Source organism: Strix aluco, chromosome 2, assembly GCF_031877795.1.
Source record: "Strix aluco isolate bStrAlu1 chromosome 2, bStrAlu1.hap1, whole genome shotgun sequence".
NCBI classification, from domain to species: Eukaryota; Metazoa; Chordata; class Aves; order Strigiformes; family Strigidae; genus Strix; species Strix aluco.
Genome location: NC_133932.1, coordinates 8,142,230 through 8,264,125, shown reverse-complemented (window position 1 = coordinate 8,264,125; position 121,896 = coordinate 8,142,230). Strand labels below are relative to the sequence as shown.

The 121,896-nt window shown below is 51.7% G+C and overlaps 10 protein-coding genes across 14 annotated transcripts; 1 reads left to right on the top strand and 9 right to left on the bottom strand.

Annotated features, from left to right (window-relative positions):
• Nucleotides 1-3,919: 3,919 nt before the first annotated feature.
• ENO2 (enolase 2) lies at nt 3,920-13,602 on the bottom strand. Its single transcript, XM_074810603.1, has 12 exons — nt 13,436-13,602; nt 10,274-10,365; nt 9,320-9,415; nt 8,979-9,037; nt 7,897-7,966; nt 7,592-7,725; nt 6,685-6,907; nt 6,029-6,226; nt 5,699-5,900; nt 5,386-5,494; nt 5,190-5,248; nt 3,920-4,856 (listed from the first exon to the last, which is right to left on the bottom strand). The coding sequence occupies exons 2-12, from the start codon at nt 10,356-10,358 to the stop codon at nt 4,787-4,789; spliced, it is 1,305 nt and encodes a 434-aa protein (XP_074666704.1). The 5' UTR covers nt 10,359-10,365; nt 13,436-13,602; the 3' UTR covers nt 3,920-4,786.
• Nucleotides 13,603-13,773: 171 nt separating this feature from the next.
• On the bottom strand, nt 13,774-20,703 carry LRRC23 (leucine rich repeat containing 23). Its single transcript, XM_074810685.1, has 7 exons — nt 20,599-20,703; nt 20,410-20,522; nt 19,278-19,531; nt 19,053-19,183; nt 15,829-15,965; nt 14,427-14,649; nt 13,774-14,146 (listed from the first exon to the last, which is right to left on the bottom strand). Exons 1-7 carry the CDS (start codon nt 20,701-20,703, stop codon nt 14,108-14,110), a joined length of 1,002 nt encoding a protein of 333 aa, XP_074666786.1. The 3' UTR covers nt 13,774-14,107.
• Nucleotides 20,704-26,002: 5,299 nt separating this feature from the next.
• TPI1 (triosephosphate isomerase 1) lies at nt 26,003-28,948 on the bottom strand. Its single transcript, XM_074810326.1, has 7 exons — nt 28,741-28,948; nt 27,890-28,013; nt 27,723-27,807; nt 27,473-27,605; nt 27,135-27,220; nt 26,843-26,930; nt 26,003-26,578 (listed from the first exon to the last, which is right to left on the bottom strand). Exons 1-7 carry the CDS (start codon nt 28,850-28,852, stop codon nt 26,460-26,462), a joined length of 747 nt encoding a protein of 248 aa, XP_074666427.1. The 5' UTR covers nt 28,853-28,948; the 3' UTR covers nt 26,003-26,459.
• A 497-nt stretch (nt 28,949-29,445) lies between these two features.
• On the bottom strand, nt 29,446-44,147 carry USP5 (ubiquitin specific peptidase 5). Of its 2 annotated transcripts, none has more exons than XM_074810309.1 (20): nt 44,008-44,147; nt 42,389-42,514; nt 42,036-42,102; nt 39,086-39,219; nt 38,631-38,776; nt 38,164-38,348; nt 37,479-37,573; nt 36,776-36,969; nt 36,544-36,615; nt 35,162-35,243; nt 34,816-34,941; nt 34,234-34,387; nt 33,644-33,818; nt 32,186-32,274; nt 31,790-31,981; nt 31,096-31,239; nt 30,797-30,942; nt 30,557-30,710; nt 29,875-29,959; nt 29,446-29,715 (listed from the first exon to the last, which is right to left on the bottom strand). In XM_074810309.1, the coding sequence occupies exons 1-20, from the start codon at nt 44,113-44,115 to the stop codon at nt 29,622-29,624; spliced, it is 2,568 nt and encodes an 855-aa protein (XP_074666410.1). In that variant the 5' UTR covers nt 44,116-44,147; the 3' UTR covers nt 29,446-29,621. The 2 variants fall into 2 exon arrangements, with proteins under 2 accessions (XP_074666410.1, XP_074666416.1); XM_074810315.1 differs by having other exon boundaries at nt 31,859-31,981.
• Nucleotides 44,148-44,440: 293 nt separating this feature from the next.
• On the top strand, nt 44,441-47,082 carry CDCA3 (cell division cycle associated 3). Of its 3 annotated transcripts, none has more exons than XM_074810747.1 (5): nt 44,441-44,678; nt 44,756-44,885; nt 44,970-45,212; nt 46,169-46,290; nt 46,678-47,082. In XM_074810747.1, the coding sequence occupies exons 1-5, from the start codon at nt 44,565-44,567 to the stop codon at nt 46,816-46,818; spliced, it is 750 nt and encodes a 249-aa protein (XP_074666848.1). In that variant the 5' UTR covers nt 44,441-44,564; the 3' UTR covers nt 46,819-47,082. The 3 variants fall into 3 exon arrangements, with proteins under 3 accessions (XP_074666848.1, XP_074666856.1, XP_074666867.1); XM_074810755.1 differs by lacking the exon at nt 46,678-47,082 and adding an exon at nt 46,528-46,631; XM_074810766.1 differs by lacking the exon at nt 44,970-45,212.
• A 732-nt stretch (nt 47,083-47,814) lies between these two features.
• On the bottom strand, nt 47,815-58,387 carry GNB3 (G protein subunit beta 3). Its single transcript, XM_074810673.1, has 11 exons — nt 58,130-58,387; nt 53,563-53,664; nt 52,948-52,986; nt 52,670-52,776; nt 52,495-52,558; nt 52,217-52,379; nt 52,045-52,111; nt 50,926-51,127; nt 49,541-49,757; nt 48,477-48,708; nt 47,815-48,369 (listed from the first exon to the last, which is right to left on the bottom strand). The coding sequence occupies exons 2-10, from the start codon at nt 53,617-53,619 to the stop codon at nt 48,602-48,604; spliced, it is 1,023 nt and encodes a 340-aa protein (XP_074666774.1). The 5' UTR covers nt 53,620-53,664; nt 58,130-58,387; the 3' UTR covers nt 47,815-48,369; nt 48,477-48,601.
• Nucleotides 58,388-59,894: 1,507 nt separating this feature from the next.
• P3H3 (prolyl 3-hydroxylase 3) lies at nt 59,895-70,905 on the bottom strand. Of its 2 annotated transcripts, none has more exons than XM_074810287.1 (15): nt 70,434-70,905; nt 70,018-70,170; nt 69,110-69,296; nt 68,851-68,982; nt 67,811-67,944; nt 67,445-67,534; nt 67,052-67,104; nt 66,787-66,845; nt 65,498-65,622; nt 65,278-65,373; nt 64,147-64,297; nt 63,855-63,972; nt 61,386-61,461; nt 60,841-60,981; nt 59,895-60,551 (listed from the first exon to the last, which is right to left on the bottom strand). In XM_074810287.1, the coding sequence occupies exons 1-15, from the start codon at nt 70,848-70,850 to the stop codon at nt 60,354-60,356; spliced, it is 2,130 nt and encodes a 709-aa protein (XP_074666388.1). In that variant the 5' UTR covers nt 70,851-70,905; the 3' UTR covers nt 59,895-60,353. The 2 variants fall into 2 exon arrangements, with proteins under 2 accessions (XP_074666388.1, XP_074666397.1); XM_074810296.1 differs by having other exon boundaries at nt 70,018-70,110.
• A 1,168-nt stretch (nt 70,906-72,073) lies between these two features.
• Nucleotides 72,074-78,382, bottom strand: GPR162 (G protein-coupled receptor 162). Its single transcript, XM_074810275.1, has 5 exons — nt 78,290-78,382; nt 74,793-76,580; nt 73,794-73,983; nt 73,124-73,275; nt 72,074-72,960 (listed from the first exon to the last, which is right to left on the bottom strand). The coding sequence occupies exons 2-5, from the start codon at nt 75,630-75,632 to the stop codon at nt 72,433-72,435; spliced, it is 1,710 nt and encodes a 569-aa protein (XP_074666376.1). The 5' UTR covers nt 75,633-76,580; nt 78,290-78,382; the 3' UTR covers nt 72,074-72,432.
• Nucleotides 78,383-87,137: 8,755 nt separating this feature from the next.
• Nucleotides 87,138-99,883, bottom strand: CD4 (CD4 molecule). The gene is made up of 10 exons (XM_074816806.1): nt 99,591-99,883; nt 93,067-93,198; nt 91,168-91,323; nt 90,939-91,082; nt 90,418-90,693; nt 89,640-90,002; nt 89,289-89,531; nt 89,080-89,198; nt 88,791-88,858; nt 87,138-87,537 (listed from the first exon to the last, which is right to left on the bottom strand). Exons 2-10 carry the CDS (start codon nt 93,125-93,127, stop codon nt 87,522-87,524), a joined length of 1,446 nt encoding a protein of 481 aa, XP_074672907.1. The 5' UTR covers nt 93,128-93,198; nt 99,591-99,883; the 3' UTR covers nt 87,138-87,521.
• Nucleotides 99,884-110,208: 10,325 nt separating this feature from the next.
• Nucleotides 110,209-116,000, bottom strand: LAG3 (lymphocyte activating 3). Its single transcript, XM_074810548.1, has 8 exons — nt 115,924-116,000; nt 115,583-115,742; nt 115,191-115,417; nt 114,659-114,916; nt 114,185-114,478; nt 113,578-113,868; nt 113,200-113,315; nt 110,209-110,804 (listed from the first exon to the last, which is right to left on the bottom strand). Exons 1-8 carry the CDS (start codon nt 115,976-115,978, stop codon nt 110,694-110,696), a joined length of 1,512 nt encoding a protein of 503 aa, XP_074666649.1. The 5' UTR covers nt 115,979-116,000; the 3' UTR covers nt 110,209-110,693.
• Between the last annotated feature and the right edge of the window lie 5,896 nt (nt 116,001-121,896).

The following is a 121,896-nucleotide window of genomic DNA, read 5'->3' as shown; positions in this document are numbered from 1 at the left end:
GGCAGCTTTGCCTGGCTTGCTCTCTCCAACTCACACAAGTACCTGTGAACTGGTGTTTGTTGGTAAATGACACACCGAGAAGGTAATAAACCTCTTGCCCAGTCTCACCAGATTCCCAGTAATGGCTGTCCCCACGGCTGAGATGGCTCAGTGACTGGTAATGAAACAATGAACTGCCTCAGTGTAACATTTAATCAAGCTAATTGGGTCTGGGCTGCAGCTCAGGGAGGTGTTAATTGTGGACGTCCATTTGTGTGCCACTCTGGCAGCCCCTAGAAGTGAGGGGCAAGGGTGGTAACCTTACCAATCACCCCAGTTCAGTTGTCCACTAGATGTGCCGGCCTGTCACAGCTGCACGGCTGATTCCCGCGGCACAGCAGGATGTGCGCTGTGCCAGCAGAGACCCCTAAGATGCACAGAGCTTACCCAAAGCTGTGGCACCTGCATCACTGACGGAGGTTTTTTATCTCTCCCGTACATGGCGCAGCACACAGTTATAGTTGCTTCCACACCAAGACATGCATCGCTCTGCTCTAGTTAGCTGATCTTCGCCCAGAGAGCAAGCTTTGTAATGCCCTCCTAACAACCTGTCCAAGCTGGCCACATTCAGTCTTTCAGCAACAGAGCCAGATACTCCTCATTCAAGTAAGGTGCCCAATACAGAATTAGAGAATCACAGAATCACAGAATCATCTCGGTTGGAAAAGACCTTGAAGATCCTCCAGTCCAACCATTAACCTCACACTGACCGTTCTCAACTCCACCAGATCCCTCAGCGCTGGGTCAGCCCGACTCTTCAACCCCTCCAGGGATGGGGACTTCCCCCCTGCCCTGGGCAGCCCATTCCAACGCCCAACAGCCCCTTCTGCAAAGAAATCCTTCCTAAGAGCCAGTCTGACCCTGCCCTGGCACAGCTTGAGGCCATTCCCTCTTGTCCTGTCCCTTGTTACTTGGTTCAAGAGACTCATCCCCCCTCTCTGCAACCTCCTTATAGGAATTACCCAGCACCTACATTTTTGGACCTCTTGTCAGATATTCAGCAGAAGAGTGTCTCTGACAGCTTCCTATGTTAAAGATGTTGGTTTCCCAAGGTTGAACATCACCCCATCGTTTTTGAGAGAGACAAAAAGACACCGGAGAAATTCAGTAGCCTTTTATCGTTGAGGCTTCCCTGTGTACTCTACAACTAGCCTAATTCAGTGACATCTCCCCTCCCAGCTCCTTCATGGGCACATGCACCTATTTAGAAATGATAGCCTGGAGAAAGTCTTTCTCCAAGCTAGAACCCAGCCAGGGCCACCCAGGCTTCAGGGGAGGATGGCCACTAGTGTTAAATTATCTCTTTAACAGCTCAACATTGCTCTGAAAATGTCATCTAAACAGAGCACGATTTGAGAGTTAAAACCAATCCAACAAATGTTTCTCTTCACAGATGTTGTCACATCTCCCGCCCGTCTCTGTGCTGTTCCTTGTACTCTGATTGAATGCACATTATAGCACAGCAACCTGATGGAGACATCAGCTTATACAACATGAGTCCGCAGGTGCGGCAATAGCGAAGCCTTTGGACATTTCTATCACAAAGAAACTATAACCAAATCTCTGCCGCTGAGGCAAAGAGAAAGCAGCATATATCTTACGATGCATTAGCTAAGGATAAGTATTTGCTGTGACCCAAGCAAACACACCAAGGTCGTATATTTCTTATATACATTGTGCCATCAGTGACAAACTCTTTTGATTTAGAAAAGGCACCAAGGTGAGGCACGGCTATGGCACAAAGCATTCTCATCACCTCAGTGCTTTTTCACGTGTCTTCCCTGACACAGGGACGTGGCAATACCTCACTGGCGATAATTCTTCACTAACAGATTGTTACCACAACGTAAGGACATATATACCGGTTCGCTGCTGTTACGGCACTGCCGCATTTAAATGGGCAACACAGGCTACCGTGGGTGCTTCAGTTCCTTCTTCGCACAAAAAAGACAAAGGGGGGGGGCGAGAAGAGGGGAGATGCTCCTGTGATATGAAAGCTAGGAAACTTTATTTTCAAAAATCCTGCCCCGCTCGCTAAGCAATACCCAAACTATTTGCCAAATCCCAGCGCCTAAAACAAAGGAAAACAGCAGTTAGGTACAACTGGAAAAAAACAGCCGGCTCGCTGTCCCTCACGCGCGCACCCGAAATCCACTTTCCTTCCCCAAAACAGCGCTGTCGTGCACAAACGCTTTTACGGGAGACGTGAGTGCGGGGGACCGCTGCGGGGGACACGCACGGAGCATCCCACCCACCGGTGGGTCCCCCCCTTCGCCGCCCCGGCAGGGAGGGGCCGCTCCCCCCACCCCCATCCCCCCTCCGGCGGGCGCAGGGGGGCCCCTCCCTGCCGGGGGCCGCATATCGCGGCGCAGGGGCGGGCTCCGGCACGGCAAAATGGAGCGTTCCCCGAGCAGAGCCCGGACTACAGCTCCCAGAAGGCAGCGGCGGCCCTGCCGCGTCCCCCCGTCCCCCGCCCGTGGCCCTGGGTCCCGTCGCCCCCCGGCCCTCAGCCCCCGGCCCCCCCGCTGCCTCCCGGCCGTGGGCTGCCGGCTGCCGGAGCATCCTCCTTTGTTGGCGATGCTCGGCAGCGGCCTCATGTGCCTCCCAGCACCCCCGGGCTGGCGTGGGTTCGCTCACACGTGGGCAGGAGGCGTGGAGCTGGATGCGCTGGGGTTCAGGGGCAGGCTTTGAGTGTGGGGTGAGCTCTACTCCGCTGCCACGCTGCTGCTCAGAGAGGCGGAGGGGGGCACTTCCCAGAGAGCAGGGCCTGCAGCTGGGACACAAACTACTCCGGCGCCGAGATTTGTTCTGTATTCACTAGCGATCCCCTAGAAACCAATCCTGTCTCTACCCTCACATCCACCCTCCCACCCTCTTCTCTGTTCTGGGCATGTGTGCTGCAGCCTTTGTCTTCCCTTCTTGAACTTACTCTCTTTTCTATGCTATTTAGTAAAGAATCAGCTGTGAAATGCCAACATTTTAAAGTGTTGTCTCTTGATTTAAAGTCTGCATTAGGACACGGGGAGGGGGGGCTTGGGACTTGCTGAGCAACCTTGGTCCTAACCCTTGTGCTTGCTCATCACCAAAGGCAGGGTGGTGTGGCTTAAGTGGGGGTCTGGAAACTTTCTGTAGTGGAGAAGATTTGCAGGACTTGAGCATACCCAAGTACGTAGAGGGGCTACTGACGTGAACCAATAATGGTGGGCAGGGTGGTTTTATCGTTTATTCTCTGCCATAGCTCGGGTTGGGTTTCTCACAGTAGCACCCCCCAGCTCCTGCCTTAGTGTGAGTCTGTCCAGAATCACGCTGTCAAGCAGGCGCTGGGGTTCGCTGGCACTCAGCCTGCTGGGCATGGGCTACTTTCTCCAAGTACTGCTGCGTTGCCCCTGTGAAACAAGATGGAGCTGAGAGAGGCTGACATCCCACCTGCCCCTCCATCCACTGCTCTGCAAGCCCCTTTTGGGTGAGGAGGATCCACTTCTTCTCTCCCAAAGAGCTGCAATTTAAGTTTACCATCACTTGAGTCCAGTGGGCAGCTGGCCTGTGGGCTACCCTGATATCTTTACGTTGGTGGAAGGCACGATTCAAACCCCTGCACAGCAGATCTTCATGCGGTGTGGTGTGGTGGAGATGGTGGGGGCAGTTCCCACCTTCCCACCTGCTTTCCCCTCTGTGTCTCCCAGCTGGGTGGCCGCCAGAGCAGCCTGGCTGTGGGACAAGGCTGTGAAAGGAGGTGGTGGTACCTGGGCCTTTTCTTTGGTTTGCCAGTCCCCTCTGTTTTGGTTAGCTCTCTGCATAAGCCTCTCCTGCTTTGATGGCAAAATGTCCCCATTCCCAAACACTGGCATGTAGAGAGAAATATCAGGCCAAGCCAGGCAACTCAGGTGTGAAATACATTTTAATTGAGTTTAGGGATCTGTAGTTTGTCTGTTGCTCAGCTGAGCATGGGCTGTCCAGAAGGTGAAGCAGATATTATGGGTGGAGGGTGAAGGAGTGCAAGAGGGAAGGGAACAGAGAGAAAAAGGGCACGAGAAGCAAATGAGAGCATGGGTTTGTTTACGGATGTGTTTTTATATTGCCCCACAGTACTATGTGCTGACCTGGAGACTGACAGCACACACACGCACACCCAGAGAGGGACAGCAGTGCACTTCAACGCTAAGCTGCTGGCAAGCACAGCCCAACACAGCGCAGCACTCGGGGTGGGAGGAGGGGACGGCCGGGTCCCACCGGGGCTCAGCGCAAACACGTGCCTGGGGCACGAGGGTGCCGCAGGCCAGTACAGATACACCTACACACATGCACAACGAGAGCGAGCCACTGGCAACACTCGTCCAGACACAGCTACAGGTGCGACACTTGTCCAAACACACCAGCCAACGCACGTATGTTCACTGCACATGCTTCGGCGTACAAGGGAAACACACCAGGCAGCATGCTCCCGCAGTCTAACACGTGAACAGCGTGGCTCAGACACAGCCCTGCACGGAAAACAAAAGACACACAATGCCTAGATCCAGAAATGCTTATGACCCCAAAGCAAGGGACAGGGTGTAGGCCTCTCTCTCATCCTTCACCTGGGTACATCTAGCCAGGGACACCTGAACTTGAGGGGGTTTGAGGTGAGAGGGAACCGGGTGGCGGAGGCGGGGAGAAAGAGCAAAAAAGGGAGCAGTGGAGGGAAGGGGGCTTCAGAGTCTGTGACGTGGGAAGGAGCAGCAGGGTGGCTGTGCTCTGGGGACAATGTTCAAAGAACACTTGGGTTGCGAAAGTTGTGTCCAGCAAAGCGTGCTTCATCGCCAAGCTCTTCCTCAATCCTGCAGGGGAGAGATAGAGACAGCACACGTCAGGCCCTTGCTGTGAGGGAGTGTCAGAGGCACCGGGGTGCCAGAGAGGCAGTGCGTCAGCGGGAAGCTGACATGGGCTGGAGGAGCTCAGCTCCTGTGCCCATGGGGCTGCACCCTCATGCTGAGGAGGAGGGAAGGAGACTGCTCCAGAGGTCTTCTCGGGATCCTACTGTCAGCTCTGTGCCTTGTCTTCATAACATTTCGCCCACAAGCCCCATCTACCCTTGGGCTTTCATCTTCTCCCACCCCAATTAGTCACTCCCCCGTTCTCTCTTCTGCATTCCTGTCCCTGGAGACCCTTACCTCATGAGCTGGTTGTATTTAGCCAGGCGTTCAGACCTGCAGGGAGCACCCGTCTTTATCTGTAAAGCATTCCCCAAAACAAACACTGTAAGACACCGTTATGACTTGCACCGGTTTCCCATGGCAGAGCAGGGGATTCTGTCTTCATACCCCTTTGCTTTCCTCCAGGCCTGTGTGTGGCCTGGGTCTCACCTACCTGCCCAGTGCACAGTCCTACAACCAGATCAGCAATGAAGGTGTCTTCGGTCTCCCCGGATCGGTGGCTCACCATCACACCCCAGCCGTTCTCCTGGGCCAACTTGCAGCTGCGAAGATTGAGAAATGCAGTTGGTAGCTCCCACTCCTATAAGCACCACCTGCACAGGGTGGGATCCAGACACCCTCTCCTCCCACCCTCAGCACCCTACACCCTGGTAGAGATGAAAGTCTATTGGTCCAATGGATAGTGTGACACCCTGCTGTGCTTTATTACCAACCACAGGACAACAAGGGCAGAGGGCTGGACTTACGCTTGGATGGCCTCTGTGACAGATCCAATCTGGTTGACTTTGAGCAGGAGGCAGTTGCAGGCCTTCTCTTCAACAGCTCGCTCGATGCGCTTGGGGTTTGTCACTGTCAGGTCATCTCCCACTATCTGAATCCCCACATTGGCCGTGAACTTGGACCAGGCCTCCCAGTCATCTTGGTCAAAGGGATCCTCAATGGAGACCACTGAAGGGACAACAGAAGAAACATGAGTCCAAGCTGCCTCCCTTCCCACCCCAAAACCACAGAGGGGATGCACCTGTTAAGCGTGCAACATCAGTGCTCGTTCCCTACTGCCAAGCACAGCAGCTCACCTGGATAGTCACGTACAAAGCTCTGGTAGAGGTCACCCAACTCATCTGCAGAAATGTAGCGGCTTGGGTCATCCGGAGACTTGAAGTCTAGGTCATATTTGCCATCACGGTAGAACTCGGAGGCTGCCACATCCATACCAATGACAATCTTGTCCGTGTAGCCCGCTTTGTCGATAGCTTCCTTGAGGAGCTCCAGAGCTGGGAGGAGGAGAGTTGCAGTCAGGAGAGTCAGCCCATGCAGAAAGCTCTGCCTTTCAGTGGGAACCTCCCCTGGGAGGGTTATGAGAGCCACTGGTAGTCTGACAGTGTGATGGGAGAGGTAGAAGGGTGCCCAGAGCGCAACAAAAACATGCCAAGAAGCTGTGGAGGCCAAGTCCAAAGGGACAAGGAGGAATTAAAATACAATCCCACAGCTCAGAGACAAACTGTGGGAAGGCCTTGGAAAAGTGTGCACACGCGTGAAAGGTTTGTGAGGAGAAGCTGTGACAGATCAAGGCCACCCCAAGGAGAAGGAGCTTAGAAACCATTCCCTAACTCAGGAGGTCAATGACACTGAGGCATCCTATTTTGAACCAACCTTTGGGGAATGCTGTGAGCTGGGTATGGGAAGCCACAGCATTGCAGGCAGGGGCACCCCATCTCTGAAGGGCTCTCACCTTCACTATTTTCCAGGATGTTCGGGGCAAAGCCTCCCTCATCACCCACATTGGTAGCATCTTTGCCATACTTCTCCTTGATGACACTCTTGAGGTTGTGATAGACTTCAGCCCCGATGCGCATGGCATCGCGGAAGCTTTCAGCTCCCACGGGCAGGATCATGAACTCCTGCATGGCCAGTTTGTTGCCTGCATGGGAACCTCCATTGATCACGTTGAAAGCCTAGAAGAGTCCACGAGAGAATCAGAGCTGAAGGAACTGGTCTTGGTACCACCTAGAGGCGGCTCTCAGATGAGTCACCATGCCCGTTCATGCCACATCCCACAGAGTAACACATCAGCTACAACACATGAGGCACATAAGCCCGGGGTCTTCCTTCCAATAGCGGCTCGGAGCAAATGGTTGGAGAGGACTTTCCCACTGGCTTCCCTCTCAGAGATCTCCCAAGCTGTGATTATCTGTGCTGTGTTTATCTGTATGTGTTGATCAGCAATGCTATGTCAATCTCTCTCTCCCAGGACCTTTCTTTTCTTGACTCTGGGAAAATTTCAGCATCCACAACACCCTTTGTGAAGGTTCACAGGGCAGCTACCCCTCGTTGTGAAGACCCATATGCCCTTGTTTTGAACTGTGCCCCAGAGGATTCATGTGATGTCCTCTGGCTCTTGTGCTAAGAGTGAGATCCTCAGTCAACTCCCACCACAACCTCTGCCATACCCTCCTCAGGCCCCTCTTTTCCATTCTGACACCTGACAAATCTCAGCCTTGGTTCGCCTCCTGGATGAGTGCAGTGCGCTCAGCTGATGTTTCAGTCCCACAATCCCTTTCTCCTCTACCTCCTAACACACCCTTTGAGGTTTCTTTTGGAGTTTCTGAAGGTGGATGTCAAGGACGAAGGAGTCTTACTGGCACAGGAAGGATGAGATCAGAGTTGCCGGCCAGGTCCGCGATGTGCCGGTACAGGGGGACATCCTTCTCTGCAGCTCCCGCCTTGCACACGGCCAGTGAAACTCCCAGGATAGCATTGGCACCAAACTTGGCTGTGGGCAAAACCAAGGAGTTGGACTTCTGAGGCAGCGACCTCCAGCCCAGCGGGTGCCCTTGCCAGCCCAGCCTGAGGCTCACCACAGCTCTGACAGTGCCCCCCGCTCCAGCCCTGCAGCCTCCCATGCTCTTTACTTCCCAGGCCAAAAAAAAGAGGAATGAATTACATTTGTTCTCTGTGCCGTCCATCTCAAGCATCAGGTTATCGATCTTCTCTTGATCCACAACAGAGAGTTCCTGCAAGAAAGAAACAGCTCCTGAGAAGGGTGAGGAGAGCTGTCTGGTGTGCAAGGAAGGAGGCATTGATGGAGAAGCTGGGGGTACAGGGACCTTTTTAGCTTGTGGGGGAACATATACACACAAAGCTCTGGAAACTGGTGCCTTGGTATATCGTCAGGTTAGGTAACCACGATGACGTTGCTGCAGTGCAGTGTAGATGTACCCACGCTGGAGAGGGGATCAGCTGCAGCCCAGGTAAGGCTGCAGATTGCTGGGGACACAACCCTCAGGGATTTACCCAGCCTTTTGGCAGCTTCCAGAGAGCTTTGTGGTGCTGTGGCCACACAGAAGCTAGGCAGAACAACAGTACATGCTCGACCCCAAGCAAGCGGATGGAGACTGGATGGAGCCGTCCCCGGGACTGAGGTGGAGAGCAGGATTAGGCCCAACACAGGCAGCCTTCCACCAGGCCGGGTATTTTTCAGGGGTGGAGAGAGCTGGGCTTTCGGCCAGACACCCCCCCACCACAGGCTACACAGGGTGTAACATGTGGCTTCAGCTCAGCTCTCCTCAGAGCAGGCTCCAGGTCTTCATGTGTAAACAGGTTGCAGATGTGACACCGCCGCTCTGCAAGGCTGCGCTGCGGGGGCTGCCAGACCTTGCACAGTACAATCATTGCTCATCACACCAGAACGCTGGGGTGTGAGGCCACAGACGTGTGGATGAGGTTCGGTGCTTGAGGAGGAGCACATCTGAAAGAGGGAGAGAGCTCTACAGGGAGCATCAAGGGGACTAGTTAGGTGGTGCAGAGGCTGTGGTGGACCAGGTAGCGTTAAATCCTTTCCGCCCAGAGGAAAGATCGCTGTGGACACACACAGGCATGGAGGGCGGGAGGGGTGTGCCCAGGTTCAGAGAGAGCATCGCTATGTCTATTAACCCAGTGAGATGAAGAGAGGCAGAAACAGAGATCGGGAGACAGAGATGGACCAGAGTAAGCGTTGGACAAGGGAGAACAAAGAGAAATCCTTACAGAGCCCACGAGAGCTGGGGCGACAGTGCTGTTGATATGATCCACGGCCTGCAGGACCCCTAAAGAAGGGAAGAGACAGAGAAAAAAAGGAGAGAGAGAGGGTGAGGCAAAGAAGAGAGTGGAAAGACGGAGGGAGAGGATCGATAGAGAGACTGAGAGAAGGAGACAGCAAGGGAAGATCAAGGCCTGATCTTTCACTTTCCGCTAGGTCTGTGCCTCTGTGGTCTCCCTGAGGGCAGTGGGACAGATCCGCATCACACCAGCGGATAAGTGGTACCCTCCGGTGGAGCCCCACGCGCAGGCAACCTTGGGGATGGGGTGCGGAGCAGGCATCTCCCCACCTTTTCCGAGGAAACGCGACTTGTCGTTGTCTCGCAGCTCCAGCGCTTCGTAGATGCCGGTGGAGGCACCGCTGGGGACCGCTGCTCGAAACATGCCTGGGAAACAGCAAAACACAGGTGTGAGATGAGCAGAGGGTGAAAAGAGGAGGAAAACCCTCTTGCACCTGCTACTGTCCTGCTTTTGTGGGAAAGGAGGTGGCAACTGCTTGTGCAAACAGACAGCCCCGCTGGCTGGCTGCTCATGGCTGGTCTTCTCGGAGGTGGAGCACCAGGGTGGCAGAAATAAATGCATCCAGGGCTTCCAGACTGAGAAACCGGGATCTCAGGTACCCAGAGGTCCACCCTGATCCCAGAACTACAGATGATGGGTGGAAGCCTGGCTCCTCAGCCCTCCTCCTGGTTCCAGAGGCATCCCTGACCCACAGCCACCAGTGGCTTCCTCCTCCTCAGACTGGGGCTGGGTTTCTGCCTCGGTGGAGAAGGAAGAGACTGGTCGGGTGCCTGCTCTGGCGCCTCACTGCTCCTCACCCTTCGGCACACCTTGCTTTGGGCCCAGCGCAGATGCAGCTCTTCCAGTTGAGACACATGCATGTACATGCCTGCCCGGAGATCTTGGGACAAACCTTCTCACATCTCATGAGCATGGATGTGTTTCCAAGCTTGTACCGTGTCCCAGAACTACAAGCACAGCTGCAGCAGGGCATTGTGGGGATATAACAAGAAGGTAAATATATTTATGTTAATGAAACTTTCTATCCCTGCTACCAACAGGCACACGGCTCAAGTCAGATACTCAACCAGAGTTTAGGTCTCTGCCTCTTCCCCTGGCTTGCTGTCTGCTAGGGGTTCACTGGAGAAGAATGCTCTCGGCAGAGCGTGCCAGGCCACCATGCAGTGCGCGCTCTGCCGGGGTGGGCAGGACCTCCCCTCCATCTCTCGTCCTTATCCATGTACCTTTCTGTGTGTACAGGTCCACCTCAACAGTGGGGTTCCCACGGGAGTCCAGGATCTCGCGGGCGTGGATCCTCTCGACTGCCATGATGAGTCTGTGAAGAGGAGAGGACAGGACCAGGACACATTCAGTTCTGAGAGGCCCCAGGATGTGCTGCTCACCCAATGTCTAGACAAGACACTAACAGAGAGAAGGGAGCTCAAGAAAGAGCGACCTTAGGAGCTGGAGCTAAAACTACTGGCTCAAGGAAATTTAGAAATTGTTATTAAAACCCAGATTGCGGGAATGTACCCACATGTTGTCCAGGAACTGGTTATCTATTTGAATTTATTCCATTCCTTTGCTGCAGATAAACCGGGAGCTCTCTCTCCCTCTGCCACGGATGAGCACTGCCCCTTCTCATGGCTCCTGATACAAGCCCGGGTGATAGAGCTGGGGAGGGTGAGACAGCACCCACGGCCAGCAGAGAGGGAGAGAGGGATCAGCTGGTGCAGCCGGGAGGTGCCCCCGGCCCCGGCCCCAAGGACAGAACACCAGCTCCCAGCATCTCCTGTCCCCTTGCCGGGAGGCGAGGACGGTCCCTGCCAGGGCCAGGCAGTGAGCGGCCGCCACATCCATACGCAGCAGGCAGGGAGCCAGCCGAGCAGCGGCTGCCTGGGGCACAACCAGCCAGGGCAGGGAGATGGCGGTTCTGTGGTGACCCTCAGCCCCTCTCCAGCCCATGGCGGAGGGGAGCTCCCCAGCCCGGCTCCCGCAGACCCCCAGCCACGTCCACCCGAGGCGAGCACCCGGCTCAGCTTTCCCATCACCCCAGTGAGCTGCTGGGTCAGGCTGTGCTGAGGCGACGGGAGCACGGAGGAGGCCAGCAGCCCGAGGAGCTATCTTGCTGAGGGCTGCGGTGCCTCTGACACGGGAGAAAGGGTTCTGAAGGGAGGGGGGACCCAGCTCTGCCTGGACACAGGGGCTGGACCCAGCTCCCAGCCCTCTGCTCCACACCTGAGATGGGGAAGCAGATGAGACTGGGAGGCGTCTCTGTCAGATGAGGAAACCTGACATTTTGGGGCACCTGGTTAAACCTGAAGTGGAAAACAGGCTGGTGGGTGAGGACAGACATTTGAAAGCTTCTCTTGCTGAAATTTGCTCCCTAGGGGGTCCAAAATAACTACCCCCCCCTCCCCATCCCACCTTCTTATTCCCCTGGCCACGGGGCTGTATGATGCTGGGGAGCTGTGTCCCCCCCCGGAGAGGGAGCAGCAGCGAGGTGCGTGTCACCCCACGCCCCCAGCCCTGCCAGGTTTTCCTCCCCCAGATGATTCACTCAACCCTGAGCAGGGCCAGACCCACGCAAAGCTCAGCGCAGAGGCCGGGCACAGGGCAAGCACGGGGCCCCAGCCAGAACCACGCCGTCGTGGTGCGTGTGAGCATCTGGCAGGGGTACGGGCAGCACAGGGGCTCTGCATGGTGTGGGGGGCTGAGCGGTGAGGGGGAGTGCTGCAAAGAGCACGTCACAGCACTGAGGGGAGCTGAGAAACAGTCTGGGGGAAGCCAGAGTTGGCTCTCGACCCCATTGCCAGGGGTGGGTGGAAATCACACGAGCGTGAGGAAATCAGGTTGCTCTGAAGTTTCAAGCAAGAGCTTCCTGTACTGGGGAGTTTCAGGCAGGGACACCAGGGCTCTCTGGAGCCTGTGCAGGGCCCTCCACCATGTCCATCTGGGCTGGGATCCCCCATCAGCCGCTCTGGCAGCGCTCCTCACTCCATCTGGCACACGCCACGGGAACTTCCTCCAGAGCCGTGCCCGTGCAGCCGTGAGCTTCCTTTGCAGCAGTGCCCTGGCCATGCCCCAGCAGCCTCCGCGGGGGCCAGAGGAACATTAAAGTGATCATTGACAGCAAGACCCGTGCCAGATGCAATGCCTCTCTGCTTATGTGGTCATGTTGCCCGTGGTCACATCCCTCTGCCCATATCCACCTGCCCCTTAGGGCCAGCTCCGAGGAAGCCAAATGACAAGCCCAAATACAGCCTTGCCAGCCCAAATACGGCCTTGCCAGCCCCACCCCATCACTTGATCCCATCTCCCCTCTAGTCCTTTAAACCCTTTTCTCCACTTGTGTTGCTGGCCCGTGTTCCCCCTGTATTTGCCCTCCTTTGAGCAGTGCAAAGAACCACCCTGAAATCCCTGACATCAGCTGCACTGTCCTGAAAGGAGGTCAGAGGCGGATAAGCCGGGATAAGGGATTGGGACGGAGCCATAGCCAGGAGCCACAGCGAGGAGGAGGAGAGAGGAGCCAGGCTGGAGGCTGGGCAGCCTCCCTTGAGCAAGGGGCTGGGCAGGGCACCCCGGGAGAGCGGCACCGCTGCGGTGACACTGCTTTGTGGCACTGTGTGTCCCCAGGGCACTGTCTTGGTGGAGTTCCCACCGCAGCGGTTCCTCCAGCACGGCGAAGACCTTTTCCCTCAAGGCTCCAACCACCAGTCCCCGGTGCTGCTGCCATTTCCCCGGGCTGGGCACTGCTCCCAGGAAGCCCGCACTGCTGCAGTGTCGTGGCTGCTGCAGCTCTTGCTTGCTCGGCTGTCACCTCCTCCCCCCTGCTGCCCCCCCCCTCCCCTGGGTGCTGTGGGGCTGTGCGGATTAGAAGACACCCCCTCTCCTCCCTCCCTCCCTCCCTCCCTCTCCCCGGGACCCGTGTTTTTGTCAACACCCGGAGGGGGGCGGGGGGGCTGGTCTGCTCTGAGGCTGGGTCCTTTTCCCCAGCAGTGCCCAAACTGAGCTTTGCCTCCTCCCCACTGCCCCCCTCCGCTCCCCCAGGGTAAAGCCCCATCCCGCAGCACCTCCCGGCAATGCCCTTGGGAGCGCCAGCGAGATTTGTTGGCTGCACCCCCCCCTCCTGCAATTCCCTCGGTTCGCATCTGAAATGATGCTCGCCAGGGGTAGGGAAGGAAGGAGGGAGTACCTGAAATTAAAATATGAAAGAAAAGTGAGAAGGGTGGGAGGGGGGCGAGGAGAAAGAGGTGGGAGGAGCAGGGGGAGGGAGGGAAGGCGTGAGGGGAGTTGAGTTGTTAATGCCGCTCACCGTGCTGCTTTTCCGCAGGGACCCCAAAGTGCGTGTGGGGTTTGGGGGGCACAGGGTGGGCAGCAGGAACATGGGGGGTGCTGGCACTTACCTTCCTAGGGCGGGGGTGAACGAGAGACTGAGAAAGCGCCGGTGGAAAGGAGAGAGGACGAAGCCGAGGAGGGATGCGGGACCTCAAGGGGAGATGATGTGTCCTCTAAGCCAACGGCGGCGGCGGCAGCAGGATGGAGACGCCCCTGATAGGGCCGGGACAGCAGCATGTGACCCGGAGCTGCGATGAGTCAGGGTTTAGCAAAGCTTTGCAAACAGCACGTAGAGGATGGAGAGAGAGAGACAGACAGACAGACAGACAGACAGGGGATAGACACAGACGAGGGTGAGAGAGCCAGGGAATAGGAGTGGGTGTGCAGGATAAACAATTCCAGTCACTCCAGGTTCATTAATTATTTTTATTCAAATCAGAAAATCTTGTAGGATTTTGGGGAGCTGTAAATCAAACCACAGAACCTGTAACTCTCCCTTTCCCTTTTTCCCTCTCGGGCACACTGAGAATAGAGCACAGGAGTGTAGTGACTGCAAAAACACCGCAGTACCTCAAGGCAGCTTCCAGGACCAGGGTGGGTCGCCCCTCCTCTTTTCTCCAGGGGCAAAATGAGGTGAAGGTGGCTCTGGTGCCTATGGCTCTCACTTCCCCAGCCACACGTGCGGGGAAAGGCATCTCCAAATCTTGACTGGCTCTGGGAACAGGTATTAAAACCAGGGGTCACTCAGCCACATCGCCCTGGAGAGATCCTTCCATTTCCTGAAGAAGGAAAGAGGGAGAAGGCAAATGACTCCATGCCTGACTTTTTTTCCCCTTTCACCTCTCACTTTGGGGGTTGAGAATGGCAGTAGGGTTGCAACGCTGGCCATCACAATCAGGTTGCGAGGCCTGGTCTCTGTTTCAGTCTACTCTGCCCTTGGGACTGACCTCCCTCAGCCTTCCCCTCGTGTAATCTAGAGGAGAAGAGGCTTGATCAGCACGTCTGATCCTCTCTCTTCCCCTTCACTTCCTTCTGCTCCCCCCGCCGTGGTGTTCTCACCTTTTCTTCTTCCTCCCTTTCCTGACGGATTTTATTCGCCTCTGCCCGTTCATCTTGCTCAAATAATTCCTTGTCGAGGCGTTGCAGGTGTGGCAGCAGGACCAGGACCTCCAGCCGGTAGTCGGGTTCATCACAGCACGGGTTGTCCAGCAGCACCAGTGACTGCAGCATGGGGAGGACCTGCAGTTTTGCCACCTCCTGAAGGCTGCTGATCCCATTGTTCCTGAAGAAGAGGAAGCACAGAGAGCAGAGGAAAGAGACACGTGCAAGTAGTGAGATCCCTTCAGAGCAGTAAGCTGACAAGACAAAGCAAAACTTAGCAGCATGGCAGACAGTAGACCTTAGACCACAGACCTGTGATCTAAGATCCAGATCTCTCTGCAGCTCCCCAGCCTGAGGGACAAAAATGACATCTCCTCTGGATTTCTCTGTGCTCAAACAGTCCACTGAATTGTGTGGTATCACCATCGCCCTGTATGGCAAATAACGAGAAGTAAAGGGGGCTTGGGGTCATGTCCAGGACACAGAGGACACGATAAGAGGGATCCAAAGGAGTTATGGCAAGGATCAGAAATAGCGTGGCCAGCAGGGACAGGGAAGGGATCTTACCCCTGGACTCGGCACTGGTGAGGCTGCACCTCGATTACTGGGTTCAGTTTTGGGCCCCTCACTACAAAAAAGACATTGAATGACTCGAGCGTGTCCAGAGAAGGGCAACGAAGCTGGTGCAGGGTCTGGAGCACAGGTCTGATGGGGAGCGGCTGAGGGAACTGAGGGGGTTTAGTCTGGAGAAGAGGAGGCTGAGGGGAGACCTCATCGCCCTCTACAACTCCCTGAAAGGAGGGTGCAGAGAGGGGGGATGAGTCTCTTGAACCAAGGAACCAGCACCAGGACAAGAGGGAATGGCCTCAAGCTGCGCCAGGGCAGGGTCAGACTGGCTCTTAGGAAGTATTTCTTTCCAGAAGGGGTTGTTGGGCGTTGGAATGGGCTGCCCAGGGCAGGGGGGGAGTCCCCATCCCTGGAGGGGTTGAAGAGTCGGGTTGACCCAGCGCTGAGGGATCTGGTGGAGTTGAGAATGGTCAGTGTGAGGTTAATGGTTGGACTGGAGGAGCTTCAAGGTCTTTTCTAACCTAGATGATTCTGTGATTCTGTGAATAAAAAGTATGAGGTGGGGTGTGAGAGTGACTGAAGAGACAGATCTTTTCTGAGAAGCTCAGGAAAGGCCCTGCCTGTTACACTCCTAGACAGCAGAGTGCTGAACACTGGTTAAGGATGGTAAAGGTCAAGCCATACCCATCAGGTACTCAATTTCCAAAGAAACCAGAAAAATCCTGAAGATCTAAACAGGAGTACAGCCTGATGAAGGGCTCTCTGGTCCCAACACAGAGCAGAGAGGACGCACCGTAGATTGAGGTACTGCAGGCACTTCATGCTGCTGCAGAATCCATCCAGGGTCTCCAGCTGGTTGTCACGCAGGTGCAGAGCTGCCAGCTGCCCCAGGCCCTCGAGGCCTTCGAGGCTCCGAATGGTGTTCTGAGCCTGAGCATCAGGGAGGCAGGAAGAGAGATGGAAAAAGGGCATGACACACAGCAGTTATTTCTGGCCTTTAAAGCTCTTCCTACCCCTCAGACTCCCTACCACTCATAACACAGCCTTCCCTGAAGGGTCTTGCCCAAATGGCTTCTAAGTATTCAGATTCAAGGACCAAAAGTTTGCTGAAAAAGTGTTTCCTGTAGCATCACTTGGTGACCGAGACAAAACCACCCCAGATGAATACTGCCTGCACAGCACTCCCCTTCACAGCAGTGCTAAATTGGAGCCCCTAAGGCCTCAGAGAGCAACAGTGTGGAAGGGAAAGCGTAGACCCGAGCCTGAAACAAGTGTATTTAAAGGATGAATCACCAGCCCCTCTCAGTCACATAGTTCATCTAGTCCAGGGATCTTCTGGTGTCATCTGTTTCTCTTGTGAGGGAAATCTACCACCAAGAAGTCTCCTCTTCTACTCTAGGAGCAGAAGCAGGCTGCGTGTTCCTGAGAGAGGTTGCAGGGGGGTGGGGGTTGTTGGCTGGTTTAATATTAAGCTTTTCCAGGTGTAACTGTTGTTATCCATCCATCGGTGCACCTCCTTGCAACAAATCTGACAACTGTATGGCAGGAAGAACATATCCTATCAGCTCAGAATTCCCCATCATTGAATTTCAGTCACTTCCCTGTGATGCGAGTTATGAGATGGGGAAATACGAAGCTCTAAATTTCAGCAATAGTTTCACAGCAGGATTTCAGCTGGAAAAGACCACTAGAAATCTTCTGCCCAAGCCCCGGGCCCAGCACCGATGCCAGGTCAGGCTGCTCACTGCCTTGTGCAGTCAAGTTTGGAACATGCCTGGTAACTACAGCCTCCCCAGCACATTCTCCAGCCTGGAGCTGAGCAGGGCTCTGCTGGCGACTGTGGCTTGGGGCTCAGTCTCTAAGGACGTAGATGTCTGAACGGGAAGTGGGGAGAAAGATGCCGTTGCACTCTCTGTCCCTTGTTGGTACCCAGGCAGTGATGTGGCCGATGTCTGAGACTAATAAAAGGGGCACAGGCTGAACTGGTGGGACAACAGTTCAGGACTGGGTCACTCAGGAAAAGGACATTTTGTAGAAAAGGAGGATTTTAGTGGAATCTGAACAAAGGAGAGTCTGGACCAGCTGGGCCAAGTAAAGAGGGTAACACAAGGACAAAGGGAGGGAAGTTGGAGATTTAGCGAAGGTCATGTGAACAGATTTAACAGTCAGGAAGGATTAGTACGTTGTACCTCAGAGGAAATCAGGAGCTGGTGTGGGAAACAGGGTGGGGAGCTCACAGACCACTGGTAATGAATGAACAGTCACCTTTCATCACTCTCAGTTTCTTCATTACTTCAGTGTGAACAGTTTTAACAGCTCTGGCCCTGCAAGCACTGACAGGACAATGCAGAATGGATTTTTTGTTTTGTTTTTTCCCCCCCTAAATCAAATAACATTCCATATGATACCTTTAATGATCACCTTACCTTAGATACCAGTTCTTCACACAGACGTGATGCCACCATTTCTTATGAAAAGCCACTATAATATGTTCCCCACAGTTCCCTCTCCCCTTCCTGCATACCTGGTCTTGCTCTGTCACTTTGTCACCACTGCTGCATGACCAGGAACCGACACAGCCCTACAGACAGCAGCGATCCTCAAACTGATACAAGTACCACATGGTACGCAGCCAGCTTGGAGTCCTCCTGCCAGCAGGTATAACTTTTCTAATGCTAAATTTCATCTGCAACTATGTCATACATTAACCAAATTTGGTTCAGGTCCTTCAAATTGAACCCTTTTTCTTCAACCTGTCCTTGAGGCATTGGCTACATTTACCCATGGCTCAAGTAACACCAAAATCTTTATACAGAAAGCAAAGCACTACTGGTAGAGATGCCCCTCCAAAATTATTTAGTGAGCAGGTGGACATGAGAGACAAATTTAACGGTCAGTGTGAGGTTAATGGTTGGACTGGATGATCTTCAAGGTCTTTTCCAACCGAGATGATTCTGTGATTCTGTGAAATTCAAGCCCCAAGGATTCATGAGAAATGAGTCAGTTGTTCTAGTTTTAATAATCATGTCTTGCATTTGCCCGCTTCATGTGTGCAGCTCAGAAATTCCTCAGTCATGCCAGAAACCTTCTTTAAATATAGGTGCTGTGTTTGCCTCCCTCCAATCATTCACTAAAGTGACTGGTTTTCCTTTGAAATTCTGTATTGTATCTAGTGACTTATCCACTTTATCCCTTCTTCCAGCACCTCTAGTCCTAAAATCTCAGTTTCCTACCAGAAAATTGCAGGCAATCTCAGCAAGCAATCTTCCTGTTTTTTTCTGCCAGGGAGTCTTGATGAAAAGAAACCATATAGCTTTTCAAAGCCTTTATCATCTTTAATTGCTTTTTAAGAGGTAGTGACTCAGGCCACCTATCCAGTCTTTGCAAGCTGTAGCACTGTGCGATGCATGGGACTAAGCCCTACATATTTTCTTCACTTGCATCTCTGGGAGTAAATGTTCCCTGAAGCAATTGTTTATGGTATTAGGAAATTGCTTCTCCTATCTTAGTTTCACTGCAATGTACAATCAGTTTATTTTCTGGCAGCTGAAGGTGTGAATCATATAATTGTGCTGGTTTTAAACCAGTATTTGATTAGGCCCATCAGAGAGAAGGAGGCATCACCCCGTGCTCTCAGCCAGAGCAAAGCTGTTGCTTTCCCCACTGACCCCTGGGGGTCCCGGGACACACAGAAAACAGGTTTGCCTAGCACTGCTAGAAGAGGATACCACTCTCCCGTGGGAGGCCGGGAGGGAAGAACCTGACACACTGAGAGCTGCCAACTCCCCCACTCTCTGCAGAGGAATTACTGGTCAGTGGCTATTCCCTTTGCACCATCTAGGCAGACAGCATAGGAGCTAGCCCAAAGACAGGATTTTATCTCCTTAGCTCTCTGAAATCTCTTCCTTTCTCGGGTTGAGAAGATTGAACTGAAGGGGCTAGCATGAAAATTATGCTGCTTTGAAAGGGGCAGCATTTCCCTTCCTTCCACTGACAGCGAGCTGGCTGACCCCTTACCAGATAGAGGTTCTTGAGCTTGGGAAGATTGAGCCCTGCTGTGCTCTCTAGCTTGTTTCCTCGCAGCTCCAGGATTTGCAGGCTGAACAATTGGCCATGACTCAGACCCAGCGCTGTCTGGATTTTATTTCCTGAGTGCCAGAGGAGGAAGAAACAACGTGAGTTAATCCCACCCTAAGAAAGCGTCCTGTGTGCACAAGAATGAGGAGAGGTGGTCTGTATCACCTTTCAGGCTGAGGTTGGCTAAGCGGGGGTGAGTAATACCCTCCATATCCTTGATGCGGTTGTGAGTAAAGCTGATGATCTGGAGGTAGGGCAGCTCCTGCATGCAGGCACTGCTAAGCAGATTCCCATCCACCTTCAGCCAAAGCAGGTGTGTTAGGCTGCTCAGCGGAGACAAATCTTGCAGCTTGTTCTCTGATAAATCCACATACCGCAGGTGAATGAATCTTTTGAGGAGGCTGATGTCCGTCAAATCCCTGTGGGAGGGAGGACATGAATAAAACATCTCTCATATTTCCCCCTGCTACAAGCTTCCAGTTTCCTCCTCACTAGTACTGGGAGGGCATCCTCCTCTCCCACTTCCCTGCTGTCCTAGGAAGCCTTGCTGGAGAGAAAGAGGAAAAAGGCAGGTGATAAGGACAATCTGTAAGCAAGGCCAAATGCTAAGGAGTGGACCTGCTTTTCTGGCACAGGGAGTACTTCCCATTGAGCTGTAGCTGTCAGGAGGGGGCAGAACCAGAGCAGGAAAGAGGGTAAATTTGGGGGATGGGTCTGTTACACAGTAGTGGTAATACCAAAGACTATGTGGAAGGACTCTCCTAGTGGGAAAAAGCCAGTCAAGATACCTGTGAGGCTCGTGAAAGACATAGTCTCACTGAGAAGACTGTTAGGTCTAGGGTTGTTTGGGTGCACTGATGGGACTGAGGCTCCAAACTGTCCTCAGGCCATTGTGGCACTGTACTTACAAGCGCATACCTTAAAGGTTAGCAGCTAACAGGAGAGATGCCTAATGGATATTTCTCAAAAGTACTGTGGGGAGGTCACCCTGTTCAGGTCTCCCTAGGACAGCACAGTCCAGAGCGATGGGCAGGCTTCCCTCAACCTAGGGGGTCACTGATGTTCCCACTAGTGCATCTGGCTACAGCAGAGGCAGTCCCCAGCTCAGGGCTGAGGATGGACAAGCTATGCTGTGGCACAGGCCGGAAGCCAGCCAGCCATAGAACATGGCCTGGAAACGCTCTGCCCCACATGCTTGGTCACCAGTGGCCTTGTGGCGCAGCTGCTCCGTGGCTACACAGATGTCCAGGGAGGAGGAGGAAGAGGCCTCCTCCTGGGGCAGGTGTTGCACACTCACTTGGATTTGGCTTCAAATTTCACGTAGGCATGGGCCAGGCCGTTGCCGGACTTGCAGAGGAGGGACAGGCCCTCCTTCAGGTCCTCCTCCGTCAGGGGACGCGGGGCCAGCACCTGGGGGAGAAGGAGAGAGCACACGGCCAGCGCTGGCCCAGCCTCTGCCAGCGGGTGCTGACGCCCCTTCCCTCACCTGTTCTTCCTCCTCCTGCTTCGACCGCGCCGCCTCCTCCTCCTCCTCCTCCTCCCCCTCCTCCTGAAGGGTGTAATCCTCCCCGTCCCGCTCTTCGCCCTCCATCCTCACAGGCCCCGCTCCCCACCCCGCCGCGGGAGCTCCCTCAGGCCCGCCGGCGGCCGCCACCACCCCGGGCTGCGCGGGCCGCGGCGCCCCGCTGCCATGGAAACCGGGGAGGGGCGGGAGGCGGCGCCCGGCGCCGCTGCCATAGCAACCGCTATGAACGACAGCGCCGGGGCGGAGTGGGGCTTGCTGCTTCCCGCGCTGGCGGCGCTTTGCGGCGGTGCACGGCGCTGCGCGGCGCTTTGCGGCGGTGCTTTGCGACGCTGCAGGCATCTTGGGCCTCAGCTTCAGCCTCAGCCGCACAGGCCTGGTTTTCCCAGAGACACCCCTTCTCTCGCCAGCGTTACCCTCGGTCCGTAATCGCGGACCTTTCAGCTGGCTCCGACAAGGCAAATGTGAAATCCAGAGCCTCGTCAGCTCCGAGTAAACCCCGCAAAAAAGAGACTTCCCGTATTTCAGATGGGCTGTTCCGGTTAGTGCATCCCACAGCTAACGCTCAGTTTCCTGCAGCAAGGCGAGCGCTGCTGATTTGCCATTCATCAGCCATCTAAGCTCCCCGTGGTTTCTTCATCATCCTGCTGGTAATACTCCCAGCTGACAGTTTGTGTTAGCCTGCTGCTCTGGCTGCAACAGCCTGTAATTTTTGGTATTCCACATGGAAAGCTCAGAGCATGTCTCGCCTTCATCAGAAGCACTCTGTGATCCTACTCAACCTTCCCAAGTGCTCCCAGCCCTTCCTAGCAGGGTGACATCTGCAATTATTCAGAAAATTGAAGGATCATATTGGTTGGAAAGGACTACTGGAGGTCATCCTGTCCACCCTCCCAGCTCAAAACTGGGCCAGCTTCAAAGTTAGGCCAGATCACACAGGATGGTGGTCACTCAGGTGGTGAATCTTTCTGAGGAAAGACATCTCCTCTGGTAAATGTTTAATTAACATGTTGAGCAGAATTAGGCTTGGTCTCTGCATGAAACCTCCCACAACAAAATCTCCTGGAGTCCAGGAAGTGGCTTTTAGTGTACGATGTTCCAACCCACTGCAGGTGATGCTGCTTCAGTCCTACCCTTCAGGCGGGGGAGCCGGGACAGGCTGCGGCTGCCAGGGTCCAGCAGAAGCCATTGGTGCCAGCCCAGCTTTGGCACCCATGGGCAAGGGGCTGAGCAGAGCTGGGTGTTTACTGGCTGGGAACGCTGCTTGGAGCTGATGGCTGCCAGTGTTTTGCAGTTAATACCAAAGTCCAAGGCCCTGCTCCCTTTCCTTCTGGTGCACTTTGCTCCTTTGCAGCCCTCCAGGGCAGTGTCAGTGTTAGATAAGCTGAGCTGGACACACAAACGTCAGACACGAGTCTCACGCTCTTGCAGCGCGTGTGCCAGCTGTCACCCCCACTGCCAAGCATCCCTCTGTGTTCAGGGCTGCATGGCAAGCTGCCGCCCGCCTCCCCTGCCTCGTCCCGCTTGACTCTGTTGCACCAACTGCTTCTGTGCTACACTCGCCCCATCTGCATTCACTCCCTGGTCATTAACCTGGATATGATGTGGTTAGTGGTGCAGAAAACCCCCTCTGCACATAACCAGCTCCTCTTGCCTTTGCTTTCCAAGGCTTTAAAGGAGCCCTTCAGCAAATTGGTGCTGGAGGAAAAGCGACAACATGCTCTTCTTCCCAGCCCTCATCCCTTTATGCTGAAGAATGGACTGGTAGAAGTTGTGTGTGCCTCTATGCACACATTTTATATGGTCTTAAAACAGGAACATATAGCTTGATTGTCTTGTTTCTAGATGACTGAAGAACTTAGAAGAAACAAGAGAAATTATACAAGGAAACCCAAATCTTTAAAAGAGACAAACTTTATTTAGGTCTTATATATAAAAAAGAAATAGATCCCCAACCTAACTCTATGGATCAATAAGGAGGTTATGTGCTAAAAACTCACCTGCACACCCACAGAGGAGGACGGAGACGAGGGCAGGAGGGGGATCCCAGCCAGCACCCTGCCGGGCTGCTCCCAGGCCCACCCAAGGCCCATCTCAAGGAGCACAGGGGCATGATGGCAAGCGGGGACCCAAATTACAGACAGAGGAAGGGACACCCTGTCCAGGCCCCTCCCAGGGGAACCTCAGCCCCAGAGCACCTTTAGGGCTGGGGGGGGGTTTGCTGCGTACAGGGGTGTGGGACACACGATGGGGTGCAGGGGAAGAGCGTTTGGGGATTGCACAGGACTCATTCGGGGATGTTTAGGGGAGGAACCAAAGGTGGGAAAAGGAGGAGATTTGTGGAGGATCAAGTGTGAGCTAACAGAGGGATACGGGAATAAAAAAGGCTGGTTGCCTGTAACTGGTTTGTGATGGTTTGTCTGGCCACGCCCTGCGCTTCAGCCTGTCCCGTCTTCTCATCAAACTCCTCCCGCACTTTTCCCGGGGTGAGGGACTCTCGTTACCACATGCAGGGGTGTGGGGGGGGTCTGGGTGCCAGCGGCAGGGACTTGTGCCCGTGGGGCAGCACCGGGCATGGGGGCGAGTGGGTGAGCAGCATCGAGGGTGCAGCTGGAGCAGCCATCAAGGGGGCCTGGGGGCTGCGAGGGGGCTGCGAGGGAGGAGATGGCTGCTGGGGGGACTGGGGGAGTCCCGGCAGCTGCCAAAGAGGCTGGAGGGCCTGGGGGTCCTTGGGGGTGAGACCATCACGGGGGAGCTGGCTACTGGGGGACCGGGGGGGGACTGGAGATGCTGAGGTTGAGGGGCAGCTACTGGGCAGACTGCCTGAGCCGAGCTGCTGGAGGGAGCCACACTGCACATACGTGTGTGTATGTGTATATATATATAAAAATACACACATATATATCTATATGTATATATCCATGCTTACTAGTGCACCTCCATCCTGGTCAGCCAGAGAAGGGGGTGGGATGAGGCTGCTGGTGCTGTGTTCATGTGAGTATATACGTATATATGTGGTGTATGTGTGTGTTTATGTGTGGGTGCCTGCTGGAAATAAATACAAGCTCAGCCTGGCTACTGGTTGGGGCTGGGGAAATGGAGCTGCAGCAGCCTCCCTTGGGCTGTCACATCTGCCACAAGACATTTTTCCCAACAAGCAACCTGTTTAAGATCCAACCATTACAATTTGCAGTGAGAATCTGGCAGTTTTTCCACTCCACAGAACTGTGGTCCTGCCAGAAAGCAGACAAAAAGAAGAAAATCAAGATCTGGCATTCCTGCTGATGCAGAAATTATTTTCTATGAGTTTATTCCTCATTAAATGAGTGCTTTCATGCCTCTGTATTCTCCTCAAAGCACCAAGATCAATGCTCAGCTCCCGTCTGTTTTTTTCTATGTAGGTCACTCTCCTGGGCTCTTGCCTAGCTCTGTGGCCAAGCCCCGAGTGATCCTGCCTGCCCGCTGCTGGCAGCCTCGGGCACAGTTGAAGTGCTAAGGCTTGGACAACAGGCCCAAGCCAGAGCTGACCTACAGATGAATCCTGTATATTTTATAACTGATAACCGTTGTGCTAGTAGGTGATAGGTTATAACAAACCACCTATGCTGATGTAAAAAGTGCCAAAGTGTTGAAGTATTGAAGCCTGAACAACAGGCCCCGAGCCGAAGCTGCTAACTTAGTATGTAGTCATTAACGAAGTATGTATGCTCACTAGTGAAAGATGTAACTTAGACAGAATATAATCAGTAGTGAGGATGAAATGCTGAGAGAATGTATCCAACTCTCCTTGTTCAGCCTCGTTCAAGGCTGAGAACCCAAGTATTTGGCTTTGTTAGAAACTCCCTTGGTTTTCCCCCCCCGAGCCCTGGCCAGGCTTTGGGTGGAATCCAACAGGAGGATGAAATCAGATATTTCCGCTCAAAACAAAGGTGGAAGTTATTCTGGCTTGCTGATTTTTGGTACCTAAGGCTGGACCCGCTCACAGCGACTTTGGATGCCTCACCTACAGATGGACGCATGGCGTAGGACTTCCCACGTGCTGGGAAAGGCTCTGCAAATCCTCGCTGCAACCGGGGCTGTCCAGCGCCTGCGGGTCTGGATGATGGTAACGTATGCAAGTGGTGATGGATCTTTCTTAATCACTATTCTCTCTCTCATACAGTAATGATTTGATGCATTACCCTGTATTTTCCTATTTGTTTGCTTTAAGTGCATTATTCTGTCTTTTTTTACTGCATGTTTTCTGTATTACTCTGTTACATTATTTAGTTATCCCCAGTAAAATACGCCTGCTCTTTTCACTCTGGTGTCCGAGTTTAATTGGTATCCTTAATCAGCAAAACAGTCCATGTCCCTACTGAGTCACCACTGCTCTGGTCATGCTGACCCCAGTGCCCTGAGGCACCAAACTACAGTTGTGCACCAGCAGCCTGTTAGAAACACTTACTCTGGTTGTAGAAACCAGTTTTCAGTGTTTTTCGGGACCTTTGGAGCACCCTTCTCTCCACATCACTCTGCACACAGCGAGAGCTGCCATCTCTGTGCTGCAGTCAGGCTCCTCCTCCTCAGGCCACCTCACACGCTTCCCTCTGTGATGGGCTTTCCTCCACCGCAAAGGGTTCCCAGCAGCCATGCTCCTACACCCAGGGCTCACCACCCTGCGCTTCCTCACAGCGGTTACCCCTCCACAACCCAGGGCTGGTCTCAGCGCCATTTTAGCACGGGCTGGCCCCGCCCGCCCCCCCCATGCCATGCGCTGCCTGTAGGCTCCCAAGGATATGCTGCCTCACAGTTACGCTCCAGCTTGTTGGGGCACTTCCTTTTTCATTACCCTTAATAGTATCTAAAAATCTCCTAGCTGGTGCAGCAGCTGGGAAAGAACATCTCATCTCGCTTTCTCACCCATCAGCACACATCTGAAAGCAGGTAGTCAGCACAACCCCAGCACACAGCCTAAAAAACCTTCCCTGCACAAAGAACAGGCTGCTCCGCTCCACATCTAACGAGCAGCAAAGTTGTTACCAGTCCTCACAGGCAAAGAGAAGGGATGAGCACCAAGCCGGCCTGCAGAGATCAGCTCACTAGTGGGGCAGCCAGGTGCTCCGGCAGCTACTGGAGTAGAGTGCACACAAATCACCGTGGGCCCAAAGAGGAGCTGTAACAGGAGAGAAGCATGATGCTCAGGGCACACTGCGGGTGAAACACAATAGCAAGATCTGTGCAATGCCTACCAGGGTGATGGCAGGCCCTCAGAAACCCCCCCCCCTAAAGTCCACACTAGCCTCTCTGCAACCAGCTACCCCCAGAAGTAGTGAACTCTGTAAACTGCCTGTCCCCAGCTGCTTCTGAGTAAGATCCAGGACACACCTTTGCTTTTTCTTGTTTTCATTTATTATTCAGTACAGGACACAGGTCAGGTAAGACATCTCACAAGGGTCTAAGCTGACAGGCTCCTTGCTGATGGAGCTGTAGGATGCAAGACTGTAGTTTCTCTTTCCTTCCCCCAGCACTGGTGGCCCCCTCTCCCTGCAGCGCCGCAGAGAAAGGGGGAGGCACTGGCCGGGTTGACTGTGGGCTCTTCCAGGTCAACAGGCAACCGAGGATTTTGCCAATTCAGAGAGGAGGCTGTCAAGACTCTGCCGAGACAAGCGCCCACTACAGGACTCCAGTGTGGTGGTGGGGGTTAGCAGCACAGCTAGAACAATGACCGTGGAGGGGAAAAAGCCTCAGAGGAGGCCTCTGTACTGAGACATGTGCAATGAAAGGTCCCTTCTTGCTTCCATTTCTTGCTCTTAACCACAAGGGACTGCTCCTCACAGGCTGCTTCAGTGTTTGGCATTGATGATATCTACAAACTCTGGCTTGAGAGAAGCTCCGCCAACAAGAAAGCCATCCACATCGTGCTGAGAGGCCAGCTCCTTGCAGTTGCTGCCAGTGACTGAACCTGAGGAGGGAGCAGTATTTAAAAGGTCAGATGTGACCAGCTCTAGAAAAGAGGGCCAGGGCAAAAGTAAAGACCTGCAAGGTACTAGCCACCTCTTACTATGCAGACAGTAAGACTGTCTCCCATTTACCCAAACAAGCTAGTAGGTGGCTCTTCATGCTGTGACAATCTTCAGCTTCCTCACCAGCAGAGCACGCTGTACAACTGCGCCAACAGAGAAACTAAGTGCTCCCTGCGCTGGAAAGGGGCTTCGGACTCATTTACCTCCATAGATGATCCTAGTTGACTGAGCAACAGCATCAGACACGTGGCTTTTCAGCCACCCTCTCAGCTTCTCGTGAACTTCCTGAGCCTGCAACAGAACAGAAAGAGTCCCACTGAGGGGTGAGCCATTCTGCATACAATTCCCTTTTCCAAAGAAAAGAGAGAATCTCTTTGAGAGAATCTTTAAAGCTTCTCTAAATCTTTTAAGTCTTCAGAGAGAATCTTCAACAAAATCTCTGGAGTGGAAAGGGTCAGTTGGCCATTTAGTCAGCCACCTTCCCCTTGCTCATACCTGTTGGGGAGTTGCAGTTTTACCAGTTCCAATAGCCCAAACTGGCTCATAGGCAAGAACCACTTTACTCCAGTCCTTCACGTTATCTGGGGAAGAGAGAGAAGGTACAGGTAAGCACAGTACCCCATGCTGGGAAGGGCAGAGCTGAAAAACTTTCTGGAACACGCAGACCTTTTATTAATGTGACCGTGTTAATATTGCGTGTGAATATTTGCAGCAACGTATCTGCAAGCCTTCCAGAAAAGGCCAGGATGGCCATTATGGCCTTACAAGGCAGGCCAGGATGGCCATTTCCCAAATATCCAAAGCAGAAAAAAGCATCCATTTTCTTCCCTTACCAGAAATGGCCTTGGTCTGTTCAAAAACCACCTTCTCCGTTATGCCAGCTTCTCTCTCATCCAGTTTCTCTCCAATGCAGGCAATGACTCCCAGGCCCTCAGCTAGAGCATGAGCCACCTTCTGCCCGATCAACTGGGCATGGAAAAGAAACAAGGCAACCGATACTGTAGTCATGTTTTAACTGCTCACCCCTACAGCCCTTGCAGGCACATTCAAGCAGGACCAGCTCTCCATTCCAGGGTCACTCACCTCGTCAGACTCCCCAAAAACATGCCTTCGCTCTGAGTGGCCCAGGATCACCCATGTAGCTCCAATATCTTTGATCATTGCTGGGCTAAGAGAAAGGAGATGACTCACACCTCTGGAGGAAATTCCCGTTGCAGAGGCACCCCAGCTTTGCTCTTATCTGGGCTCACCTGATCTCCCCCGTGAAAGCACCCTTTGGTACCTTGTAACAGTTCTGTGCTGCAACTCCAATCTTTGCATCAAGCTTCTGACGGGCAAAGTCAAGGTAGATGGAGGGGGCTCCACAAACCACCTCTGGAAGGCAGAGAAGGTGGTTACCCTTGAGCCAGGCGAAGGGCAGAAACCGGACCCAGCCACCGACCCCTAATCCCAGCCTGGAGAGGTCACCCCTCTCTCCCCTCCCCCGCGCCCGGGAAGGCGCAGCCTGCCCCCCCTCGCTGACATTTGGGGGACCCTCTGCAGCAGGAACAGCGCTGCTATCCGATGACTCGGGAGCAGGGAGGAAGCCCTTTCCAGCGGGCAGACAGGTGACACCGGGCCGAGGGCCGGCTCACGGGGGTCCCTTGGAACGGGCCCAGCTGAGGTACCGGGCGAGAATCCCGCCCCGCCTGCACCGGGCGGGGGGGCGAAAGGGCAGCATCGGGTTACGCCTGGGCCTGCAACCGGGTACGGCGGAGGGGCTCGGCTGAAACACGGGCCCGGGAGCACACGGGGTGGGGCAGGGGCAAGGCCAAGGGAGAGAAGCGCAGGGCCCCGGGGGCTCGGCCCCGGCGCCATCGGGCCACCCGCTCCCGCCGGGAGGGGCGGGGGGAGGCCCCGCCGCCCAGGGGTGCAGCCGCAGGCGACCCGGGGGGGGCCACACGTGTCCGCGGCCCCGGATCCGGTTTCGCGGGTATATTTATCCCCCGCCCGCCGAGTTATATTTAACCCCCCGCCGCCCTCTGACATTTGCCGCTCCCCGGGCCCCGGCGGGCCGAGAGGCGCCGCGCGGGACGTGCGCTACGTGCGGCCGCGCCCTCACCGGTGTCGGCGGAGAGCTTGGCGCCGTTCAGCGTGTGGATGAGCTCGCCCAGGCTCTTCCTGTCGCCGTTCATCTTCCAGTTGCCCCCCACGAAGAACTTCCTGGGCGCCATGGCGGGAGCGGACCGGGACCGGCACCGGAGGAGACGCGAAGGTCAACGGCGGCGGCGCGCGCGGCTCCCGGCGCCCGGTTTTATCGCCTGAAGCCCCGCCCCCTCGCGGCCCCGCCCCCGCCAGCACAGCGAGCCCGGAGCGGGCGGGGTGTGTGTGTGTGTCTGTGCCGCCCCATCCGTGCTCCCCCCGCCACGACCACTCGTGTTTCGGCTCCCGGAGCGCCCGTAGCAAGGCGGACAGAAACCAAACGGGCGGGTATTTCGACTTTTATTCTGTCCCTCGTGTATTTTGGCATGTAAAGGGCACACAAGAGGGGGAGGGCCCACCCTGGTGCCTGCCCCCCGCCCTCGCCCGGCAGGGCAGGCAGGAGGAACCCCCCCACCCCCGTACACAAGCCACACGTACACACAAGCCCCCTCCTCCCCTTCCAGACAGCGAGGAGGCGGCGTCATCCCACCAAGCAGCAAAGCACTAGGGCTGTGTGTCACACGGGGGTGGGGACAGTGAGGACATTTCCTACAGAAACAGATTATTCCCACCCCCCCACCCCTCCCCGGACCCCCTCCGCGGGGGCTCCAGCCCCCCCCCCGTCCATTCGTCAGGGAACTCTTGTCTCCCGCCGCGCCTCCACTGAGAGGCCGTGAAGGGTGGAGTGGGGAAAGAGGAGCGGGGGAGATGGATCCCGCTCTCACCCTCACTGTCCCCACCCCTTCCCCCCCACACACCTTCAGCCCACGCTCCCCCCACCGCACACAGCAAAGGGATGTTCTAGCTGGGAATCCGCTGATAGAAGTAGATGTAGCCCAGGTCCTTGGGGGGCTTCTCAGAAGCACAGACTTTCTGGTCGTTGTAGATCACCCACCTGCAACAGGCAGAAGGGGAGCTCAGGGACACCATTCTGTGGCTGAGACATGACTCGATTCCCCTCGCCTGCTCTCATCCCCGACCCCCCAAAACCTCTGAAGAAACAGTAACTTAAAGCTGTCCCTCAGAGTCCCCTTATGCTGTGAAAAATCCTTACCTGCCATCTTTCTTGATGTGACAAACGTAATGTCCGCACATAGTCGAAGTGCCCATGTGGCTGATGAAGGCAAACAGCTGATATTCTTGAGAGGAGAACGGAAGAGAGGAGTGATCAAAGAAAGGCATCTTACCCTGAAACACCCTGTGCAAGGCCCCCTCTAGAAAACGATCTCTGAAGGAAGCTCTGCTGCGCGATAATTTAGAAGTAGGTCCCCATCAAGTGTGACTGTAAGGATTTGGTGCAGGGGAACAGGAGAGGGTAACTGCCACTCCGCCTTCTCTCTTCCAATTGTTTATTTTGCCGACGGGTGCCGGGTGGACAACGGCAGACTCCCCGCCCTACGGCACCCAGCAGCTCCGGCACCGATTCTGCACAGAGACTGGAACCTGGTTTTTCAATGGGAGCCTGAAGAACAGAAAAGCCTCCCCCAGGATGACTAGGAAAAAGCAGCACAGCCCTTCCCATCTTTCACCTGGTGACGCTTCCTCTGCCTCTCTCCTACGGGCTTCTCAGACCCTACTTTGCTATCCCTCTCCTTTTCCTCCCTGCTTCCACCTCAACAACCAGACCAGCTCTGCGGCAGCTGCTGCCAAAACCTGCGGTACTGCATGGATCAGGGAGGACAAAGCCACGTCGAGTTTGCACCCCCAAATCCACACTCCTACTGCTGGGAACTCACTTCCAGGCCCATCGCGCACTTTAGGACCCACAGGGACAGATTCAGAGATGGACTCAGCTGCCGAGCGCCCCTCTGAGATATCCATAGCAGCTTCTGCATCAAGGTCATCAATGTGACTAAAGATCCAATCCACAGCACGCTCCAGACTGTTGTTCTGGAAGGAAGAGGAGAAGACTGTGAACTTGGGAATCCCTGTTCCTGACAATACCCCTGCACTCTGATGTCACCCCCGCCTCTCACCGTGGCTCTAAGTGCTTTCATAGCCTGGTCCCGGGAAAAGCCCATGGAGACAATGGTGGCCACGCTGTCTTCTGAAGGAGGGTCTGGGCAGGCAATAGTTGACCCTGGTCCACTGGATCCAGGGAGAACTAACGGGTTAGCGAAGTCTGCAGCAGGAAACAGAACACAGCTCAGTTAGGTCTCTCGAAGAGAGATACGGTCGGAGGTCCCAACTACTTCAGTTTTCCACTGTGGTAGTGGGACAGGAAGTACAATGGCCCAGATGCAACAAGCTTCACCACGGCCATGTGGTCTCCTACCTGGATCATCCATGTGTGACATGACCCAGTTCATGGCAGCCTCAACCCCACTGTTCCCTGTGTAATACACGGCTTTGCGGCAGGCGTCCATGGGAAAGCCCATCTCCACTAGCTGGATAATCACTGACTCATCCAACATGGGCGCTGTGGGAGGACAGAGATTAGAGCCACCCACTCCCACCCAGCCCTGCCGGCTCTGTTTTGTGCAGTGTCACACAGCCCCCGCCCGCCGGAGCCACCATTTCCCGGCTTCATTTTGCTCAAGTTCCATCTCTCTGCTCTTCTCAACCTTTGCTACCTTTCTTCTTCAGCAGTGCAGTCTCACACACAGGCACCCCAGGGAACAAAAGGATTCAACTCGTGAGCTCAGGAGCACTGGCTCTTCCCTACCCTCCAAACCCCACCTCCCACTGTGAAAATAAAATACCTCTACCAGTTACATTTTGTATAAACCCCAGCTCCGTCCGCTCTAAATGCACTAGACATGCCACCTCCCCATCTTCCACAGAACAGGAATCAACAAACTCCCTTGCATAACACCCTTGCATAACAGGCACGCAAGGGAGGCAGCCGGCGTTTGCTGACAGAGGGACAGGGAAAGTCTGAGCAGGTGGAAACGGCTAGCATGGCAGACAAGACAGGGAGAGCAAGGACATGAGGCAGGCATCAGGAAGAGAGGAGGAGAATCACTAACATGTCGGAGAGGAGAAGTGAGGGGAGCAGAAGGAGTCGTCGTCCTCGTTGCCATAGAACCCCAGGCTACCTTTGGGCTCGTCTGGTGTCACCAGTGGGGGTGCGATGTCTGGCATTTCTTCTTCTCCATCCTGCAGCCCTGTTCCCTGCAGTGCAGAGATATCCAGCTCCTCTGGCATTTCAATGGAGACATCTGCAAGATACAGTCTTGCTCAGCCTCCCCACAGGGGCAGAAACAAAGGACTCGGTTGGGAGATCTGGAAGGGTAAGTCCCTGGGGATGCAATATGCTACAGTCTGCAGCTCCTTTTGGGGTATTTTTCTCTTTGCAGTAATGACCACAACACCCATATATGACTCCCAATCCCTATACGCTTGGTACTTCTCATCCTTCTTACCAAGCTTTTTGGGCACCCAGTCCAGACCGAAAGTGAATTTCTTGATCTGGATCACCAGATAATCCGGGAAAGAGGCGAACCGTGTTGTTCTGAAAGAGATAAATAATACTTTTAAATACTTTGGCGGCAATGATTGAGGGCACCTAGTTGATTCAAGAAATCAGCGAGCAGGGTGGAGGCATGTCCTAAGGGGGAATACACAATCGCTGCAGCCCTCCTGTGCTGAGCTTAAAGCTGCTCACAGAATCATTTCTAAAGCAGATGCTCTGACAAGATGAGACGAAAAGCAACGTTTACAAAATCTTGGGGGATGAGGAAAAATAGTACACGTTCTCTATCTTCCAATCCTGCATTTTACAAGCCTCCTCAGATTTTAGTATTTAATTAAAAGTCTAACCCTTAAGGAATGTAGCGGAAATAGCACCTTTTATTAGACCAACAGATACAGCTGTAGGAACTGACAGGCTTTCAAGCGCAAGAGCACTTCTGCAGATACAAAGCAGAAGCAGTGAATTTTAAGCTAACTGAATTTGACTGAATATTATTTAGTCAGACAATTTGAGAGAGAGGGTGTCTGGAATCTGTGAAACAAGAAGGGAATGTTTGTGAAGGGAGAAGCAGTAATAAGACAGATACTTATTATTGGGGGATAATTGTAACCTGTAAAATTAATTTAAGCAACATTATATATTCAATGCTAATTCTTACAAAGTGCTTGAACACAACTCACTACTTAAAAGCAAAACATTACTGTTCAATGTGATTGCATTACTGACTGTTCACTGATAGTAGCTGTTGCTTAATAACAGAATATGTGTTAGAAAAACACTTCCAGTTCTTTGAGGACTACTCTTTCATTGCAGAAGAACAGTCAGCAGCATCACAGCAGGAAGCTGCTTAAGTTTGTAATCTTCTCACTACACCTTTGCACTGTTGCATGTGCTGCAGGCAGTAAGACAAATTAAAGCTGTTTTTTAAATCTTGCTATTAGCATTTGAGTTAGCATTCTTTACAATAACTCATGTGTCTGTTACACTCAGTGTCTTGCTCAAACTTTAATGGCTAAAAACTTCCTTTAAAGACGATGCTTCCTTTTAGAGACCATGCAAGACCAGTGTTGCCATACTGTCAGTACTGATTTTAAAGTTAAAATTTGAATTTAGAGTAAAAGCTGCTAGCTTTCTGGAATATCACTGCATTTTCATGGCCCCTCAACAACTGAAATCCGATGGTAAGGATTTCGCTAGCACTGCTGTTCTGCCCACTGTAATTCCTTGGGGGCAATCACTTCAGCACTGGCAGACTGGTTCCCCCTCTGCTTCAATGTTCCAGGGGCCCAGGGTGTGGAGGACTACAAAACTTCGGTAACACTTCTTCCCCAAGCAACTAAAGGAAGTCCCCAAAGATGCAGCTATTGCCAGTTTGTCATAGCCTGGCTGGTAACTCACACACACTCACTTGAGAGCCACAGACTTGGCCTGCAAGGCTGTGCTCCAGAAATCATCCACCTGCTCTGGAGCTCCATAGGCCTCTAGGCAGGAGCTGAAAGGCACCTTGGCTCGCACCAGCTCAGGCAGTGGCTGCTTCTCCTCCTCTGCCTGCCGCTTCTTCTCCTCATATTCCAGTAGTTCATCTAGAGAATAAAGCAGAGGAGTCAAGGACCACCTCTAGCTACCTACAAAGCAACTGCTGTAAGCTACACCCAGGGGGAGAATAGGCCTGTAGATACACGCCATTAAGAACTGAGCAGAAATTAGACAATGTCTTCCAGAGCACTGTTCTGCTATTGCAGTCCTGTTTTGCTGTTGAATCACAGCCCAGTTTGTGGTGTCAGAGGGAAAGGTTCTAGAGGGACATCACCGTGCCACACCACCTCTGAAGAAATCAGCCCAATGCCACAAAAGCAGGTGAAGGATCTATCTGGCTTCAGAAGTGGCAAAGCCAGTCCTTGAGGATGTCCCTTTCTCATTTAAGGAGTTCTGTAATAATAAAAGTACAATGTCCAAACATAGTGTTTGCTCTTGTTCTGGCCTTGGCACATCACTCACCTTTGTTGAGTGCAGCATCCATGGGCACAGGCAGCTGCATAATATAGTCCACACGCTGGGTATATTTCACCTTTTCTGTGGCCAGGCACTTCAGCTTCTCCTCCACCAGAAAACGGAAGACCTCGTTAGGGTTCTCCGAGCTGCGGCAGTTCCTCTGAAGAAGGAGAGATTAGAAGGATAGATGTAACACCAGAATGGCAGAAATAAGTATCTGCAGTAGCAGTGGTTCCGCACAGGACATGGCTAAAGAGTATTTACTTCTGTACCCAGTCCACTGGAAAAAGACAGCAGAGTAAACTAGAGACAATTTCTGTACCCCAGGAACCCATGCTGTTCCTGCTCCTAAAAACGACAGTTTACATCTCCTGCTGTGCCATTCCCAAGAGAGATTCTTCCAAGGAATCAGCCCTGAAAACATGCCCGAGCATCTCTCCCTCTGCTCCTGCAGGTGCTAGCTGGCCCATGCCCCTGTGTTCTCCCCCTCTCTCTGCTCCCACTGTCAGCTTTTCACCTCTGCTCCTCACATCCTGCTGTGGGAAGCCAACAAAGCTGGGCTTTGCCATGATTTGACTCAACCATTACCTCCACCATATTGATGAAGTGCAGAAAGAATTCCTGGGCATCCTGCTGTCGGTTCGTGGAAAATTCTGGGTGCCCCTTTCCAATGAGGGACTTAAACATGCGTGGAGCAATGCCATTTTGCATACCCTGCAAACAACAAAGCGGAAGAGAAAGGCAGTCATCATTTGCCAAGCGTTTACCCCTGCAGGGAGCACTCTACTCTCAGCCATGCTTTTCTTCAGGTAACAGGGCCCTGGAATGAGCCCCAGAACATCTCTTCAGAAAGGGTTTTCTGTCTGTTCCCATGTAATACACACAATACCTCAAGCAACACACACATCAGGAGGATGCCGTGTCCAAGTCTCACCTTCTGATCAGGCGGCTGTTCCCCCTCTGCAGAAGCTGGCTTTGAATACTCCCCAGAAAGCAGTCCATGGCCCAGTTTGGCTCTGGAATGATGAAGAAGTCACCGTTAGCATCAAAATGGTTTCTTCAATCCCACATACTCTAGAAGCCACATCAACCCATCCAGCTTTAGCACTGCCACGGACTGACAATCTCACAGAGATAAGCCTTCTCTGCTGCACCAGCCAAGATCATCTTATGTTGGTCTGCCCTCTGGTCCCATGAGACATCCTTGACTTGAAAGTTACTAGGACTTACTAGTCTCAACCACTGCTTGCACAGTGGGAAGAACATAAAGGAACAGCTTCCTTTTCCCTGCAGAAGGGCAGCTGGTGCTGAGCAGCTGCGCAACAGCCAGACTAAGCTGCAGGCTGACAAAAAGTAGCAGCGTATCTAGCTGACTGTGCAGGAGACAATAGGGCAGAGTGAAACTGTCTGAGCCAGAAATAGCATTGCTGTGAGCAGACTGATCACATTTTCCCAGGGGAAAGATTAAGAATGACTGCATGAGGCACTTAATGGGCAACACTAATGTTCAGCGATTTCCTCCTATGCTCAGACTCTCCCATTCCACTTCACTCCAGCCTTCCCTATCACTGTTGCTATTTGTCTGGAACCAAACCCTACCAATTCTTCCCTTTGCCCAGGCAAAAATCTCTCTGGCTGTCTCAACCTAATCCCTTCCTCAGTGAACACCTCACCCCAGGCTGTCCAAATTTAGAATCCTCCCTTACCACTGAACTCCCTTCCACAAATGCCACCTTCCATTCCTCCACCCCAAACCTCCATGTACTGCTTTGCTGTTTTAGAGCAGATGTAGCACAGAATTCATGTGTTTAAAATGCAACACCCTCCCAAATCTTGTGTTCCTTCTTCTGTATATTCTCCTGCTCTTGCACGCACAATACCTCTTGCAGGAAGCCTCTTTAAGCATATATAAATTATCCACTGAGAATAAAGTTGCCTAAATCTATACATTTCTTTGCTCTTAGCCATCTCCCTCCACCGCAGAGGACAAGCACCTTTTTGCTGTTACGCAGATAGAATATGCCTACCAGAAATCCCCCCGTGGTAACAGATGGTACTGCGTTCCCCACATAATACATTTAAGAGCCTCTCATGAACACTGAGGTGCACTCTGTCCTCTCCATCTAGGGCATTCAGCTGAAATTTCTTGGCTTAGATCCTTATTGATCACTGAGGATCAGTCTCTCTGGCGATGGGACACAGAAACAGAGAGGCGAGGCTTGAGGGAGAAACCTGCAGCAAAGCACACTGTAGCAGCGCAGAGGGGACGCACCCAGGCAGCCTCAGCCTTCCTTCTCTCACCAAAACTCTACGTACACTTGTGTGCTGAAGTCCTGTGTGGGGTCCGAAGGTGCACTTTGGAATATCTTCTCCAGCTTGTCCACATACCTGCACAGGAAAACAGAGTGCTCTAAGGGACATACAGGGTCATCTAGTAAAGACAGTTTTGAGCCCAATTACTGTAACAGAAGCTCCCAGCTCTAGGAGACCTTTGTACTGATCCCAGGGTATCCCAGGCTAATGGAAAGGAGTGATTAAGCTCACTTACTTTCTCTGGAAGTCTGGGATACTGAACAGCACCTGCATCACTGAATTGAGGTAGCAACTGTTGCCCAGGTTACGGATACCAGTGTACCCAGGCCCATAGAGGGGCTTGAGCTGCACGCCAGACTCCTGAATGAGCTCCCACTCCCCAATGCGCTGGTTCATATCTATTTCCAGTTCTGTCATTGTCTTGTCTGTCTGCGGAGGAAAAGAACAGGAAAAACAGTCAAGGAAGACTCAAGGGAACATCAGAGGTGTGAAAAGGGCAATGCCATAGAGAAACATAAGAAGAAGTCAAATCCATTCTATTTTATTAAATGAAAAGGAAAATACAAGAATTGTTTTTGAATATTTGAATACCTGGGACAGAAGGAAGAATGATAAACATGGGACAAATCTGAACCATCCCCTTTAAAGGGGCATGGAAATCACACACTAACACTGAATCTAGGGAGCGAAGCTCATGGCCTGGGCACCTCCCTTCCCACAGTACTGACACAGAGCCCCAAGGAAACCTGAGGGACAGGGAAGACAGACAAAAAAGGCAATGGAAGAAGAAAGGCAGACAAGGCAACTCCCTGCCTGATTAAAAAACAGGTTTCTTGAACAGCAAAGGTTCTGCATAGCCATAGAAAGCTGTAATCCAGCTAAGAAACATCAGAATTCCTTCCCTCCTGCTCTGGGCCTACAGAAGAACCTCCCCTCACCTTCTGCATCTTGAGCATGTCAATCCCAAAGTGAGCAAGGTGTTCTGCCAGGTTGGGATCCAACACCATATCATCCTCATCATAGGAGTAGACGTCTATGCAGGAACACAGAGGAAAAGGAGAGACTTATCATGGCCTGTGATCTAACATTCATTGCTGGATGAAGAGAACAGGGTGCTCAGAACTGGGAGTTTTGACAAACTGAGTAGTTGGGGTTCCTCTCCTTTCTCAGGAGAGTAGCATGACAGACAGAACACTGAGATGCCTCCAAAACATGGGACAAGACAGACAACTTCGTCACTGATTAAGGTACAGAGGTACACATATGTCTGGAGTGAGGAAAGTGGGTTACTGTGCCACATACTCTCTACTCAGGCTTTGCACGCAAAATTCTTTGATAAACATCCCACCGCAGGAAATAAGATGGCAACCTGGATAACTATCCTAAAACTCTTCAAATTACAAGGGAGAGGAGGAGGAAGGCAAGGTTTTATCAGATGGTTCTTTGCCCGCCACAAGAAGCAGGTCAGGGTGGGAAAGTTCCCGATAGGATGACACTGAATATTCCAGGCCATAAGATGGGCAACAACAGCCTGGAAATCCTCCCTGACTCCCCTTGTCAGAAACCACAGTCAGCCTGAGTAGTGCCTGGCGTCTACAACCCTCAGAGGATCCCCCTTCTCACCAGCTCCATCAGGAGTAATTGTTCCCAGTTTCACAGCCAGTGGATAGCCAGTTTCCCGGTAATGCTCGACCGCGTGATTGTTGCCACCGCTGCCATCAAAATAGCGCCGACCACAGAGGATGGCTCCATCGGTCATGTTCAGCCACAGGTTCTCCCTCATGTCACATTTGCTGCACTTCCAGCCACTGTTGACAAGGAACAGAGAAATTAGAGTGAAAACCTTTGGGTTCTACCTCGCAAGCCCTCTCCATTACTACCCACTGACCACAGTACGAGCAGTCTCATTCCTCTTTTACTTCAGAACACTGAGCATGCTGAAATACCTTAGTTCGCCTTTTCCCCTGAATTTACTATGATGAGGCACACTCAGAGACTCACGAAGGAAGTCTCATCTGGACAGGAGAAGTAGGTGATAGGAGCAGGTCTGGGACACAGAGCGATACAGCTAGTTTCAGTACTATGCTCACCATGGTGGGATGCGGACATCGTTCTGAAGTTGGTGCAGGGAAAAAGCGTGTTTGGATACACGCCGAACCTCCCCGTCCCAAGCCTGCACCTCCTGCTTCCGTGAGGCTGAATCTGCTGTCAGGATGGCCTCGACTGCACTGGCAATCTGGAATTAGGACAGCAGGAGAAAAAAAATGAAGGGCACGAGGATAGAAGCTTCCAGTGACACTACACTCCACATCTAAGCTCAGATCAGCAAGGCAGTTGTACTAGGGCGGCGTTCAGGAGCCTCAGTCAGAAGCCAGGGCTCTGTAATATAAAGCGCTGTGTAAGTGTGTAGGACAACCCTGCTTACTGCAAGCTGAGACTTTACTGCAGCTCTGCAGGATCTTTTTTTACAGGCCAGTGGTTCCTTCCCTGTAATGGCGCATTTCCTCCTTACCAACAGAAAACACAGCCCTCCACCCAAACATACCCTGTCTCTGACCATGTCTGGTAGCCCCTCCAGCCCATCACGAGGAATATCCAAATGCTCTGGGAAAATGACTATTTTTACATCTTCGTCATATTCAAACTTTTCCTCTGTGATGTCAAATCCACCTTCTACACCTACAGAAAGAAAAAACATTGCGGTAACAGGTAAAACCAAATAGCTTCCGAGGCCTCTCTGCCCACAGCTTACATGAAATAAGGCAAAGCTCTAGATCAATGATCCACAATCTTTCTTCTATTTTTGGATCGCAAAGTTTCTGCTGGAGGTGTGGACTTCACAGGAGCAAATATAAGCCTAAGCAACAACAGGTTTGCTTTTCCCAGCTCTTTTTAGACGCTTAATGGAATCTCCAGACCCTGACTACAACCAGAGAAGAGACCTGCTCTAGAGACACAGTCGCCAGAACAGAGCCATAATAAAGCACTGCTGTTCATCCTGCACAGTATATCCAAGGTGATGAACAGAGATGTGCACGAAGGGATCATATTCTAACCCAGTGTGAAGGTCTCTAGTCTACCAGCATCTTTAAGGAGTCTGGCTCTGCTTCTTGCCTCTTCCAGTAAGGACAGTTTGGAGCTCTGAACTTAAGTAAGGAGAACCAGGAGTTCCTCTGGAACCAGAACATCCAGAATTACAGAAAAAGTGCTAGTAGTTTCTCACGGGCACCTAGCTGTGCTTTCCTGAGGTTGCAACAGAAACAAGAGTCCATACAGAACAGGTCATTGACCAAGAGTGATGATGGATGCTCACCAAAAAGTAACATTTTCAGTGGAGTGATCAGTTTCTGATTTATGTAGGTACTCAGGAAAAAACCCTGGCCTTTCCTGTTCTCCAAATGTTGACACCTTACATCCCAGAAAGAAACAGGCAGAAGACCCATTACTTACTAGCAGCTGTAACCCCCATGGGTTTTTTTACCTAAATTTCCTTTATTTATTTAAAAATGGCATGCTGTGACTGCAATAGATCTCTGCAACAGAGATCTGTTGCTGCAACAAATCTCTGAAGGGAATACAAGTTTTTGCTGTTTAATACCTCAGCCTCAAGAATTCTGTGTGTGACACATTTCTGATAACCATTACTGCATTTGGTTAAAACACTGACAAAAATACCTGGTTCCCATGATATCTCCTGCAACTCTCTCCTCAGATACCTATGATTTTTAGACTAAGCACAAACTGCTACGTATGAATGCAGATGCTGCAAGTGATCTTAGAAATACCTGAAAACAGTCACCAGCATCATGAAACAACATACCCAGATAATCCCTTTCTGCGCCTCTTCAGCACATCCCAGAGAGATGTGCTGTCATCACTTCACAGAGTAAAGCAATACACCATCCCTCAGGGTATTACACAATTCCTCAACTCTTAAACAAACTAAAACAGACGGGTGAGGTCCCCTCAGGTGGTTATGTGAACCCTCTGAAGATCCAGACGAGGAAGAGGGTCTTCAGCCTGTCTCCCTCCTAGCCCTGTTTCCCCCACATAGAGCCTGCAGCTTGCCATGAGGTATACTGCCTCCCTCTCCATGGCTGTATCTAACACCACAGACTCCAAAAGTCATTCAACTAACACGCAGGCAGGGGAGGTAAGCACTACAGACTTTTTTTCCTATGGAGAAGGAAGCTGAGGTATGGGGAGATCAAGGGCTACATTTTGCAGCCAACAACATTTTGCTCCTAAATCTTTCTCGTACTTTAAAAAAATCTCCCATGTCAGGATTAGCTAAACCACCACAGTTTAGCTAAGAAAGAGGTGAAAAAAAAGATCTCTCCTGGACTTAAGATCACAGCCTTACAGGGCTAATACTTCCTTTTATTCTCTCCTGCTCCATTCATGCTGCTAAGGTGTTATCACAGGCAGCTATTTGCTGACCCTGTGACAACACTTGTCTCAAGGCCTTTGTAGAACTGAGGATGCAGACTGATCATATACATAAAAGCACTGGCCATCTGAAGAAAAGTAGATTCTAGCCGCAATTTTGCTAGAACTGACCTTTGGGACCCCATTCACCTCACCATAAAAACAGGGAGCAGCTCAAAGTCTTAATGTTGGTGTTTGCCTTGTGGCAGCAGCGGAATCAACGGGCGTCTGCTACACAATGGCATAGCCAGGGAAAAAGTGAGCAAAAAGCAGGACGTGCATGGCCCAGGTTCTGGATTTCCCTCTAGTGGCTAGCTTCCCGTGAGCCAAGAACCTGTTACTGCTACAAATGTTCCTATCCTCTGCTTTACGGATCCTCATAATGACTCAGAAATTACTAGCCGAGACTGCTCCAAACTAAGCAGCATCTTCACTGGTTGCCATGAAAGCCTTTTCAATTGGTGCAAGAGAGTAATGGAACACCAGCCCCGTTCTTCCAAAAAAGGGCTTGTTTTTAATATTTTAACGTTAACATGTATTTCCTCCAATATCAGCCTTGTATTTCAAAGAGCTATCGAGACAAAAATGTTAATAAGGCATTTACCCACTTCTTCCCCATCTATATAAATAACACTAATTCAATATCTGAGAAGTTTAAGAAAAACAGTTTTTCTATCAGAAACTTCAAACTTACTTTTCTCAGACTTAGACATTTTCTCAAACTCACTTCAGCCTCACACTGGATGCATCCATATAAAGCAACAGCCCCACACTGGTTATACCCACACCAAGCTGAGTCAGGCATATGGAGTTAAGAGAAGATGCAAAACATATTTATCTACAGAAAACACCATGCAACTTTGAACACAGAACAACACTACCACCTCAACAACTGTTTTGCAGAAACTGCTCACCCAAGACACACTAGAAAACATAAAGTTTGAATTAGGTCGGTGATAATAGCTTCAACTAGCCCAGGAAAAGCAAAACAGACGTGCCACAAAGCCAGGCAGCTCCAGAGGACTGGTCCAAAACAAGAACAATGCGATACAAAAGTGCTTTCTTACCAATAGCCAAGCGAGTTGGTTTCTTCCTTGGGGGGTCCCCAGCACTAGAGTTGGTGTCTTCTTCCTTCTATTTCATTGAGAAGAAATAGGGAAATAGAATTAGGGGAGTAGGCAAGCCTTAAGGATTGAAATTAAGCTGCTGTGAAAACAGAAGGAGGCCAGGCAGAAATAGTGTGGGCAACTCTTACAACAATTCAACATAAGCAAAGCTGAAGAACTGCTGTACCTCAATTCACCAAGAAAACAATCAATTATAATTGAGGAGAGAAAACTCTGTATCTGATTGAATACAGACACATATCCCAACTCTCAATTTCAGAACAAGTTTGACTCGACGTATTTTTATTTTTTACCGGTTTACGTGTTCTTTTGAGGTGCAGGTAGACCCGCTGGCCTGTTTTCTGATAGTGCTTTTCCACATATTGCTTCCCAAAGCCCAGGAACGTGTTCATGCAGATATACAAGCCGCCATCTGACTCCTGGAAGGAAGGAGAGATAAAAACTGAAGGGAGGTGGTAAAGAGTGCCACTCCAACTGCTAGGATAGGCACAGTGTTACCTCTAGGAACACTATTCATTATTCATTAAATCATGTCTATAGCTCATTCCCACATGCCACCCACTCAGTAGCTAGTCAGAAATAAGATGGTAAACCCCAGCCTGGATGTCCCAGAAGAACAGGTACTCCTGTCAAGATGATGTATTTGAAAACCTATTTGCCTGTTCATTTATGGCAGGATGCTACTGAACCAGGAAAGCCTGAGCTTCCTCAGGAGCTTGTCTCACAAAAGGTTCTTAGCACACACAGTTCACACGTTCAGAGCATGGTGCAATCATTACCAACAAAACCGTGCCACCCGCCTTGTCTGAAAACATAATTCCCAGTGCCATAGGGAACTTTGCCAAAATACAACATGAAGAAGGTTAACAGACCACCGTTCATTCTGCTGCTGCGTTCAAAAGCTTGCGAGTAGCTCCGAAACGTATACAGAATGAGCCCTCCCCATCCCACAAGCACCTGGAAAACACCACACACATTCAGCATTTTTAAATCAAAGAGCCGAGGGACCCAAACGCAGAGGCTGGAAAAGAGGGACACTGCTAAGAAGCTCTCAGCCTGCTTCCCAACATTAAGCAGCTGGGACAGAGTCAGAGCAGGGAGCGCACAGACAGGCGTCACCGTGGGGCTCGGGGAAGGAAAGAGGGCCAGGCTACCGTGTGCTGCTTCCTCGAAGGACCCGTATCTTCCAGTCGCAGCCCATTTCTGCTGGTGGGCTGGGGCACGGCCCGGACGGGCGCCTGGGGAGGAGGCCAAGGTGGGGGGGATCTCGCCCTCCGGCCGCCAAGGGCCTCCCCAGGTCCGCCTAGGCCAGGCGGGGGTAGGGAGGGAGGAGCAGGGATGCCGGCGGGGTGGAGACGGCAGGAGAAGGGACCACTGCCATCTTAATGACACAGCACCGATCACCCCCGGGCCTGCCGGGCCACGCCACGCGGGGAGGCCGGAGGTGCACCTCAGACCCGGGCAGGGCGGGACCCCCGCCCGCCCCCCCCGGCCCCCGCCGCCAAGGCGCGCCCCGGCCCCCCGCCGAACTACAAGTCCCGGCAAGCCCGCGCAGCGGCGGAGGGGGGTGGGCTGCGGGGTGCCGGGAGGCACCCGCTCTCCAGGCGTGCGGGGCCGCCGCTGCCGCAACGGGGCGAGCGACCTGCCCACGCCCGCCCCGGCCCCAGAACTACAGCCCCCAGCGCACCGCGGGGGCCGGGAGGGGCGTGTCGCGGGGCACGCCGGGCGCCGTAGTCCCCGAGGGCCCGGCGCTCCGCTCGGCCGCGGGGCCGGCCGGGCCGCTGGGGAACAACAAGTCCCATAGCGCCCCGCGCCGACGGCCCCCGGCGGGCGGGTGGGCCGGGAGCGGGCCGGAGCGAGGGGGGGCAGGCCGGCGGGGCGGGCGGGCGGACCGGCCGCGGGGCGCGCTTACCGGCGTGTCAAAGGAAAAGGCGCACTCATCCTTGTGGACCCGGTCGCCGGCCTTGGGCACCCGGATGGACGGCAACACCGAGAGCAGCGCCTCGCTCAGCTCCGCCATGACAGCGGCTCACTGCGGCACCGCCCACAGCCCCACCCTAACCAATCAGAACGCAGCGTGGTCAGGCAGGCTCCGGCCAATCCCGCGCAGGCAGCGAGGCTGAGGGCCGGACCCACGGCACCCCCCCGGCCGGTTCGCCCAATCGCAGCCATCCTCCTGCCGCCGCGGGAGGCGGTGCCGGAATCCTCGACCAATAGCGACGTAGAGCGGGGCGGGGGCGGGGAGCTCCCCGGAGATTGACGGCGGGCGAGGCGGGACGTGCCGGGGAGAGGGCTGCGGAGCCGCCGGGCGGCCCCCGCGGGACACCGGGACTCGTGGGGCGGGGGCGGGGCGGAGAGGGGCCCCGCCTCCCCGCGGGGACCAAGGGGGCGGCGCCGCCCGGCGGGCGGGAGATTTGAATCGGTGCGGCGGGTGGGCTGGGAGAGCGGCGCGGCTCGGCGCTCGCCGCCATGGGGGTCTCCGGCAGCGCCCCGGCCACCCCCGCCGCTCCCTGCAACAGGCACCTGGCGCACGTCAGCGACCCCCGCTCCCCCAGCGCCGGTATCCTGCGCACCCCTATCGAGGTAGGCGCCCGCCCTCCTGCCCTCCCTCCAGGCGGCCCCGGCCCGGCCTGCCGCCCCCATGCCTGCCCTTCCCGCAGGTGCTGAGCTCCCCGGCGGGTAGCCCTCAGCCCGGCCCCGCCGAGCCGGCGGCGGGCGCCTGCCAGGACCGAGATCCGCGCTCGCCCACGCCCGGTATCTCCCGCACGCCCATGAGAGCCGAGTCGAGCGGTGAGTGAGGCCGCCCCGGGGAGGGGCGGGTGCCCGGCGCGGCCCGGCGGCTCAGCCCATCCTTCATCCCCCTCTCCCCGGCAGACAGCGTGGACCGCCTGGTCAAGCAGCTCAGCGAGGCCTTCGGGGCTGAGGCCGCGCCGCAGCAGCCGTCGCCGCCGGGAGCGGCCTGTCCCGCCGGGGAGCCGGCAGCGGAGGAGCCGGCCTGGCGGAGCTCCCCGGGCCCGGAGGCGGCCGCCGCCTCGCGGGAAGAGGCGGAGAGGCCGCTGTCTCCCGGCGCGGCCCCGGCTCGGCCAGCGCACCTTGCCGGGCCTAGCTTCTCCTCGGGTGAGTGCTCGGCGTGGGGGTAACACGCTCCGTGTACTTGAGGAGCTGCCCGGCCCTTGACAGGAGCAGATCAGCTCCCTCGGGCGCGTGTGCCTTCTCCAGGCTTGCTTGCTCGCAGATACCGCGTCCGTTCCCCCTGGTTTGGCTGTCTCCCACCGCCTCAGATAGCCTGGCCTTGAGGCTGTGCAGCTGGCAGGCCCCTTTGGGAGCTGTTCTTTTATTGAACTGTTTTCCTTCAGGTGTTGAACAGTGTTTTCAATCGGTAGTCAAAATCAAGAGGTAAATGGCAGCTCTCCCCCGTCTGAGACAGGCTTGTGGTCATGGAGGCCTGTTCAGCGGGACCTTGGAGTTTCTCCTTGGGAAGAGGTGGGGAGCAAGGGTGCATCTAAATGCTGTGACTGAGTGGTGCCAAGAGTCTTTAATATAGACTGTGCTTTGGAAAACTCTGTGCTGGGCATCTCTCCTATGAGGAGAGACTGAGAGCTGGGACTCTTCAGCCTGGAGAAGAGAAGGTTCAAGGGGATCTTAAGCATAATACCTGAAGGGGAGGTATACAGAAGGGAGAGCCAGACTCTTTTCAGTGGTGACCAGAGGCAAAGGGCACAAACTGGAACACAGAAGGCTCCATCCGAACATCAGGAAACCCCTTTTCACCATGAGGGTGACCAAGCAGTGTAGCAGGCTGCCCACAGATGTTACTGAGTCTCCATTCTTTGAGATATTTAAAAGATGTCTGGACATGGTCCTGGGCAACTGGCTCTAGGTGGCTTTGCTGGAGCAGGGAAATTGGACCAGAGGTCCCTTCCAACCTCAACCTTTCTGTGAGCCTTTACCTAGAAGTCCTTGGGTAACAGTCTTTGCTGTGCAGGCAAGCAAGCTAGATCATAAAGGCCATGAGGCATTTAAAATCCTCTAGCTTTGTCGTGACACACTGACATGTTTCTTTCTGTCACTAGGGAGCAAGCCTGTAAGGCGCAAGACCAACAACAAAATCGTGGCAACATCTGGTGGAACTGGCCGCTCTCCCCTCAGCATCCTACAAGATGATAATTCCCCCAGTGCTTCTGCCCCTCGCCAGGTAAAGCTTAATGATTCATACTGTGGGAGGGAGAATGGGCTGCAAAAAAACCAAATCCTTCAATTTCTCTAGTTTGTAGGGCCACAGTTTGGAACTGTGGGCTCCTAGGCCTGTAGAGCTTGTTGATTTCCTATGTATTTTCCTGTGGGTCAGTCTTGTCCCTAGACGCCTTCAAGTCTTGTTCAATGGCTGTATTTTTTGCCTTATGTTGCTCATTTCGGTGCATTCTTTCTCTAGGTTGTAGAAATAAGTCCATCACTCTTAGAACTTGTCACAAGAGAGCTGGAGCTGAAAAGCCTGAAAATGGGCTAAGTATTCCACTGAGAATAACTAACCCTCAGTTAACTTGTGTTTTACACTGTATGTTTGGTTTTTTAATTTCTCTAGGGTAAAAGACATGTTTTGGGAGAGAACCTTGTGGAGAAGAAGGAAGTGACAGTGGATCTGAGCAGGAACCTCAAATCTGGGAACTGCGCTTGGAGTGACTTGAACAAAGAGAACCAACAGTGTCCTTTTGTGGAAAACTAGAGGTTTCCTTTTCCAGGATCTTGCTGTAATTTGCTTCTATGTTTTGAGAGTCTTCTAGGGGTGAGAAATCCTGCAATAGACTGAAACTCCAGACTTGTGATCACTCTTCTCACTTATCCCTGTTGGGGAAAGAGCTCTTACTCTCTCTCCCCCCTAGCTTTGTGTGTCTTATGTATAGTACAGACTTTGGTTCTTTTATTATATATCAGCTGTTATTGACTTATTGTAGAGTTATCTGTGGCAAATAAATTTGTATTAAAAAACTTGCTGACTGTGTTTATGTCCTAATAGGACAGTAGGAGTCTCCTGCTTGCCCAGTGTGATGTTTTCTTTGGGGACAAAGTTTCAGGAAGAAATAGTTCAGCTTTCCGTTAGCTCTAAAACTCAGCTCTGTCCCCTACCGTGTCACCATAGAGCTGTGCTGAGAAGGGTCTGACCTTGAACCCATGTACTAGAGAGTGGGCTGGGAAGCTGCAGCTCTGCAGGAGACTGATGTATCTAGTGTCACTTCTGGAGTTCTGCTGCACCTCTGCTGTCCTGAAACTAACACAAGACAAAGCGCTGTAGCCTGTTGCAAGGGTGGGATCCAGAATAGGATGAGATGGTATTATCTTGACCTTTTGTTGATAAGTCACTACACCTTGTCGACCTTCAACTCTCCCTAGCAGAGTCTTGGGACCTCAGGATGTCGCTTTGAGCCAAGAAGTGGAATAGGGGCTGAATATAATGGCTGTGTCCTGTAATTGAGCTCAAATCTCCAAGGTTTGCAAGGAAGTGTTTTCAGCTCTTTATCCCAATTACAGCAGCAAGCCTTGGGACTAACAGCCTCTTCTCAACTAAAGCATAGGTGAGGAACACCCTCCCCTGGGGTCTTTGAGGCAGAGCAAGGCCTGCAGATGAGCAAGTTCTCTGGGTGGGGTCTGCAGGCAGTATTCACAGAAGAGTTATGTTTGCAGTAGCTCATAGCAATGCTGGAAAGAACACAGCCTGCAGTGCTTATGCGAGCTTTCTTTATTTGCCTGGGCTATGAAAATCTATAAAAGCTTGAAATCAGGGGCTGATGGCTACTGGTTAGACAGGGTTACCACACAACACAGGAATGAGGCAGAAAGAGAAGGAACAGCAAGAAGCAGACAATAAGAGTAAATATAATATTTCCTAGTATTCTGGTAGCTCTGAGGGCTACTTTTCCCCCATTTATGCATAGATAAGACTTAAGCTAAGTCCTCCCCAATGGAAAATGAGCCCAATTTACACTAGCTTTTTTTGTTTGAGGTTGCATGATAGAAATCTCAAACCCAGCATGTTTCTGAGGTGGTCTGCAGGGATATAGGACAGCTGCACAGAGAGCCTAGATAGAGCTCAATCAGGGACAGAGCTTGGTCAGGGACAGGAGTGTTGGATGAGGGTCCTGCAAAGGATGGGTGTCAATGTGGGCAGAGGTCTTTGAAGGAAGATGCAGGGTGTCTGAACTGTACTGTAATGTCCTGAGACATAATAGGCAGTGTTTTGCAGATCTTCAAGGCTGCATGAAGCTGGAAACTGCTGGGCCTGTTTAGAGGTGGAGAGAAGGGCTAGCATGTGAGCCCCTGCTTCCCAGCTCCCCCTGCTCCCCCTCCCCGACCTCTCCCTTTCACTGGGAGACCCCTACAAGTGACCTGTGTCTAGAGACAAGCGGGAGTGGTAGGTAGGCATTTCTGTTGTGCTCAGCTGGTGATGCTGTTTGCATGGGCTCAGGCTGTGGGCCATGCTTCTGCTGCTCTTTCCCTCTCTGCTGCAGTCCTCAGTTCCAAATCTTGAGGAAGCTGTCCCAGGAGCCGGTGGCAACGGCCATGCCGTCTGCTGTCACCCCCAGGCAGCTCACTCTGTTGTCATGGCCAGAAAGGATTCCTATGGGGGGGAAAGAAGAGAGGTCAGAAAAATAAGTGAGGCCTGGGAGAGATGAAGGTGTTGACCACGCTGAGGATATGCATTGTAGGCTGCGTACCTACGCCCCTGTGTATCGTGCTGCCTGTTTCTGCACAACGTGTTATGATCAGTATGTGGCTAATAAAAACAAACATGCCGAAGAAGTTTTGTGCCACCACTCAAGGGACTGGCCAAAGAACAATATGCTTGGGAAGGTCTGGCTAGCTGAATCCTCACACAACTGCTATCACCCTGGAGCAATGGTAGGACTAAGAAAGGATAATATCGTTGATAAGACAGAAACACCAATGTCACTGGTGGGTTGCATTATAAACTTTCAGAGGCTAGGGGCCACATCTGAAAGAAAAATGGCACTTGGGTGTATTCTGTGTACAAGCATCACAGAGTATCCAGAGGTGTTGGATGGAAGCCCAGGTTCATGCTCAGCTTGGTGCCTGGCCACCAAGCGGCACCGTGAGTAGCTGGAACTGGCAAACTGCACAGGCTAGGAGAAAGCAGGAAATACTACTGGTGTTTGTGAGCAGTTTTAGCTAATAGGAACCTTAATGCTCTTTTCCCCCTTGAAACAATGTTGTTTAAAGGTTTGGCTTCCTTAATGTTAAAAACAATAGTTCTTCTATACAAAAGAGAGTTATACTAGTTATGGTGTACTCCTTAAGTGCAAGGAAGCTTTGTTGGGTTTCAGTCAGTATAAGATGTGTCCATTTTAGAAAAAATAAAAGCCTTTTCCTTGCCTTGACAGGGACAGAAGACCTTTCAGGGACTGAAAGAGGTACCTCTGGGAGCCACTCACCCACACGCTCTGCTTTCAGGGAGTCCCAGATGTTGCAGTTGAAGTCATCATATCCAGCAAGCAAGAGGCGCCCACTGCGGGAGAAGGCGACTGATGTGATTCCACAGATGATGCTCTCATGAGAGTACACTACGAGCTCCTGGTCTGCCCGGAGGTCAAAGAGGCGACAAGTGGCATCGTCTGAGCCGGTGCAGATGGCTTCACTGCTAGGGAAGAACTGAGGAGGGCACACACCAGATTTTAATCAGGCCATGCCTTACAGATTTCCCCAACTCTTTGCCTCCCTGCTAACCACCAGGAAGCCACAGAGGTTGGGAAACCCAACGGGACAAGACACTGGATCGTAAAAGTTGAGTCTGCTGAATGGGGAGACTGATGCTTCTCCTAACATCTAGTAAACTCCTTCCACCTCAAGAAAGCAAATGACCTAGGGGCCAGAGCTATTGCAAGATGCCCCAGTGCTTGAGGAAGGATTATTGTCTCGCACTCCAGCTGTTAGTTCGGGGTTTGACAAGTGTCCGCCCGTTATCCCCCAGATGGGGTCTGACATGGTTCAGAGCTACAAGAGCCTTCCTCTGTCTGACCACCATACCTCTACCTTCTCATACACACTCCTTTTCTGTGTCCTTGCTCCGAGGAGCAAGAAAGAGCTCCTCGGGAGCAGGTATGGCAGAAAACCATATGGCAGCAGGGGAAACTACAGGACAGGTGAGAAAAGCTGTACTAATTGAAGTCAGTGGAGGGTGGTTCAAGCAAGCAGACACGGCAGGAAGACGGTAAAATCATTTGGCTAGTGGCATGGGATTAAACGGATACGTTTCTTGTCCTGCCACCTCTAGGGCTTTGCTTTGAATCCTTGCCTCTGAGGGACATACTTGCTCCCAAAAGTCTGTGCTGCCTCCTATGAAGACTGCACCTTCAGAGGATCTCTCTCTGACCCCAAGTTCCCACCTCTGCCATCTGGAGCTGACCAGGACCCTCAGCTGAGTTAGGTATTCCTGCTGCCTCACCTGTGTCTTGCTCCAGGGCTCCTGGGGCACGCCTGAACCATGGTTCCCAACACCTGCTATGAGCAAAGCTGCACCAGCACCTGTATTAGGGTGCTGAGCTCCACAGACCAAGCTGTGCTGGCTGAGTCCAAGCAGTGCTTTGAGTCAGACCTAGATGCTTTGGTGCTCTGGACCCTGGGAAGAGCCAGCCCTTAAACGTCAGTGAACTCAGGCCCTCCCTGCTTCAGGCTGGATCATGGGGCCAGGGTCTCCTGAGACCCTTGTTCCCCACACAACTCTTGACAGCTTCTTTCAGCCTTGTCCCAGGACTGTTTCAGAGCTGGTCCACCCTCCATTTTCCTTGCCTCCCCACCACTGTGCAGACAACATACATACACAGATGGCATTGATATCGGACTCGTGCCCTGAGAAGGTCTGACGGCAGGTGCCTTCCCGCACATCCCACAGTTTGGCAGTAGCGTCACAAGCCCCAGAGATGAAGAGTTTGAAGTCTGGGGAGACAGCCAAGCTCATACAGTCTCCGGTGTGACCCAGGAACACAGTCTTCTGCTGCCCCGTCTCAATGTCCCAGAGAGCGCTGCAGGAGAGGAGAGAACTTCTCAGAGCCAGCCCAGGCAGGACAGGCTGACAGCTGGGCTGAAGAGCCGTCCCACTCGCAAACAAAAGGAGGGAAGCCACGGACCTGGCTACAGCATGAGAAAATGGGTGAGAGTATCGCTGGAGTCAGCTGTATACAACAGGAGATATCTTCACAGCTGTTGCTGGTCATACCTTTACCAAAGCAGAGTTAGACTAAGGCTGAGGGTGAGGTTTGACCATATTCCCATAACTGCAACAGTTGAAGGGAATACTGAGAGGAGGTAAGAGGGACCCAGAGGCTCAAAAAGGTGTGCTGCACCCACGCCCATAGGATGCACAGGCCATGTTCACTGGGATCCCACGTTACAGCCAGGCAAACAATCCCTGTGTAGCCTTGATCTCTGATGGAAATGCCACATCCTGACTTGTCCTCGGTCAAGAGGTTCTTCCAAAGCAGGTGTTGGGATGGGGTGGGAGTGAATAAAGACTTGGCACTGCTCAGAGTCAGCACAGCGAGACTGAGAGCCAGGAACCAAAGGATCCAGGCACTGGCTTTGCAGGTCTCCCTTGCACAGTGAGCAAGATCTGAGAAGTGGAGCGTGTGTGTGGGCTCCACATAAATTTATGATGTTTTCTGTCCTGGGGTAAATGACATTGTGCTTTGTGAGAGCTGACAACATGGTCCCTACTGCTTCACCAGTAGACCTGCATCTTGATCTGACCTCAACTGGGAGAAGAAGAACCTGTTCTGACAAGGGAGGAAGAATAGATCTGGCTTCCTAAGGTGCTCTGTGTAGGAGTAATTCATCCTTAGATTGTGGACTGCTGCAGAGCAAAAGGACTGCGCTTGATGATGTGTGCTCTGCCTCTAAGAGCCATAGGTGAAGTCACTAGGGTGCAGAAGATAACACTCACCATGTGGTATCTCCAGAGCTAGTCACAATATTGTTATCATCAAGGAACCGGCAGCAGGAGAGGTAACCTGGGAAGTGTGAACAAGCAAATATGAGAAACAGGGCAGGGCTAGAAGAGTGAGGTTTGGAAGCAGCAGGCACCCAGGTGGCAGGCGGGCAACACACACACACACCTGTATGGGCTGAGAGCTCCCTGCTGACTTTGACGTTGCCTTCCCGAGTCTTGAGGCTGTAGATGGAGCACATGTTGTCAAGGCCCCCACAGGCCACAAAATTGCCTGAGGGGGCATAGGCACAGGTCATGACCCAGGAAGAACGCAAAGGGATGGCATGAACCTGGGAGAACAAAAAAACGTGTCGGCACTCTGGCAGCACAGAGAGCACGGCAGGGGCGCTAGCTCCAAGGGGACCCACTCCCACACCCTGCTTGCTGCAGCCCTCTCAGTCCTACCTTGTTGGTTGTGTATGTGTCCCACACAATCAGTTTCCCATCTTGTGAGGCACTGACCAGAAGTCTGTGAGGGAGGAACAAGACCATGTTAGTAGCTCTCTTCCCATCAGAGTCGTCTTGCCCTTCACACCCCTGTGCTGTCCTGCACCCAGCAAGTCAGCAGCATCTCTCTCACTTGGAGTCCGTGGACCAGTGCATGGCATAGATCTTGGCCAGGTGCCCACGCAGGGTCCTTCGGGTCCGCATCTGGATGCGGCCAACAACCTCCACTCCAGTCACAATCTGAGGAAAGAGTGGGGGAAGAGAAAGAATTAATTTTGGACTAGCAGGAGCTTTATTGCTGCCCACATCTCTGCCTCCTAACTGTGCTTCCCAATCAGAGAAAGTCCCCCTTGGAGTGGTGCTACCTGACCCCTACACATACTCACCTGCCCAGCCAGCACTGCCCCTTACCTGAGCAAGCGTTGTGTCTGCACACGCTTTCCGGGCATCCTGGAGAAGAGACAAGAGCAGATGAGATGGAAAAAAAGCTGTGTGATGAAGGCAATGGCAAGTGAAATTCAGGGGCACAACCTGGGGGCTGCCAGAAGTAGGAACTGTGGCTTTGCTCTGTTTGGATTGTGGCCAGCACAGGGGGATCCTGGTCTGTGACTAGGGCACCTTGGCACCAGTCAGACATCAGGAAGGTGAGCCAAAACTGCTCAGCATCCAGTTCCTCATGCTACACCCTTTCCATGGATCCTCCTACCTGGCAGAACACCAGTTGCCTCCCAGAGAGAGGAGGTCCTGGGGTCACACTACACTCTTTGGCCCCCTGCAGACACAGTGCCGGTGGCCACTTCCTTACCATTGCAGTGGCCCCTCTTCTCTCCCTCCCCCTCCCCTTCTTCCCCCACCATGCTATGAAGATCTCCCTTAGCACTTAAATAAAGGGCTGTGCAGAACTGCAGAGGGCTCCAAGGATGTAGGTGGTGAAAGCTCAACTCCAAGTTGTGGCTGAGGAGGAGAACTTGGACGTGGGGTGGGTAGACACTCTCTCAGCAGTTTCACGACTGCTGCCAGCATTACCGCAATCTGCTTCTTCAGCTGCTCAGCCTCCTGCTTCATCTGTTCCATTTCCCCCATCTTTCTGACCTAGGGGTGGCTCCTCCACGTGGGGCAGCCTTGATTCTGGGGAGACAAACCAAGGGAGAGGTGTGAGGTAGAAAGGGCACTAATATGACTGCTCAGTTAGGCACATGCAGGCAGCTCTGATAAAGGCTTAGCAACCATTTCTTGGCTGAATGCTTGGTAATGTTGTGCTGTATCTGGTCAAAGCCCTTAGCATTTGGGAAGATCGTACTGGGCCTGATCAAAGGTCCATTTGGTCTTGTGTCCTGCTTACGTGTACACTGGGAAGCTGAAGACCTCCAGAGCCTCTTGCTGAGATTCTGGCCACACTTGTTCCCTTACCTCTTTATTTTTAACCCCTCCATTCCAAGCCCTACCAAGTGTTGGGTCCTCTTCATCAGCTTCTCCCTGTCCATGCATAGCTAAGCTGTCCATCTCAGCTCCAGGAGGAGGAAACAATGCGGGGAGCCCAGTGCCTATTTCCTATCATTTGTTCTAGGCAAAGCAGCACCAGGCAGTGCCTTTGACCATCAAGGAAATCTGAGGGCTGCTGAGGTGCTCTGTCAGGGTTCCCTTCTAGTTTCCCATCCAAAAAAGAAAAAAAAAAAAGGTAGATGCCTAGGGAAGAATCTGAGAAAAACATAAACAGATAGTGGTATTTCTCCTACTTTCCTAGCCCTGTCTTTTCACTGATGTCCAAAGCTAGAGACAGCATTACTGTACACAAGTCCTTGGTGGATTTTTTTCTTCTATGCCTTTGTCCTCACAATTTCTGTGCCCATATCAAAGTTTAGTACCCTCCGTACCCCATGGTGATGAGTTCTACAGCTTAGTGGCAGGCTCTGCAAAGAAGTTCCTGGTTCTGCTACTCCCCAGTGGCACTAGTTCCACCTGTTGGTCTCTAGCTTTTGAGTTGGAAGAACTAGCAAATAACTGGCCTCTATTCACCTCAGCATCACTTGGTGATCTTTGTCATCCATCTCTCTTCCAGACTGCAGAACACACTTAAGTCATTCCTCCCGTGTAAGCCGTTACATCCTATTACCTCTGTTGTTCTCTAAGCCCTTTTCAGTTGTTTACAGAGGATAGATGATATGTTTTTGCAGAGAGAGCAGTGAACCAGAACTGAAATCCATATTCAAGATACACGTGCACCATAGGATTATACAGCATCTCTGTTTTGTTCTCTCTTTCTTGTTACGTGCACTTAAAACTTCTCCAGTGATTCTAACATCTCCCACTCTTATTGACAAATCTGCTCTTTCATTGCCTCAGTCTTTCTCTGGGTCGGTGTGAGTGTCCAGATGTGCTCCAGGTGTGGTTCATCATTAGAACCAGCGCTTTGTCCCAAGGACAAGAAATGCTCCAGCAGCATCTGCAGAATTTCTCTTGGTCCCTGCGGGTCACATCGCCTCCATTTCCCTCTGGCCTGTTGCCTGAAGGCCTTGTCTCTTCCAGCCAGTGGGGCTTTGGGTCCTTCCATGCCAGGCTGTGGGCAAGGTCATGCAGATAGGTCCCAAGTCCTACCTTTGCTCTCTGCTTTGTAGAGCTCTCTGCATTTTCCTCCAGAATCCCTTCCCCTGAATGTCTCCGTGGCTTTCTTTGAGTGAGTTTCTGCTCCGTCAATGACTCCTGCAGCAGGGCTTTGAGTGCAGGAAAGACAGGGAGATATAGGTTTCCGATAGCTACTGGGAGGCATGAGCTTATCCCAGAGGGAGGCTATTTCAGGCTGTACTTCGCAGAAAAAGATTTGTACCTGCTGCCTACAAGCCTGAACGGAGCCACAGTACTGCTGCCTCTTCCCTGCTCCCTGCCCGTGCACTGGACGTGGCTGCTGGCCCATTCTGCTGGCCCCAGTGCACGGTGAGGGAGCAGGATTGGAGCCCAGGGCTACACTGTCAGAGCCTGGAGGCACGTGCTGCAGCAGTGGCCTGGGCCCTTCTCACTGTTTTTTTTTTCTTATCTCATGTTGACAGATGAGGGGGTTCCTTGCAGGAAGGGGCTGGGCACCCCACACCATCTCTTAGCTAACTGACAAAGTGGGGAGATGCTGGGGAAGGCCTTGCACATTTTGGTAGGAAGCTGCACATCCTCCTTACCTTGTGGCGTTTGCCTCTCGACCTTGGTGTACAGTCAAGCTGTGGAGACTGTGACCAGCTCTGGTCACCAGAACTTCCTCTGGTCAACCTGAACTTCCAGCCACCCTACGGAGACCAGCCCTACCACTGTAGTCCACACCTTCCCCTTTCTCAGTTTTCCCTAGGACTGATCCTACCTCCCCTCCAATCTTTGGATTGTTCCTTCTGGATTTCTCCTTCCAGTCTCCTCTGCTTGGTCCTCAAGCTCTCCAGGCTGTTATTTCACTCACCTTTGGCTATCTGAGATCATTGTCCACCCACCTGCCCTAATCTGTCTTTGTGGACTTTTGGTTTTGCCCACCCAGACCTGCACGGAGATGGGAGCCTTGTTCTCTCTTCCAATTTCTGCCCTAGGTGAAGCAGGCTGCACACATCCTCCTCGTTACCCATCAGATCCCCAGTCTTCCTTGCATCTCTTCTGCTTTTTTACCATTCTCTTTCCTTCCCTGGGTGTTTCTCTCTCCATCTTGCACTAGCGTGGGAGCACCAGTTCACAGGCATCTGCTCTGTGAAGTCACACAACCAGATGAGGGGCTTTTGGAGCCGGTTGGCAGATCAAAGGGCAGAGGGATGATGTTGAGGACGGATAAAAAGGACTAAATATAGACAAGGTGCAGCTTAGGTTCAGGACTCTGTCCAAACCCTTAAATCCCTTTGAGGGAACACTCTAAATGAAGTTAAGAATTGTTCTCAGCCTCGGAAGGACAAGGAGCCACTGATGAGCAATAGTAATAACTCCAGCTTTGCCTGTCACCCTCACCCGTCATGTCCCAGTGCAATTTGTGGAGAGTGAGTTGCCTGGTCCCCAGGGGAGCACAGCTGCCTCCCAGGAGGACCGTGGCTGTGCAAAAGAGCAGCTCGTCATGGTCATGTAAATTTAGGACAGGAAATGGAGGAACCGAATGGGGAAAGAACAGAGGAGAGGGGAATGGAGTTTGGAGTCTGGCCAAGGCACTTTCCTGCCATGACCAGCAGGACCTTAGGGATGCACATTTCTTGTGGATGCACAGATCAGCTCACGGTTGCTCATGGTAGCTGCCCAGCCTGGTTTTAATGGGAAAGGCACATGCTCGGTGCTTTCTGGAAGTAAGGGCTCTCTCAGCCGGATGCTAAGCAGTAGAGGAAACCAAGTCCTCAGGCACCTTTGAAAAAGCAATTTACCACCCCAGCATTGCAAAGAGCTACTGACAGGAGGACCTTGGCACCAGTACTGGTCCAGAGCTGTGCTTCCTACAAGCATCACTACAGCCAAACAGCCTGGGCTTAGTCATTTCATGCCAGTCCTCTTCTGAGCTCTGCCTTGGCTGTGCTCAACCAGTTCACAGTTCCTGGCTTTTGAAAGCATGTTTCATTTCTTCTGCTCTCCAACATGACAGTTCTTTCTTTCCTGCCTTTTCTGACAAACTTGCTGGAGGCACCTGCTGTAGCACTCCTGTCTGTGGGCAACCAGACCAATCCTGAGCCCTTGGGTGGGTGCTTGTAGAAGACCACACACCTCTACTGTGGTGAGAGGCTGAGGGGGGGGTCTGGAATCATCCGCCTCCTGCCTTTTGCTGCCACATCATGGCTTTTCAGGGCAGTGGCTATGTCCTTTGCACCATGCCATGGTGGGGGCCCAGCCTGCACCCCCAGGGGCTGTCCTACCAAGCCACCTGCATCACTCCCCTGTGGAGATTGGGGTGCAAGTGGGGGGTGGGAGGAAAGGGGAGGTGAACCTCCTTATTTCCTATCATCCAGGTAGCTTCCCCCACACTGGGGAGGGAGTGGTCCCTCTGTGAGATGCTGGGAGAGGGCTGTAAATAGAAAAAGGAAAGGTGCAGGAGGGAGAACTGAGTATTAACAGGCAGCATCCTTGAGTCTCTGTGTAATCCCTGGCTGGCCATGCACACTTGCCCTGGTGACCCTGGGCTCCTTGCAGAGCCGGATGCAGAGATGATCCCCCTCTCCTGCGACGGAGATCAAAGGCCATGGTAAAATTACCCTGCTCTGCTTCTTGCTTTCTGAGGGCTCCTTCTCCGTCCAGAAAAACAGCCAGCTGCAAAGAGGTGTGCACAGGGGCACACTGGGTGTGCAGGACTGTGTATGGGTAGCGAGTGCCAGGTCCCTCAGCAGGGGCTTTAGCCTCCTGTTCCGGCCTGGAAACTGGTGAGATTTACCCGCCAAGGGGAGAACAGGCAACCCATCCCAGCGCAATGCCCCTCATCATCGTAAAAACATCTCAGCGCTGACCCCAAATCCTTCCACACCATGATCTTCCCTCCCACATCCTCTGATGGAATCAGTTCCTGTACAAAGACTCCCCACAGAATTACACCGAGAAACTCAGGGTCCCAAGTGCCAGGCTCACCAAGGTGACCTCAGGCATCGCAAGAAGGCAGCATCCTTACCGAGATCTGTAGAGTGAGGTGGGTTGCAGTTCCCCCTGGACGGGGCCCTCACAGCCTGCCTCCCCTGCTGAGAATGAGTCCCCACCGGCCAGAAGCCCCTTGTCCCTCTGCGGTCTCCAGTCAGTCCTGTCTGTCCAACCAGTGAGTCCCTTGCTGCCTCTGCTCCTCAGCCTCTCCCAGGACTGATCTCCCCATGGGGAGTTGGAAGGCTGTGGACGGGAGGGGCCAGGGGAGGGCTGATTCCAGGAGCAGCGTCAGGCAAATTAAATCAGACACCAGAGACTTGGGAAAATCGGATTGGGATGTAATGCAAAGCAGGTGGATGGGGAGGGGTGAAAAGAGAGTAGCACGCTGCTCCTGGAGGGAAAGAAAACATCACAGGCAGATTTGACTCCCTCCGTTTATATCAGCAACAAACTAATAAAGTGAAGATTAGCCAGGAAAGGCTAGGATTATCAGCCACTGGGGCAGGGCTTGCTGCACCTCAGAGTCCATGGGAATTCCCATTTTCCCGGGAACAGCATGCCACTTGTGTCCTGGGCAGGGCAGGAGGAGGGATGGTGTCACCCTGTCAAGGGAAAACCAATGGCAAGGCCAGGGTCACACCCTCTCCGGCAGCAAACTGGGCTCTGCATGGAGAAAACAGAATGGGGCACAGGGGCCAGGGGTGGCAAAAAGCTTTGGTGGCGTGCCTTTTGCCAGCCACTTTAGTGGGATGCTGCGAGGGGATTATCTTGGCCTCAATCTCTTTTAATCTCTCCTGCAGCTTTGGCCCAAGCCTGAGATAAATACCTTTTAACGGATCTCATCTGACGTCAGGAGGCCATCAGTCTAATCACCCAGGCCACCTCTGGGCAAAGAAAGCGGGAGATGCGGACACTGGCTCCTTACCCCCCAACACGTCCTCATCAAGCAGGAACCACCCAGCGCCCCCACATAAATCATCGGGATGGACGTGTGAGGGCTGGGATGTGGTGGACCTCTCGCCAGGGAGAGGGAATTTGAAATGCACACATGAAATTGTCTTTTTCCTGCAACTCCGGGAAGGACGTGAGGCAAAAAGGGTTGCTGATGTGGGTTTCCCAAGCTGGTGTATTAAGGACGTGCTGGGATTCAGACTGAGGAAAGATTTCCCTTTCCATGGAGCAGGGGCCCTGTATCGTTCACCCACCTCTTCCATCACTGGCCCTGGCCCTACAGATTTCTTCCATCTGCAGTGTAGTTGGGGTCTCCCTGCACAGCTCTCATCAAGGCCTGTGTGTGTCATGACCACAGATTGATCTCTGGCCCTAATGCTTCCCAGGAGAAGGGTCACTGCTCTTTTTGATACTGTGTATCCATCCCATTCAATTCCTGTTTGGCTACAATATAATCCCATCTCAAGACACTAATCTGGGCAGTGACAGGAGATTGTCTTTGTATCAGGGTGGAAAATGATAAACAAAATATCTCTTCTGAGTTCAGGGGCAATTTGGTGCACGGAGAGGAAAAAAAAAACAAAAGAAGAGAGGCCTTGCTGCAGGGAAACGTGAGCGTACAGTGCTTTTTCTGAAAGGCACTCCCCACGCTTGCCAGGGGTTAGTCATGGCAGAGCTGACTTTCTCTCTTGCTCTCCCTTATTGGAAGTAGCTGCCATCTGGGCAAACACTTTGTTTTCTTTCACTGAGGGCTCAATCTCCTTCCATCATTTGTTAATTAAATTTCCATCAGCAATGAGTGTGCACGTCTCCCTCCTGGCATACAGACTCAAGCTTCCACCAACATGTGTGTCCAGCATTTTGTTTTTATTCCATATATTCACAGTCGCCCACCTTCCCTCTCTCAGACCAGTTGTGAGGTTCTGGAGTTTGCAGGTGCCTAGGAAGTTCAGAGGCCTGAACACGAGACAGCCTTTGCTGAAAGAACCAGGCTCCTCCTCCCCCTCTCAGATTTGACCCTGGATGACCAAGAAGCTGGCACTGAGAGGAATGGGGTGAGGAGACCCTACCTTCTCCTCCTTTCTGAGTGGCACAAACACGTTGGTGAGGCAGTGAAGAAAGTTCCTAGTGTCACTGACTTTAATACTCTGTCTCTACTCCCATTTTTCAGCTGCTGGGATGTCACAGAGAAGAAAGCGGCATCCCTCCCCATCACTACAGCTCTAACATGCTAATACACTGGTCCAGGCCTCTGCGGTCCCGGTGCCAGTGGTGTGTGCCAGTCCTGCCCCCGGGGCTCCGCGTACTCAGAGCTCATCTCTGGCACGCAGCTCCTTGGGGTGCTGCGTCCTGTCCGAGCCAGGCTTCTGTCTCCGGCTTGTGGGCCTGGCTCCACTGTTGGGAACGGGAGGCTCTGAGGAGGATCTGCCGCTGCGATCAGCCCCATGACGGTCTCCTCCATCAGACCAGTCCTGCTCCATCAGCTCCTCTGCCTTCACCCGTTCCTGCAGCCACGGAGACAGAGATGATGTGAACCCCTCCCTGTCAGGGTCTTGGCTCTGCTCGCAGGGGCTGACAAGACACACCTCATCTTTTACCACGTCCATACAACCTCCCCAGAGCCCACTGTGTCTTGCAGGACCCATCACAGACTGGCCCCTCCACCTTGTCAGAGGACAACCCCCAGCTGCTGCACTAGGTCCTGCCCCGTGGCAAAGCCCACGAGCCATTCCTCGGGGGGATTCGATCTAGCTTGGAGGTACTGCTATCCGTTTGTCCAGCACAGTTCTTTACCTGCTCAGCATGCTCCTGGGAGTGCGTGTACCAGAGAGCGATGGCGCAGCGCCTTCCGCGGCTCACTGCCCACACGCCGTGGGGATTCTCCTTGCCAGAGCTGAAGGCTACTAGCCTGCCACACTTGGGATGCACCTCAGCCTGCCAGGAGAGAGAGAAGAGACAATGAAGTCAGCAGCAGCCCCCTGCTCTGGGGTACACAGTCCTTCCACAGACAACACGTTGCCTCTCAGAACGTGGAACGGCAGAGGAGCGCGAGGCATCCACTGTCAGTCTAGGAGCAAGGGAGAGAATCACAGGGGCAACACAGGTCACAGACACAGGCTGGAAGGGCCTGAAACATCCCAGATAGGAAGGAGTTAACCTCTCCTCTGTCTGAGATTTGCCTCAATTTGCCTTTAGCTGTCCCTATTTGAATCTGCCACAGCACCAGCACTGGATTGTTTTTGGAGTGGTGGGATCCAATAACGAACTGGGTTTCCTCCCACCCAGGCTAAGTCTCACCCTTGATCCTCTCTCCTTCTTTAGGCCAGTCCCAGACTTACCGTGACAGTCACAGTGTCCATTTCAGTGAAGAAAAGGCCCCCACCTTGGAAGTCATCATTGAGGTAGAGAATGCCACTGTGGATGGAAAGAAAGAGGATATATGGATGCAAATCTCACTCCTCCCCACACTCCTTGTCACAGGAGGCTGTGGATAGCACAGGTTCAAAAAGCAAGTAGACCAGTTACCAGGAGAATCCATTTGGTGTGTTAAATACAGCAGTGCCTAGCTCAGGGCAGCCCCTGAGCTGCAAGCTGCAGGAGGCTCGGAGAGTATGCCAGGGAGTTAGCTCTACACGCTTGTTCTGTTTTGGTTTGGTTTGGTTTTAATCCTCTGCAGCAGTAATCTGTGGCACCCCTGTGACAACACCCTGGGCTAGCCAGACCTTGGTTCTGACCTGGCATGACGTTGTTTATGTTTTAAGATTGGGAATAATTCAAAGCCTGTAAGAGGAGACTGATCAGCAAAGAAAGCCACGTCTTAAGAGTCAAGGAATTTCAGGGTAACATAAGAATGGTCAAAAAGAGGCTCAGTGCATGCAGAAAAGAAAATTAAACCAATAAATTTCTTTAGCAATGTTAGACAAAGAGAAGCAGTGAGGCCACTGTGCAATGTGGGTAAGACCACAGTCAACTCAGTGAAAGAATGGACCACGAACTACTCAAGTTCCCCTTGATATTCAATTAAGCTGACAGAAAACATCAGAGGAACAAGAGAGGCTCATTAATGAGACTGGGAGAAAGAAATAGAAATCAGCACTGTGGCAAAACATTAAGGACATAAGGACAGTGAGATTACCAACCCTGAAACCCAGGAAGTTATAGCTCTTCTGCCATAGGATTTTAATAAAACTGTGAAGCCAGGGTGGTAACGAGACTGGAGAAAAGCAAGAATAGCTCTCACACACACAAAGGGGCAGGAGGGTAGCGATAATGGTTGAAGCATAAAGAGGCTGTTACCCTGACCCCAGTAGTCTGCAGGGCTTTAGACTCCATTTCTGAGGAGAAGGATAATTGAAGGACAAGAGGTAAATGGAAAACAGTCTTAAAATGTAACATGGGGGTCCTAAAAGCAGATTGGGTCAGCCACGCAATCTTTGACGAAACAGTTGATTTCCCAGGGAAGGACAACACGCTCGATCTCAGCAGTTTGGACTGTGGTAGAAGTACTCAGAACGGTGCTACTAGAGAATTTACTGATGAACAGAGAAGGTGAAGAAGAGCACGTGAACAGCACACAGTGACAAGTGCACCAAAAGGAGCACTGCTCGCCTGGAGGAGGGTCACTGGGACTCTTGGACACTCGGGTCTGATCCTGTTCAATAGTTTCATTAATGACCACAGCACAAATACACAAAAGAGATCCAGGAAGTTTGGAGCACAGGGACCTCTTTCAAAAAGGACATTGGAAGAGCTCAGCCCTTGTGAGCTGGTTGATCAATCACAATTCACTCTGCAAGAGGACAGGAATACTCCTGGAAATAGCTTAGTGGCATAAATCCCAGGAAGATATTTTAACAGATGTTCAAGCAGAAGTCAGAGAAGCCCACTACCCAGGGAGGAAAGAGGTGACAGAACAGCCTTCCCATGGGAGGGACGGAGATCTAACCAGTTACATGACAGAGCCTGGTAACTTTACAGTCTGACCACACCGAGTCAACGTCTGTATCAGAAGGGAAATGGATGCAGTGATACTGGAAATCCCTCCAAGTCCCACACCCTTACCATAGGCTGCTCAGAAAAGATTTCTGCTCAGGGTACAGCTACCACTCAAAGAAAAGGCAAATAAGATTTCTGGATGCCCAGGGTTCGGATGGTAAATAGGAGGAATCAGCTGTAGTCAACTGACCTCATTCGGCTGCAGTGTGCAACAACTGTCACCATCTTTAAAACATATTTCAGGTTCTTTCAGAAAAGAGTAACAAAACCTGCCACCAGCTGGAAAAAAGCTCTCACATGGAATGGAAAAACCCAACACAAAGTATTGGCAGTGAATCTTGACAGAGATGAACGGAGACAATAGTCACCAAAGTACACTGACTGCTCAAACAAAGGAAATCCAAGGAGCTTGGTTCGCCCTCTCCTGAAATGCATGGAAGACTGTGAAAGATGGAACTTGATTAGAAGAAACAGGCTGTCGTAAGGGCTGGCAGCGGACTGTAGTACTGTGGTAGACCCACAAGACAACAATTTGGTGTCATGGTTCTAGTCTGTGCAGCCTCCCAGCCTTGTTCTGCTCTCTGTTAATGCTGGCTGTGAGGAGGGAAGAGGGAGAAAGGGCCAATCTTCTTCCCAGCCTAGGGAAGGTGTTTCACACCTCATTCTGAAGCCCCCGATGCAGCTTTCTGCCTGATGCTACAGTCCTGGCTGGCTTTGAGACAGGTTTTTATGAGGTGAGCTCATCCCCTGATGGGGCAGGGGAGACATTCAGATCTCTGCATGATCTAACGCAGGTCCCCTCCTTCTCTTACCTGTAGTCCCTGTACACGTAGGCAGGCGGTTCTCTCCAGCACTCTTGGCCCTCAGGATCCAAGAGACAATTATCAGCATGGACAGGATGACTAAGGTCCATGCGACCTTCCTGCTCCCCTGAAAAGGAAAGTTACAAAAAGAGAATATGGGCATTTTCAGTTTCAAGAAAGAATAAGGCAGAGATAAAGGGGCACAGTGAGAGTAAAGGGAAGAGAGTCTCCCGAGAGCATGTGGCTGGGACTGAGGAGACTCTCCAGAAGACAGGGACTAATAGGGTGAAAGATTCTTTACCTTCTACAGCCGTGCGGCACACAAGGTGTGTAAATGAGAAATGGAGTTTCTTTCCAGGAGTAAAATAGGACTCTATGATTTTCCGTGATTTCTCACTGGCCTGGAGAAGCAATTTGGCGTCTCTCCAGTCCACGTCCCCATTCTGGGCCAGCTAGAAGTGAAAAACAAGCCTGTTAGAATACTCACACACAAAAACACCCTAAGAAATTATACACGTACACAGTACGGAAGAAGAGACATGTGTAAAGTCCTGTGGTCACACATGTAAGAAAAGAAGACGTTTTCTCATGTAAATGTAAGTCAGGAGTACACCTGTACAGCACAGCAATTCTTTCCTACTCAGCACATGAAGCCACATCTGGAACACAGCTTCATTTTGGGTCCCCCAGTACACAAGGGACACTAGCAAACTGGAGTCCTCAGTGAAAGGTCTTAAGATGGCAGGGGTGTTCCAGCACATGACTTAGAAAAAGGGGCTGAAGAAGCTGGGTTTCTTCAGCCTAGAGAAGAGAAGGCTAAAGAAGGATCTAACTACAGTCTCCTTAAAAGGGGGTTATAGAGAAGATGGAGCCAGTCTCTTCTCAGAGGGACACACTGGAAAGACAAGATGCAACAGGCGAAAGCTGCAGCAAGGGAACTTTTGGCTAGATATGAAGAAAAATTTCTTCCCTCTGAGAGTGGTACAGCACTGAAACAGGTGCTCAGAGAGGCTGGGAAATCTCCACCCTTGGAGATATTCAGGACTTGCCTGTGCAAAGGCTTGAGGGATCTTATCTAGCTTTGGAGTTCACCATGCTCTGAGCAGCGGGTTGGACTAGAGATCTCCAGAGGCTCCTTCCACCTTAATTTATTCTCCAATTCTACGCTAAGCATGTCTGTAAGACTGCCACACAGGGACAAGCAGCAATCCCAAAACCCTGTCTCACAGGAGAGAGAGCACTTGTCAAGCTCTCTATGTACAACATGCCTCATGATCACGGAGGAAGAGGGTCAGGGGAGACTGCACATGTGCTTGTGAGGCAGATAACACACCCACGACCCCATCCAGAGTGCACTTCACAGAGAAAAATGCTCAGGTGGCAACCACTCCTTCTGGACAATTAAGGCTGTGGAAGACTCACGGTCACTTACCTGCACGGCTTTCAAAACAGTTAACCCTTCAAACCTCTCATGTGGGGTGTGAGGTGACCGTCTCGCCCGGTAGCCATCTCCTGCTTCTCCTGCTGCCTGGAATAGAAGGATACAGATGACACACATTAGGCTGCCATCTCTCCTCCATAGAAACACTACAACTCTGCCTGCTGAGGAAGAAAGTACACACACAGGATCTCCTACAAGACCCAGGCCTCACCTTTGTCAGCCGGAGAAGGTCCTTACACTCAGACTCTGTCAGCACTCTGTCAAACACAACCCTCTGGGTTCCATTCATCCGGCGGGAATCCATCGTGACAGCAATGCCCTCAAAAGGCAAAGGACCTGTTGAAAAGAAAATACAGATAGGCATCACCAAGCTTTCGACAAGAAGTCCTCAAACACCAACCCCCAGCCTGGATAAGGAAGTGGAGAGACACTATACATTCTCAGAAGACAGGACAGTTCCCCAGAAGTGCCCATTCCTTGCAGACCTGGGCCACTTGCACCCCTCACATGCTTGAGGAGAACCAGAGCATCAGCTGGGGAAGCTGGCCTACAGCGAGTGCTTCAGGAGCCAGCAGAAACTTGGGGCTTGCTGGGAGAGCAGCAGGGAGCTGGGGAAAGTTGAGTGCACTGTGGATCGCAGCAGCAGAACAGGTCCAGCCTACTGGGGTGAGGCTCTGGAGAAAAGAAGCAGGTAAACACCTCCATCAACCCTCCTTTCGAGCACACATCTTACGCCAGAATTATCTCCAGTGAATCTTTCTACTTCCTTCAGCCCCAAAGAGAAGCAATGGGTATCAGTTGGTGATTTGATCTTTGGCCTTTCCCCACCCCCCCCTCTGACCTCTGGGGGGTCAGGAATGCCAAGGCACTGAGGCCCTCAGAATGATCTGCTCTCCCATGTGCCACAGCAGAGAACCACTTGGGGTGACATCAAGCAAAACTCCAGGACAGAGCTCTGCAAGAGGCTGTGTGTCCACACATAAGAATAGAGGGCCAGCAAGAACATGGGACTCTGCGCTTCAGTCTATAGCATTCAGCCACAAACCCTTTGGACTTGTGTTTTTCAGGGAAAGACTTGCCCAAGCCAAATAGTCTGTTTCCAGTTTCCATTTCCCCCTCCCCTCTCCTTGTCCCCTTCAGAAAAACGTTGTTTGAAGTCAGGCTGGTGGAGTTGAACCAGGTATAGTGTAGACACTCCTGACACACTGAACAGGGATCTGCACGTCCACAGGCTTGTCACGTGTTCAGGCACCACTGCTCTCAGCTTCTCCAGCCACAGTGCTCTTTGAGTTCCCATCCCAGAGATGTACGCAGTGAGATTTTGCAAGATTACACATGCATCAAAGAGGGAGAAAAGAAACAGTGAGAAGACTTGCTGAGCCATTCGAGTCAGTCTGCATCTATGCTAGCATTCAAATGTCTGAAGATGGAAGAAAAGACAGCACTTAGCCTAAGCCTGGCTGAGTGCATCCAAGTCCTTCTTCAAGCTCTTTTACTCACCCCTCTTCTCTCTCTCTTCTATATCGAGAGTTTCCTGCTTTTGCTTCTCCTGATCCTCTCTCGGGAGCAACGGAAAAAACAGAGACCAGGGCTGTCAGTACACAGAGCTATGCTTAACCATCCTCTGTGGTAGCATTTCACACCCTTGCTGTTCCTGTACTGCCCATTCCTCAGTAGCTATTACTTGTTCCACCCCTGTCAGTCCAATCCCATCCTCTACTTCCAACACTTATATTTCAGTCCTAGTTGACTTGGCCAACCTTACCTGTGTTTCTCCTTTAGGTTTTCAGGAATCACCTCATCTGGAGTCCAAAGATCCTGTAGGAACAAATGCAGACGGTTCAGTACACAACAAACTTCTCCCACATGGGATCATGTCAAACAGCCAGTTCCTTGTCCCGCTTCTCCAGCGAATATCAGACCCATGGTTCTGGACTGGTTCTGACAACAGCCACACTGCGCTGATGTATATGGTTACAGCAGCAATTTCAAACTAACTTCAGTCCTGGAGTGGCAGAAAGACCTTAAAGATCCACCTCATAAGGACTCGGAGGTCCTTCTCATCAGCATCTGATCCTTTCTGGATCATGTGCTGCTGAAGTGAATTCTGGCAACTGTCTTGGTGAAATCAGGGCAGGAAGATAACACTGTTACTTACAGGGTCATTAAAAGTTCCTCCTAGATGCTCCACTGCGTAATAAATCAACTTCTTCTCCATCAAAGATCTCTGCACATAATGTTGAATACTCTAAGGAAGCAAAGAGGCTGTCAAACCACCACCCCACAAAAGACAACCCCATCCCTGCCCAGGGCAGAAACCTGCCCCAACACACTGCTGTGCACTATGAAAGCCCAGTTCTGTCCTGAGGGGACCCTGTCTGGTAAACTCAGGCTCCAGTTTCTTCAGTCCTGGGCTTGGCACACATCCGCAGTGAAACGTCTTCCCCTTTTTGTCTCCTGGACTGTGATCTTGTCATACGGGACAGGGGAGGGGCAAAAAGTACAGACCTGGGGTTGTAACTACCTCTCTGGCTGTGACATCAGTGTCCCCTCCCAGTTGTGTGCGATACTGTTTCATTTTCTCCAACATTGGCTCATCCATGGGATAGAAGAGCAAGTAGGAAGCAGCACATTCAGCAGCCAGTGCCTGGTTCCCAACTTGGGCAAGGAAAGAACAAACAGAAATGTCTTTGAAAGACTCAACATTAGCAGCAAATGTGTATAGGCTGGCTGCACGCAACGCCCCGGTCAGGATCTGGCAGTAGGAGGCCTTACAGAGTACAGATCAATCAACCTCCGCCTAGCTGGGCCTCTACCCAATGATGGGCAGAGAATACAGGGAATGAGACCAGTGAAAAATGCGCCCACTTTGAATACTTATTGGGAGCTTGTTCAGAGGAGACAGAGACAGAAGAAGTATATTTGGAAGAAAGTCGGTCCCACCTCCCTCACGCAACAGACACGATGAGGGGTCTGGAGGCTTCTTTGAGATACACGTTTTACCAACGGTCTGACTGAGGAGATGAGAGACAGCTGGGTCAGACTGGGAAGGAGCAGAGGTATCCAAGAGAAGAGCTGAGGGACGTGTGAAAGTGACAGGGTGACAGGATGACCAATGTCATGACAGGCCATCAGTTCAGCGAGGGCAGGCAGGGCTGACTCAGAAGGAACATCTCTGTCGAGATGAGATGCACACGCACACTTGAGATAGGAAGCAGGGGCTGGTCTGGAGCCACGTACTGAAAAGGAGGGTATAAAATACACAGCAGATAGCTGGAGCAAGGCCTTGAAATGGAGAGTGCTGGAGGAAAGAAGTGGGAACGGCCACACATTAGAGAAGGTGCACACAGAGACTGAAGTGGACTACAAGGGGCCTCTCCCAAGGTGGCCATAGGGTTGAGCAAGAGAAGAGAGGTTCTGGGAAGAGTCAGGGGGCAGAAGGGGGTAGAGAGAAGCAGAGCTGAGGTCAGTGTGCCACTTCTCCCCATGACATGCTGCCCTCTAGGTCCAGAGGCAAGTTTAGGGGTGCCACAGCACAACCCGCTGGGTTGTGGCTTTGCTCACCTTGATCATAGGCAAACTGCAGTAAATCGAGATGAGAGGGTATGAAATCTTCTGTGGCAGAAATCCGTCCTGGCTTTGTGGCAATTTCAAGGACGCACTGCTGTCTGCACTTCAAAACCTGAATATAATGGGCTGCAAGAGAGAGGAGCAAGAAAGGCAGTAGCTCACACTTCTGCCAGACAGGAGTGCTGGGAAACGGGGCATGTCCAGTGTGGGGAGCATGGCCTTCCTACCCAACCCTCTGTGCCTCTAATGCTACCTGCAACGGCTTCGTACAGGCCAGGTTGCATCTCCTCCTCCTCGTCCTCATCCTCCCAAGGCCCTTCACACAGGGCACGACACTCTTCCAGTGCTGACAGCGCCTCTGTGAGTGACTCCTCCAGCCTGGCCACAGCCTGCGGGTACTGATCTGCATCGTAGTGCTGCACTCCAGACTCATATGCTTCCTGCGAAGGACAGATCCAAGTCCCTCATCAGTGTGGGTGACACCAAAGGACGCCCCGAGACTTCGAGTCGCTGACAGGGTAGTGCTGGCATCTAGGGGCCTGCCTGATTATGCACAGCCCACCCTGCAGTGACAGAGAATCTTCTGGACTTAAGCCAAATACATTTCTCAAAGACCTTGCAGCCTGCCGTTAACTGTCACCAGAAAGTCTCTGTGTCATGCCTGCAATGGCTTGTCTTCACTGTGAACAGAAGGCTTCAGGGAGACCTTCCTGCAGCCCTTCAAATATAAAGGGGGCTTATAAGAAAGACTGAGTGAGGCTTTTGACAGCCAAGGACAGGACAAGGGGCAATGGTTTTAAAGTGAAAGAGGGTAGATTTAGATTGGAGATAGGGAAGACATTTGTTACGATGAGGGTGGTGAGATACTGGAGCAGGTTGTCCAGAGAAGTCGGGGATGCCCCATCACTGGAAGTGTTTAAGGTCAGGTTGGACAGGGCTTTGAGCAACCGAATCTAGTGAAAGATGTCCCTGCCTGCGGCAGGGGGTGGGACTAGATGATTTTTAAAGGCCCCTTCCGGCCTAAAGTATTCTGTGATTCTGTGTACTGGGTGCTGGCCTCAAGCCATGGCCCGTGTGTGGAAACAGCTCAGGGTCCCAGACTGGTCCCCCGGGTGGGATAAGAGCTGCTGACGCTGGGTTCCGCACCGAACGAACCCTCACCCAGTGCGGTGTGGCCTCCAGGTCGCGGAAGTTGTCTGACTTCACCCCTGACATCCGCCGGTACTTCTCTATGTCCTCCCGCATTTGGAGGTGCTGGGGATTAGCCACGAAGAAGGTGTGAGCGGCGGACACGGCCTGATCCAGCTTCTTCAGCTGTGGAGAAAAGGCAGCCAGCGCCCGTCACGCTCCCCGCAGGGTCCCCTTTTTCCACAGCCACCCCTCACCCCAGCTGCTCCCCGGACTCCTGTGCTCCGGCTGCCCCGACGGCCCCTGTCCCCTCAGCGGGCCGGGAGAGCCCTGTGCTGCCAGCGGCGGCCCTCCGCTCTGCCCGGGGGCGCCCGCTCCCAGCCCCCGGGGTGCGGTGGGGGTTGCCCCGCCCTGGGGTGTCCCTGCCCGCCGGCGGGGCCGGTCCCCACCTGGAAGAAGGCCACTTGGAGGTAGTTGTAGGGCTCCCTCTGCTCGAAGTCGCGGCGGATGGCGCGGCTGGCGCGGTGGGCCGAGGGCGCGGCGCCCAGGCGCAGCCCCAGGCAGTGCTGCAGGCAGTCGGCGCGCTGCAGCACCCGGCCGAAGAGGGCGGCCTCCCAGGGCCCGGCCCCCGGCGGCCCGCCGAGGAAGGCGGCCTCCCGGCGGCAGGCGCTGCGGCAGCCGCGGCGGGCCGCCCGCAGCCCCGCGTAGCTGTGGAGGGCTCGCTGCAGCAGCTCGGCCGCCCGCGCCCAGTCCCGGGCGAAGTACGCCCGCACCCCGTCCGCGTACAGCAGGTCGTAGGGGACCAGGCGGCCCGGCGACGTGGCGGCAGCGGCGGCGGCGAGGAGGAGGCAGAGGAGGGAGGCCATGGCCGAGCCGCCGGCGGAGAGCAGGAGCAGAGGGGGCTCCGGGGCGGGCGGGCGGTCTGGCGGGCCCTGGGCTAGGCCCACCCCGGGGGCCGGGCCGCGGTGGGCGGGTGGGCGGGCAGCTCGGCGTCCCGGCGGGGGAGCGGGGGACAGGGCCGCTGCCGGGGGCAGGGCACGGGCGGGAGCGGGTCCAGCTGCGCCGGCTGAGCCCTGCCAGCACTTGGCGGGAGCCTGGGCCAGCCCGGTGCTGGTCCCGCGGGGGCCGGCTGAGCCCCGGCAAACTTGCCGTCTGATGTGGCCCTTCACAGGATCATCTGGGTTGGATAAGACCTTGAAGATCATCCAGTCCTACCGTTAACCTCACACTGACCGTTCTCAACTGGCCCAGCACTAACCCTCCCCGTGGTGCGGGTCACCCGCACCCCTCCAGCCAGACGCCTCCTAAGAGGTCATGGTTAATCGGTCAGAATCCACGCCGGGGACGAGGCACGCTTTGACAGTCCGTAGACCAAGTCCCATCACGTGGAGAAGTGCTTTGGAGGGGAAGGGCTACCTCTCCCTCACAGCCCTGCCAAACCTTCGCCTGTGGCTGGGACTACAGCCAGCACCGGCCAGGAGACGGTCCATCTCCCACACGCTACCTCTGCACCTCCCTTCCAAGAGTTTTGCGCGGGACAGGAGCCTGCTCCAGACCTCACCGCTCCCAGCTTCAGCGGCGTGGGCAGTCAGGGACCTTTCGCCTGGAAGGCTCTGCCAGCTTTCCTGTTTGGGTGAGAAGTTTGGGCCGTCGTGTTTCACACGAAGTTTGCGCTGGAATCAACCGGTTTGCACCAGTGACATGAGATGTTACAGGTCAGGGCCTTTTTGGAGAGAATTGTTTTCAAGCCTGGGGTTGCCTCAAAGCAGTACCTCCTGCTGAGCGATATTAGAAAGGACAGCGGCCGCCGCTACTTAGCTGTAGGCAGCCTAAGTCTCTCCTGACATGGACAGCCCAGTCTCCCATGACAACTCCTCTGTGGGCTTCGTTCCCTTCCCTGGGCTGCTAAGCATCTGCTGTCTTCCAGATGCACTGACAAGAAAGGGATGGAGAGGGAGGAAAGGAGCCTCGCACATTCCGCACTTCCCTTCCAGAAGCCTGTGAAGCTTCATTAAACATTGGGCCAGTCATTTTGTTTCTATGGAAACAAAATTATTACTAATATATTATTTTAAAAACAGACACACGATTGACACTCCAAATATAGAATTTTAATACCATTCTGCATCTGCCTTGTCTCCTAGGGCAGAGCGGATGCGAGGGTGGAGTTCACAAAGGGACAGGACTGGCGAGGGTGCCAAGTGGCGGTGGTGGCAGCGGTGGGTGTGTTTGTAACCTGAGAGCAGGCACAGGCTGTCAGTCAGTCCGTCGAGTTCCCTTCTGCCGGTCTGTCCCACTTCTTTTTCCCCCACCAGCGTGGGGTGCCGTGTTTCCTGCCTGCTGGCGAGAAAGATGAGAATGCAAATTAGTGATTGGGTCCCAGGACAAAGAGAACATGAAGTTTTATTTAAAAATCGTGATGGCATTGAGTGTTTTTGATGCTGTCTCTCATAGTTTGGGATCCGGGAGGGTCTGTGCCTCACAGGCCTCAAGGGTCCTTTCACCCGGCGCCTGCTCTTCGTCGTGCAGATGCCAGGCTTCGTTGCCAGCCAAGGAGCAGCGCCGTGGCCGGTCGGCGTTCTCCTCCTCTCTGCTGCCAAGGGAGAGGCGGCGATCGCGGCGTGATGCAAGCGGGAGACGGGAGTGCCGTGGGCTGCAGGCTGGGGTGGGTTGTGGCGTCTCGTCGATAAATGTGGTGATCTCATCTCGGAAGAAGCAGGCGCTGGAGCTGGAGCCCCGGGGCATCAGCCCCCCCTCCAAAAACTGCCGTAGGGTCGTCAGCTCATCTTCTGGGGGCCGTCGGCGGTGCTGGTAGTCATGCAGCTGAGGAGGCAAGAAGCCGGGGCCTCCAGGCTTGCGGGGGGTGGACATGCGGATGTCGTCAGATGAAGACCACTTGTGTAGGAAGGATGGAGCGGAGCGGTGGGCGGAGAAGATGTTAGTCTCATCATGTGACATTCTCCGGGAGATAGGGACCTGGAAAACAGAGGAGGCAGGTGATGGAACACTCGAAGAGATAGAACAGGAGGGGAGTAGCTGAGGCTTTCACAGAGAAGAGAGTCAAGAGGACACAAAAGCGTGGGAGACTGACAGAGAAGGAAGCGGGTTGCAGGGCCGCCCCTGCTAACTCTTGGCTCACCTGCAGGTAGTGCACCTTGTCCTGGGGCAACAACATGTGGTGCATGGGTAGCAGCTTGATGTCCCGGGAGTCCCGCTTCACAGCTGCAGCACCGTTCGCATCAAATCTCACTTTGCAGATCCTGCCATCTCCATAATCATCACACGCACCATCTGTTGGCAAAGAGGGGAACCGCAGTCAACACTTTTCAGCCAGAAGAGGAGCGTTGTCAGGGCTCACCTCTGAACAAGGACCTTGTCTTTCCGCTTGCAGCGGCACTAAAGCACCCAGAGACTGCCCTGTTTCTTCAGTCTCGCTTCTGAATCACTCACTGCCACAACTCGGACGTTTGGATTGGCGAGTTGGGCTGAGGCCCGGTGCGTCGCTTTCGTTGTGGTTTGGCAGCTGTACACACAGTCTCTACTCTCGTACCTACTGTGAAGAATGTTGCACTAATTCTTCCTGGATGATAGTGAGTCCTAAGGCAGCAAGTGAGTGGCACAGCCTTCTCCAGAATAAATTTTCTCACGGCTGCTGACTCCAAGCTATAATGTAAATCCCACCTAGCCACCCACAACACCACTCCTAGTGCCGTTGGGTCCTTTTCCCAAGGCAGACCTCTCTTTCCTCTGTACTCTTTTGGGGAGGGGGTTAGTGAAAAAAGGTGACTGGGGGTTGGTGAGGAGCTTACCATCATCTCCATCTTCCTCAGACATGATAGCCACACACTGCTCCCACACGGTGCGGAGATCTGCTCGGTAGCGCTCGCAGGACCAGATGAAGGAGGGGAGCAGCAGCGTCTGCACCATGGAGCACCAGAGCACAGCCAGGACCATCCAGGTGGGGGCCGTATCATAGCGCAGGCTAAAAAAGCTCACAACCTTCAAGGTAAGAGAGAGAAACAACGCTGAGAAAGAAGACAGAAGTGGGGGATCAAGGGAGAAAGATAACAGGAGTCAGTCTGTAGTAGAACATAATCTGTCTACAAAGGATCTGTCAAGTAATTACCCCGTGCCCCTTTGAAAAACTATTCCTGGGGTGTTGCCTCAGGTTTGCTGGAACATATTCCGAGCTGTCATATCTCTAACATGAGACATGGTGTTAGCATCCCTTCTTCCCCGCACTCATTATGAGCTGGAGCTAAATAGGTGCTAACAAAGGACACAGCCACTGGAAAAAAAAAAAAAAAGCTGTGACTAAGCCTCTGTTCTCTTAATGGTTTCCTTTGAGAACTACCCCAGCTCTCCAGCCAGCCAAAACCTGAATGCTGACTATGACCATACAAGCAGAAGGAAAAAGAAAACCGCCTGCAACAGCTTTTAAAGCTGGTGTATCAGTTCTCCAGAAGCAAACTGGAGAAACAGATATCTCATTGTTTTTACAAAGGTAGATCCCCCTGTAAGTTTACAGAATAATTTCCTCTCCTCTTAGCCACTTAAAACTTTCACAGTGGTTTTAGCTGTGTGGTGTGTATTCCCCAGGCTTAGACTTGCCTTACAAAAATGCTGCTGCGGAAGGGTAAGAGAATTACTGCAATCTTTTTAAAACCATCCCTCAGAATAACACAGATTCAGATGCGGCAACTTTGTGGCTCGTGGACAGACGACAGAGCTGCTTCTCTAAAACCTGAGAGAAATGAAGTCTAGTTTAACTGCAGACTCTGAAGGGAAAGGGAGAGCTTGCTACTTACCAAGATAGGCACCCCAGTGAGCGTGTCATACAGGAAGACAATAGCGCTGATGAGGTTGGTCATCTGCAAGGAGGTCTTGGCTGACTCAGAGCCATCCAGTGAAGACCTCCTTTTGCCTCGTACGTCCTCCACTACAATGGCCGGCACATTGAAAGTGGTGTGTGCTGATGAAGAGCAGGATGACGCTTCCTCTGCCCTCTGATGGCGGCACCGCCGGCGTCTTCTGTGTGCCCACAGGGTCTGGTAGAAAGTGATACCCACGCACACCAAGCCCATGACGATTCCTCCGAGCAGCAGGAGGCTAAAGCAGACACCGAAGCCCAGCCCGATCTTGCTGACGATGAACTGGCAGCCACGGGCGTAGTAGCGCTCGCCGTTGTTGTGCCAGCCGATGGAGGGCAGGGTGGAGAGGATGAACGATACCATCCAGATACCCATGACTGCATGCAGGGCCTGTTTCTTGGCATTGCTCAGCCTGTAGTTGACTGGCCATCTCACCATCCACATGCGGTGGTAGGAGAGGGAGGCCACTGTGAAGCAGGTGGCCAGCGCCAGGGTGTAGTACGTGGAGACAAAGACCTTGCAGATGCTTTCGTTCCAGTCGTAGTCAGAGGACTCACGCCGCAGCTGCACCACCGCGTAGGTGGTGAGGGGTACTGCTGCCATGAGGATGTGGGTCCCAGCAAGGAAGCATAGCAGCAGCTCCAGAGGCTTGTGTTTCTGTTGTTTGGCCGTGATGCTGAGGATAATCCAAGAGTTGGCCAACAGGGCCAACATCCCACATGCCAGCCACCACAGTGAGTTGTTGTGCAAGGTGGACTCTGATTCAGAGTCCCCCATGCTGCCACCCCTGCTAGGCTGCGCTCTGTCCGTGCCGTTGGGATTTTGTAAGAGGCCAAGTGGGACACCGCACTGGGGGAGCCACGTCCCTCCTCATCTGCTGCTGCTGCGATGCGAGGTGTCTGCACGCTGGAGGAGTTCCTCAAGGCATTGCCACCAGGTGCTAGGCGGAGCAGCCGTCAACTCTATCTCACTTTCAGTCCTCCCTTTCCCTTCTGTTTGATTATATGTCTTTCCCTTGTTCTAACTTTTTCACCTGTTTTTTCCCTTGTTCTCTTTCTTTTTCTTTCTTCCACCTTCTTTCTCTCTCTTTCTCATGAACGCTTGCCAGTGCTTCTTCCCTCACTTGCTTGGGCTCACTTTTTTTTTTCCTCCCCATCTATTTCATCCCCCTCCTCCACTCTTCCCCCAAAGAAAAAGCTCTCCTTACTTCATTTGCCCACCAGGCACCTTCTGTCTCAGGGAACACCTTCTGCAGGGACTGGTGAAGGCCACACGCACAGAGGGACTGCTGGGGACGCCAAACAGTTTGGTAGTAGCAGGCACCTGCTGCCCAGCGTCCTAGTGAATGAGGAGCCAGCCAAGAGTTTCAGAGAAGACGGGAGGCAGGACGAAAGTCCCGCTGAAAGGGTGAGGATGGTGCATACGCCGTGCGTAATCCCCCTCTCACCGAATGCCACGCTCGTGGCCAGGTAGAGGTTCCTGCCAAGGCTGTCAGAGAGCCATCAGCGGAGAGTGAAGGGTGAGGAACAAGATTCAGAGGGTTCCCTATCCAAGACCTCACGGCACCCTCAACTACATTGTCCTTTTTGCTGTCCTCCAGGGCTTAGCCTGCTCTTTCAAGCTTTCCTGCACAACGGAGGGCAGAGCTGGCAAACAATAAGGAGACGGCAGGGAGGGGAAGATCCTTTTCAAAGGTTCCCTTGGCAATTCAGGGCATGAGGTTCACTGTAGAAAAGAGAAAAAGTAATTTAAGATCATTCTATCTCCCCAGATCTCTCTCTCTCACAAACACCTTGTCATGACTTAGGTGGTGCAGAGCACTCCTGGTGTTCTTCAGGGAACAGAAGTGCCAGATTTGCACCAGTCCCTGCATACCTCAGGGGGGGTCTCTGGCCCCCAGCAACTCCTTCCAGTGCTGCTGAGACACGCTGTGCTCCCTGCCCCTCCTGTCCCAGGCTCCCCACCCAAAGCATCACCAAGACCATTCTGTAAGGAAAGGCCTGATTCACATCCCTCCCTGCCAGGCGGGTCCTGCCTTCCCCACGCACCCGCTCTAAACACCCCTTGCTCCTGCCCTACAGCTCCCCCAGCTCGCCAGTCTTTGGCCCTCTGCTCTTCTCCACCAGTGCTCTGGATTTTAACCTGCGGTTCCTGTCCCGTCCCATCCAGAGGTGCGTCCCACCGCTCCAGCAATACCCTGCCACCCCGCACCCTTGAACCACGAGGTTTCACTGCATTTCTGCTAGAGCGGCTTCGGTCTCCGGACACCCCACAGTTACAAACCCAGCAAACGAGACTGCTTAACCTAGTACTGAGACTACTCACCTTTGCCAGTGACCCCTGGTCCTACCAGCTCAGACCCCCTCTCCTGTCTTCATCTACAGGAGATGCCCAAAGAGTATATTCCAGGAAGGTATAGGCCTGCTCCGTGCCTTGACTGGAGCACATGTAAACTTAATCTTTCTGTGGATGGATCAGCGTCCCCCCGGTCTGAGCTAGTGGCTCAGTTCCCACCCCTCCCCTTCCTTCTGCTTCTCCGTATTTTCTCACCCTCTCTGTAACCACCTGAGGCTTTCCCTCCTTTCCTCCCTGCTTGGAGCAGTTTGCCATGACTGGGTTAGCGATGCCCTCCTTCTGCCCTGGTTCATCTTCTTTCCCCCCGTGCCATCGCTCTTGCAGTTAGGCCTGTGGCCTCTGGAGACAGTTTGGAAGCCAGCCGGCCCGGATAATCCCAGAGGAATGAATTTCCTTGCAGCATCTCCTTCTGCCGCCCTTCCCACCGGGCTTGTTCTGGTGGCCCACGCTGTTCCCTCCATGAGCAGGAACCCTCCCGCCTCTGCCGGCTTCGGGGCCCAATTCCGCCCCGAGCTGCGGTCCCCCCCGCTGCCGGAGCCGGGAGGAGCCACCCGGAGCTGATGCGGGATGGGCAGGTTGGGGAAGCCCACCCTCACCCGGCCCTGCTCCCCGGCCAGAGCCCCCCGCTCCATCCCACCGCCCATCCCACCAGCGGGCGGCGAGGGACTCCCGGGGCCGGTGACTCAGGGGAAGGCAAGGGCGGGGGGGGGGGGGGTGTCTGTCTAGGGGGGAAGGATGACCCAGAATAATTGCAAGGAAGAGCGGAGAGAACTGGGGTGCCGGGGGATGCGGCCGGGGGCCGGTGCTGCCCTCGCCCCCCGCTCCCTTTCCGGGCACGGCCGCGGCGGCCGGAGGGGCGGCGGGGGGCCGGGCCGAGCCGCCCCGAGCCTCGCCCCGCGGAGCGGAGCGGAGCGGAGCGGCCGGGGCTGGGCTGGGCGGGGGCCGGGGCCGCGGGGCGCCCCGGGGCGCGGCCGAGCCCGGCGGCGGCGCCGCCGCCCTGCGCGCAGCGGGGGCCGTCGGCGGCGGCGGGGGCCGATCGCGGCGGCGGCGTTGGCGGGGGCCGGAGGGACCCATCTTACCTCTCGCCGGAGCAAGCGCTGCCATGGCGACGGGCGCCCCGCGCGGCCGTGCGCGCCTCTGCCCGCGCTGTGCCGGCCCCCCCCGGTCACCCCCCCCGGCTCCCCCCCGTCCCCCCCCGGCCGCCGCAGGCAGCCGCCCCGGCCCCGCGCTCCGGCCATTCATCCGCCGGGCGGGGCGACGGCGGGGGGCGAGGGGCGGGGAGCGCCGGCGGGAGCACCGCCGGGCCGGGCAGCCAGGGGGCGGGACGGGCGGCGGCGGCAGCGGGAGACACCGCCACGGCCACGGCCACGGCAGTCCCGGGGTGGCGGCGCAGGCTGCGCCTGGCGGGGCCGGGGTACCCGCGGCCCCCGGAGCGGATCTCGGCCGTCCCCCTCCTGCCCCGCGGGGCGAGCCTGGGGCCCCCGGGGGAACGAGTTGCGGGGCGAGAAGGCGCCGGGCTCCCGCTCCCAGAGAAAGAGGGGCGGTGGGGAGGCCCCCGCGCCGGAGGGGGTGTCGGGAGGGTGGGTGCTGACTGCAGGGGAAGGGCAAAGAGCTAGTGCTCACAGAGGGGTGCTTGGAGAGCGGGGTACCTGTCCAGGGTGACAGAGCGCACCTCGCGTTGGCTAGTAGCCGCGGTTAGTAACTGTGGTGGCAGCGATAGGTACCGCACAAATGGGGGGAATCACGAGGTTTTGAAGCTTGGTCAAGTCAGACTTTGAAGCGTGGTCAAGATGACCTTGATTAGCGATAAGAAATTCATCAAGGATAGACTTCGATCTCCAAACCCTAGAAAATAAGCAGAACGTCTTGGACCATAAAGAGAATGTCTGGGACTGTGTTGAGGATGAGTTATTTGACAACCTGGCAAAGTGACTCTTCAATTAATGAACTTGGCAATGAAACTAACTTCTGAATGTCCTGAAAGTGAACTACCTGCATTATCATACTGAGAAACACACCCACAGGTCGAAAAGACCCCGGCCCAGGTTAAGACCCTTCCCCTGAGCATGTGTAGTAGTAGGAGCATTATGTGAGCTGGATTGTAACTGTATGTTAATCTCTAACCAACCAGTATCTAACAGGCGTGTTTGGACAAGTGCTAACCCCTGATTTTTGTGTATAAAAGGAGATGGAAACCTGCTGTTGTGGTGCTTGATTTGTGGAAAAGTCCACCAAGCACCCAGGCCTGAATAAATACAGTATCTCTCCTGAGCGTGTTAAGATTGGGTTATTGCATGCTAGGCATGAATCCACTTTTTGGAGAACGAGGGCACTGGCTGCCCTGGGTGAGCCACGGGTAGCAGAGCTGACTGTTTGCTCAGCTGCAGTGATGGCTTCTTCCATCACCAGTCGGCAGCGTGGTCCCACAAGTAGGGAAAGGGGAAGAGAAGGAAGGAGGTAGAGCAGGAGTAGTGCTCAGAGGAATGGGTTGGTCATGTCAGAGGGGTAAAGCTCCCCCTCCAGCTGTGTCACCTCAGTGAGGACAATGCTGGCTAGAAAGTCTTTCACAAGGCAGCGGACATCTCATTTTCTTGTTACCGTCTTGCTACTGAAATGAAGGCACCAACACCTTCCTTGTCTTTGTGCCTTTTAGGAACTGATGTCTACCAAAATCTGTACACTCCCTTCCTCCTCCAGAACTGGGGTGGGATGAGAGTCTGCGTTTCTGGACAGTTAGGGTGCAGCTGCATTAGCACCTCAGTTTGGATCAGAAGAACATGAACAATTTAGATGAAAGGACCTGCAAGATGCACAGCAAATGTGCTCCGAGGACTGTGAGAACTGAGCTTTGCTTTGGGCTAGGGTTAGTCTGAAGTAAGCCCCCAGACATTTACAGTGTGGCCACCAAGTCCTCAGCATCAGCTCTACAGATCTGCTCCTGCTGTGTCAGCCTGTTTGCTAAAGTGGACCTGACCCTATGGATCCAGGGTCTGCTCAGCTTTATCACCCCCTCTGACACAGCAGATTTCATGCATCATTCTAAATATGGGCTGAGGTGATCCCAAGAGCCTTGGATGCCAGGGTTTGTGTGGTCAGCAGAAGGAGAGACTCCTCAGTAAGAAAGCTGGGGGTACTGCTGGTTCTCAGGCCCAGGGGCAGCTGCGAAGGCAGTTCCAGAGGTCTATAAGAGATCATCCCTGAGACGAGACTTGTTTCCATTGCACTAGCCAAGGTGGCTGGGGCCTCTTTTAGAGACGGCGAATAGAATCGGGAACCACTAGAACAAATCCAGCTTTGCGTCAGGTAGGTGACAGGAGATATTTTTGGGGAAGGTGGGTGACGATGATGCTGCCGTGCTCTGGCTGTTCTTTGGCATGCCGGAACTGCTACGGTGGAACAGCCCTGAGGTGGTTCATCTCAGTGGTCAGCCCATCAACGGCAGGAGCTAGAGACGTGAGAAGGGACAATTCTGGCCCCCCTCAGTCACTTATTTTCAACTCCTATCATTTGCGGGAGGTTTATGCCTTAAAGCGAGAAGGTCTATACCCACAAATGTAAACATTTGTGCAGCTCCAATTGTGTCATTTGTAGGAATTACTTAATGTGATAACTTCCACATTACCATCCTCTTCTGATTCAGAAGTTAAGTCTCCTTAGTGTGAGTTGTTAGCCTGCCTGCGTGGGTGAATAAATGCTCTTGTTATCTCAGGGAAACAGCAAACCAAGCTTCCGGCACTTTCTGCACTGCCTGCCTGCCTCATCTCCACTCAGGTAGGGACATCCTGCAGCCTGGCTTGGGCTACACCGGACAGAGATTGGTGAGCAGAGCTGGATGGGGACAGGTCCTCCTATCTCAAGAAGGCTTCTTACTTTTGAAAATGTGCCTGGGTTCTTAGTTTGAGTGAAAGCACAAAATTGAAGATTTACTGTGAAGCAGAACAAACTCTGTGGGAAGAAGAGTTTTTACCCTAAGGCTGTCATACTCCCAAGCAGATGCTCGTCCATCCATCCATTTCATCTAAATGGATTTCAGAGATGCCTTTATTTGCCTAGGATTTCCAGACATTGGTTTCACAGGTTTCGGTAAGAGGTGGGTCGCAACTGTCTGTGCGCTGCATATTGACAACGCACATGCAAAGGAGCAGCAATGCTTGGATCTGGAAGTCCTGAAGCTCCACGGTGCAGGGTTCCCTGTGTACCTAGGAAGTCTAAGCTAGAAGTCAGACATCCCCCCCCCCCCCCCCCCAACTCATCTCTTAGAAGGACTCACAGAGCTGGGAGCAATTTTTAATTACTACAGAGCCAGGCTGGATTCCAACCAGTGATCTGCTGTCTAAAGGCTCAGTAGCTCACTAAAATATCCTAAGGCACCCAGGCCCAAAGAAACACCACTGTTACAGTGTCAGGGTAAGAAATGTTTTCTGGAAAAGTTCATTGCATAAAGATCAGTTATTTCTGGACAGCAGCTCTGCAGGTCCAGGGAAATGCTCTTGCCAGAGGTGCCCTGTATTCTTAAAGGAACAGAACTCATTAACCAAGCAACAAGACACCCGAAGCCTAAAAGCAAAGCATTAATAGAATAGCCAAATTCACTTCACAGGGCTTTGATGGTTTGCAGCTCTTACTCAGGACTTTGATAGTGACCATGGAAGGTTTCACACATGTTTCTCACACATCATGGATGCAATTAAATCCATTCTGAGAGCCCCAAATGGCTTACACAGCCTCTTGTGAGGCTACCCTGGTGTGCTTGCAAGCAGGTTTCCTGGCATCCTCCGGGCTCTCTGAGCAGGGTGTGGTTAATGGCTAACAAGAATCCAGCCGAGCAGATACGTTAGTATATTCCTTCAGAAGAGACAGTGACTGCAATGTAGATTTGTCACACCCAAACCTTAGATTCTATTTCTGGCACCGTAGAGAAAGATTTAGTGAGATTTCTTGGATAATTCATCTGCAAAATGGGCAAGTGGTAATAAGTCACATCAGGGGACAGACGACTAACACTGGTCATGAGCTACACAAAATATTAAGGCTTGCAGTGTAAATACTAGGTTTTGAGCTTGTGGATGCTTGTTTACAGATGAGTATTTTTTCTTGCACAGCTGGGCACTTTCTAAAAGCTTTTTTTTTTCTCTCTGTCCCATACATCAATATTTCTATATTATATTTTCCTTGAGAAAAGGAAGTACCAGGGTAGGCTTGTCAAAAACATGCTTGTTATGACACTGCATGCCATTTGGCAGAGGTGTATATATCCTCCTGCTTCTCCAACGCCCTTACCCACCCAATGTGATGCTTTGCATGTGCTTCTCTTCTGTATGCTACTGACCCCTTTTTCACCCCTCCTGCCCTTGTGGCTTCACTGATATCCCAGTCTATAAAGCATGTAAAAATGTCATTTCAGAATTTAATTACGCCACTTTCCAAAATTTTTCAACACTTACTTGTTTGTTCTCATATGGAGAAAGAATGTTTAGGAGCTCTTGAATCATTAATCTGGGAATCTACGATATCTGAAAGAAGCTGAAATTATTTCTTGTCTTTGGATTTGTAACACAGAATTGCAATTTTCATTTTACCACCTATTCTCTTACCTTGTCTAGGTATGCCTAAGGTTTCTCAAGACCAGATCAATCTTTTCTTAATCAAAAATTAGCCTGGGATTTCAGGAGTGCTGCTGACATGCTGGATGCAGCTGACCCATGCCAGGGAAGCTGTCTGGCTCCCCTTGTCATTTCAGCTGGCGTGGTGGCCCCTCCAGAGCTGTGGTCCTCACAGAGCCAGAGTCACTGTTACTGCTGTTCATCTCCAGGACCTCGCCTCCACAAAGCATACAGACAAGTTCGGAGGAGGGACTTCCCAGCACCAGAAAGTGCTGAAACAGGCACTTTGACACCATCCGGCTGGTGCTGAAGCGTTGAGGAGCTGGGGTTTCTCCTCTCCGCCCTTTTGCTTCCTTGCCAGTGAGGCAGTCTCTGCCACCACCTCTTATTCTGCTATTCTCTAATTCTCCAAATCTGGAAGCACTTTTAAGGCTTGGCCAAGCTGGCTAGAAAATGAACAGAAGGAGAGCCAAAGACTTCTTCAGGGGGGTGTGCTGGGGAGGGATGCTGACACGTGTGAGGCAAAGGCAGCCCACTGTGGTTTGGAGGTGTTGCTCAGATATGAGCGCACTAATGAACTCTGGGGTCCCTCCTAGTAAACATGTACTTGGGAATACGCTCAGAAAGGAACCAGTCCAGATCTGAGCATCTGCAAGGATCTGGCACTCCTACCCTGCCCTCACCTCCAAGAAGGGCGGATGGAAGCTACTCTCTCTCTGCAGCTGCATTAGGCTGATGAGCCACTCAAATGGATGCCGAAAATGGTTCTTTTTTTTTTTTTTTTTTCCCTCTGAGATAAAAAGAAATTAGAAGAGGCTGAAGTGCACAGCTTCCTGCTAGACCTTGGGAACATGCAAAGAAATACACAGGGTCATTCACTCTGAAGGCTGAGGGATGCGAGCGCTTCGCTGCAGAGCCCGCGGGGAGCGTGAGTCACATGGACTGCCTCAACAGATCCTGGCTGACAGCATCCGTCGAATCACCGCCTCGCCTCGCGCTCAGAGGGCAGAAATAAACTGGGAAGCAGGAGGGGCTTGGGGAGGTAGGGCTACGGGCTGGGATTATTTCAGCCCACGTGTTTCTAGTTCAGCAGAACTGGAACAGGGCGCAGGAGCAGCTGTGTCCAAGCTCCTTCCTCCGCTGGAGCAATCAGGTCTGTGGGTCCTGAGGGGGGACCATGGGTGGGTCCAAAGGACTAAAGCACGCACTTTTTCCCTTCTGCGGCCCAGAAACGTGCGGAACAGTAGTACCAGAAAGACCGACATGTTAGGGAAAACCAGCACTCCTCATTTTTTCTAAACTCTTTCTTTCTGTGATGTTTGCACATCACTGCACAGAGATTTTGCTGCTGTTGTAATTTTGTAAGTACTGCTGCGTATGCCTTTCTGAGTCCTGCCGTCATCTCAGGGCTGCTCTGATGAGCTGTCACCACATGATAATATATGTCTGTCATTGTGTTTGCTGCTTTATAGAGTTGTATATTGCTGTGGTTTGTGTCATTCAGAGGTGTTATTCCACTGCATAGTGTAGATACACCATCGTCACACCTAGCAAAGTCCTCAATGCCTCCTGAGAAGGAGGACCAGGATACATCCAACAGCCTGTAAAGCCCTGGGATGCCGCAAGGAAGGGACCACGCAAAAGTGATCTGATAGGCACACCTGGCTTTTCATCTCTGTCTTCAATGCCTCGTAGGAGCACTGTTGCCACAGTGTTACCTGCTGTGCGGGCTGTGAAGACAGTGTGTTGTGTCAGAAAGGGAGTGTGCTGTTGCATTCCTGCAGCCTAGGCCTGGGCAAGATGTTACTGCAGTCCACTCCAGCTGGGGACTCGTCAGGTACATCTACATCAACACTTATGTTTTGTGCAAGCTTGTTCTCTGGTCTGAACCTCCAGCTCCATACTGCCTTGAAGCCCACACTGAAGCTTTCAGTATTGCACACAGACAGAAAGCAAAGCCCATCTAGGACTCACTCTGTGGATGACTTTTCTCTCAATCAGGGCATTCTGTGCATCTAGGGAACAAAGAAGGTCATCATATGAAAAGATACAGACAGCAGAGCTGCCAAAAAAAGAGATTTATGAGATTGGAGCCTAGAGTGGTTTGTGCTTGCAGGTGAGTTTCAAGTAGAGTAGGGCAGGGTCACGACTGCTGAGATCAGGAGACCTACTGAGGAAGTGTGCAGTGTTGAGGAAGGCTTATCATTATTGTTACGCTGCGCAACTGTGGACGCGGCTGTGCACTTACAGGCATCCCGGTGGCACCATCGCGTCTGCTGTAACGCCAGCCAGGCCACCTGGAAATGGGTGGAGGGACCTTCTGCATCCATGGCAGGAGCATGAGCCTGGCCACACATTGCGGGTTGGTCCCAGCTGTGAATGGGGACACAGCCTTTGGTCACTTGTGGGGACTCAGCGTGCCTCTTCCAGCCCTTGGAAAAGAGCAGAACTGGGGTTGCTGAGCTAAGGGTCACAAGTCCACATGGTGCCAGTCCTTGCCTTGCGGGAGGACCAGCCTGGCTTGGAGGCTTTGGCAGCTGCAGGCAGCGCTGTCAGGCAGCACAGGCACCTCTGTGCTCTCCAAGCCACTGGTGCGGGCGTTCTCTGCTACCCACGTGTTTCATTCCGCACAGGCCGTGTTTGACATACCCTGTGCTGGAGACCGGGTGGGCCCTATTAGCTTTAGTCTTATTTTGTCAGGCTGATCCTCTCACTGAAATAATCAAGACTTGTATTTTTAGGTACAGAGGTGGTTGGTTCAGCTGCCAGAGCCTCAGGTGAGCATCTGAACTGCTGGCGATGGCTGCAGTGCTGGAGGAGGTCATGATGGACGCTCACCCAGTGTGCTGCTTTGTCCCACCTAGGGATCAGGTGGTATAGGATAATCCCTCTGCTCCAGACACCCATGTGAGTGGAAAGAGAAGCAGACTTGGGTTACTCGAGCAGTTATTGACCAGGGATTGATTTTGTTTGAGGGGACTATGTCAAGCACTTTGTCATGATCGTTATATTGACCACCGTTGACCCTGTGCTCATTTTCCCTCATACAGCTCCCAAAACTGATGTCTTCTTAAGCTCTGATGATGCCTTGTTTAGCAGACTGATGGGCCTCAACTAGTTGTCTTCCAAGGTACGCTGGCAGTTCAGGGACAGGACAGGAGCAGGAGGAGCAACTGCATGCACCGGGATATGAACCAAGGCTTTTCCAAATTTAATGTAGTTTTGTGTGCACAGGCACAAGCTATGGGGAGGACGACGGCATGTCTGAGAATGACGGTGGAGGAGCAGGCATGATGCCGGTGGTGGCCCACACCTGCTGCCACAGCTGCCTGGGGCTGCGTCCCCACTCCAGGGGAGAGATGAGGTCCGTGGTGGGGAAGATTTCCCCCAGCTCACAGGTGTTGTCTCTGCCGTTGTTGCCACGTGTCTTTTCTCTGTCAACAACGGTGTGACGCTGGTGTGACTGTGACAGAGAAACACCCTTCTCCAGCACCGGGCGTCCTGCGGGGGGGTGTCCACCACGGGGAAGCCTTCTCACAGCCCAGACACCCTCTCTGCCTCTCCCCAGCAAGCCCAGCACAGATGAACAAACTTGGACCACAGCCAGTGACAGCTGTAGGACCTCAAGGCCTTTTAGACCTGCCGCTGGCAGACAGTAGAGTAACGTCTATAAACACAAGGCTTCTGCGTACATATTTTAACAGTATTTTTCTTTCAGGACATTCTGGCATCTCTGCAACACACTTTTACTTCCATCCTAAATTTCCTGGGCTTTTCACTCCCTCTTCCCGTCTTCTTGAGCCAACAAGGAGTCATTTTGTTGAGAACCATTTTTGGTGGCTTTTTCAGAAGCATCTGTTCTCTGCACTCTGTGGGCTTGCTCAGTCCAAGGTCAGTTTGTTTCTCCTAGGAAATTACTTTATCACCTCCTTCCCAGACTTACCTTCTAGATCAACATTCACAACTTCTTCAGGCTCTGATTTCCAGAAGCTATTGGTATCCTGAACTGACTTCCCGGCAACATTAGTCCTGGATTATCCCACTGCTCGTGATGTTTTCACTGGTGCGTTGGTTTGTTGTGGGAGAGGTGAAGACTACAGGCTGAGGGATAGGTCTGGGAGTGCCACAGGGCTCAGACTGCCCAGGAAAGGCAAACGAGGATGGACAGGTTTCACAGAGAGCCGAGGGCTGGTGCATTATGAAAGGCTCGTGGCAGCCAGGGAGGTGGGAGATAGTGAGAATCAGGATTCCGCATCCTGGCAGGAAAGGGAGAAATGTGAATTTGAACCAGACAAGAGTGCCTCACAAAAAATTTAGTCCAGCTTGCAAAAAAAACCCCAACCCCGAAGTAATTTATTGTAGCTCAGGTGGATAAAAGAAGCACATAAAATTTGTTCCACAAGAAGGTCAAATTAAGTGCATGAGCAAAATACGAGCATACATATATATATATATATATCTCTTCTATTCAGTGTCTCTCATTATAGAACTGGGGATCAATCATAACCCTTAGGCGTTCCTAGTCTTGTCCATCGGCTCCTAGCCAGACAACATCCCTCCATGGCATTAGACTGGGAGAATGATGAAGGAATAAAGAATTACATCAAAATAGGAGAAAAGGAGATGAATTCACAGAGCACTATGGGCTGGCAGGTGTTTAGGTACAGGCAGAGACTTCTTCAGTCCTTCTGACTCCAGTGCTGCAATACTACTTATTCAGCCGGCTGCAAGAGAAAAGTATTATGTGAGTACCAGTACTGTAGAGGTGAAAGGCTTCACTTGGATACCTTGAAGCCAGACAACCCCCCACTTTTTTGCATAGCATAAAGAATGACTGCCTGCCTCTGAGGATGCAAAGGGTTACTTGTGCATCTGCATGGCTGCAGTTTAGGTTTCAGTTACACTGAGCTGCTTACTTGGCAAAGAGTTAAAGAACAACTGTATCAGCACTTGTATGGACAGATTTATCTAGTTTTTGCTGTAGCTGTATGGGCTTTGTCCTCTCCTTATGGGGATTATTTTTTAACCTTGATAAAAAGTAGGGGAAAATGAGGTGAATTCTTTGACACGTGTTATACTAACCAACTCTTCACCTCATATACATCCCAGCTATGAAGTAGTATTTGCCAATAAACATTCTCACTGAATTCTCAGTGACAGTGGAAAAAAAATAGGTGAAACTATCACAGTTTGCCACTGTCACCAGTGAAAATTAAGCGGAAGGCCAGTTCTGTACCTAAACATTCATTGAACTTGTCCATTTATACTGTCCTTAGCTCTCCACTTGCAGTGACAAAATAGCCGTCAGTGTTTCTCCACAGCTGCTTCTGATGGCTGATACCATATAAGCTTAAAGACCTGGAACAGAGCAGCTTCTCTGCTGAGAAATCCTTGCTCCTGTGAAAAGGTCCAGGACATGCTGATGTATTTCATATCACCCAAGGCCTTTGGGAGAGGGCACGGTTCACAGTGTTCTGTGTTTTTTTTTCCTTTTCTTTCCTTGCTCTGAGGAGGTTATTGGCAATTTTCACAGACTGCAGTCCAGCACTGTGCTAGCAGAGCTGGAATTATATTATGGACATCCTGGATTTTTAAAATTTGTGTTTCATCCTTGAGCTTGGTTATGCACCTTCCACTTCCACAACCTCAATATCCAGGACCCAGATTCACTGTGGAGTGAATTCTGGAGCACCTGCTTGGGTTTGGCTAACATCTCTCAACATCAAGGTAATTCAAGTGAAACCTCTCTGCCCAAAAGTTTCCCTGCACAGTGCTAACGTGGGTTTGGGGCATAACATGAAATTCATTAAACATAGCTCATAACTCTTAAGCATGATTTAACATGAGTAAGAGTTGAAAATGCTGAAATGCAGCTGTACTGTAGTACTAAGCAGGCTCAAGCTCCCTGCTCAACCATTCAGATCCCTTGTCTTGAAACCAGTCTTTGTCCATTTTGGATGCCCTCATTGTCACTTACTGTTGACACTGACATGTCTTGTTTTCCAGCAAGTATTGTCTTGCTCGTGCCATCCTTTTTGCCCGTTGCTGCCAGGAGAGAAGAGATAAATAATGATGGATATTTTTATGCTTCAAATGCTTTCCTCTGAAGTGGTAGTAAAGTACTGTCTGACATCTGCAGACTGTCCATCTCTGTTTGCTTTGAGTCTAAGGATTTACCCTTTATTTGTTCTGCCCCGCACTCAGACAGAAAATCAGACTCCTCCTGTGGTTTGGGGAGACTGTTATCTCTTCACTAGGGCACTCACCCTTCTGCGCTGCCAGCTTATACCACTGATGATGCACAGGCATGCAAGGCCAAACACCAATATGCTGCCTCCAACACTTGTTCCAATTACCACATAGCTAAGCCAAACAGGAGCTTCCTCTGTGGAAGGAGAAAAGTATTCAGACATAGAAACAAAGAGAATTTTAAGGCTTTTGGGTGGAGGCAGGGGTGTGATGCTAATTTCCATACCCACGATATAATTAAGGCTGATCTTGCTGTCATTGTCTTCTATGAGGTGACAGCTCCACAGCCCTGCAGTACTGACTTTCACCTCCACCTTTACTTCATGCTGCTTTGACTTTTTGATGTCTATCGGAGTCCCATTCATATGTTTCCAAAGCAAGTGGGCATTGGATGGGAGTGGACTAGAGACCTGGCAGATCAGGGTCATCTCGGCCCCTCTGGAGAGTGGCCCAACAGGGTCAGCTGAGACTGTAAAAGTAAGAAAAGAACACGTGAGTGATAGGGATGGGAAGATGGGTCCACCCATATACTCTTGTGGCTTCCAGATTTCTTCAGCTCCTCATCTCTTTCTCTCACCTTTCATCACCACGAGCTCTATCTTGCTCTGCGTGTGTCTTCCGTTGTATGCCAGCTGGCACTGGTACTGCCCGGAGTGGTTGAAATGGACTTTGGAGAGTTCCACTTGTATGGTACTTTCAGGTTTGCTTTCAGGTATCTCAAACCGAAAGCGGTTGATTTTTTTGGTCTCATGCTGCTCTCCTCGTGCTGTGACGTTGAAATCAAGTAGCTCATGAGCGGTTGCACTTTCCTGTTGTTTCCAATTCATTTGTCCTGTGAAACCTTCTTTCCATTTTATCTGCTGGAAGTTCAGATACCATGACAAGATGACAGTGCTATCAGCAGTTGCATACTTTCTTTCCAAATCTGGATTCTGAAAACCTGAATTCAGAAGAGACAAGAAATACAGAGTCAGGGAAAGACATGGCTACACTTGCCCATGTCCACCCTTGATGCAGAGAGATGCATGCTGTGCTCAGTTGAAGGAGAGCGTGGAGAGTTAGTATCTGAGAATAGGTTAGAGACCCAAAGCTCTCAAGCTCACCAGAGCTGAGAAGAACAGACCCCAAGGAGAGGAGGATCCTCTCCTCACTAAGCCTGGAGAGGAAAATAGTAGCGAGAGTGGAACAGAGCTCAGGCAGCAGAGCAATCCCCAAGCTGCAGTGTTGGAAGCCCTGGGAAATCGACCCTGGAGCAGCATTGCTTGGGATGCTGGAAAGTTAAAGCTCAGCTCATGAGCTGGAAGGAGCAGTGGTTCCCAAGCCTGTGTGTGAATCGCAGTTTTATTGTCGCATACCTAATACCTTCACATCAAAGGAGATGTTCTGGTTAATCAATGGAGAGTCTGAACGGATGTGACACATCCAGGTCCCGCTGTCTGTAGCCTCCAGTTGCTTTAACATCAGTGTGTATTTTTGAGGGGTCTCATTTTGTAAGAGTTTTGGTCTTACCATTTTGTTGTTATTGTTAAACAATGTGATGTTGAGATTGGGTAGAGGATGGGTTGAATTTTGCATTAAAGTCAGCTTGGGGACTTCATTTGGCAGGAAGTGCCCGTCTAAAGAGATTGTCACTGTAAAAAGAAAAAGCGCATCCAATAAGTCAACTCCTCTTCCTGCGAGAGAGGGACAAGTGTCACAGCAAAGAGAATACGGAGACTTTGTGCCCTGGAGATGGAGGAGAAATGAACTATGGTAGCCCAGAGCAGAAGAAATGGCAGCTGGGTAAAGAATCCCAGCAGAAATGTCTCTCTGAGCGCTATGGTCCCATCCCGTCCCACCTCACCTTCTCATGGATAAAAGCCCTCTAATCACTCACGTTTAAAGACATGCAGTGAGATACTGACTGTGTGAGAGCCATATTCACAGGTGTAGATGCCAGCATCGGAGAGCCTTAAGTCCAACACCTTCAGGTGTTTACTTGTGGGGTTGATTTCAGATCGATCAGTCATGGTAGCTTTGCCTTTTGAAAAAATAAGCTTGGTTAGGAGGGGAGAGGTTTCTCAGCCATATACTGGGGAGAAGGGATGATGAATTGGAAGCCTTACCTTTCAAATGGGTAGTTATAAACAACCTTATAACAGCCTTAGAATACTTCCAGGTCACGCCTGTGCCTTGTGGTATGCCTCTGCAGTTCAGGATCACTGCCTGTCCTGCCACCCCAATCTGTAGTTCTTTTTGCTGAGCCATAATGGGGATCAGACCTGAAAGTCAATACCCACCAAAAAAAGGCATACATTCACTTTCTGAAGGGTGGCTCAGTGAATGCTTCCCATCCCTCCAGAAAGACACAGATATTTCTCCTCCCTTTCCTAGATACTGAGAAGATTATCCTCGGTTTCTGAATTTTTTCACTCTTTTGTCTCTTCCATCCATCCATCCATCCATCCATCCATCCATCCATCCATCCATCCATCCATCAGTCAAATCAATCAATGAATTCCTTTTCAGGCCCATAGCTTCCCTCCCCTCCACTTTGGGCTCTTTATGTGGCTAATGGCTATTCTGTTTCACATACCTTCAGAAACAGGGAAAATACTAGTGATTGTGGTGGATTCACCATCATTCACAATTTTGAGTTGTCCACAGTTTTAGTGAAACAAGCTTCTTCCACTGGACAAGATTTAGTTGTCCTACTGGTAGCAAAGGCAGGACAGCATATGTCAGCCCTCCTTTACTCTCCAGTCAAGATTCAAGGCAGCACTGGCAAATTTGCTCATCCCTTCTTCCAATTTTTGCATCGAGCAAGACTGAAAGCCCAGGAACATGTATAAGATAAAGTAAAAAAGAAAGAAAAAGTCTGGCCTAATGTCAGGTTCCTGTTCTTGGGATGAAGGCTATGTGACAGTAAAAGAAATAGGATGTATAATGTTGAAGAAACATTAGGAGTTGTTTATTGGAAAAATCACTTCCTTTCCTTCTCTGTAAAGAGGATTTCTGCAGGAGACCATAAAAAGGAGATGGAGTTGCCAGAAGTATGATTGGGAATAAGGGGGTTGTGTCTCTTGCTTCACTGCTTGTAAGCTCTCAGAGCTGCCTAACCTGCAGATCCCCCAGGGGACCCTAGTACTAGAGAGCCACAGAAGTCAAAATAAACAGTTTACCTGAGTTTAATGGAGGGTTTTCTACAAGTTACATATACCTCCAAGAGCACAGTTAATCTGCAACATTGCCAATACAGATTTTTAATAATCACGCATTGGACCACAGAAAATGATGACTTTGTTTTAAACTGTGAAATTATAAATGTTATTAATAAAAGTTGGTATATTTTGCTTTGCCTTTGGTTCTAGGGTGCATAAAAGATTTCCAATCTTTCCTCTGCAACCAGAGGAATCAAAGATGAGTATCTGAGAAATGCAGGCTAGGCCTAATCCACTCACCTTCCTTTCTTGGACAATGAGCACTAAACAGTCCACCAAACCTTATAATATCAGCAGTCAAACTAAGCAAGTTGGTAGCATCACATTTGTAAGGGCAAATCTGTGATGAGAAACACACGTTTTTGCCCAGACAGCTGGAGGCAGTGTGGAGGGTGGTGTTTTCCACTCTGTGCTCGGTGTGCACCCCGGCTCTTGCAGGAGCCCCACTCCTGCATCTCTACAGGGCAGCTCCCCAAACCTGGTGATGCTCCAGACACCCTGTTTTTGGCTGGCAAGCTGAGCAGGCAGGCTGGGAACAACCTGAGTCCCAAAGCTTGAGCTGTCCATGCTGCCTCTGAAATAACAGGGCATGAACGTAGGGAGCCTCTCAGCTTCTAGCCCCTCTGTCCTAATCGCCACCACACAGCCCCACAGACAAGGCTGCCACAGTTTCATGGCTGGAACGAGCCTGCTCTAAACGGTGTGAGGTATGTGATACGGCAAATTGGGAGGAGCCTAAAAACACCCCAAACGTTGTGAGGCTTGTGGAAAGAACTGTGAGGGTTTGCTGAGCCAAGGACTCACCCAGATGCAGAACCAAGAAGATGGCAAGTGTGCTGCTCACCACCCTGCCGCATGACTCCATCGCTGTGGGAGCGTTCCTCCCTGCTGCGGACTTCAGGGCTGGAGATGCTGTCGCTGCCAAGAGATGCTGTCCTGGAAGACCCAAATACTCTGTTAATATTAGCTGATTCTCAGACCTTGGTGGATGGGTCCTATGTTCCCGGTTAGCACCCACCATCCTTCAGTGCAGCGAAGTGGAGACTCATTGGTAAAGTCACCAGAACCCTGTGTTTGAGCAAAGAATCCAGCTGCAGTGTTCCCCCCAGAGACTGGTATTAAACATTTAGTTTTAGTCATCCCTAGGTTTCTGGCATTCATTGGACTGCAGGTGTTTATATTGCCAAGAGTTCTGTGCTTTTTTACTCCTCTGTGGTGGGTTATCGTTGCTCTTGCAGTGATTAAAGCTAAACGCATACAGGGCTGCGTTAGCAAGAGCACAGCCAGTAGGCTGAGGGAAGTAATTATTTCCCTCTATTTGGCATGCCTGAGGTCTCATCTAGGATACAGGATCCAGTTTTGGGCCGAAGTACAGGACAGATACCAACAGGACAGAGTCCAGTGGAGGGATACTGGGATGGTGAGGAAGTTGGAGGACATGATGCACAGGGAGAGACAGAAAGCTGGGTTTGGTAGGGAGAAGAGAGCCAAGGTGGCATCTAATTTCAGCCTCCCATTATCTAAAGGATGTTACCTAGAAGGAGTCATATTCTTCTCAGATGTGCACAGGAGAGGAACAGGAGGCAGTAGCCATAGTTTGCAGCAAGGAACTGTTGACTAGGTATAAGGAAAAAATTTCTTCCCACTGAAGGTGATTCAGCATTGGAATAGATGCCAAGAGATGCCAGGCAATCTCCATGCTTGGAGATGTTCAGAAGTTCCCTGGACAAGGCCCTGAGCAATGCATTGCAGTTTTAGAGTCAACCTGGCTGTGAGCAGGAGCTTGGACTGGAGCCCTCCAGAGGTCCCTTGCCATCTAAATACTTCTGTGTGATTTTGTGATTCTATCATTGAGGCCATCTTTAGGCTGCTATTAATATTTTTCTTTAGTTTGTTTTTGGTCTACTTATTTCTTACTGTAAAAATCTCAATAACCACCAAGTCTGATGTTGCTGGAAAGACTCGCTTGAGTTCTATTCAGCAAATCTGGGGAGAAGGGAGGAATGAGGTCTGAAATGAGGAATGAGGTTGCACTGATGGTAACAAAACCTTAAGTGGGAACTGGAAGATAACTATCATGTTAAGGTGAGTTAGCAAATTAGATGAAGTATCTGACCGTAGCAGAGACCAAGTGCTGGTTATCAGCTGCGGCTGGGTGGGCTGACAAGGTGAAGGGGACCATGGCCGGTGTTGTGAGGGGACTACCGAGCTCTCCATCCGTAAATCACAAAAAGGAAGCCAAGCAAGTCAACTGGTCTGGGGAGTGAGCAAAAACAGTGAGGCAACCTCACTTCTCTGAGCCAAGAGCGTGATAGACTGAAGGCTGGAGTCATAATGGGATTGAACTCAAAAGACATGCAAGAATAATTTTATACAATATTCGTATGTATTATGTGCAATATTAAGTATAATATATTCTGTTAGAGGATAATTTAATATTGAAATTAATTTAAATGATCAGAGCACAGGAAGCTACCAAAGAGTGGATGAAAACTTCAGCACTACATTTACATGGAGATCAGGTCAACACGACCGACAACCTGACAGCTAGACAGATGTACACACACGCACGTATGAAAAATACAGGTGCAAGAACAAGGCAGCGGTCATGTGCACCATCAGAAGAGAAGTAGATGGCAAAGACACAGTCAGAGAAGATTTGTGGCTTGCCTCATGCAAAGCAAAAAACCCATCCCAGCCCCAGGGAATATTTGCATGAGCTGTTTTATGCGAAAATAGTAAAAACAAACGGAGCCAGTGCATATGATTAGAAATCCCTTCTAACAAGATGTAGTAGCAGTGATGAAGCAGTTTGCTGGGCTACGCTGCAGAATAAAGGGGAAACAACAAGGCATCTGTATACATCTCCAAAGAAACATCTATAACTGAGAACTGGTGTAGGGCCCTGAGTAAAATCCATTCCTGAAACGACAGAAGAAACCTCATCCCCACTGTGAACACTCGTGTCACCTATGCCAGTGGGATTAGAAGGAAAAGTCAGCCCCCATTCTAAAGTGATACCTACAAATTACCAAGGTCAGTGCTGGGTTTCAAATATTTTAAGTCATTAAACTTTACATAAAACCTGAAGGTAATGGAACAAGTAAAAATGAATGAAATCGCTGAATCACACCCCATCATTTTGTTTTGGCTGGGAGTCTCTATTTTCCTGTCGTCTTGTGGCTTCAGTTCGTTCTTCACCTTCTTGCTACCTGGTTATTGAGCAAAACCACACAACCAGAGCACTGTGGCACCAGTGAACTGATGACCTTGCACAGGTTGGTTGTTGCAGATTGATGCATCTTTGTTTTTCTGTTTCTTCTCGTGGTTTCACATGTTCCACATTCCTACTTCAGTCACACTAATCTTTGTATTTCTGTGGCAGATCTCTACAGTATGATATTTGGATTGAGAGCAGCCCTGTGGAGAATGACTTGGGGGTATTATTGGATGGAAAACTATGAGCCAGCAATGTGTGCTCGCAGCCCAGAAAGCCAACCGTGTCCTGGACTGCATCCAGAGAAGTGTGGCCAGCAGGGCAAGGGAGGGGATTCTCCCCCTCTGCTCCGCTCTTGGGAGACCCCCCCTGCAGTGCTGTGTCCAGCTCTGGGGGCACCAACATAAGATGGATATGGACCTGCTTGAGCAGGTCCAGGGGAAGCCATGAAGATGCTCGGAGGGCTGGAGCACCTCCCCTGTGAGGACAGGCTGAGAGAGTTGGGGGTGTTCAGCTGGAGAAGAGAAGGCTCCGGGGAGACCTTAAAGCGGCCTCCCAATACTTAAAGGGGCTACAGGAAAGGTGAGGAGGGACTCTTGATCGGGTGTGTAGGGATAGGGTGAGGGGTAACAGTTTTAAACTGAAAGAGGCGGGGTTTAGGTTAGATACAAGGAAGAAATTCTTTCCTGTGAGGGTGGTGAGATCCTGGCAGAGGTTGCCCAGAGAAGCTGTGGCTGCCCCCTCCCTGGAAGGGTTCAAGGCCAGGTTGGACGGGGCTTTGGGCAACCTGGTCTAGTGGAAGGTGTCCCTGCCCATGGCAGGTGGGTGGGACTAGATGGGCTTTAAGGTCCCTTCCAACCCAAACCATTCTGTGATCCTGTGTTTACCAGCTACATGTTACAAGTCAGTGGGGAAAATGGGTTGCCTTCAGCCAGCATTTCTTTCATACACTTTCTCTCCCTGTTTATCTCTACTTTTCATGCATGCCACTTCCTATTTTTCCTCTGTCTTTTTCCTTCAGATCTCGGTGAGCAAGGCTTTGCTATGTTAACTGAGCAAGTTGCTCTCATTAGTGGATGCCTGTAGCAGACCTGCAGCTTCCTTACAGGCACCCCAGCTGTATTTTATGGTGGTACTCATAAATTAAATGGTGTCAGGAAATGTCCCCAGGCACTGGAACACACTCATCAGTCCTGTTAAATTGCTAGAACATTTCCTGACACATTTTTGGCCCAGGACAACTCTCACTCTCCCGAGCAGCTCCTGGGATGCATTTAGGTGTTAGCATGGGCCAGGGACCACTCCCATTAGGTGGCTGGCATGTAGCCAGTTCATTCTGGAGGTTAAGTGAGTTTAATAGCCCAGACCATCTCATGCCAGTTGGCCTCTGTGCCAGAAACAGTCCAGGCATACTTGATTTATTAGCACGTCTAGCGACGGAGGAGCAGGGCTTCCTCCCAAGTGAACATTGATTTCCATTTCATTTTAACTTCCCCCTCTTATTAAACTGGTTTAATTTCCTTCTTGACTTATTTTAATAATCCCTGTGTCTCTGAGGGATAGGAAAAGGAGAGCTGAGGTAGTGAGCAGTCTTGCTGTGGGGAATGATGCCTGCAGGACTGAGTTTGGCCTGGAGAACATCTGCTTGGGAAGAGGGGCTGGCAGCCCCTTGCTCCCTCCAGCACTGAGCCCCAGCGGGCGGTGGCTGCAGAGAGCTCTCCCCCAGGCTCGCACTGGCATGACGCAGGAGGAAACTGAAATTAAAAAAAAACAACAAAAAACTCAGCAACCGCTCCTGGTACGGAGCAGGCCATCCCCCCCTCTTGATGCGTTCCTGTGCCTCTTTCATGCAGTGTGGTTTTCTTGTTTTCTTCTCTCGCTCTTGCTTGTGGCTGCGCTTTTGATCTGGCAGCAGCTCGCTCTGCCGGGGCGGGGGGGGCCCCAGGCACCCATCCGCACAAGGGCTCCACACCTCAGCCCCTGCTGCTGCACTGCATTTCTCTTGCAGCGGCTGCCAGGCGAGGGCCGAGGGCCGGCAGCTGCCTCTTGTCCCCGCACATCACTTGGGCGTGGCTTTGGGGATCTGGGTTACAGAGGATCGCCTCTCTTTTTCTCATTTTAAACATCTAAAGCAAAGCTGATCTGGCTCTTTTACTGAGTAGCGATTTCTTTGAAATTACTTATTAATGTTAAAGTAAACATACGTGAAGGGTAAGAGGCCAAAGGCAACCAAAATAGCCACCAGAGAGCAAAGAGATGATGGCAGCGAAGGTCATTTCACGGGCCCCACTGTTCCTCCCCAGACTGCCTTGATGTCCCCCGAGCGCCTACGGCTGTTTGTCCGAGAGCGGCTGCTGCCCTTCAGAGCTGCTGCAAGAGGGAGGTGCTGGAGCAGGGCCCGCGGGGCCTGAGAGACCCCAGAGAGAGGTCCTACTGTCAGGACAAGGCAGGGTGGCGAGGCCACCGTATCGGTGCCAGCTGAGCTCTCTTCAGCCATAAAGTCCCCCTGGCCTAGCCATGTGCCTGGACCCGTTGGAGACCAGGAGAAGCGGCTCCATCTCCACAGCCTGGGCTGCTCCCTTCGACTTCTAACCCCTTCAGCAGCCTAAGGGGAAGCCAAGATCTGCCTTTGCCTCACAGGCACTTGCTTTCTGACCTTTTTCGCCTCCTCCTAGCCCCTCGTCTTTCCTCCTAACCCTCCCCTTTTTGGCTCCACAAACCACCTTCCATCCTGCAGATCACAACTGCAGCCCAGGGGTGACTTTCTAAAGCCACTGGAGGCTGTGACTAGCAAAGGCACTGAGACCCCTCTGAAGACAGGCCCTCCATCGCCTTCCCAAGCCATGTACGTGCTTGGGATGACATTCAGGTGTCATTAATGCAGCTGCCAAAATAGGAGCAACAAGATCTTACCATGCGGTTTACTTGATGTGCAGCCCAGACAGGAAAAGGGTCTAGATACATGTTGATAAGGTCAGCAGAGCAAAATGGCGTGTATCTGTCCACTCAGAGAAAAAATGCATCCTTCCTTAATTTTTGCCAGGTGAATACAGGGTCCCAGCTCAAGGCTGCAGCAGATCAGGCAGGCACCATCCCTGGGTGCCCGAGAACCGTGAGCAGGAACAGGACGGATGCTCAATTTAGATGAGACAATCCCTACTGTACTGCAGGCAGCTTTGGCAGCCATGTTTGTGAAACACTGGGGAGGATAAAGGAAAAGTCTGCAAATTGATTTGAGGTTAATGTGCACCAGGGACTTAAGAGGACTGTTCAGTTTATAGTGGAGAACATTAAGTAGTAACCTGAGCTCAACCTTAATGCACCATATAGAGGTGACTGATGAGGATTGCGTAGGGTACACCACTTGAAAGTTGAAAAATTCAACCAGAAATGAAACTCCGATTTTCAACAGTGCAGCAGCTCGTGGAAGAGGAAGGAAAGTCTCTCTTCTGGTGTCCTTTAACTGAAAGGATCCCTCTTTCTCCAAGAAATCCTGCTCGCTCAGCCCTGAGCTAGTGAATCAGGCTGCATTGGCAGCTGTGTCAGGCACTGAGCCAGTCAGCCGGGATTAGCAGAACAGACCCCTCCGGTCTCGGCACGTACAGATGTAAGCAGACATCCCTAGTTAGCTAGAAACTGGCATCTTCTTATTTATCAGGCTTTTTTTAGAATAAAGTGGTAGCAAGTGGCAGCTGGTAGAGGGCTACTCCACGGTGCATTTCCAGCCCTTGGGGATATACGGTCACTGGTGACGGGCCCTCATATTGGACATTTTTCCCTATATGTTGATTTAAAAGATCTGCGAGATTCCCAGGCTCCGAGGCAGGTTGAGCTTTTCGTAGGTCCCCTTTTTTTGCCCTTTTCAGGGAAAAATTCAGGGAGACAAACACTTCTTAGTTAAAACTAAAAGGCCTCAGAGAATTGCGCAGCCAGAAGTATTATCAAGTCAAAGGTTCAAGATGGTTTTACATCAGACCTTTAAGTGGGGCAAAACCAACCAACCCACGCTGAAACAGCAACTCATGTGGAATAGTAAAGTTCGCAACATTAAAAAAAATGAAAACAGATTGGCCTCTTTTCTCAGAGAAAGAAAGAAAGAAAGTTTCCTTACCTCTTTTCCCTCCTCTCTGCCTCTGTGTTTCTGTCTCCTTGTGTTTGTCACCTGCCGTAACTGATCTCACCCAGCTACAGCTGAAACAAAAGAAGAACTAAGTCAATGTTCAGAAAGCAGCTCAACAGACGTTGGCCTTGATGTCTCCTCCTCTCCAACTGGAACGTCACCAAGGTCTTGCTGTCAGTCCAGATTCTGCTGACATCTGCCAACTTCTCTAGGTAGAGGGTGATTTTCCAAATGCATGTGATTTCAACTCCGGGTGTGATCAGAAATGGAGACCATAACGGAAGGCGACGTATTGCAGCGCCTGGGAAGAATGAGTGTGTAAAACAGAGAGAGCCTATTGGCCATATGGCAGCTGATGGGAGGCCGTGACGGGGCTGAAACTTAAAAGCGAACGGTTGGAAGCGGGTTCTGTTCTACTGACGAAGAAAGCTCGCAAATTAACATGTTAGCTGAGCAGATCTGGACCCAGCCCGCGCCTCTGACACTCCGCAAGAGCAAGCTGACCTCCATTTCCCAGCCTGTCTCCTGCATCACTGCTAAAAGGAGGCACCTCTGAGGAGTGGGCCATGGACCTGACCCTGGGAGTTGCACAGGTATAATAACAGAGGAAGAGGGGGTCCCTGACAATGTGTTAGGGGCACCTGTCTGTGGAGTGTGGCTGAGGGCTGAGATGAGAGAATATTTTGGGCTGCGATGAGAGAATATTTTCTTTATAGCAGTGGTGGGTTGACCTTGGCTGGCCACCAGCTGCCCACCTAGCTGCTCTCTCACTCCCTCTCCTCAGCAAGGCAGGGGGAGAAGATAAGTTGAAAAAAACTTAATGGGTCAAGATAAGGACAGGGAGATTGCTCACCAGTTACCATCATGGGCAAACCAGACTTGACTGGGGGAAAGATTAATTTAACTTATGGCCGATTAAAAACAGAGTGAGAATTGAAAACAAATTTAAAACCACCTTTTCTCCCCCCCCCCCCCCCCTTCTTTCCAGCCTCAACTTCACACCTGACTCTTCTGCCCCTCCTTCCTCCCCCTGAGTGTCGCAGGGGGGGCAGGTAGTGGGCACTGTGGTCAGGTCATGGCACTTCGTCTCTGCCGCTCTTTCCTGCTCATGCTGTTCCCCTGCTCCACTGTGGGGTCCTTCATGAAGTGCTCCAATGCGAGTTCTTCCCATTGCCTGCAGTTCTTCATGTTCATCTCAACATAAGAAAGACATTTTTTACAGTGAGAGCAATCATTCACTGGAACAACCTCCCCAGGGACGTGGTAAAGTCCTCATTGCTGGAAGCTTTCAAGATGTGATTGGGCAGGGTGCTAGATAGTCTCATCTAGGGCCCCTTTCCCATGAAAGGCTGGACCAGATGATCTTTTGAGGTCCTGTCCAAGCCGGGCTGTTCTATGATTTGATGATTCTAACAGCTCCAGCATGGGTCCTCTGTACAGGAACAGAGTGCTCCAGTGTGGGTCCTCCATGGGCCACAGCTCCTGCCAGAGAATCTGCTCCACTGTGAACTCCTCTCCACAAGCCACAGCTCCTGCCGGGTGCCTGCTCCAGTGTGGACTCTCCACAGGCTGCAGTGTGGATATCTGCTCCAGCGTGGACCTCCATGAGCTGCAGGGGAACAACCTGCATGACCATGGTCTTCTCCGGGGGCTGCAGGGGAATCTCTGCTCCGGTGCCTGAATGGAGTGCCTCCTCCCGCTCCTTCTTCACTGACCCTGGTGCCTGCAGGGCTGTTTCTCTTACATTTTCTCACTCCTCTCTCTCTCACAGCTGCTGTGCAGTGTTTTTTACCCTTTCTTACATATGTTATCGCAGAGGCACCACCAGCATCACTGATTGGCTCAGCTTTGGCCTGCAGTGGGTCTGTTTTGGGGCTGGCTGGACACAGCTCTGACTGACATGGGGCCAGCTCCTGTTCACATCTCACAGAAGCCACCTGTGCAGCCCCTTTGCTACAAAAACCTTGCCATGCAAACCCAGTACAAGGTTACGCTTAGATAACCTGTACGCTGCTGAATCTCAGCTGTTTCCCTTCTCTGTAGGGCGGAGGAGGGGGCTTTTGTGGTTTTCCACCCACATTTGGTGTCTTTCTCTCTGAATCCCAGCCTCAGCCAAGACGGCGGAAACCCACTGAGCCCCAGACATGGCTGAGATTTCATCTCTGTGCCACCCACTCTTCTCCTCCTGGCAGTGACTTGCCCCTTTGTCTGGAGGATGGAGGTGCGAGATGCAACAAGGCTTTGGAGGAGCGGGAACAGACAAACATATGGAGGATCAGGGACAGGCAGACACAGCACCGGGGTTCATAATGTGCCACCAGATGTGAAAGGAACAGCACTGAGCAGGCCTCGAGCACAACAGCATGGCCATTGGTTGTGTCTTTGGAGAAAAATGAAGCCATCCTGCCACAGGGAAAGAGCCACCTGTGTGAGACAGGAACTTCCCAGTGTGGGATACAGGTTATGGGATGGGATGGGATGGGATGGGATGGGATGGGATGGGATGGGATGGGATGGGATGGGATGGGATGGGTGCTCAATTTGCACTGGTCCAGAGATTTTGAAAGCCCTGTTCTGAGACACAGCTCTCCTGTGAGAGCCTGCCACATCACAGCAGTATTTTTGAAATGCTCTCACATGCCTGCAAATAGAAATATTCCTTCTGGTCCCTAACTGCCAGAGAGGGGCTGTCCTGGGAAAAACAAAGCTGAGAAAAGTCATGTTGGGAAAAGTCAGATTGGTTGATGCTCCTGGCTTCTCAGTGCTTGGGGCTCTGGGACATTATGCTGATGCCTCGGTGTGCACAGACTCTGGCTTGCCTTTTGTCTGCCCAGCATGCTGTAATGCAGAAACACTGGCTTGTTTTTAAACAGTTGGTTTATGTCACTGCAAATGACTATGAGAAATAACATTCCCTGAAGGGGTAAAGCTTCCAAAATGCACTTGAACTTGCTGCAGAGTTGCAAGGAGAAACAGGGCTGTGGGTCTGAGGTGACAGAGCTACAGGCTTGGCCCCCACGTGGATCCAATCTCAGGCCAGAGAAGGGATTCAGGAGGGAGCCTCGTCTCTCAGAGCTGCTACAGCTGTGTGGTGGACAGGTACCTCTGGGACCGACGGTCACAGAGTGCAGTGACGTGTTTGTATCACTTTCATCCAAGCATCTCAAAACACTTTGCAAGCATTAATTAGACATCAGAATCCAGGAGGGAGGAATAATATTAGCCAGCCAGTCTGTTCTGAATGTAATATTTCTCATAAATATTTAACTGGTTTTTAAATTCCATATGAGTCTGGTTCTCACCTCACTAGGACAGTTGCTGCACTGCACCCCTGGGGAAAGTGGGGCTTATCCAGCATCACACACTGACCCTGCGGCAGAGTGAGAAGAAGACCCTGAGCACTACACACCGCTCCCCTCAGCCAAGTCTGTGTCATGTTTCCCTGTTTTCTCCCCTACAGACACTCCCCACCCACCCCACGCTGTCTCTCTTTGCTCTAATCCCACCAGCAGCAATATTTTTGCAAGCTGGGGTTGGCGAGTAACAGATCTCATAGACCTCAGTGGAGAGAGGAGTCTCCCAGGCTGTGCTGGGTGGAAGTCACGGTCTGCAGGGACACAAAGTCTCTCTGAGGAAGTGCGAAAAAAGAAGAAAAGGGTCTCAGAAATCAGATGTTGAGAAGGACCTTTCACTGACTCCAGTGGAAAGCCAAGAAACCTCCAGAGATGGTGATCTCAAAACCAAGTGCCTTGCATGTCAGTGAGGGCTAGAAGTGTGCCTGTGAACTCTGATGGGTAAAGGATGCCCAGATGTATTAGAAAACTAGTGATTGTGTGTGGTATTGGAGAGAAGGAAGGACAAGTGTTGAACACAGCATGAAAATGATATCTTCAGGCACCTGAATGTCAGTGGCTTCAAAGCCCAGGAACTTTCTCTTTGCAACAGAATAGCTGACACCTTTTGAGCTGGTTGAGAGGCATTTCTGATGCTAGACATGGAGAGCTAGAAACAACCAGGCATCTGGTGAGGAGGCCTGGTGATTTGCCCCAACACAGCTATGTACCTTGGAAAGGAGGAAGGCTCCTAGGTTGTGCTAGGGGGGAGATACCTCTCTGCAGGCACTTGGAGTCTCTGCAGAAGCTTAAATTCAGAAGAGAAGACTCTAAGCAGTTACCATGAAGGTTCATTTGCTGATCTCAGTGGAAAATCAGGAAATCTCCAGAGATGTTCTTCATGAGCACACCCCTATATTTTGGTGTGAAGTCTGATGGAGAAAGACTAGCCACATGTGCTGGGAAGTCAGGGGCACTCGGGAGCACTGGAGAGAGGGATGGTCCAAGAATTGCCAACTACAAAACTGTGTCACCAAAAGTGACAGGGGCTGAAGTGAGCCTCAACAAAACAAAGCCAATGTTAAAGATGTGTCAGAAATGCAACAGGCAGGAGAGAGGTGGCTGGGGGAGTTTTTAAGGACCCTGTATGGGACAGATATTACTTATTATCTTATTATTAATGACCTTGGCAAAAGGAAGCGGGGGAAGTTGGTGACAATATTTGTTATGATGCACAACTGGAGGGGTTTCATCAGTACAGAGGGTCTGGAATATCACACTGGAAGCATCTTGAGGCCCAGAGCATTAAAATCAGGTGCAATTCAATAGCACACGCTGTAAGATTTTGCTTCTGAGTAGTAATTGTAAGAATTTTTGCTTTAACTTCCTTAGCTGAAAGCAAAGGGAAAGAAGGACCTGGTTGTATTAACAGATGTGCTGGCTTTGGCTGGGATAGAGTTAATTTTCTTTGTAGTAGCTAGTATGGGGCTATGTTTTGGATCTGTGCTGGAAACAGTGTTGATAATACAGGGATGTTTTTGTTGTTGCTGAGCAGTGCTCACAGAGTCAAGACCTTTACTGCTCCTCACACCACCCCACCAACAAGTGGGCTGGGGTGCACAAGAAGTTGGGAGGCGACACAGCTGGGACAGCTGACGCCAACCGACCGAAAGGATATTGCATACCGTATGATGTCATGTTCAGCATGTAAAGCTGGGTGAAGAAGAAGGAAGGGGGGGACATTCGGAGTAATGGTGTTTGTCTTCCCAAATAACCGTTATGTGTGATGAGTCCTGCTGTCCTGGGGATGGCTGATGGGAAGTGGGGTATGAATTCATTGTTTTGCTTTGCTTCTGTGTGCGGCTTTTGCTTTACCTGTTAAACTGTCTTTATCTGAAGCCACAAGTTTTCTCACTTTTACTCTTCCGATTCTCTCCCCCAGCCCACTGTGGGGGAGCGAGTGAGCGGCTGCGTGAGGCCGAGTTGCCGGCTGGGGTTCAACCACGACAACGGGTCACTGGAGAGCAGAGTCACGGGTGTTCACAGCACAGAAGGAACAAGGGATGGATGTACCTGATCATGCAAACGCGGGTGGACGGGAAATATCCGTCACGCGTGGACACTAGATGGCGGCATCCACCCGGGACAAGGAGATGCCAGGGCGGGAGAGGAGGATGCGCAGCAGCCCCCAGCCAGGGGGACCTTTCGGGGGGCCCTGGGTGCCTGCGCTCATCCGGGCGTGAGATTTCAAAGGGCGGGGGAATGCCTGACCGGAGGGTCCTGGCTGAGCTCCTGCCAGCCCCCAAACGTTTTCACAGAATCACAGAATCATCTCGGTTGGAAAAGACCTTGAAGCTCCTCCAGTCCAACCATGAACCTCACACTGACCGTTCTCAACTCCACCAGATCCCTCAGCGCTGGGTCAACCCAACTCTTCAACCCCTCCAGGGATGGGGACTCCACCCCTGTTGCCTTTGTTGGCGTGGCGACCTGGTTCAGGAACAGCACGGCGACCACCCCCAGGCCGCTCGGGCCATCAGCACACTGACACCAATGTGGTGGATGGCAAATGGCGTTTATTAGTAGATAACACAGGTTTATATAGCCTGGGTTTTACAACATCACTTCCGTCTGCTCACGTCATGAGCTAGGTACTGTTGGCTATCAGGAGGGGGGGTCCTGTGTTTCCGTACAACGCAACATCTTCCGACCGCCAGGCCCTAACTACCTACACACCCCTGCCCTGGGCAGCCCATTCCAACGCCCAACAACCCCTTCTGGAAAGAAATACTTCCTAATAGCCAGTCTGACCCTGCCCTGGTGCAGCTTGAGGCCATTCCCTCTTGTCCTGTCGCTTGTTCCTTGGCTCAAGAGACTCATCCCCCCTCTCTGCACCCTCCTTTCAGGGAGTTGTAGAGGGCCATGAGGTCTCCCCTCAGCGTCCTCTTCTCCAGACTAAACCCCCCCAGTTCCCTCAGCCGCTCCCCATCAGACCTGTGCTCCAGACCCTGCACCAGCTCCATTGCCCTTCTCTGGACACGCTTGAGTCATTCAATGGCCTTTTTGTGGTGAGGCGCCCAAAACTGAAACTTTGTTAGGGAGTCTGCTGGTTCCCCCTCCTCTGTCCAACAACCTGTGTCTGCTTCCATGAAAAAAAGAGGACGGTGATCTGGTGGTGTGAGAGAAAGACACCCAGTGTTTGTAAAAGAAGAGGAACACAAGAAACCTCAATAGGAATGAGAATTAACGAGTCCTTCCAAAAGCTGCCCTTGTGTGTCACGTCCTGACATTTTTCCTGGGCACAGAGAATGTGCGATGTCCTCTTACTGTAATCTCCTCTGAAATCCATCCCTTCAGGTGGGAGTGACACCCATTTCAGAGTACACCATATGACAGCTTTTGGAGTGAGTTGCATTGAACTGGCAGGCCAGCAAGATGGAAACCTAGGAGTAGAGGCTCTTGAGCATGGTAGAGTCAAAAGCTATGGAACAACTGTCCCAGATGCCTTGGGTCTCAATGGATGGCACAAGGTGTGGTACCTACAACAGCATTCCCATAAAGAGATTGGTTTGAGGGAACCTTTGGAAGGCAAAATGAAGGACTGCAGATATTTTGGGTTTATTCCTTGCTGCATCAAAGTATTGAAGAAATCCAAGCTGAGTAGTAAGGCAGGGTTTGGTTTTTTTTTTTTCAGAACTGGTGTTGATATTGTTCCCACCAATCTGTCAATCAGGTATAAAACTCAGTGTGCCTTAGTGTCCTAGATAATTCAAGATCTGGTTCTAATGTTTTAATTATTTTTAAAAGGCTGTGCAGAATGTACCAAGACCACAATAGATCTGTTGTTTCTAGTTGCTTCTTTGTCAGATTACACTATTCTCTAGCACTTATTTAGCCTCTCACTTGAAATCCCTCAGAAGTCTTGGGTGCAGAACATCTGGACCTAGTTATGAATTTTTTTCTGATAGTGTTGGTCTTTCTTGTCAAAAAAGATTAATTTGGGTTAAAGATCCTCTTCCCATTCCTTTTGGAGGAGTCAGATGCAAAGGAATTTGCATGCATAACACTTTCTTTGCCTTCCTTAACCACTCCCTTCTACCAGAAGGGAATCCACTGGATTTCCTGTGTTTTTCTCAAGCTTTCTGCTTCTGGTACATTGAAAATATTTACCTGATTTTTGCACCGGTAGGTGTACCCTCATGGAACAGCATCAGGTCTCTTCCCTTTGTATGACATTTGCTTTTTTTGCTGTTCCTACTTATTGACCCCACTTGGGGCAGATTTCCAGATTTGTTTGCTTTGTTGTACAGACTCTTGGTCCTTCCACTTCATCTCTGCTGATTTGCCTTGTGCCATCTTGATCCAGAAGTATTTTTATTATTCCTAGCGTTGCACTGATCTGTTCTTTATCCTGCAGCATTTGGGAGGTAAAGCTTCCTGTGGCCATAGGCAGTTATTTCTGCATTGGTGGTGGCTGGTGTTCGAGCATTTTTCCTTGAGGTCTGTCAAAGCAGCTCAGTAGCCACGCTTGTTATTTTTGTTGGTGCCTGTATTTTGCCAGTAATACTCATCTGCGTGTAGTGCTCTGCTGGTTAGAAAAGCAAGACTGCAACATCCGTGAGGCTTCAGATATCATTCTCAGTACTTTAGAGCTGGTGGAAATTGTATTTGTATTTATACACAACCATGTCTGAGGCCTCGCAGCCTTTGCACATGGTTTTGCCCTAACCTCAGTCACCATTGTCATCTCTATTACAAAGACAGTATTTTCAGGACTTGCTACAGGTATTATAATGATTGTGGAGGCCTCTACTGCATACCCGGGTCTTGCAGTGCAACCATACATAATTACATGAATGCCTCTGATCGAACTGTCTCCAAGCATTGTCAGTTCTTGGTGAAGATTCATGAAACAAGAGCAACTGTGTTACAGTAAATAATCTAGTGCTCAGCTTGTGATTTACATCTTGAACAGCTCACACCTTCTCCTTGTCCCCTTGGAGCTGCAGGGCTAACCAGGGCAATGGATTGACCCTGCACGGGGGAAGCGGAGGAGGAGGATTGAGCTGCCAGTTGCCATCAGAGGCAGCAGTGGGGCCCAAAAGTGTCTGAATTAAGACATGAGTTACTAGTGTTCAAGGACGTAAGCAGCAAGAAGGCCAAGTATGTAGATGACATGAAGCTATTTAAATTTATCAGGAGACGACAGAATGACACGAGCTTTGGAGACGAGTAAGAAAGCTGTGCTCATCAGCAACAGGAAGGCAAATGAAATTCAGCATCACTGTTCTCAAAGTCATGTAGCTGGAGGGAAAATGTAAACTGCATAAATACTTCTAGGCTTTGGTTTACTGTAACTGTACCAGGTCAGGCAAGAGCCCCAGGTGTTTCACTGAGGACATGATGAAGAGCTCGGTACAAGCTCAGTGTTGTTCAGTGGTGAACTACAGTCAGAAGAGCAGACAAGACCTCAGGAGCCATGACGGAACGCAGAGGAAGGCTCTGTGCCTCCGTGTAAGCCAGCAGTGCTCCCCCACCAGGCTGTTGCCTCCTCTTCCAGAACAAAGGATCTGAGGAGAGTTGACCATGCATAGAGACCGGCCTGAGCAAGCTGTCAGGGTGAAAGTCCCCAAAATCTGGGATTTGTACCTGGAAGGGGATGAGGAAATAAGAAAAAAGAGATGTGATAAAAGGTGGTACAATAATGACCAGCAAAGAGACTGGGAGTCCCTCTTCTTTCAGCCATTGTGACAGATGATGAAAGCGGAAAGCTTTGGATTCAAAACTGATAAAGAGGAACCATTTTCACACAGTGAATAAGCAGGCCAGAGGACTGGTTGCCAGAGGAAGTCGGAGACCACAAGATAACAGCAAGATTTAAAGACAGACCAGGCACACATCTGAGCAATGAGAACATCCAGGCTGGTAACAGGCAATGCTAAGAGTATTACCTACAAGAGGAGAGAGTATCCCATTGTGTATGAGAAGAGAGAGCAAACCACTGTCAGGCACTGAGAGAATATGATAGGGTCCTGCTGAATGCTTGATTGCCCCTTAGCCCCACTGGGCTAACCCACCTTTTCTCTATCTCCAAAACATCTGGCAGAGAGGGGCAACTGAGCTAGACAGATCACTCCAACCTTAAGAAATTGCAGCATTATCATTTGCCCAGGAAGATGCCTGGTATCAGCTTTATGTTGGTTCTGTTTCAGTATCTGTCTGAAATTGCATGGGACAGCTGAAGCAGACAAGTCTACCTCACACCTCTGCTGCATTTCTCTCGGGCTCAGTGGAGAAATGGGTATCATTTTCATTAAAATACATGGCTAGCTGAGTAGCTAAAGAGCTGTGGAGTCCAGACATGCTCCCCAGTGTGGGCTAGTTGGGACTTTTGGGTGCTGCTCCACTACCTGCAGTCTGAGGATCTCAGAGTGCATTCAGTACCTGTGTGCCTGAATCTCTTGTGGCGGGACGGTGAGATCCACACAGCAAGAAGGCCTCTTCATCTGCCTGCTGAAATAACAAAAATCTGGCCTGGTAGGGAAGCTCTCTACTCAAGTCAAGAGAATCTTCCATCCGAAACTTTGAGAGCTTAATTTTTGTACCACCACCTCCTTGAGCAGCCACAGCCTGAGGACCCATATGGGAGAAACTACGTGTGACTCTCTTTACTAGCAAGGCTTTCTTCTGGCATGGCATGCAATGTCTGTTGAAGAGCAGTAAAGCAGACCTCCATGACTGTTCGGAGAGGAGGTGAAGAGCATTCTCTGACTACATGAAACCTAATCACATTGAGGGTCTTGACAGATGGGACCTGGTGGACTCATGATTACATTACTAAGTACATCCTTAGCAGGAAGAGAGTGGCGGAGAGCCCTAACATCAGCCGAAGATCTATCAGGGAAATGTGAGTACTAAAGGAATAAATGAATGAATGAACAGGGACAGTCAGACAGGAGAAAAAAAAAAGGCTCTGAAGCACAGCTAAAAGGAGAGACTGAACCTGTGATTCTTTCATCTCTAGTGGCATTTAATTTCCCTTTCCCCACTGTGAAAATGTCAGAAATGAACAGGCAACTTCAGTAAAACAGAACTGAAAGAAAAAGAGGGCAGCAGCAAAATCCTTAGAAGTTGCTTCACACAGGCAGAGGTACACCCGGCACCGTCAATAAGCGCGATCCTCCACAAGCACACACAGGCCCCAGCAGGTTTTTTTGTCAGACAGATTTATTTTAGGTTCTAAAATGACTTTCTAATAAAATAAAATGCTTAAAATGTGCAACATGTGCAGTCCTCTGTGGGGCCCCCTCTGCCACTGAATGAGCGCAAGGGCAGGGCAGTGCAGGGAGAGAGAAGAAAGTGGGCAGCGGGGAGAGAACACCACTGGGCTGCAGGGGAGCTGGGTTCCAGCCATCTCCACATCTAAGTGTCCCACCGGTGAAAGGCTGTGAGAGAGGCCATGAAGGAGGGGCAAAGGGTGGAAGAGAGAAGTGGCGCTGAAGCAGGCAGTTGCTACTGGCTCAAATACTCCCAATAGCTCCGAAGCATCTGTGCTGCCTGGCATCTTACTGCAGCGGTGAGTCTTGTCTTGCCCTGGTATGCAGCTTCCAGCCCCTCTGCAGGTGCAGAACTCCCGCAGCCTCCTGCTATGTTCATGTCGTTCCTAGAAACTCCTGAGAGCTCTGCATGGTGCCCATCTCTCTGCAGCGTGGCACAGAGTTTCATCCTCCCATGCAGACTGGGCCCAGTGTCCCTGCTCCCATCAGCACTCAGTTTGCTGGATCTTCTCTTTTGAGTTTTCCTCCATCTCCTTCTTCTTCGCCACAGTGACTGCAACCATCCCTGCCAGCGCTGGGAAGGCAGGAGACCGTGCCTGAAAGGGAAGAAAGGGGCAATATCAGGCATGGGAGGGAAACTGAATGGCACAAGTCTGGACTTCCCCCCACCATGGAAGATATGGTCTTACTGCTTGCAACCATGAGGTTCCCAATCCCTCCAGGGAAGAGCCTCAGTCCCATGCTCTGAGACCTGCGGTTTCTTCTGGGGAAGGCTGGCTCAACACTATCCTCTGTGATGTCATGGGCATGAGGAATAACAAAGACAGGACATGCTTAAGAGAGAGCAAAAAATGAACTGGGCAATGGTCAGGCCATTGTCAGGTTCAGTGGTACGCCAGATTTTACAACAACTTTTCAGAGAGAATAATTAAAGGGATGAAGGTTTGTGCAAAACAAGATGAGAACAAATTAAAGACGGAACCGCTTTCACATCTTTCTTTAACAGGTGATTCTCTAGACAATGGAGAAGAGGTAGATCTCAGGGCTCCTGATAACAGTAAAGAATATGGTGATACAGAGACAATCAATACAGCAAGAAAGATGAGATTAGTAAAAGAATGGCACAGTAGGCGTGATCTCAATTAAGAGGAAGTGACTGGAATTTTGCTGGCAAGTTTCTGTCAGGCCGTAGACAAATGATAAGCACAAGTCTTCAAAGATCAGTTGTGGGAGCAATCATTAATGGCACAGAGTGTGAAGGTGCTAGTGACTTATATAGCTGATGAAGTTGAGGAGCCTCTTTTGGAAGAAAGAGAATGAAAATGTCACCCAAGACTCAGCTATTTTAGGAGAATGGAGCAGTAAACTGACAGGGTGAATGAAATGCAACAGTACCAACCGCACATTGGTAGGCTCAGGGGAGCGCAAACAGGAATTCCTAATGTGTGGGCCCATCAAGGGATACTGGTGAGCAGCCAGCATTCAACCAGTGCAAGAAGAGTGAATGCAATCTCAGAGAATGCCAACAGAAAAACGGAGAGAACAAGCGAAGAGCTAATATCTTTCTCAAGACACCTCATCTGCACTCTCACAAAGGATGAGCCCACCGGGGAGACTGTGCAGAGAAGGGCATGAGGACCTGTGCTGCAACAGACGAGCTTTGCTGGCTTGGCAAAGCAAGGCCATGAGGGCATGTACAAATGCTTTGAGGTAGTAGATGTCCTGGCTGAATTAGAGCTGTTTAAGCTAACAGCTGGACACACAGCTACCCTGTTTCCTGCTAGCTGAGGCTTTACAGTTACACTGTCAAAGGGGTTCCTGTCCAAGGTTTTGGGCCAGAAAGGGTGGTTCTGACTGGACTTGCACAGTCTAGAGAGTCACTCAGAAACTGTAGGTTTCTGTCTCAGCTTATCCTTCACCATCACTGCTAATTAAGGACCGAAGATGAAGAACCAGTCACAAGTCACTCTAGTCCTACCCATGGTGTTTTTTTTAAAACACCCATCTTGCTTTTGTTCTGATACTGCCTGTCTTCAGCCTCCAGCCACTGGGTTTTGCTAAGAATTTACATCAGTGCTGTCACATCCTTCATCTTCACTCAAGCCAGGTTCAAGGCACACAGCTCTTTCACCAGGGCAAACTCTCCCAACCTGAGATTGCTTTGAGCCCTGACCCCTTCTGCACTGGAAGGGGATTTTCACTGGGGCCTTTCCAAGAAGCTAAGTAGAAGGCAACTACATCACAGCTGCTCACGAAAGGTGTGTCTTCTCAGCAAACGGAAACCCTGAAGGAAGAATTTGCCATGTAATTCATTTGCAGAGAAACAGTATGAACACTGCAGAGAAATGGTCTGACTTGTTTGCACAGTTTGTTCCAGTGGCACGCTGGGGAGGGATCAGTCCTGGCCTGGTCTTTGGGATCATAAAGGCAAGGCAGAGTTTTCAGAAGATGAGAGATACTGGAACAAGCTGAGCAAATGAAGGGCGGTAAGTTGCCAGAAACAGACAGCCAAGGTGTGAGGGCTGAGCCAGCACAACAGAACTGCATCGAGATCAGCGTCTGGGGACCAAGAGACATTTGTATGGAACAGGAGACTGCTACATCAAAGCATCCAGGTAAGGAATAAGAGCGAGGACACCTACAAAAGCTTGGAAATTAACCCTCCTCTTACAGCATGGCTTGATCTCTGGGAGAATAAACAAGAAGCTGTTCGAGGCTGGGCTGCGATTGTCTCCTAGGGGGTTGTACCCCTCCTTGGAAGTGTCTGACCTGTCCCCTGACGAATACCACAGTTAGCCAGACCTGCTGATGCCCAGGATACAGCTTTCACTACATGTCCATGACACCCTCAGCAGGCTGCCAGAGCCCCATTCTTCCTCTGGCTGCTGTGCCCCTGAGACATTTCACTGCTGTCTCTAAGGTACCCAGGGGAAGGTCAAATAAGGGTGGATGTACAGGAAAAATAACAGAAATGGTGTGATGGACACTTACCCTTTTTTTTAGGGCCAGAGCCAGAACACAGACTGTAAGCAGGAGGAAGAGGGTGAGTGTGAGCCCAAAAGTAGCCTGTCCACTGAAGATGGTGGGTGGGCTGGAAACCTGGGCACCTGTGAGGAGGAACCATGGTTAAGAACAAGGGGAAGGTTGAGTTTGCACTGGGGCAAGGCTGGGATTGCACACAGAGAGGCAAACTGGGAAAGGGTGCAGGGAACTGGAAAGAGCAACAGGAGGAACAGGACAGGATGACAACAAGATGGGATCTGAGCAGTCAGAGGGGAGAAGGACGGTGAGGCTGGGAGAGGAAAGGGCACCAGGGAATTGAATGGGGTGAGAAGAAGGGATCAGTTACGGATCCATGGGACACGGTACCTGTGATCTGCAGCCCATACTCCACTGCTCCCAGTCTGCCTTCTGGGCCATGTACACTGCACTCCCATGTGCCCATATCCTTTTGCGACACATGGGGAATTTCCAAGGTAGGGCCCATCTGGGGTCTCTGGCCCTCCAGGTTATGGGAGGTGGCCACTGCCAGCTTGCTGTTAGTGGGGGCTGAGTCGAGGTGCTTCCACTGGAAACGTTCATGTCCCCGGGGATGTGTGAGGCTGCAGATGAGCTGCAAGCGAGATCCCTCAGAAACCGGTCCTTGGATGCTTGGAGTGACTGCAGCACAGGAAAAAATATACTCTCAGAAAAGGCTACAGGCAGGTCCACATCTCCTTCTCATCCCTCCTTCTTCTATTACACCCCTCCTTTATTACTTCCTCTAATTTATTTTCTTTACCTTCCTCAGTCTTAAGAAGAGTAGTTACCCAGGAAAACCCCTGCTTTCAGCAGAGTCCAGGGCAGTGCAACGCCCTGGGGTGGGAACCAATGAGCAGGAGCAACTCATGCTCACTGCACTGATGTGTGGGGAGGTTTATCTGCAAGCGGTGGGGGACCCCAAAGGAGTGATGCACCTCCTTGTGTCTCCTCTCACCTGTAACCACTGCCAAGGTCACGTCCCTGCTGATTGTCTTGCTGCCAACAGAAACTGCACAGCGGTACTGCCCTGCATCATCTGGCCCCACCACAGGGAGACGAAGGTGGAAGCTTCTGCTGCTCGAATTCTGGGAGATGCCCCCGTCTTGCAAGTGTCCTCCTGAGGGGCGGCTCCAGTGGACTGTCACCACGTTGATCCCAAGGGCACTGGGAAGGTAGCTCAGGGTGCACGGTAGATCAGCTGCAGAGCCAGCTGCAGCATAGACCACGGGGTTGGTTGGGCCATCAAACCCTGAGCCAGAGAGAGAAGACAACTTGGGGTGGTAGCTGGAAAGAGTTCTGCAGGGAGGTGACTGGCCTGGGAAGCGAGCACAGGGTGGGAGCTGGGGAGCTGGAGCCACTGGGGTTGGTCAGTCACACCAAAGGGAGCAGCTTGGGGATGCTTGAGTAGCAACACAGAGGCTGAGCTCACCTAGAATTTGCAGGTTGTACGTGGCAGAAATGATCTTGTTATCGGAGTATCTGAGCTGGCAGCGCCAGGAGCCAGCATCACTCATGGCAGTATGGAGGATGGAGAGAGCCCCATGCGAGGAACAGAAGGTCCTGGAGGTGGGGACTGGGCGCCCGTTGTGGAACCAGCGAGTCTCCACGAGGCTGGCCCGGTGGCTAGAGTTGCAGCTCAACAAGAGCGGCTCGTTTTCTACCACAGGGCTGGGTGGACTGAGGGTTACTGTAAGAAAAAGAAAGTGGTGGTGGGGGGGTGAAATCTAAGATCACAGGGGGACTACTAAACCATCCCTTTGTGCCCTTCCTGTCCCAGCTCTGCCCCTCGGGCAGTCCTCTCTCCAGACCTGAGAGTGGGCTGCAGGAAGCTGTGCTCTTTCAGGGGGCTGCTGCCTGTACAATAACCTGCCCTGGCAAACACATCATCCCCACCCCGTCCCACCCTTACAACCTCCCCAGACCTAAAATCAACATTCTCCAGGGTTTCCATCTTCTCCTACCTGTAATTACCCCCAGCTCCACCTGGCAGCTCTGGACTTCCATGTTGTATGTCACCTGTGCCTCATACAGCCCAGCGTCCTCGCTCCGGACCGGGTCGATTCGCAGGGAGAAATTGCCGTGGCGTAAGGCAGAGTCCTGGACTGACACCCTGGCCCTCATGGGCAGCGCTGTCTTCCGGAGGCCCGAGTACCCCACCTCCAGCACCATGTGTGGCTCCTGGTGGGTGCTGGGAGTGGGACAAGTGAGCAGTTTGGGCTTGAGGTAAAGGCGAGATCAAGGGATGGGAGGGAAGGAAGGAGGGAGTGTGGGGAAGGAGAAAGGGGGCTTTAAGTGTCTCCCACCCTCCCCAGTTCCCCAACAAGGACACAGATCTGTCCTGGCCTTGGCGTACCTTCCCCCATGCCGCTTCCACAGCACGGATGTCTTGTCAGGCTGCTGCTTCCAGCTCTTCCCCATCTTTCTGGGGCTCAGGTGGCAAGGCAGCACGGCTGAACTCCCTGCTCTGGCCCACACTTTCTGCTCCTCTGCTACTCCTGGTAGGATGCAGTCAGCTGTAACGAGATGGAGGGTTGAGCAGGGTGGGGTTTATGGAGCAGAGGGCAATATCTGTCCATCTTCAGTGGGGTTAGAAGGGCACAAATTCTCCCTTCCAGACCTGACAGGGACCAAGTAACACCCAGACTCAGTTTACTGAGCTACTCTGCCCTCCCTGATATGTTCAGCCCCTCTTACCATTGAAAGCCAACAGAGCGAAGGTGAGGAACAGCACCAGGGATACTGGCCTCATGGTGGCATCCAGGAGAGGTGAGGGGCTGTGACTTCCCACTCAGGTCTGTGCTTGATCAGGTCCAAAGCTTGAAGAGATCAGCAAAAATGAGGTATGGGCAAAGAAGTTAGAGTGGGGGATGAGCCAAGGTGGGTCGGCTGGACATGCTTGCTCTCGTGCAGTCTCTCTCTCTGATCAGAGTATTTTCCTAGATGCCCTTATATTGCAGGTGGGCAGCTAATTTCCTCGTATCACTAAGAAGATGCGTCACGACCAAGAAACCAGTATAATTCTGAGGCACGTGAAGGCAGAGCTCAAGCCAGTGAGAGAGAGGAGGGAGGGACCAGAGACACCACTCTAAGCATCTTTTAGTGGAAATTCTTTGGGTCGCTGTTGTTTTTCTTACAAGTTTCGCTTCTACATAGACAGTGGAAAAAGTGTAGAAGACACTTCCCAGCAAGTGCCCTTCATGTTTTTCTTTCATCTCTTACCTTTTTTGGTTTGATCTTTCCGCCTTTTACAGCTTCTCTCTAATTTTTTCAGGGCTTTTGAGAACATGTTGGTCATTTTTCTTATTTTTGTTGTTGCTGTATTTTTTCTTTTTTTTTTTTTTTTTTTACCTTCTTTAATCTTTCAAATGTGCTGACTTCTGGGCTTTTTCTCACTGGCCAGCTCACAGGCAGCATGATGAAAGGCTCCAACCAGGGCACATGTGAACCATCGATCCAGAGTCCAGGGGGAATACAGGACAAAGCTGAGGTGGTCCGAGGAGACAGAGAGGAGCATCCAGGAGAAGCAACCAGCACTTAAAAGAGGGGCTGCATGCCGTGGCACTGCAAAGGGTGTGAGGAAAGGATCCTCCTTCTCCAGCAGCGCTGGGGAAAACCCACCCGAGCCTGTGTGCTGAGGGGGCTCATCCTAGCTCCCATGTAGCTGCTGAACTTTGCATAGGGCAATACATTTCCATCCGTGTGCCTCATTCTGGGGCCCCTTTTGCCTCAAAGAACCCCCACTGTTGTGGCTCACACTTTCCAACAACCCACTGGCTCTGACTCTTTCGGACTTAATCAGCCCTTCATGATGGGTGTCAGACACCCTAGCCCCTCGGCAGCTCATCCCCCGAGGGCAGGGCTGGGGCTTTTCCTGGAGGTGAGGGAAGGGAGGTGACTCAGAGCAGCTGCTTCTTCACTGTGGAAGGATCCTTGCTCACTCTAGTTTTCCTCAGCTGGGCTGGTGAAGGTGGAGGATAAAAGAGAGCAAGTGGTACACCTCGCTTTGGCAGCTGCCTCTTCTGGTGACAGCTCTTGTCTCTTTTATCACACACAGCTCTTCAGCCTCCCCAGGAGTGGGATCAGTGTATGGGAACCTGGTGCAACCTTGTGTGCCTCGACGTCCCTGGGGGACTGCTTTGTAGTGGTCCTTTGTGCCCTCTGTGTTACACAGTCCATGGGATCACATGCGAGAGCAAGAGAGGAGAGAAGATGGGGGAGAACTTGTGACGGTTGGCAGGAGGTGTTTTTTCCTCCTGTTCAAGAAAAACAGTTTGTGGTGCCCAGTCCAAGTAGAAAGCATCGACCTCTCTTTCCCCTGAATCAGCAGTGCGAGAATGGTGTGAGTGTGTGGGTGAAGATAAGAAGGGAGATGGAACCGCGGTGTGGAGACACGTACAGCTCCGCAGCCTTGCATCATCTGCTCCCCCTCCCCTGGCTTCACCCAGGGGACACGCCAAGCTTGCTGCTCTCCCCCTCCATCCCAACCCGCTCTGCATTCAGCCTGGGCGCCCCTCTAGTCACCAAAACCACCCTTAACTGAATCTGTGCTCTAGGAAATGTTTTTTTCTTGTAAGAACCAGCAAAGGGGAGAGACGTATCCCCATCCTGCTGCCGCTTCCCGAGTGGCAGTCAAGTGGGCTGATGAAAGTGGCAGGAGGTGTCTGGAACTGGGGGACATTTGGGGCCGAGGGGTTATTATGCCGAGTGAGCATGTTGTGAAATGAAGGTTTTGGAGGCACTGTTTTACTCAGCACCAGGCTATCTTTAGCAAAGAAAGACACCTATGACGTTTTTCTCTAACGACCCATTTTAAATGCTGACTCCCTTGAATGGCATTTTCGTCATCTCCCAGAACAAGACCCCGCCACAGAAATAACAGCGACCGAAGCAAGGTCAGCACGGGGGCATCTTCTCAGAACCACCTGTGTGCGTCCCTGGGGCAGAGTCACTGACAGGGATGTGTGGGACTATGGCAGAGCCATGAGGAATGAAGGGCGGGCTATGACAGAAGTAGCCCAGGACAGGGATACAGAAGCCCAGCTCACTTAATACTCCTTTGTCCATGTTAGGCATTAGCTAGCTTCAGCCAGGTTCCAGACTTACCCGCAGCAGTCATCCTGCACACAACCTTAATACATTGCTTTTCTTGTCTCTCTTGGCATGTCTTACGGGTGCAAACTACGCTTACCAAGAAAAATAGGAATAGAAAACACTATTCTGCAGTATCATTGAATTAGTCTTGCTGAGGGAATTTTCCATTGCGTTTCCAGATTTCTGTGATACCATGTTTTTCTCTAAGCAATTCCACTTTCATGTTCTGGTCCTTGCAGCATAAAGTCTGAAGGTAGTCACAATCTTCTGCTTTATGCTGACTTTTTGAGGTGCTTTATGATTTATTCACAGACTTTAACCAACCTAAGAAATTGTGCTGTGCCTTGAAGACTGGGTTATCAGCCGTGCAACTTGAGATCAGATGGTATGGGTGTTCCTGAGATAGAGTGCTCACCAAAAGGACCTCATGTAAATGTCCTGATTGCTGTTTGCCCAGAACTAAAGCAAACATAACAAGAAAAAGAAGTTACTAATAAGAGATAACTCATAACTTTGTGGCAAGGGACTGTAAACAGAAAGCAGCCACGGCTGGGGAGGCAGAAGGGAAGGTCTGGCAGGGTTCATAGTGTGAGCAAAAGCTGCCAGGCAGGGTGGTACTCGACAGGCACCACGGTTTCCAAGGGTCAGACTGGGATTAACTGAGAGGCTTCTGGCACTGACTGGGAAGCTCAGGGAGCTAAAAGAGATCTAAGTTCAGCTCCAGAGGGGAAGTAGTGGAACTGCCCTTCTCTGGGCATGCAGAACAGAGGCAGTGGTTCCCAAGCCAACACGTTCTGGCTGCAAAGGGGCCAAGCATCAGAACCCTAAACCAGAAAGAGCTGGTGCCCACAGGCTTGGCAGGCTTTGAGTGAGATGCACAATGTGGAAATGTGTTGAAATAGGCACCCCTGAGGAAGAGGGATGCAAGCCACTCTTCCCCCACAGAGGGCTGTGATGGTTTCTGCCAAGGTGCCAACCTCAGATCCATTCTGTATATGAAATTGCTCAGCTTCTCTAAGTCCAGGGTGGGTACCAAACATGCTTCCTTTCTCCTGGGAGGAAGCGGCTGCTCCAGACTTCTGTCCCTCTGCGATGCCTGGAAGCAGCATGTTATCTTCCCAGGGCCAGGGTATGCCTCACATCAGAGAGTGGTCTTGGAGGAGGGATCCATTCATCTGAGGTGACAGATCCCAAAAAGGGGTGAGGAGAAGAGGATTAGAAAAGAGAAAGTTCACGTGTCCTAGTAGATCTGGGAAAAAACAAAATGTGCCTCTGCAGAAGTGCTAGGAGGAAGAAGAGTGGCTGGCTGCCTGACATTTATTGGGAAGCTCTTCTAAAAAAGTTTTTTTATAGGATTTGCTGAATGGGCAGGGCCTGAGTCACCGCAGGTCTCTGATGTGCAGCTGAGTTGAATCTAGAGGAGGCCTGCTTCCCCGAATCCCATGGGAACACCTTTAGGAAAGCATAGCTTTATGAAGTCTTAGAACAAATCTGCAGAAGGTAAGCGACCTTTGTATGACAATCCTTGGCAGATAGCTGAATATCCCAGAGAAACCTGAATTAGAAAGTCAGGAACAACACTGGGGGGTGCTGACCAAAGCTGTGGGCTGCATTTCTGCTAAAAAAAACCCAGTGATTTAATCACTGAAGAGAATCTGTAGCATTCATGGGCATATTTGGCAGCTAGCATCTTGTATCTGGCCAGCATTAGCTGCAGAGAAGTGTGTAACTGTTCTCTTTCAAAAGGCCTCCAGATCCTTCGTGGGGGAGAGACGCGATGCTGCAGGATGCTCTTTGGACATCCACAGCTACCTGTAGAGATGGTGATGGATATCGGTACCTCAGCCAATACGTTGTTAAGTGGTGTCTTTGATGTTGCAGGATGTCTTTGATGCTGCAGCCTCTGTATTTTGCAACACAGGGGGTGAGGTGGATCAACGACAAAAATCCATGCAACACACTAGGTTACATTTTGACTTGCTTCTCATTGCAGCATTCATGCCGTGCTTTTAATCCAGTGGGAAAATATGCAATAGCCCAAACATCCCAGGGCTGCAGTGAGTTTTCTCAAGAGCAATGAGGTACCCAGGAGCCCAATGCATGCAACGGATGGGAGAAGCATGCCAGCTATGAGGAGGAAGCTCTCAGTTACAGTGACCTGACATGGAGGTGAAGGAGTCGGGCACTGACCCAATGGACCACGTGTCATTGAGTGACTGCAGCAGCAGCAGAATGAGCTTAGAAGATTCCCTTGACTCAGGCATGGGCTGAAAGAATCTGAGCAGCACTCTGATAGGAGCTGAAATTTGGTCTGAGAGTGGGACTCTCAAGATGTGGTTTTTCCAGGGGTAGCTGAGAAAAAAAGTCTGACCATTCACAGGCTCCTTGGTCCCTGGAGGGCTGGAAGCTCCAGTACCAACAGCAGAGCTGGATGACAGACTAGTGCTGGACATCAGGGGCAGTCCAGAAAGCGGGTGGGAACTGGCAGCAATGGTCAGCAAACAAGACCTCTGAAAGAGCCGTCAGCACCAAGACTGTTGGTAAGAGTGGTGTCAGGACAGGCTGGGAAGATGATGCTGGATGTGTAGTGAAACCAGGGTTCCCAAATTCCCCCAACAGATTACACACAAGCCCCTTCTTAGGTGTAGCTTCTTCAGTTTGCCAGTCTCTTGACAATTTTGCAAGGAGACTGTTTGACTGCTTTTCCTGAGAGATGTTTTGGCCTGGGGGATCTCCAGAACCCATGTGGGTTTGTGTTTGCTGGTGTAAGACCTTCCAGCAGCTGATCTGGGGGAATATTGATGGTGTCCTGGGTGCCAAGAGAGAGATAGACTGATCCACATATGCCAGGCTCAGATCCCCATTGCTGCTGTTACAGTGCTGCTGTTACTGACAATACAGCGAGTAGCCACTCAAAGAAAAACTGCCACAGAAGGATGTGCCTTCTGCTCATGGGGCTGGAATCCTCTCTCTGTCTGACTCGTGGCAGCAGCGTGGGTCCCTCTGGCACAAAAGAGGCACCTTGGACTTGTTTCAGATGCTGGGGGATGAGCATTGCACAGGGCACAGAGGACTCCAGCTCTAGGCTTAGTAGCATGTGTCCTCAGGAACTGTGAAAAAGTAGATCTGGTCCATGTGCTGTGTTTTCACAGTGCATCATGCAGGAGAACATGAATCTTATGGTACATTGGAGCTCTTGGAAGCTACAGGCAAATAGATATTAATAAAGAACATGTTCTTTCTTAGTGAGAAAGCTAGATATAAAAAAGTAGAGGGTAACTAAAGGAGCATGTGATGCTATGAGAAATCATTTGCAGAAGAATACAATCTCTGGGAAGGTTCATGTGGACAATGGCACAGCAAGGAAGGGGGACAGCAGTGCTCCAGAGTACTCCTGAAGAGAATGAAGTCTCTGATTTGGTAAACCCCAACCACTTTGCTTTTAACAAAAATTGCTATGAGGGAGATGGTGCATTTTTAAACTGAAAGGGCTCGTTGTGAATCAAAATGGATTTATTCTTTATAGTTTAGTTTTCAGCTGGATCAATTCTCTGATGCTCATCAGTGTTGACAAAA

Excerpts from the sequence above, each read along its gene's own strand:
- ENO2 (XM_074810603.1), bottom strand. The coding sequence starts at position 10,358 with ATGGCAGTCGAGAGGATCCACGCCCGCGAGATCCTGGACTCCCGTGGG. Across the intron at positions 9,416-10,273 it reads GGACCTGTACACACAGAAAG|GCATGTTTCGAGCAGCGGTC; the intron begins GTACATGGATAA and ends GCTGTTTCCCAG. Across the intron at positions 4,857-5,189 it reads AAATACAACCAGCTCATGAG|GATTGAGGAAGAGCTTGGCG; the intron begins GTAAGGGTCTCC and ends TCTCCCCTGCAG.
- LRRC23 (XM_074810685.1), bottom strand. The coding sequence starts at position 20,703 with ATGGAGGGCGAAGAGCGGGACGGGGAGGATTACACCCTTCAGGAGGAG. Across the intron at positions 19,532-20,409 it reads AAATTTGAAGCCAAATCCAA|GGATTTGACGGACATCAGCC; the intron begins GTGAGTGTGCAA and ends TCCCTCCCACAG. Across the intron at positions 15,966-19,052 it reads AGCTCAAGAACCTCTATCTG|GCTCAGAACACCATTCGGAG; the intron begins GTAAGGGGTCAG and ends CCTGATGCTCAG.
- TPI1 (XM_074810326.1), bottom strand. The coding sequence starts at position 28,852 with ATGGCGCCCAGGAAGTTCTTCGTGGGGGGCAACTGGAAGATGAACGGC. Across the intron at positions 27,808-27,889 it reads GCTTTCACGGGGGAGATCAG|CCCAGCAATGATCAAAGATA; the intron begins GTGAGCCCAGAT and ends CCTTTCTCTTAG. Across the intron at positions 27,606-27,722 it reads TTTTTGGGGAGTCTGACGAG|TTGATCGGGCAGAAGGTGGC; the intron begins GTGAGTGACCCT and ends TTCCATGCCCAG.
- USP5 (XM_074810309.1), bottom strand. The coding sequence starts at position 44,115 with ATGGCGGAGCTGAGCGAGGCGCTGCTCTCGGTGTTGCCGTCCATCCGG. Across the intron at positions 30,943-31,095 it reads GTCACACATGGATGATCCAG|ACTTCGCTAACCCGTTAGTT; the intron begins GTAGGAGACCAC and ends TTCCTGCTGCAG. Across the intron at positions 30,711-30,796 it reads TGAAAGCACTTAGAGCCACG|AACAACAGTCTGGAGCGTGC; the intron begins GTGAGAGGCGGG and ends TCTTCCTTCCAG.
- CDCA3 (XM_074810747.1), top strand. The coding sequence starts at position 44,565 with ATGGGGGTCTCCGGCAGCGCCCCGGCCACCCCCGCCGCTCCCTGCAAC. Across the intron at positions 44,679-44,755 it reads TCCTGCGCACCCCTATCGAG|GTGCTGAGCTCCCCGGCGGG; the intron begins GTAGGCGCCCGC and ends CCCTTCCCGCAG. Across the intron at positions 45,213-46,168 it reads CGGGCCTAGCTTCTCCTCGG|GGAGCAAGCCTGTAAGGCGC; the intron begins GTGAGTGCTCGG and ends TTCTGTCACTAG.
- GNB3 (XM_074810673.1), bottom strand. The coding sequence starts at position 53,619 with ATGGGGGAAATGGAACAGATGAAGCAGGAGGCTGAGCAGCTGAAGAAG. Across the intron at positions 52,112-52,216 it reads GGAGCTCTCAGCCCATACAG|GTTACCTCTCCTGCTGCCGG; the intron begins GTGTGTGTGTGT and ends CACACTTCCCAG. Across the intron at positions 49,758-50,925 it reads CCGATATCAATGCCATCTGT|TTCTTCCCTAGCAGTGAAGC; the intron begins GTATGTATGTTG and ends TGCCCTCCTCAG.
- P3H3 (XM_074810287.1), bottom strand. The coding sequence starts at position 70,850 with ATGGCCTCCCTCCTCTGCCTCCTCCTCGCCGCCGCCGCTGCCGCCACG. Across the intron at positions 66,846-67,051 it reads AACCTAAAGGAGAAACACAG|AGAGGATCAGGAGAAGCAAA; the intron begins GTAAGGTTGGCC and ends GTTGCTCCCGAG. Across the intron at positions 63,973-64,146 it reads GTGCCGCACGGCTGTAGAAG|GGGAGCAGGAAGGTCGCATG; the intron begins GTAAAGAATCTT and ends TTTCCTTTTCAG.
- GPR162 (XM_074810275.1), bottom strand. The coding sequence starts at position 75,632 with ATGGGGGACTCTGAATCAGAGTCCACCTTGCACAACAACTCACTGTGG. Across the intron at positions 73,984-74,792 it reads TCACTGGGGTGCCTATCTTG|GTTGTGAGCTTTTTTAGCCT; the intron begins GTAAGTAGCAAG and ends CTTACCTTGAAG. Across the intron at positions 72,961-73,123 it reads ACAAGGTGCACTACCTGCAG|GTCCCTATCTCCCGGAGAAT; the intron begins GTGAGCCAAGAG and ends TCTGTTTTCCAG.
- CD4 (XM_074816806.1), bottom strand. The coding sequence starts at position 93,127 with ATGGAGTCATGCGGCAGGGTGGTGAGCAGCACACTTGCCATCTTCTTG. Across the intron at positions 91,083-91,167 it reads TATAACTACCCATTTGAAAG|GCAAAGCTACCATGACTGAT; the intron begins GTAAGGCTTCCA and ends TTTTTTCAAAAG. Across the intron at positions 90,003-90,417 it reads CTTTGATGTGAAGGTATTAG|GTTTTCAGAATCCAGATTTG; the intron begins GTATGCGACAAT and ends TTCTGAATTCAG.
- LAG3 (XM_074810548.1), bottom strand. The coding sequence starts at position 115,978 with ATGAGGCCAGTATCCCTGGTGCTGTTCCTCACCTTCGCTCTGTTGGCT. Across the intron at positions 115,743-115,923 it reads CGCTCTGTTGGCTTTCAATG|CTGACTGCATCCTACCAGGA; the intron begins GTAAGAGGGGCT and ends ATCTCGTTACAG. Across the intron at positions 113,316-113,577 it reads GTATGGGCTGCAGATCACAG|GTGCCCAGGTTTCCAGCCCA; the intron begins GTACCGTGTCCC and ends TCCTCCTCACAG.